At 40.9% G+C, this 144,179-nt stretch overlaps 2 protein-coding genes and 1 long non-coding RNA gene across 5 annotated transcripts in view; 1 reads left to right on the top strand and 2 right to left on the bottom strand.

Annotated features, from left to right (window-relative positions):
* olfml2a (olfactomedin-like 2A) overlaps positions 1 to 20,040 on the bottom strand; it is a 25,457-nt gene extending 5,417 nt beyond the window's left edge. The window contains exons 1-7 of the mRNA XM_037778668.1: positions 19,724 to 20,040; positions 10,332 to 10,595; positions 8,752 to 8,859; positions 8,417 to 8,593; positions 6,660 to 6,903; positions 2,942 to 3,232; positions 2,553 to 2,738 (exon numbers count right to left, since the gene is read on the bottom strand). Of these exons, the coding sequence (XP_037634596.1) occupies positions 2,553 to 2,738; positions 2,942 to 3,232; positions 6,660 to 6,903; positions 8,417 to 8,593; positions 8,752 to 8,859; positions 10,332 to 10,595; positions 19,724 to 19,792 (1,339 nt within the window). The 5' untranslated portion in view covers positions 19,793 to 20,040. The remainder of the gene's footprint in view (positions 1 to 2,552; positions 2,739 to 2,941; positions 3,233 to 6,659; positions 6,904 to 8,416; positions 8,594 to 8,751; positions 8,860 to 10,331; positions 10,596 to 19,723) is intronic.
* A 6,426-nt stretch (positions 20,041 to 26,466) lies between these two features.
* Positions 26,467 to 128,340, top strand: nr6a1a (nuclear receptor subfamily 6, group A, member 1a). 3 transcript variants are annotated; one of them, XM_037778250.1, is made up of 11 exons: positions 26,467 to 27,338; positions 50,758 to 50,805; positions 81,157 to 81,180; positions 114,909 to 115,139; positions 116,450 to 116,505; positions 117,131 to 117,291; positions 118,473 to 118,703; positions 118,894 to 119,148; positions 121,224 to 121,345; positions 121,452 to 121,604; positions 122,971 to 128,340. In XM_037778250.1, the coding sequence occupies exons 1-11, from the start codon at positions 27,269 to 27,271 to the stop codon at positions 123,099 to 123,101; spliced, it is 1,482 nt and encodes a 493-aa protein (XP_037634178.1). In that variant the 5' UTR covers positions 26,467 to 27,268; the 3' UTR covers positions 123,102 to 128,340. The 3 variants fall into 3 exon arrangements, with proteins under 3 accessions (XP_037634178.1, XP_037634179.1, XP_037634180.1); XM_037778251.1 differs by lacking the exon at positions 26,467 to 27,338 and adding an exon at positions 27,455 to 27,659; XM_037778252.1 differs by lacking the exons at positions 26,467 to 27,338; positions 50,758 to 50,805; positions 81,157 to 81,180 and adding an exon at positions 100,727 to 100,899.
* LOC119493139 lies at positions 53,734 to 69,988 on the bottom strand. The gene is made up of 2 exons (XR_005207917.1): positions 69,110 to 69,988; positions 53,734 to 58,013 (listed from the first exon to the last, which is right to left on the bottom strand). It is a non-coding gene; the product is annotated as an uncharacterized LOC119493139 (long non-coding RNA).
* Positions 128,341 to 144,179: the final 15,839 nt, after the last annotated feature.

Here is a 144,179-nt window from a genome sequence, read left to right as displayed (position 1 = left end):
ACGTCTCTGTAAAGGTTCAAGCACAGGATGTCATGATACAGATATGTGGACTGATGGATAACGGCTATTTAAGAGAGAAAACTTTTTCTATTCTGTAAATCATAGGTAACGGTGGACAAGGAACATTTAGGCTGTTTAGCTATGGCTATTAGTAAAATGATCCTTGATTTTTGACCAAGGAAATGTACCTGTAAGTATATGTCATTCTCAAGAGGCCCTGATAAACACCAAATAGGATACATGCAACCCGGATCCTCGTGGCTATTTGAACGTAGAAAGGATAATGTGCGCCTCAGACTATAAAGGTTTATGGTTGTGTGTTGAGGGGTCAGAGCTTAGCTGCATATGGCTTCAAAGCTATGGTGTAAGCCAGGGGTTGTCAAAGTCTGACACTGTGGAACCCTCCCTCCCCCAAACCAAATCACAATACCCTCCTCTCCTGCTCATAGTTTCAGGCTGCAATGCTCTTGGATTGATAAACGTTTCATTTTGCTATGACACCCCAGGTAAAACATGTTTTTTCATGCACTGACTGGTCAATTTTGGGTTTTTGGGCTATTTTGCTTCTATAACATGTCTGTTCCATACTAGTGGAAAGAAAGCATCCAAAATACACATTTAGGTGTTCAATTTACTACATTTTGTCTATTTGCGACTGTAAATTTCTCCTAAATTCACCAAAAGTTAGCATTACATAATACCCATTTGCATATTTAAACATAACATTTTGGAAAACTTACAAAACTATAGAAAGAAATAATCGTCTTAATCAATTGGGGAAGTTTCGTAGTGATATCTGTCAGTATTTTGTTTTTACCCTACTCCCCTGTAGTGTCTTGCAAAATGTATTGAATTTTACAATACAAGGCCGTTCTCTCAAAATGTTTTTTTTCTCTGAACTCTCTACTTCAGTAGCACTTACATTCACCAAACTTTCCATTTCATTCCTAACTGTTTTCTGAAGGGTTTTTTTTTACGGAGGGGTTTGTTCATATATCATTCATAGTCAGATTTATATATTTTATTCCTAAAAACATGGCAAAAATGTATTTTTTTTATGGTTGTTGACAGTATTTTCTGATTTATGGAGTGATACAAATAGATATCCAAAGTTCCCTCTGTGAAAATATTTGACTCTATTATGTCAGCAAAATGAAACAAGAATTTTGAACCTGACTTTATCCAATGTTCAGATTACTGTTCAGGAAATGTATGCAAATTACCACATATTTGATGAGATAATGCCCCATTTGCATGTTTACACATACATTTTCAAAAAACTTGTAATACAAAAAAGAATTGCCTTAATGTAAGTAATCAACTGGGGAAGTTTCATGGTGATATCTATTAGTTAAATTTTTTAACCCATTCACCGTTGGTGTCTCCCCTTAGAGCTCTGTACTTGCCTCGATGAGCTGTGTGTCACAGCCACTGCTACACTCATGCAGTATCTTCGCCTCACCTCTCTCCCTCTGCCCTCTCCTCAATTTTCCTGCACCCCCCTTGGGAGGCATGCCTCTCAGTCAGTTAGAAAACATCTGCCTTAGGCCATATCGTAGCTGTCATCCGCCTCCTCAAAAATGCAACCACACATCAGTACTACAACGGCCCAATAATAGATTGGTCACGGTGTATGAATGACCATTGTACGGGAGTGGTCTATTCAGTTACTGGGATGTAACTCCAGCTTTGTAAGTGAAGTGAAACACTTTCTGTGGGGAATATAATTAAAGCAGGACACCATGGGCGTCGGAAGTGGGGGGCCAACAAGGGGCCATTGGCCCCCCCACTTTATGGCCCCATCACACTTTCTTTTTAAGGTCACTAATCACTGTATCAGCTGCTGTCTGCACGGCTCCGTCTCAGCTGAGTCTCACGTTAACCGCAACCTGAACTGAGGCGTTTATTTACGCTTCAAGTCTATTTTTTTCCCGACCTACGTTGATGCCCAATAAGAAAGTACTGAATAATATATTTATCCGCATTTTGAAACCGGCGGAGCAGAGTGTGCTGTGGATCTTTGTCTAATCATAATGAACCATTGTGTGGCCTAATTCAAATGAAATCAAAGTGATCTGACATCCAGCGCGCTACAGTTTCATAATGAACCCAAAATATTTTTACACTTCTCAACTAGTGGGCCGACCCTCGCCGGGCACGTCGTCCAATGTGCCGCAGCCGAGGTCTGCTTGGAAAGGCCCAACCGTGAGTTTTACAGCAATCCTCACCCGGACCTCGCCGTGCTCTCAAAGTGCACCAGATTGATGCATTTAACTTTAACATTTTCAAAATGTTCTTGGAGCATGTCCACCCACCACAGTCTCACAAAATCCTGTGGGAAACACTCTATTAGCCTACGTCATTCAAAGCTGCCCCCTCCCCCAATTATGGCACTGCTGCAGGACATTGCCTGATCATGTATGATTCATTCGTCTAGCGTTGCTTGGGTGAACTAAGAATCAAAACCTGTATCTATGGCGGGACTCATGTTAATCCCTGGCATCAGACGTAAATATATGGGCAATTTTTAAAAAGACCTAATTGAATCCCACCTTGCTTGAAGTTTTCCAGGTTGCGGAACTCCACCAAGTTGTTGCCATAGTAATAGTTAGTGACGTAGATCTTGCCGTCTTTAGCCAGGGGATCCTTCATCCAGGCTCCCTCGTTGCGCCCATAACTGTGCTGCTTCTCTGGCTGGTCAATGGATGCAAGAGTCCCTTCACAGTTTAAGATCTTCCCTGGAAGAAACAGAATATTCAACATGAACTCGTGGGAGAGAACCACTTAACATTAACATGGGGCTTAAAATCGATTTCACACTTGTACATTTCTTGGCAGAGTGAACCTACATGCTTTTCTGCTGCTAAATTGGCCTCTGTCACTGCAGTCACAGCCTGCAACAGAACTCTGATCTTAATCACAGAGGAGTATTAACACGAACCTGCTCTGTGGAGAGAGGGCCGACTGTTGTTGTTGGAGTTGTCCAGCACCAGCACGATGGTCGGAGCTGGTCTTTCCGATGCTGGTGTACTTTGTGTGGTGATAGTAGTGGGTGTAGTAGTGGTGGTAGTTGTGGTGGTGGCGGTGGTGGTAGTAGTTGTCGTGGAGGGAACGGCAGAGGTGGCAACGGGTTCGGCCACGGTGGCCTCAATGGTTTCCAGGACCATTTCAGCTCCTCCATCCTCTGACTGGTTTTCCGTGATGTGATGGACTGTGTACGTTTTGGAATGGTCTGGGGAGGGGGGGAGGAGACGTTCAGAGTTAAGATTCTACCAAAGCTCTCTTTCATTCAAAATACAGCAGATGGTTACATTAGTTCCAGTACTGTGTGGAGATATTGTCTTTTAACTGCCTTATAAAAAGGGATTTGAAACCTTTCATTCACTGTAGAGAACATACAGTATGACTCCTCCTCGACAGCAGGACACATTATTGTGCACTGTGTGCAGAACACAGAGAACACTAACTCCCTTCCTCTTCTCTGAACTTCATCCTCCTCTTTCCTTCCTAACCCAACCCATTAGCTTGAACTGGTTTCTTAATAGACAATACTGAGGCCACATGTTGCTTTTAACCAAAAATAGGAGCAAGATGCTTCAGAATGTTATTTACAGCTGCAACCTAATATTATTATTATCTGTGGCTTTAAGTGGAGCGTGTTATGGTCTCAGTGTGTTTGAAATGAAGTGCTAACAGCCAGTTTTCATTTTGTCAATGAAAACCATGACAAACAATATTCATTGACAACCACGTAGACTGTTGAACTATTCTCCATTACTCAAAACTATCTCTTTCTCGGAAGGGTCGTGTCTAGAAGGGAAACCACAAATTGCAAAATCTGTCCTGAGATCTGCAAAAACTTGCAAAAAGTCTCACGAAGACTTGCTGCCCGACGACCTATCCTAACCTTAACCATTCGAGGTCAATGCCCATAACCTTAACAAATCTCTCAAAAAGAGTTTCCCCACTTTGCTGGATCCCTTCTAGACACAACCCCCTTCAGAAGGTGATTTTGCTGCTTGACCTGTTTCGCCACTAAACACCATCTTGCATTTTGCAACCTTATATATCTACCAATAATGTTAGCTATGTAACGGTTCTTCAAAGGAAAAAGAGTTACAGATTTATGGACTAAATTCATCTACAATCCCACTGAGAGGTGGTAACAAAACAGCTGGGGAAAATTACCAAAACAGGGTTAGGATGTTTTTTTTTTTTAAAGGATGGGTCTAGAGGTTAATCATCCTGAACCCTTTAGTGTCCTTTGATGTTCTAAATCCAAACACTGTTGCAGAGGTTTGGGATAAAATTGATTAAAACACTGAATACGATCATCTTTTTGGAAAATCTCAAAAACCCATTGGTAAAACTCTTGCTTCTTGTTTTTTTGTCTCAGGCTTTAATAGTCACTTATGGTCTGCTGTAAAAAAAGACAGCAGGCTGAATCAAATAGTCTTAGCAGAGTAACAGAGTCTGCTCTCCGTATGGTCCTCGTACTCTGATATCCTGTGCTGCCAGACAGATGTGGGGAGATCACAGCCGTGCTACACAGGCAGTGCATCCTCCCGAGACGCCTACACTAACTGAACACGTGGACCTGATAAGGGAGTAGAAATTATATTCTGAGAAGTTTTTTTCTTATAATTAACAGTTGGAGGTTTCAGAGAGCTATTCAATATTTTACCGTAAGATGATTTAAGGAGTTTTAAATTCTACCTGGAATTTAAATGTAACACACATTTCCAAACTAAAGAAACAAATCTGTTACAACCATCGTATCCATCGTATCTGAGTGTAGCTAATGGCTCTATGTGGAGACAATGAAAGAGGACATGAGATCATTGTAAACGGACATGTCATCCATCTGCGTTCTGTCAAGCAGATGGGATGCACATTGTACTACTTTTGTCACAGATCAAAGACCCTTTTAAAACATTTTGATGCTGTGATGAAGATATTGAAGTAGTTTTTAAAGGACCATGCTAGCTGTTTTGCATGCTATAGTCTATCTGTCCAATCCTTTATTCTTAACATTACTGCTAATCATTTTCCAAACAACATCATAATCTTTTAGGTTTTTGAAAATGAACCAAGGAACAATGTATTTGCTTTTATCATTGTCAAAGTTGCATTCTAGTTGCATGATAATGCAGGGCAGACTTTTCAAATCAATCTGCACTTATTGCAGTATTAACATTAGAGTTGTTCCGATACCGATACCAGTATCAGAAATGCTTCCGATACAGCCTAAAATGCTGGATCGGATATCGTCGAGTATGCGAGAATATGCATCGATCCAATATCACGTTATCGTATCAATTATCAGCTCATTTACACTACACAGGAACAACAACAACATGTGTCACTTGCTACCCAATCCGTACATCCTGCCCGATCGCTACTGCGCATGTGCAACTCTCAACAGAGATTAGAAAGAAGCAAGATGGGTCACTCTTTAGCTACCTATCCGATTGGTGGACAACCCATTCTACCTCTGAGCCACAGCCACCCCAATAAGGTATTGGAACATCCGTTATTATCATGCAGTGGTAATGCAACTTGTGTCAGTTGTCATGGTTACTGATTCAAGTTTGCAGGCTGGAATAAAAACGAGTAGAGGCAGGTAAAGTAAGCGTGTAACATTTCCTCTCTTCCTACAACTTCTGCTGAGGTGCCACCGAGCAAATCGCTGAACTCCAACTTTCCAACTCAGCAGCTCAGTGGCCAGCAGTAGAGAACTGTGGTTACACTGGGTATTTCCCAGTACAATGTGTGTCACTGTAACTAAATTTGAAGAGAGGCATTTCAGGAAAAAAGCATGAAGGTGTATCAAGCTGCATCCTGCTCTTTGCCAGAGATTATGGAAATGCAGCCGACTGGTTTGCAGTGATTTGACAAGGGTGGCTGGGCTCGCTGAGGTTCATATACATGGCAGAACACACGGTCTGACAGCGTCATGTGCGTGTGCCCTGTGCAAACGCAGCATACCTATTCACTCAACTAGACTTAAAGAGGATTGGAAGGAGTCAGGAAATGTTTTCTCTGCATTGGTGAGGGTCCCCACACATTGTTGCGAGGAGTGAAGCCGAGGCATGTCATGGACATGGCAGCGCTCCATTGAGACAGCATTCCATCAGCTCCATGTATTTTGTCAATAAAATATTTGGATTTCCTGTTCGCTGAATGCGCACCAGCAATCCAATCCTGCGCTGGAGAACACCAGCTTTGCTAAAAACAACAATAAATCTTGTATTGAGTGGATCTTGTGTGTCACGCAACAATGTTGTTTTATTTATTAATGCTGTTTTATTGCCTTGCGCTAAGTGTCAAATTTGTAACACAATTGCAGCCTTATCTCACACTTTATATTGTCCTCTATGGGAAACTAAATCAAACTAATAAAGATCTTGACTCTGACTCTGTGGCTGCTGGTTGATCCTGGTCCAGCAAAGTGTCATGTGGGGTTAGATTAGATTGCTGAAGAAACAAATTTGGATCATTTTCAACACCCACAAGGGATCACGCACAGATGATCGCACACAGATGGGAGTGCAAACTCAGCTAAAGTACGAGCACAGTGTTTGCTTTAGCTCGGAGAGGGTGGCTCTCTATGAACACATCACTATACAGAGTGTCCCAGTCAAGCTGAAAACTCTCACCTCCTCTGTGGTCGTCCTCGTCGGTCTTGGCAGCCTTGTAGTACGTGATGCCCCTCACCACACCAGGCTGGTTGCCAACCACCTTGGCTTTGGCCGTAGGGTCAGGCTTGGCCGGCTTCCCAGGTTTATTGACCTCTTTCTTAGGCTTTACGACCTTTTCTTTCGGCGGTTTGGGGAGTTTGGCTGCAGGGGTCTTTTTGTTGGGTGTTTTTACAGCCTCCTTGGTTTTCTCATCATTAGTGTCCTGTAAACATGACATTGTGGTTATGTCAGGACACTTGGCAATATTGGCTTGTGGGCTTATATGTTGACTATGCTTATGAAAGAGTGTGTTTTGCTAGTGTACCTTCTAGGTATGTGCAAAATTTGTGACATGTGATATCTCTATTGATAATGCCTCACAGTGTGTTAAAAGAAAACATACAGTATATTATCCGGAGACTGGTGTTCATTCCCGTGTGAAACCAGAAGTCAGTGTTGATGTATTTGTCATGTAACTTGCGTACTTAAGTTACGCCACTTCTAGAGTTATTTTAAGCCAAACCACAATCTTTTCCTTTGTAGTTAAGTAGTTTTGTTGCCTAAACCCAATGAAGTAGTTTTATTGCCTAATCCTAACCAAGTCTATCTTTTCTAAACCAAAGTTATTTTATTGCCTAATCCTGACCACGTCTATCTTTCGCTAAGTTGTTTGCTAAGTTGTTTTATTGCCTAGACCTAAGGAAGTAGTTTCCTGTGAAGACGGAAGTTTTTTTTTAATAAAATTTATAAAGTAAATTATATATTCAGATTCAGATTTAAGATATCATACGAACCGTTGCGTGACAATTCTTTGAATAGCGATGCTTCGTCAGTGCCTCTCGTCCTCTGATACTGGGGCATCCTTTAGCATCTGTATGAGACGCATTGACCGATGTAAACCCATCCACGTCATTATTAGACGGTCAGAGTAACTGGTGTAGTATAAACAGCGAGAAATTACGTATCTCTCTGTGGTCTTTTTGTGTCTCTTCGTGGTCATTTTGTGTCTCTTTGTTGTCATTTTGTGTATCTTTGTGGTCATTTTGTGTCTCTATGTTGTTATTTAGTGTCCCATTGTAGCCATTTTGTGCCTCTTTGAGGTCCTTTTGTGTCTGTTTGTGGTCACTTTGTGTTTCTTTGTGGTAATTTTGTGTCTCTTTGTAGTTGTTTTATGTTTCTTTGTGGTCATTTTGAGTCTCTATGTAGTCATTTTGTGTCTCTTTGTTGTCATTTTGTGTCTCTTTGTTGTCATTTTGCCTCTTTGTAGTCATTTTGTGTCTCTTTGTGGTCATTTTGTGTCTCTTTGTTGTCATTTTGTCTCTTTGTAGTCATTTTGTGTCTCTTTGTGGTCATTTTGTGTCTCTTTGTGGTCATTTTGTGTCTCTTTGTTGTCATTTTGTCTCTTTGTAGTCATTTTGTGTCTCTTTGTGGTCATTTTGTGTCTCTTTGTGGTCATTTTGTGTTGCTTTGTGGTCATTTTGTGTCTCTTTGTGGTCATTTTGTGTTGCTTTGTTGTTATTTTGTGTCTCTTTGCTGTCATTTTGTGTCTCTTTGTGGTCGTTTTGTGTCTCTTTGTAGTCATTTTTCTGTCTCTTTGTAATCGTTGTTTGTCTCTTTGTTTTCATTCTGTGTATCTTTGTGGTAATTTTGTGTCTCTTTGTGTATTATCAGTACTACAATACTACTAATTAATGCTAACATGTGTATACAACAGCACAGAAAGTGTTTCTTCCAACCTGTGATTTGCTCTCAGACGAGTCTTTCTGTAGCAGCTGCAGGCTGAGGCTGGAGATCTCCTTCTTGATGCTCATCATAATGTTGGAGTAGTTCTCATATCTCTTAAACTGGCTGGTGAGGGTCACCATGCTGTCTCGAACAAACTCATTCTCTCGCGTAAGATTTGTCTTGATTGTCTGCAAGATAACATCACCATTATCACAGCAATCACAATCCATTGGATGACATAAGCTCGTATGTAAAGTTAAATAAATCAACTTTCAATAATGTGTTTCCTAGCAACCCTTTCATTATAATGATATGAGGAAGTGCATGAGTTTAGGTGTTTGCCTACCTCTTCCAGGGTGTTCATCTGAGACATCACCTTGTTGATGTAGGAGTGGACCTTCATTAGATCCATGCTGTAAAGTGTTCCCTCCAGGAGGTCCACCATAGAGTGGAGCTGCTCATTCATGCCATAAAAGGAGAAGCACTAGCGTCATTCAACATCTCCTGAACACAAACCTGACAGCTTTATGTGCTTCTGTTCAACCGCAGTAAAACATTTACTCTGATTACTACTATTGACATCCACACTGATTGCTCTCATGGGGTTCATTCAGAGTCCATCTTAATTATCTTAGACCTTTCCTTTTCAATGAAATCATTTCCTTCGGAGATGTATTGGCCTAATCTAAAGTTTAAAGTGGAGTCAGACATCTGGAACTACCTTTTGCTTCATATGGTACATAGCGTGCTTCTCTTGCCTGTGAAAAATGAAAGTGTGTTTTAGGTATGTGCAGAGATGTGCTGACGTGTTCACAAAAGATGTTCATACAACTGTAGCCGGGTCACAGAGAGTTGAAGAATGATCTTTTTAAACTGCAGGGGACTTTTCTTCTCATTGAATTGCTTTTCTTTTAGTTCTATTCACAAGTGAAACATGTACTTAGACTGCTGGGGTATTTCAATTTGTTTGTTCTTTAGTACTAGTTTACAGTTTATTTTGCTATTCTATGTGTTGGCTTAAATTCTAGTTGTATTTAATCACTCTAAACCTTATTGCATTTCTTCCTCTAACAACACATTTCAATTTCCATATGTGGATTATGGATTGTTTTATTGATTTCATTTTACCGCAAAACATAGAGGTATGAACTTGGTATTATTTGTGGCTTTTGCTCTGACTACTTTTGTCCTTTGTGGTTGGTACCAAGGATTGCAATGAACAGCACTGCAGTCATCAATTATTTTCATAATTGAATAATCTGTTGATTATTTTCTCAATTAATCATTTTGTCAACAAAATGTCAGAAAACAGTGAAAAATCTAATTGCTTATACTGTCCAACACAGTCCAAAATACAAGGTATTTAGTTTACTTTCATATGAGACAAAGACAAGCAGCACATCCTTACATTTGAGAAGTTGGAACCAGCAAATGTTTGGCATTTGTGCTTGAAAATTGATTCAAACTATTAATCAATTATCAAAAAAGTTGCAGTTTATTTTTTTAATTCATCCTGTTCATCGTTAATTTACATAAACGTGTTAGATCTACATTATCTGTTTATGTATAGTCAGCATTTTGGTCCAGAGCAAGGTACATCTCAACAACTGCTGGTCAGACTGGTCTTGGTATTCATCAGTGAAAGAGGATCATTTCAAATGATTTAGGTGACCTCCTGACCTTTTGTCTCGTGCCACCATTTCTTGTACAGAAGAAACATCACATAGGGCATATTTCACTGTTGACAAGGCTCTTACACTAACCAAACTGTAAGTGGGTTTTTCCAAACTTACAATTCTGAAGTGTAATAAACATTGTCACTAGAGGGGCTTTAAGTAAAGTACATATTTATTAAATTATAGATCCTTTGAATGATGCCATGATGACAGAAATATTCCATAGCAGCTTTAAGTTTCATCTCCTCACCTTCAGTAACTCGGGGGCCTGTTTCTTCAGCTTCTCCATCTTCCACTCGTTCTCACAGGGGTTGAGGGAGGACGGCGGGGCCGTGCACGAGCACTTACAGTCGGATCCGGAGCTGACTGTCTCCACCGTGTAGAAGTCCTCCACGCGCACGCTGCCACTCCGCAGCCGCGCGCAGGCGTCCTTGCTTAGCGGGCGCATGATGCACTTACAACGGCAGTCTGAGCCCTCTGACGTCATCCGGACAGGCTCGGTCTCCCCAAAGATCTGGAAGACAGAATGTCAATTGTCCCATTTTTCAAATCAAAAGAAAAAAGGTATTTTGAATATCTCTTAAATACATGAAATGTTTCTTTATTGTGGTACTATTCCGGGCTGAGAAAGAATTTAACACATCAGACTTCGATATCAATGACTTGGATTACACTTTATATTTATCCAAACCCATAAACTGTCATCTATACGAGAATCTGGGGGAATACAAGTAGAAGTAAACAAGTCGCCATTCGCAGTCGCAAGTTGCAAGCTCTCCTAAGAAGTGTACAATTTTCTACTTTTACTTTTACTTGCTATGTAACATTACTTTTGACCGGTAAACGGTCCACCGGCTCACCAATGCGGCGGCTCACCAATGCCTAGGCCCACAGCGATTTGTTCCATCATGCCAGGTGCCAAGATTTTGTAGCCCATGGGCCTCTGCATTCTTAATTCGTGCTTGGCGGAAAGTGTCTGCTAACCGTGTTAACTTGTGACTGTCAGCTGAATGCTTCGTGGTTGCTCATAGTAAAGGCAGCTGTTGAAAACACGAACAGAACATGTAGGTGTCCTCGTAAAAGCCTTCAATTTGACTTAAATCCATTTTTAAATACATACTCATCTGTGTTTATTATCTACACCGACCATTTATGTAAGTTACTACGAGCAACCACGGACGCAATCGGCTGAAAGTCACCAGTTAACACGGTAAGCAGACACTTTGAGTCACTGCGACTTGCCACCACAGTAGCCAAATGGCAGCGCAGCTAGATCGCAGAACACACAAAGCAGTCGCCAGATTCATCCATTATATCAGTAACTAATCCCTGCTGGACTTACATGAGTTATTCATAAAATGTTTTATTGTAGGCAAACAAAAGCAAAGGAAGGAAAGTCATCCTGAAAAAGAACCACACACTTCCCGTGTTTTGAATGTTAGCAGGTGTGACTCAGATGAAAACCTCAGAGACAAACATAACTCATAAGGATTGGGAATAATCAGCTGGCCTTTGGCTGCCACGTATGATGGCAGAGCTTTGGGTCATGGCTCACTTACAGTAATAAACAGGAAGTAATGCATGGCAGCCTGAGCAGACATTCCACACTCACTCTACGTGAGACGCGTATCCAATTCAAAGGATTTATGACTCCAGTTCATTAGCTTAAAGAGGCAAGAGGAAAAACAGGAGGGACACTGGAGTTTTAACTGCGGAGATCAGTCAGCGTCTGAGCTGTCACACAAACACAGCACAGGTACATTTTGAAGAGATACAAAATGTGTGATTAATTTGCGATTAATCATGATTAAATATTTTAATCGATTGACAGCCCTAGTTAAAATAGGTACGTTTGTTATGTAATAAAATTAAGTTTGTTATGTAACTGCTGTTAGTTAAGTAGGTATGTTACGTAACAAACTAAGGTAAAATAAGTCTACGTTGACTTGGTTTCACGCGGGATACGAACAGCAGTCTCCAGGGTGTCCTGTGTCCTGTGTTTGTTTGTGTGCGTGAGTGTGTGTTATTTTGGAGTCATGACTTTTGGATCATATGTTGGAGGAGATTTGGACTGTCATCTCTCCCTGGTGAGATTTAGGGACCTCTGCAGGATGCATGGCGCACATATGGTATCACTTTTATCAGAGATGGAGTTCTGCAACGCAGAGATTCTTCATTAATGAGCCGTGGTCCTGTCCTCATGTGACTGAAGTAAGGAGGTAGTGCTCTCAGAAGACATTTGTAGAAGCTTCTACAGTTTCCATATCTTGGAAAACATCCTTACAAAGACAGAAGGGTCACCATTTTGGAGAGACGGGAACTGAACCATCCTGTCTTTGCAAGGACTTTTTCCAAAATGTGGAAAAGAGGTTTAAAGTCGACTTCTCAATCGTGACTATTTGCTGCTTTTCTCTGTTATAGCACTGTTAAAGCACCAGTGTGTAGCATTTAGGAGGCTCTATTTGCAGAAATGGAATATAATATTAATAAGTATATGTTTTCTTTAGTTTATAATCACCTGAAAATAAGAACCGTTGTGTTTTGTCACCTTAGAATGAGCCGTTTACGGAGCTCAGAACGGAGAAACCAATCACCGGCTCTAGATAGGGCCATTCACATCTTCACATGTTGACCACCGTACGCTTCGCACACTGGAAAAGATTCAGTGGGTTGCAATCTGCAACCTCACCGCTAGATGCTGCCAAATCCTACACACTGCACCTTTAAAGGTGCTAAATACGGGATTGGGAGCATCTCTATTTCCTCTCAATAAAAATGGCGAAGTGCTGTTCAGAGATAACAGTGTTTACCAGAGGGTGTCGCTACACTTCCGCGACTGCGCCTTGGGTTGGAATGGAGTTATCAGCTGTAAACACCATATGAGAGCTCTGTCAACAAAGCACGGAGAAGCTCGGCTTACAACACACACAGAGCGAGAGTGACTTCATTCTCTGCTCAGGTAGACATTACTCCTCTATATCTTTACATAGCAAATAATTGTTTGCTGCTATATTAATGCTCTGGGATATCGAATTTAGCACCTTTAACTAAACATCTTTCGACTTTTAGACTGTTGGTCTGACAAAACAAGACATTTGAATAAATCACATTGGACTTTGGGAAAATGGGATAGATATTTGTCACTATCTTCTGACATTTTACAGACTTAACGATTAATCAGCAGATTATTCAGTAATTAAAACAGCAGCTAGTTGCAGCCCTACATTGGGTTACTGTATTAATAATGGAGACACATCTTTCACAAAGTATTTGTTGATTTCCAGGCCCTTCCTACAACAAAGGGCCACCCCACTAATTGTACAAATATAGGTCAATTATGGGGAATACTACTCAGTCTTTGCTGCAGTAATGTCTTCTTTGGCTCTGGAGAAGCTTGTTGAGCCTAAAACAAAACTCTCATGATGTCACCAAGGTTGTCCCGACGAAAAGATTCGATTGGTGGTATTATGGGAAATGTAGGATCCAGCGTATTTTGAGCTTGACCCATACTAGAAAAGTCAGGATGTCTCGGCCTCTGCTACATCGATTTTGACCATTCTTTTTCCAATCTATCTCTAATGAGTCATCCAGATTTATAAAAGTGCAATATAATTAATTATCCCGTTAAAGATGATGGACAAAATAACAATAAATGATACATGATGGGGAATATGATTACATGACCATGACAGAAACAACGGGTGAGGTTGGTCGAATTACGGCTTCGGGAGTTGGTCATGTTTGTTATTTAATGGCTTTCCGTAAGTACAATTTCAACAATTTAGGAAGTCTTTTAGTAGGATAGCAGCAGGCTGAAGGTAAGGGGGGAGGAGTGGAAGAGGTGGTGGTGGTGGGGGCTCATTAGTGAAGGAATGCAGGCTGAGTGATGGGGGAAGATGTGCAGGGGTGTGTGCTTTCCCCTCCATTACTGCGGACATAGTGGGAGGGGGTCTGATATGGGGCAGGACTCCTGTGTGCAGAGCCGGGCCAATCCTGACCCATGTCAAGCGAAAAGGCAGTAGGTTGACAAATCCTACAGCCACATGAAAACAGAGTGGATTAGCAGATTAGACTTCTTTAACAGAGGCTATGCCCACGGCCATGCTGAGCTGCATTGTTCAACCCCAGCCAAACACCGACGGCTGCATAGCAACATCAGCTTAAGTTGCTTTAAGTTGGAGGAGTCGGAGAAATTCCAGCCAGATTTACTTTGGTACTTCTTGTTTTGTCTAGTCAAGAAGGACTAAATCATTACCTCGCAGGCTTTTACTGCAGGAGAAAGATTTGTCAGCATCTTATCTCGGAATCATTCTGCGATCAGAGCAGCTGTCAAATCATATGTGCAGGTAAGCCTAACTGACCGTCCAGCATCTCAAGCCAAGCTGACCTACCAGCATGAGAACAGGCAACACAATTAAGAGTGCTAATAATTAAGAGTACGGAGTATTTAACGCATGCTTTGAGCTTTGAGTCTTTGGCTTTGACCTCTCGAGTGCAGTCAAGTTTCAGGTCAGAAAGAACACAGCTCAAACTTGAACTCATGTCTGCACAATGGGAGGAAAAGAGCTCCATTAGATCAACCGCTGCAGCATTTAACGGGCTAACTCTCCCTGACAGTGATGAAGTGAAACCCCAATTGTGCTCGGGATTGCTAAAAACACAAGATGTGATACACAATGGCTGCAGCATTTGTTAGCCTCCGGGTTGAAGTCAGTGTTTCAGTAGCACTGTATCTGCAGCCTTGTTCATATAAACAAGGATATCCTCTCCTTTTTAGTGCTTTGCCAGCTGGGGTAATCACCGGGACAACTGTATCCAGGTGTCCTATGGCAAAGCTTGAATGTTTGGCTGCATGTTCCAACCTTCAAACACAAACATCAGTGCTGCGAATCCTGCTATGACCTGCAGCTAATTCAACCCCCCGCTCTTTGCTTTTTGAACTACTTTTTTTTCCCACAAATGCACAAAGAGGCAATTCTAATCAGTCTTAAGCCCATCAAGCTTGTGATTTTTAAAGGACGGACTACCCCTTTAAAACCCACTTCGTCTCCTGTCAAGGGTACTCAAGACCAAAACCGGGGTCCACATTCCAGTCCAAAAAGTCTTGCTGGATTTTTAATCTAATTAGCGGTGCTTATGATAAACAGTCTTACTGTGCCACTGTAAAGATTAACTTGGTACAAAGGGGGGATTCTATTAAAGACTCCAGTCTGGAGATGAACCATGAGGTCGCTCGGTGGCTCAGACTATAAACAACAACATTAGCACGGGGATGTTAATTAGCTGAACACAAAGTGTATCAAGCACTTGCTGCTTTTGCAGGTACATATCTACATTCCTGCTGGGTCTGTTTATGTGTTCCGGACACTCTCTGAACTTTGCAGTCTTCACGGCACATCATGACACAAAAATGAGAAAAAGAGTATTTATCATACTAAAATGAATGAATGAATTATTTATGTTGAAGTTCCTCTCTAGCCACAGTAAAGTTTTTACACATTTCCACATTTGCTTAATTTCCTACGATCAAATCATCAGTCTGCTTTGAGGGTGAAAATCCTCGGAAAACACACAAATACAAATCAAGTCAATATGGCTCCGTAATAAAACCCACATGCTATAAGAATCCATTCACAAGCACAAAGAGACACTAATTATTAGTGTGTGTCTGGTGACCTCAACGATGAGTGGAATGATAGTCGTTGCCAATGCGTTTTCTCCAGATGATTTGTTACAGCAGCAGATGTTAAAAAGCTGCACTGTATCAGTGCCCAGTGAAAGATACTGTACTCCATTTATTGAGCAAACAAAAAATAAATAAATATTGAACATTTTCAGCTAAAACGTTAAGGTGGGTAGTGTTACCTAGAAGAACAAGCGCCAACATTTGATTAATATAAAGGTGCAGATGCTAATCATGGCCATTTATTTTAAGCTAATAAAGGAATATTTAGTGTCCAGCATGACATCTGCTCAAAAATCCATTCATCGTTTGTTTTGTATAACAAAATTACATTGAATTTGCGTTCGAGTAAGGAGATTCTGATACAATAAAAGCATGCTCCTGCATACTGCAGCTACAGTACATTATCTGATCTACACCACAGACTGTGTGATCTACATCCATACTACAAGCAATATATTAAACATTTTTAAGTCTGTTTGTAAGATAGTCAGCCACTTCTCTAAAGGCCCTGACGTTCGACCGTCGGACAGTATTGGGCCGTCGGTGAGCATCTGCCGGTCTAGTTTTTGTGGTGCATCCTGCACCGTCGGCTCTAGGCGGTTTTCCGGCCGATTCAGCATGTTAAATCGGTGGTGGAGATCATTGGTGAGAGAAATCACTCTGATTGGCTGTTCAGTTTAAGCAAATCAGAGTACGAGAATAGAAACGGAAGTGAGGAAAGCAAGCAAACGAATGAAGTCTAGAGGAAAAACACAGAGGGTTCTTCTCAATTTTCATCTTTATCTCATCTGATCATTCCAACACGGATATTTTCACAGCGACATGGCCGTCTGGAATGAAGCTAACTGGTGAATGAGAGTGGCGTGAAAATGGTCGGCAAACACTGCTTTGTTTCATCTACGTATCATAACAACGGCTCATATATCAGTCCTCGGTCTTCCGGTTTCCCGTTTTGAATGACGAATACAGACTACTGCCACCTTCTGGTGTGGAGAGTTATTTCCTCTCACGCAGGCAAAGAATAAGATGTTCTTCTACACCACCACCACCACCACCTCAACCTCCACACCGTTACTTTCTGTTGCTGCACATGGATCACATTATTTCCTGCACTGACACTGAACGTTGAAATTGCACGTAAATTGTACTGTGCAGTAAGAATATGGATGTATTTTCTGGGGATGTTAATCAGGGACCTCCAACATGACTCCAGCCATTAACACCATTATAGCATACGCTATAGGGAGATGGTGCCTGAGAGATGTCATGAGACTTTCCTGTAGACCATACAATTAGGACGTATATACTCCAGATAAGAGACAAAAAAATTTTTAAATGCATCTGTGATCATAAATCTTGCTCTCGAGGATTAAGGGATCTACTTAGAGGGAGAAAACGGCCAGAGCTATGTGAAGGCATAGAAGCCTGATGCTTTCAAATGCACAATTTGGGAACATGTGAAGTGCAAATGAGCCTGTAATCAAAACAAGGCTGTGTTGTAACGGCTTGTGATAAGTGTTTTGGACCTGCAAGTGAACCGCTTCATTATACACTGATTCAAAAAATTGTTATACAACACACTCACTGTGGTTTTGGCATAACATGCATATTGATTTAATCAGGGAACTTTGAATTAGTTAATGTAATGTGGAGGAGAAGCTCTATGGAGGAGAACAGCCTAAAATATAATATCAATGTTGACCACTTTGTACCAAAGCCAAGCAACGTCAGACCTGTGTAAAACCCTGGTCATGTGCATGGCCGTGCACCTGGGTCGTATGGTGAATGTTGACCCATTCACACTGACACCAAAAGCGTGTTATTCCCGGGTCACTGGCTCAGTGTGATTGAGGTATTAGTCTCTCTCATTTCCAACAGCTTGCAGCTTTGTTTTAACCACAAACAGAGAGACTTGATTCTGCAGACTCATAATGTTGAACCTTCATCAAGCCCCATGTGACATCCCCTATTAAACACAGTCATGTTGGCATAACATGGCATGACAAAGTGTTGTTTACACTGTGGCAATCATTTATGGCTATAACGCACCTATATGGCACCTGTAAGTGAATATATATTTAATCATCTCTGCTGCTATTTCATTGAGGCAGACTGAGCATCCCCAGTCTGCTGTTTCCTTCTCTCTAGCCTCCGACTGACCTTGCCCCGATTGTCCTCGGGGTTGTTTACAACCAGAACACGAAGCAGGTGCACGCGCCGGTTCCCACGACACCCTCCGGTGCCCTCCATGCCCCCCTCTAAGCGGGCTTTGTCTCGCATTAATGCCAGTGCCACCAGTTTGGCTACAGACACTCTGACTGGGCGTCTCCACTGGCTACAAGACTGGAGCTGTGACACTACTGCATGATGAGGAATGGTGTTGTTGTGAGATGTAAAACTAAAAAACAATGGAGTTACTATAAAACCTTCAGTTGCTTTTACAAAACTTTTCACCTGAACTGATTCTAATGTAACATCTTTATCATTAATATGCAGGATTTTTATTCTATTTTGATTGAATCTTTAAAAGACTTTTTGGGGGGCACTTTATACCTTTTTATTAATGAGTTGACAGCAGATAGATGACAGGATTTGAAGAGCGGTTCGCCCACCAGTCGGAAGGTTGGTGGTTTGATCCCCAGCTCCTCCAGTCCACATGGTTAAGACAAGATACTCGACCCCAAACTGCTCCCGAAGGATGTGCCATCAGTGTGTGAATGAAGTATTTAGATTAGATCCTGATGGACAGGTTGGCACCTTGCATGGCAGCCTCTGCCATCAGTGTATGAATATGTGTGTGAATGGGTGAATGCTGACATGTAGTGTAAAACGCTTTGAGTGGTCGGAAGACTAGATATGCACATTATAAATGCATATTCAGGTAACAAGAGCATTAACACTGATGTTGGCTGATCAGGTCTGGCTCACAGTCGGTGTTCCAGTTTTCATCCCAAGGGTATTGGACGGGGTGCAATCACGTTCTTCCACACCAAACATGGGAAATTATTTCTTCATGGGGCTGTGTTTGTGCTCGGGAGCATCGTCATGTTGAAACAGAAAAACACAAACTGTTCTTCCACAAAGTTGCAAGAACTCTATTGTCTAAAATATCGTTGTAAGCTGCATTAAGGATTCCCTTCATTGGCACTATAAGGGGCCTATAGACCAAACCAGACACATAGTATACCGCAAATACTTTTACAACCACATGCGGCTTCTATCACTGTTGTCATTAATAGAACTGATGCTACTAATACAACTACCAATTCCTATCATACTAGTACTACTATGGGGGGTTTACTCTGACATCGCTGCTGATTTGGCCTCTGATTGTATCCAGAGCAGACAGTCACACACCATACTTGGCCATACATATGCGACAGAGCCTCTGGCCTTATAATGTGTACTGTACATGCATTTTGTCTTCTGGCAGCTTGCATGTGTGTGTGTGTCTGTGTGTGTGTGTGTATAGAGTTGGATTAGGCTGAGGGAGAGTGAGGGGTTACAGGAGTCCAGCAGCTGTGCAAACAAGACCAGCCAGATATTACTGTTACCCCACTGGGTGCCATCTCTCCCACACTCTGCTGGCACACACCGAAGGTTATCATTACATAAACCCATTGTTACTCATGTGACACACAAAAGCCCCTCATTGGGATGATTACCTCGAATCATAAAAAAAATGACACACAGCCTGAAACATCTGCCGGCTTTTAAACAGGAAATTTAGAGGTCTGACAGGAAAATGTTGGTCAAGTCACTTATTTGTCTGAGGCAGAGGCACCATGATACGGAAGAGGTGAGGTTGAGCACAATAGGGGTGGAATAACCTACTATAATGACTGAATTAAACATTAAACATTACAGTAATAGAATGCAATAATGCACCTGGAAAAATAAAATAAATATAACATAACTTTGTTTGTGAAACTCGCCTGTTTGGTGTCTTTTCTTACCTTGCTCATTGAAGACGCATCCTTGCACAAAACCAGCAGACAGGCGAACAAGTTGGTGTATCTCCACATTTTTTCTCTCTCCAAGTGTCTGCGCGTAAAGTTGAGAAATCCAAAGCGACAGTCAGTGATACTGCATTCAGTCCATAAGGTAAAGTAGTGCGCTTATTTCAACTCCATTTCCTTTCCCATACAGCAGATAGATAGGAGCGTATAGGATGCGTCCGTCTGCTCTGGATGTATGGATGGATGTCAGTGTGTGTGCGCACGCTGTGGAGTGCGCCCTGTCTGCACCGCGAGCTCCTTTTCAGCTTTGCGCACAGCGCGCATCATCTGTCATCCGCTGTCCTCCTCTGATGGGAGGGGTTTCATTTACACACAAACACACAGTACAGTAGTAGTAGTGCATCCTGTCTGTCTGTCTGTCTGTCTGTACAGGACGTGCGGGGTTTAGCTAATAATTATAGTAATAGTAATAATAATAATCATCACCATAATCATCATAATCATAATCACAACAATATAGACACACTGTATGATTTGATATTATTTTTTTTTAAATTATATCATCAATATTTTGAACTCTTTTAATTCAGTGCACATCATTTAAACACACTGAATAGTGTCACTATGTGTAAGCTTTTAAAAGTGGTAATGACAGGAAGAGACCGAGACAGCTCACATTAGAAATGTGAAGGGCTTTTGGCGCCATCATCTGGCCAATTGTTATTTTGAAACTTTTCCACTTTTGAGATATCCCGGGTTGTAAGAGACTGGACTTAAATGCGGGACATGCAACCAAAGGACTTCAGCAGACGGTTGACTTGCATACTTACAATAGAAACTGAATGGTAAACAAATCACAAAAAAAAGATGTATAGTAATGGGATTAAACTGCAATTGGGTCCCAGCTGGGGGAATTATCTGCTGAGGCTCTGTAGTCTCAGTGCAATGTGTAGTTTGTCTATATGTTGGTATACACAGCTCCAGATTTGCTCTGTGCTAGATGTAATTAATATATTAATTTAGCCAACATATAGTCTAAGCACAAAACTGAACAGATTAAGGTCTAAAATTAGATTTTGACACAGGGGCCCTGCTCAGGACAGGGCCTCCAGGTCAGGTAATAAAGCACTATAACCTTCCAGCAATTTAGTATGTCAATTGATATTTATGCTTTAGTGATATATATTACCAAACTCTTTTTCAATTAAATTAGCACAAACCAGTTAACCCCTGAAGTGCATGGGGCCTGGAGCTTATCTGTGTCAAAAGCAGTACCACTTTATATTATTCTATAATATGTAATTAAAAAGAAATCATAATGTGTCAATGGTAAGATATACTCAATCATTATTTGCTGCAAAAAACGATTTGTAAGATTGGCAACTTTGTCAAACTCTAAGGAGGCCTCTGCTCCACTGTTCAGGAAACTGAACATTCTTTCAGTTTATGACATAAATATTCATCAGATATGTGTGTTTATATATAAATATATGTTCTTGCCTTCTTCTTTACCATCATCGTTTAGCAACTTCTTTAAATCTAATTCTCAAATTCATTCACATAATACCAGACAGGTTAATCATCTTCACCTGCCTTTCTACAAAACAAAACATGGCTTGTACTCCCTCAGATATCGTGGTGTACAAGAGGTTATCAAGAGCTTGTTATCCTTAGAACATTTTAAAAGGAAATTATCATCACATTTAATCAATGATGTCTAATTATCTTTTGATATGTTTAGATACATTTTCTTTGTTTTCTGTTCCACTGTTTGGTTAGGTTTTTCTGCACATTTTGTGTACTTCTTATTGTTGTTGTTTTTCTCCTGGGGTTGGGGGGAGGTCCTTTGTATAAGCCTGTGGCTTCTTGACCTCTCCTGACACATTTCTTTTTTTTTTTTTTTTCATTGACTGGATTTTGTGCAGTTTTATATATGTGCAAATAAATAAATAAAATTAGATGATCTATAATTTTTTTGGATGTAGAAAATCAGGGTAATCTAGGTTATTTTTAAGCAATTTTGAATCAACACTAGATCGACACTATTCTCAATCCCCAAGAAATGTGTGTATAACATGCCGTGTGACATAAACATTGTTAAGTAGCTGCTCTTTGATCCAAAATCATTGTTTGCAGCCTGCTGTATATTGCAAGTGAAGCTACATACATGTCAAGTCTTTATAGGTGGTGCAAAAGTTGAGTGCTAATAGAACAACACACATATAAAAAGATTTGGTGCAAGGTAACTGTATGCATGGAGTCTTCTCTTTATGTATTTTACAGTCAGAGACAGTTTAGTTGGGATATCTGCTAAAACAGCAGGATCAACATTCAACCTTCAGCTGATCAAACCTATTTCTTCCTTCAGACAACAGCAGATGTTCTCTTTTTGTTCCAGTTCAGATAACAAAGTCTACTCTGCACTAGTTTAACTTCAGTCATTGACTTGACTGTTGTATTTGTTAAACCATGTCATTCTAATCAGTGCTTGAAGTGGGAAAAAAAAGAAGTGCCAGTACTCTCCGTATTTGGTATCAGCAATCTCTTGCTCCTATTTATTTATTATTACACTTGGGTTATGCATCTTCTATAGTAGATAGATAGATAGATAGATAGATAGATAGATAGATAGATAGTAACTTTATTAATCCCGAGGGAAATTCAAGTTTCCAGCATCACAGTTCCATAGTGCTAAAACATGTTAGTAAAAAGGCAGTAAAAAAGTTAGTAGTGCAAAGTACAAAGAACAAAAAAATATACCAGATATAAAAATACAAGATGAAGAAGAAAACTGTTAAAACTGAATATAGTGCAGAGTAACAGCTGTGATACACGACTATTAAAAAAGTGAATATAGTGCAGAAGAGACTGTTAAAAGTGAGTATAGTGCATTATTATTTTTTCCTGCAGACCGTCCTCCTTTGTCCCCCCCTCCCTAGAGAGATGTTGTACAGTTTGATGGCTCGGGGGACAAAGGATTTCCTGAGTCTGTCTGTGGAGCAGACCTATAATATTCCAATAATATTCCAACTGAACCGTTATAGGGTTATGGTGGTGTGTTTGTAGCCTATAATCACTCGTGTTAATACTTAAAGTGCTTTTCTGTGTTATTTGTAGTCCATAGTATCTCTCTATAATATATTATAGGATGCCTATTGGCTGGAATCAACACCAGCCAGCCAGCCAGACAGGCAGGTATTCATGCAGAGCTGAGGTGTGTGAGCTAATCATTCAGGTTTAAGAGAGCACTGTCCCAGTCAGGATGCTCCTACATATTATGCAGCAGGATAAAGAGGCACATTATGAATTTCTACAGTGAAAAAAAGATAATAGGAGATATTGGGTTTTCGAGGTCCTCCCCCAAGACAATTTGAAGGTTTTTGACTTATTTTACATACGTTTGGACCACTATTATTACTATAAATAACTCCAAAATATATATCACAGCCTTCTTCTTGAACATTTAGTTCTTCTTAAAATGTGTTCCCTATAAAATCATATTCTGTAAATCAAAAGAGCAGATTCAGAAAACTTTTAAATAATGTTTCATTATAATTAGGCTATACTTGTTCACAACTAAAACAAAATATGAGAACAAAACAAAAGGGACGTGAAGGACGTATTGTCTCGATAAATTACAGCAGCGTCGTTCTCACCCCTAAGATTCTAATTAATTTAATTTAATTGATTTAATTAATTTAATTAATTTAATTAATTTAATTTATAATTGAGAAATGTTAAAACATTTTTATAAACATGTGTAGTTTTGCTAAAAGCAACTAGCTTCAGACTAAGTGAATCAGAATCGGTTTTAACGGCAAAGGGCAAAGAACACATACAAGGAATTTCCCAATTTCTTTTTTTATTGCTCAATGTAGCCTGCACAGCCGTAGACATAATGGCTATAAGAACAAGGACAACCATGCTGGACAAATAAAGGTAAAGAACAGACAGGACTATTATGTAGGCTACACAAGTAGGCCTATACCTATAGCCTATACTGTATAAACAGCCTATTTACATAATATTATGTAAAACACCAATGACCAACAACAAAAATAAAATAAAAGGTGTTTCTGTAACTTACAAATATAGCCTACAAATATATCATAGCAAAGACAACTATTTCTTACTGAAAATGATTCTATTAAAGGTCCCATATTATAAAAAGGTGAGATTTTCATGTTTTTTTTTATTATAAAGCAGGCTTATGTCCTATATAATTACTGTGAAAGTATCAAAATACTCAATCCACAGGGAAATACACACAGCTCATATTCTGAAACTGTGTGTTTGAAACAAGCCGTTAGGATTTCTGTCCTTTTGTGATGTCACAAATATACAATATCTAGACCCTTTACACAATTTTAAACGTAAACATTTGAATGTGTCCCAGTTTATTCCTGGTTGCAGTGTATGTGAATGACATTAGCTGACAGGAAGTACACATGGACACAAGCTGTTGCCTAGCAATGCAATTCCGTCGCAATGCGCTAAAACGGAGCGTTTCAGACCGAGGGTAAATACAAGTATATTCAGACAGACAGTATGAGGGAAATAACATTTTTTTTTTTAACATTACAGCATGTAAACATGTTCTAGTAGAAACACAAAATACAAGTATGAACCTGAAAATGCGCATGATATGGGACCTTTAAATAGGCTACAAATGAAATGTAGGCTACTGCTAATGCTGAATGTGTTGTTACTCCTTCTGTTACTAGCCAAACAATAGCCAAAGTACCCGAAGCCAATGATAACACATAATAGATGTAACTCACACTCTGCCTTTTATTTACTCCTCTACTTCACGTTTTTTTTTTACATTTATCCTTTGATATTGCAATATATTGTCATCAATTGTTCTTTAGTAGTTTTTTTGTTTGACACAACAAACATTAATTACTTCTTTATTGTTTTCTTCCATTTACATGCATGCTCTTTTTAAATATCTATATATTGTAATTTGCTTAATGAATTGTATATATGTATATTTATGTTTTTGTTTTTGTTTTGTTCTTTTTTTATTTTTTATTTATTATTGAATTGACGCTTTGGCAATATTTTTCATCTGACAGTCATGCCAATAAAGCAAATTGAATTGAATTGATAGTTAGCATTAGCCTGCTAGCTTCCGGCTTGACTTGGTATAAAAACCAAAACACTGCTCTTCAGATTCAGAACGGGACTCCATATCCCATAATGCAATGCAGCATGAACGGTCTGAGAAGCACAGGTGGGTGTAAATGATGAAGTTATAACGATGGCTGGGTTCCATTTAGTTGCTTTGAGCTCTTCTGGGTCCTCCTGGTATATCGTCCATGCTAGCTCACTGTCCCACCGTCTCACCAGGACACTTGAACAGCACAGAGTCCTCGTTAGTGTTGTTAGCAACACCTAGTGTGCTTTTATAAGTCGACATATCTGCTGAGAAAAAGGCCGCTCTCTGTTTGTGTGTTTGTGCTGCCTTCAGGTTGTGTGGGAGTTATCGCACTTCATAATATTAGTCCACAACATATCACAATTGAGGAGTTTATTGGCCAGAGTCATAGATGTATACATGCATGGTATGAGTACACACCAGGAATTTGACTCCTGTTCTTTATATATATATATATATATATATATATATATTTACAGTATATAATAATAATAATAATAATAATACATTTATTTATATAGCACTTCTCAAAACAGATGTTACAAAGTGTTTCACAAGACAATAAAAGCAGATAAATAAAGTAAAAGATATGGTAACTACTAAAACAGAACATCAGACAATAAAAGCAAAAAGAGTAAAACAAATATGGTAACTGCTAAAACAGAACATCACAGAACATATCAATAATAATAGAAGTGGTAAAATGGTAGGACAAGTTAATAAAACAAATATACAGTATATACTGTATACATAAATGTGTATAAATGTACACATGCGTCCAGAAACGGATGTGTACGTACATATATTTGTACCCTTCTACTTATAGGAATGCTATCCTAAAAAAATGTGTTTTCAAAAGCTTTTTTAAAAGTGGATACAGAGTTAGATGATCATATCAGCAACAAGTAGCTGATCAGATGATCTCAGACCGCAGTCCGGGCGTATGGGTGTTAAGAAATCCATTATGTACTCTGGGGTCAGACCAAGTTGTGCTTTAAAAGTGAGTAATACAATTTTAAAATGTATTCTAAATTGTAGGGGAAGCCAGTGAAATATTATATATACATATATATATATATATGTATATATGTGTATATATATATATGTATATATATATATGTATATATGTGTACATATATACATATGTATATATATATACACATATGTATATATGTGTATATACATATGTGTATATATATGTATATATATATGTATATATGTGTATATATATGTGTATATATATGTATATATGTGTATATATATATGTATATATACATATATATACACATATATATTATAATATTATATACATTATATTCAGTATACATCAGCTTAGATTTCTAGGCCAATTTTACAATGTAGGTAGGCCTACATGTTACAAAAAAACCCCCTGTATATTTAAATGATAAAATATAAAATATAAAGTGTCATTTAACTGATGTTAACTGTTCATCAGAGTTGTTTTGGCGTACAGTGCCTATACTAGAGGGAGAGAAGTTGGAACAGGTCGTGTCCAGGACATACAATTATTTAATAGTTGCTTTTATTTAGAATAGGCTCAGTCTTTTTTTTTTTTTACACTCAGTAGCCTATATTCAGTAGAATGATGAAATGTTGAGTTCTCCTGTTGTTCACGTCATATGTGTCTGCCTTATATGTGTCTCTGTCATGTCCAGCTGTTTTTATCTGTTTATATATAATTTTATCTTTGTAAGGTGTCCTTAGGTCTCCTGAAAGGTGCCACCAAATAAAATGTATTATTATTGCTATTATTTTTATAAGCAACAAATTGACATAGCTATAGAGCCAGAGTCTGGTTTGTAACATCACACATCTAAAAAAAAAAAAAAAAAAAACACTACAGAAACTATGGCAGCAATCAACTTTTCATTTGCAAGACAAATGTGTAATTTCTTCATTCAAAAGTGACATAGTTTTGCTTTAACATTAGAACATCAACATTACATGCAGCCTAGTTAGGGCGCCAACTCTTCTTATTTTGTAATTGGATGAAAGAACTATCCTCCAACCCTCTCTCCAGGCCGTGAACGCAGCACCCTGGGGGTGTGGATCCACATCTTGTTCCCCGCTGACTGACTGACTGACTGACTGACTGGAAGCAGCACTGAGCTACATGATGGGACGGCGGTCCGAGCAGTGAAGCCAGCAGGCTGAGGACGGCGGACAAAGCAGCAGTGAAGCCAGCAGCTTTACTCACTTCAGACTGACTGCATCACGACATCACTGTTATCATCTCTACATCACCAGCATCATCAACAGTGTGCGGGGTGTTTTCTTCTCGTGGCGCTGAGAGAGAGAGGAGGCGACGTGTACACACCAGTGGGCTGACTGACTCTGGATCAGCCCATGAATGCAGGAGGATGGAGATAGAGCAGAAGAGGACGAATGGGTTCGACTACCCGGAGAGAAACAACGCCAAGTCCGTTAACGGTAAGCAAACACACCACATGTAGCCTGCTGTGTAACACCGCTGCTGCTGTCCGTGAATGCATCACACCTTTACCTCACCTCCCAAACACACAGCAGCATGGCTGCACTACATTATGATTATCAGCCCCTATCGGCGCATCCATCACTGCTGCAGGAGCAGAAACACTTCTCCAAACTCCTTCATGCATACAGGAGTGGAAATGATTAGAAGACAGAAAAGAAACAGACAAGAGTATTTTTTTTATCTGCTGAAATGAAGTTTTAGGACTACAAAACGCTGAATGGATCTCAACAAGTGGAGTGAATGGCCTGCTATATTGGGTAGGTGTGTGGGAGCGCGTTTTGTCCTGACATATAGGTGCTTTGGTTTGTTCCAGTGCTTTAATGCATCATGAATTGAATTGTTTGCTTGCTTCTTGAGCTGTGTGTGTGTGTGTGTGTGTGAGAGAGAGTTGGGCTTGCTGGGAACAGAGGTCGGAATGTTTTTATTTGGAGGTGGCCAGCAGTCAGGCTCTTGGAGATCGTAAAAGGTGAACTTTTGAACTTGGAGAACGCCCTGAAGCCATTAGAGCTTTTTAGTCCCCAAAATCCGGTGTTGCATGCGCGCGCTGCACAGGATGATGGAAACGGAAAGGAAAGGCGATAAATGGGCAAGATGGGTTCAGAGTTAATTAGACATGTTTTATATGTGGGCTGTTTCCACACTGACACTGGCTCTGCTGCGTAAAGCCTTTACACACACATGGAGAGGTCACTGCGTAAGCGAGAGTTTCCCCTCCACACAGCCCACTTCTTGATCAGTTTGCTTACATTGATTATATCTTCATATGTTCCATGATATTGTCCATCAGTTCCATCCAAGGCCCAAAAACCAAACCCCCCACAATGCTTTGCAGCAGTGTCTGTCCCATGCAGGCGCCAGTCCCACATCGTGATCCCATGCAGAGTGACTGAAGATTTATTGACATTTCCCCAGATTAGAATTCCTTTAACTCTGAGTCTGAGCACACTCACTGGGAGGGACATCAACTGTGGACTGTGTTTTCTCTGATCGGTGCGATCATGTGTGTCACTTGATTGTAGAGTTGCAACAGTTGACTTAATGAGCCTAATTGTAAAGATATTAGAAAGCCCAAAAAACGAAAAGGTGTTCTGTCCAAAAAGGTTTTTCTTGGCAAATTTTAACAATTACAAAAAAAAAAGACAAAAAAGAGAAAACTTAAGTAAATAAATTTAAAATGATTTTCAAAACCTTTAGATATTTTAATAAATGATAAATGCATGACTTTACACATCAAAAGTTCAAATCATTTATTACTGAAACAATTTGTCGATTAATCCATGCAAAAAAAAATAAACTCTTGCCATTTAATATATATATATATATATATATATATATATATATATATATATATATATATATATTAAATTTTCATCACACAAAAAAGGTATCCTCTACGAACAAACGTACAAATATACACAATCAAAGACGGAACATAAAACTCAAACATGCTTTGGTTCCAGCTTCACCAGCGTGACTATCTGCTGCCTCTCTGTTTGAATATTTTTTTTTGGGTTGTTATTTGAGACATTTTAGGCATCATCTATCGTAACAGCCATTCTCTTTTACTATTATCTGACATTTTATAAACTAAACGAGGAATCGATGAATTTCAATGAAAAGATTAATCAATAATTAAAATATTTTTTTAGTTGCAGCCCTAGTAACCTTAAATCAACAGTTTTAAAGATTTAATTATCTCTGTTATTTTCGCATCTGCCGTAGCAGAATATAACAAAATAAACAATTACATAAATAACTAAATACATAAATAAACAAGACACTTAATGGAACAAACCAAAGAAAGCTGAATAAGTTCTGAAAATATTTGATCAGCTCTTGAGGCTTAAGGATTTCATTTTGACATCATCAATTTGAGTAATTTGCAATTTCAGCATTTTTTTATTATCTCTAAAATATACGATTTACCAAATTAAGAGCTCTTTGTAAATTCACACATTGCCATGAATACAGTTCTTGTAATAAAATAAAGAGAAAGTGACACTTTTTTTATTTTCTAAATTTAATAATAACATCTTAATGAATCTGGGTGAGGAAGGCCTTTTTAAATAATGTGGAGCTGAAGTGAGTAGTCAATTGATAAGCCGATCAACAGAAAAAATAATCAGCAACTATTTTGATAATCAATTAATTCAATTAAATAAAGTCATTTTACAAGCAAAAAGGCCGACCCTTCTCCTAGTAGCTTTTCAGTTGTGATGATTTGCACTGACTTATGTGACGGTAAACTGCACAATTTTGGACTTTCGGGGGGGGGGGGGGGGGGGGGGGGGGGGAATAATTTAATGACGTCTCAATGGTCTCTCAGACATTTTTCACTATTTTCCTGACATTTTGTTGACCAAATCATGATTCAGTTCATTGAGAAAACAGACAAGGCAGATTTATTGCACATTTCAAACACAAGTTCTTTACAGGCAAAAAAAAAAAAAGCGTATATATAAGAAATAGTCGGCTGATTAATAAGTAAAGAATATAATCATTAGTTGCAGCCTCAGTGGAACAACAGATGTTATACAGATGTTAAAGTCCAGCTGGTTAACCCATCACTGACTGGTGAGAAGTGATGACTGTTAAAACCTTTCAGTCACCTCACATTGTTACATAGAAAACAAAGCAGCCATATAGCCTCCTTCCAGCTCCAGCTTCTCCACATAACCACATTTGAAGAACAAACTCAATTTCCATTGATCTTTGAATTGACCAGGATTCAAAGGATCCCTCCCACACACACACACACACACACACACACACTCTGCTCAGTGAAGTGTGCTTGTTTTAATGTAATTGAACTCAGTGGAAGAAGAAGGAGCAGAAACAAGGAGGAGGAGGAGGAAGAAGGCAGGTTGGGTGGAGGAGTCCCCTGTTTGTGTGTGTGGATCCATGTTTGGGCCTCGGGGGTTCGCAGGCTGGCACGGCAGGCAGGGCCGGTAGCCTGAAAGAAAGTGCTTTGTCAGCCCCTTGCTCCGGCCTGGGGGTCTGTCCTCTCCCCCCAGGGGCAGGGTGAAGTGGGTGGGGCAGGGACAGGATGCGAAACCCCCCGCCGTGACGCTTGAATGATGAGCCAGGAGGAGTACAGTAAAGGAGGAGGAGGAGGAGCTGCTGGTGGTGGTGTTGGTGGGTGGAGGGGACACGCAGGCAGATGTGATCCATCATGTCTTGTTTTCTTCTTCTTCCTAACTTGACTCCCTCCGCTATCAGTCGATCTGTGTCAACACCGGCACAGTGACAAGAGCTGCAACCCCCCCCCCCCAACACACACATCTAATGATAGCTGAGTTGTTAGTTAAAGAACAGACCTGTAATGTAGCTGTACCGTCCTAACAGAATGGAAATAATTGGGTGAAAAAGGGGGGCAGACATGGACTCGATCAATAAAGAGAGAAAAGCATTAACCAAAATTAACCTTTTTTGTACAGTTAAGATGAATGTTTGTTTTTTGATGGAGAAATATGTCATTTTCTTGGAATATCTTCAAAGTATAGAGTTAATGGCGATAAGAATCTGTTGCACACACAACAAATCAGAGCAACTAACAATTATGATTATTTTCTCAGTGAAACATTTGGTCTATGAAATGTAAAAAAAATGGTGAAAACCCCCCCCTCTGCTAATCAGTTTCTCAGAGCCTACGGTTTTGTGCGACCAACAGTCCAAAGAATAAGATATTCAGTCTATAATGAAATTATACAAAACAGAAGAGCAGCAAATTCCCCACATTTGGAAGCAGACAATGATTCTGCTTTATACCTCAAACTATTCTCAAAGTTGCCCATTACATTTTTTGCCAGTCGCTACAACAAATTAGTGGTGAAATTAGATTTTTCTTTTTTTTTTTTTTTTAAAACATCGATGTGTTACACACACAAGTAGGGCAGGTTAGTCTTAGATTATCAGGATTTAGATTTGATTCTGATTTGACTCTTCACCAAACAAATTTAATAGGTATTTTTAGTAATTTATCAAGTCTTTTTGTTCCTGTTAAGACTGAAGTTTTAGAAATAAAAAAAAAAGGATGTTTGAAAGTCTCGAGGATTCACGCTCGACTTTCAAAGTAAATCTAGCAGAGTCTCCTTTGTGTTCTCTCTCACGGCCTGAATTGGACCAAACATCTTCTAGAATATCTCTACAATTGATTTAGTTAATACTAAGTGTTGCTTTTACATTTTGTAAAGCAGTTTACCAAAGGTTATGTTTTTCCAATGCAGATCGATCTTTCTTCACTCAAGTGACAGGGAAAACGAGATAATGTTCTCCCGCTGCAATGACTAAACTAAAGGAAATTATCCCAATTGTATGCTAGTTTCAAACACATTGAAACCAAGGAGTAAATCTCTTTCCAAGATTTCACCAGATTGAAGAAAATTCTTCACCCCGGCTGATTAGCATTTCAAACAAAGTGATTTATCTCACAGCACGCTCCACAGCAGATGGTTTCACCATTTAAAGAGTACATTTTGATGAATGAACGGATCTTAAAGTGTGTTATCAGAGTGACGTCCTGTAAGTGCTGTAAACACAGTAAGACATCAGTGAAGGAAAAGAAATAAAACTTCAGACTAATCATTTGACCCCTGGTAGAAATTAGATGTACTTTATTTAAGTTGTATTGATCATCCAGGTTTCATTATAACGATGCATGAAAAAGAAAAAACAGCACGAAACCGTAATGTTTTTTTCTTACTGCTAAACAAATTCAGAGTAATAAGACAATAAAATATACTTTGATTTGGCAAAGAGGATTGACCTGATTGATTAATTGATCAAACTTTATTTTTAAGTTAAAATAAAAACATTAAAAAAATAAAAATTAAAACAGAATTTTACCTAAGTGCTTACACATTTGCAAAATATAAAAAAATGATTAATGAACATACTTAAGAAAACACTAATTTTACAAAACATTTGAAAATATTGATGCATTGAGCTATATTGTCACTTAACACACCCCAAATTTGTATCTGTATATGTTTCGTATACATATATGATATAATATTTTCATCATTTCTAATATAGATATCTATATATCTATATAGATATAGATATATAGATATCTATATCTATATAGATAGATATAGATATCTATACACTATAGATATCTATATCTATATATATATAGATATATATATTAGAAATGATGAAAATATTATATATATATATATATATATATATATATATATATATATATATATATATATATCTCTCATATCAGAAATGATTAGTGTCGTAAATTATTCTTTGGTTGGTTGAACGTTTCATTAGATGTCGTTGGTTGTTCTCAGTGATTTTTGATTGTATCGACTCAGACAATGTATTTATGGATATTTTCCATATGAGTAAATTAAAGTTTGTGTTTTTACCGCAAGATAAAAAAAAGAAAAATACCAGTGAGAATACAGAATGATCTTTCGATTTCAATACTAGACTTATCCTTCATCGTCTTCATCTTCACAGGAGAACTAACTGACTGACGTAGATTGTAGAAGGAACAAAGAGAAATATCGAATGTGTCAATTACTGGGATCATTGAATGTAGAGGAATGAGGCCAGTGTGTTGCTGAGGAAGGTCCTCCTCCATCTGAGAGGTCTAGAGGCTGAATGTCCTTCATCCTGATGCGGCTGTTTCCAGGCAACGTGTGTGTGTGTGTGTGTGTGTGTGTGTGTGTGTGTGTGTGTGTGTGTGTGTGTGTGTGTGTGTGTGTGTGTGTGTGTGTGTGTGTGTGTGTGTGTGTTGTGTGTGTGTGTGTGTGTGTGTGTGTGTGTGTGTGTGTGTGTGTGTGTGTGTGTGTGTGTGTGTGTGTGTGTGTGTGTGTGTGTGTGTGTGTGTGTGTGTGTGTGTGTGTGTGTGTGTGTGTGTGTGTGTGTGTGTGTGTGTGTGTGTGTGTGTGTGTGTGTGTGTGGTGTGTGTGTGTGTGTGTGTGTGTGTGTGTGTGTGTGTGTGTGTGTGTGTGTGTGTGTGTGTGTGTGTGTGTGTGTGTGTGTGTGTGTGTGTGTGTGTGTGTGTGTGTGTGTGTGTGTGTGTGTGTGTGTGTGTGTGTGTGTGTGTGTGTGTGTGTGTGTGTTCAGAATGAAGAGGGTCAGATGGTGATCCGACAACAGAACCGCAGCAGCCACATACAAGTCATTCTTCTCTCTTATCTTATCAGGACAACATTGAAACAATCACATCACATGGCAGTGTCAGTAGAGCCACATTAACACACAAACACTCAAACAGTTTAGGCACGAGCTGATCTTGGTTAATTTTTTCGACACTAAGGTTGTGCTCTGCTTTGTTCTGTTGTTTAAAAAATACAGATCCCCTTTTATTTGAGAAATATTTTGCGCCACAACTCATGGATTCGTCTACATCACGCTGCTCTCTCTCCTCTCGTCCATCTGCCATTTTTCCTTCAGTGCATTGCATGATGGTGTATAGTGCTTGGTTAGTGACAGGCGGAAGCCTCTTTGTCTGAAAAGTGAGGCTAATGCGGAAGTGCCTGAAACTTACGTTCTGTCTAATAGCCAGCAGGGGGCGACTCCTCTGGTTGCAAAAAAGAAGTCTGATTGTGTAGATGTCTATGAGAAAATGAGCCTACTTCTCACTTGATTTATTACCTCAGTAAACATCGTAAACATGAGTTTATGGTCTCAATCTCTAGTTTCAAGTCTTCTTCAATACAGCATGATGTTCATTTAGTAAATATATGGTCCTATTTAGAGTCAAATAGATGATAATGCAGGTATATTTTATGGCGTGGATACCTCGTGATTGACAGGTCGCATACCACGACGTTGTCCGGTCTGGGAGTTGTCTGTGTTTTTGTCTTAGAACTTTAACCCTTTCACAATGTGTTTTCAGTTCATGAAAGTTAATTGAAACATCAAAAATGTCTTTTTCAGCATTTTGTTGTACTTGGCTCCACCCTCTCGTGTCACTTCTGGTTGCAAAAAAACATGCCGACGGCCAAAATGCCAAACCTGGGTGATGTCAAGGTGACTACGTCCACTACTTATACACAATCTATGGCTATTGACACTACTTTTCACGATGCATTGTAGGATACTTTGAGTCCGCTATATAGCTTATAATAATTCTAACTTTACATTCTGACAGCACTATATAGTCCAATATATAAGGATTGATTTCGGACACAGCCAGGGTGAGCCTTAACTCTGAAATTCATCATTTAGTCTTTATGACTTTTGATGCCTTGTTTGCAAGCACTCACCAAGCTGTTCTCATTTTTCTTAGAATTTGTCAAATCAATAAATAATTGATTTGAAATCTTTCAGTCCATCTTTTTTTTTTTTAATTCCCTTTGCTAAACTAAACTTGCTGATTTAAGCTCACAGACATTTCTCTCATCCTCGCACTAATCTCAGAGCCCCCCCTTACCCCCTCTGAGGCTGCGCTTGTGATTTTTGTTGTTGTATGGACTGTGATGGACACGCGGGGGAGGTGGCAGGCAGTGAGCGCTATGGGAACGGTGACCAGGGTCAGTGGGATGTTGCTCTTGAAGCATTAATGGCCCGCTCTCCGCTGACCTCCACGTAACCCGGGAAAGTATTTACAGCCTCCACTTGATCCATGAGCTACAGGGCTGGGATGGCAGTGAGGCTGCTCTCTGAGATGTTTGCTATATAGGTTGCTCCTGCGGCACAACCCTGAGGATCTAACAGCTGCTAATGAGCTGCAGGGGAGGATGTGAGGAGGAGCTGCCATAAAGCATATTCTGAAGGGGGGATGCATTACAGTAAGTATCGGGGACAGTTGGTACAGTGAGACTGGCGATTGCTTTTTTTTTCTTTCTCTCAGGCCTCTGTGATATTCAACACGTAGCGCAGCCAGAGGCCATAAACGTCTTCAATTTGAGTTTGAATTTGGGTGGAGGATGAGTTTACAGGCTGCTGTAAAACACTGAACTTGGTATGTAAAGTAGCTTTCCTGTGAAACCGCAGCGCTGGAAGATGCATTTGTTGTTGGAGGGGGGTTATAAAAGAGCAGCTGAGGAGTTTCAGTTCAAACACGCTATTTCCATTTCAGAGCGGGAAACTTCTGTTAGCAGTCATAACGATTAGGTGTCACTTAACTTCCATAGTGGAACATTTTGAAGCTCACAAGTGATTTGTCTGGTGTATGGATGCAAAAAAAAAGGGTCCTTCCACGCTGAGAAGGGAAACTGTTGAAGATGAAGCGCAGTCATCCTCAGTGATTTACAGACGAAGCCCATCACCAGGCACCGCGGTCATTTCGCAGTCAACAGAAAAGACACACAGAGCTGTGCACATTGACTGTTTTAACAGGAATCTGCTAAACAGTTACTGTTCTCATTACCTTAACACACACACACACACACACAAACACACACAGTAATCAGCAAACATTCCCTGATTGCTCACTTGAGTTTATGTTTTTTTTAACGGCCGTGCGCTTCAATTGTGAAAGGGCTAAAGGGCAGAGTGTGTGCGTGCTATAGGGCTGCATTGCACTACTCTTTCCACCATCGATAAATCAGTGTATTTTTTCCAGCTTGTCAATTAATCATTTAGTCTGTAAAATGTCAGAAAACAGTAAAAAAAAAATGTCAGAGCCCGAGGTGACGTCCTCAGATGTCTTGTTTTGTCTGACCAACAATCCAAAACCTAAAGATATTCAGTTTAAAATGATATAAACTAGAGTAGAGAAGCAAATCCTCACATTGGAGAAGCTGCACTTAAAAAAAACAAACATTTTTTTGATTAATAATTCTCTGGCAATCAATTGATTAATTGACTAATCGTTTAGTGTATAGAGTCTATGTTTTAAATATGCCAACCCTCAGACTAAATGGCTTAGTTTAATTGAGGATGCTGTCGACATTTTTGTGTCGAGCCCAACAGAAGTGGAGGAGCCTCTCACATGTGGACAGCTGATGGTGAAGTTTTTCTTACAATTTTGCACCTAAAGTTTCAGTTTGAAGTTGATCAACACATGTTATTGGTATTGTTTCATTAGTACATGATGCAGTACATGATGTGTATTATTATATATTCCTATTTTTTATATTAGTATGCATTTTATAGTATGGACTTGGGACAGTTTCAGAGTCTGCTAGTAAGCTAACTGGACTGAAAAAGAAAGAATTCTGGTCATAATACTTAAATTAGATTGTAGGGATTATTCATTAAGAATATGACCATGGCATTATGGGAGTGAATACTGACCAATGTTCTGATAAGTAATATGAAAATAGGACTTTAAGTTTGCTGTCTAAAAACAAATGTGTAAAAGTAACAAATGCCTTTTAAAATTTCATCTAAAAGTGACCCATAGTTACTCGATATATTACAGATAAGCTCAATAAAATTCCAGTGTTTCACACTGAACTGCCATTTGTCAGACGTGATCAGAGGACCCCGAGATGCAGCTGAATGCAAGGAGCGTGGCGACACAGGGCAGATCCCCCTGGTTTGTTTTTGGTTGGTTTTGTAAGATGATTATTATCAGATGGCTGCTTTACGCCTCAGTTTGCAGAGTGCAGTACGCTCGCTGGCTCTGTGAGGCAGTAAAACTCTGACCCCTGGTATGATGAAAGGGAAGTTGCTCCTTTGAGCGTGTCAAGTGGCGGTGACGGAGCCCCCGCCCCTCTGACCACAGCGTGACCCTCAGCCCCGGCCGCCCGCCCGCCGGGATTAGCGCAGATAAAGACATACATTCATTAGCTTAACATAACACACACTGATGACTGCACTATGAAAAAGTCTGAGAGGCTATAAAAAGTAAAAAGCCTTCATCCCATTGTTTGATCCTGAAGGCTGCATTGTGGCCGTCACTGTAGCATCAAATGAAAAGACGGGTTGACTACAACTTTCAGTGGGTGTTCAATTGAACTCAAATATTCATCAATGATTAATCATATTTTCAGAAAAAGAGAAATTTGTCCTGGGCTTTTGTTATCGGCCGATACCGAGTACCGATCCGATACCAGTGTTTAATTAATAAGCTGTATGCCTCACTGTGTGGAAGAGACTGGGATCATTCTTTTGTGTCAGGCTTGATTTAAACATTGCTTTCCTAACTTTGTAAAACAAAATGTAACAAATGCATAGTTATAAATTTACTGAATTTTTATTTGTTATTAAAATAATAAATCGTACACTAGCAACTTGGTAAAAAAATCTTCAAAATTAACAGAAATTACGTGTAAACCTTTTTAATGCAGCAACAAATTGGTCAAAACCTAAACAGGAATTAAAATTCTAGTATATGATGTATATAAATATAGACTTTAATTAAAAATAGATCGATATCAGTATCGGTGCATCCCTAAAAAAAATCCAGTGCTAAATCATGTGCAATATTTCATATGTATTTTCCCCCATATTTAGCATATGGAAGTGGCTCCTTACTTCCATTGATTGATTTTGGCCCACGGTGGCTTATTTGTCGTTGTTTTCTGAAGTTATATATTGCCAGGTGATGCTCCTATAAGTACACAACAAAACTTGTAAAATATTCTTTTTTATTGGTTGCTTTTTGGATTTCTTCTTCTTTTTTTTACCTTCAAGTGCAGTTTGACTTATTTTGGAATCCACTCCAACATTTTGGGAAATAAACTTATTGGCTGTCTTTTTGAGAGTGAGATGAGAGGAAAGATCTATATCAGGCTTGTGTGTGTGTGTTCAGCGTGAAGCAGGAATCAGGATGTGGCTTAGCATGAAGGCTGGAAACGGCTCACCTGGCTCTGTCCAAAGAATCTTTAAAATTCACCTACTAATGCCTTCTTTGTTTCATCTGTTCACTAACGGACATGTAAAAACAAGAATTTGTGTTTTTTTAGGGGGAGTTTATCCATCCACCCAGCATTTCTCCACAGCCTCTGCAGTGCGGGTTGCCAGATTTTGGTTTTGGTCTCTTTACAGGAACAGCACTGGCAACGTCACTGTGATGACAAGACCACACCCGGTTGTTGTTCATCTAGAAATATTCTCAGAAATAGTCGCACAACATAACTCCACTCCACTTAAAACCACAAATAGTTTAATTTCTGTGTGTACGGATTAAACAAACAAGATACATGTTCATTACTGAGGTTTAGAGGTGCTGAGGTGTTTCTTTTCTCTGTGTCACACCAACCACATCCCGACTCCATCTCTCTACTTCACCATCGACATGAGACCGATATCAATCTTCCCGTCTCACTCTTGAAAAGAAAGCAAATGAGCATAATATTTCCCAAAATGATGAATTATTCCTTTACTTTAGGGACAAATTTCTGTGTATTTAAAAACATCTGAGCAACATGTGTTTGCAGTGATTTTGACTTGTACATCATGCAGATTTTAAATCAGTCTGAAAAGCTTTAGTTGTATATCCCTCCAAAAAGGCTGGAAAAGAAAGAAGCAAAATGCAGGGTATGTAGTAGAGTCCTGGAAAAGCTTTAAAATATCTCACCTCCAGGTGATCACACAGTGTGACTGACGCCTCTGCCGGTCAGAATGTGAGCCTGTGAGCTCGGAGACGTGTGAACTTGAGTGGTGTTCGCCGCGGGGCCGTGCGCTTTGTCAGCCCGAAGCAGCGGGGAGGACAGAGTAGACATTGTGCTGCGCTGTGTTACACACAGAGGTCAAGGGTCAGGTGTAGAGGTCAAAGGGATGACCGCGGAGCTGCCTGTGAAGCCAACACTTGAGTTCCTTCACAATCTGTCATACGCGGTATCAACCGTGGAGCTTCTGAGCTAAAGACAGGCTGCTAATCAGAACCCAGACTGGTGGTTATTGAAGAGGGGGGCTCATAGAAGTGGTTGTAAGTATAGGCTCCAGTGTTTGATTTAAGGTTTACCTGTAGAACCAGGTGTAAGGGACATTGACCCCGTAAAAGGACCAGTAAGGCTTTGATAGCAGCCGGCTAGATAGAGTGATCCAGCAACAGAAGCCCCCCTAAAGCCAGGTGGTCGCATAACCGTGGCGACGTCTCCCCTTCTCCACTTGGTCCTTCTAACCCCATCTGCTCCTTCAAGGCTGTCGGAGGCAAACTGAAACTCCTTACTGTCATGCTTGGGTGTCTCCGTTGGAGGGGGAGGGGGGGATGGATCGAGTGGTGCCCAAGGGGTAAAGCAGCCCACTCTGCTCTGACCTCTCAGCAAGCCACCGAGTGGAAACAATGATCTATCTGTGGCTGCTGCTTCCTCTCATCCATCTTACAGTCGGGAGGGGTGATTGCTTGATTGATTGATTGAGTGAGTGAAAAGCTGACGTCACAGAAAACCCACAACTGTAATCTTACAAAACATTTCCCATCTGTGCTGCTGTCCTTACTGCATCAGCCATCAGTCAGTGGCTGCTTACACAGACGGGGAGTGTAGTGACAGGCTGTGAGAGATGTTCAGGACATTTTTAAACCTTTGGATTTAAATTTTCTGAAGTTTAAAGCTTCTGTAGACGGAGCTCTTTGAATGCCCCTGAGCCGGGAATCTAAAATGCATCACTCAAATGTTCACTCAAATGTTAAACAAGAGAAATCCCCAAAAGCTTTTATCATGATCTGGCTACAGGTTGAATCATTACTTATTGGATTGTATCCATCAAAAATGACAAAAGCAACATTTCAGCTAATCGATACTTATCATACAAAACATATAGTTAAAATGGCTTACTGTAAACATTTAATATGAAAATACTAGGGCTGTTAATCAATTAGAATAATTCATTGTGATTAATCGCATATTAATCGTAAAGTTTTTATCAAAATGTACCTTAAAGGGAGATTTGACAGGTATTTAATACTGTTATCAACATGGGAGTGGACAAATATGGTACTTTATGCAAATGTATGCATATATTTATTATTGGAAATCAATTAATGACACAAAACAATGACAAATATTGTCCAGAAACCCTTTGAAAATGTCCATGCCAGTTTTTCATCCCCAAAATTTAGTGTAACTTTGGAGCGTTATTTAGCCTCCTTCACGACAAGCTAATATGACACGGTTGGTACCAATGGATTCCATAGGCTTTGGTTTCATATGATATCAGTATCTTCACTCTAGCTTTAAAACTGAGCCCTCTGGAAGATCGATTGCATTAAAAAAAAAAAAATAGTGGCGTTAAAACGAATTAGCATTAACGCGTTATTACGTTAACTTTGATAACCCTACTTGTCATACAAGAAATAGTTAAAATGGCTTACTGTAAATATTTAATATGATACTCCTCTCGGAGTATCATATCCTAATAATCTGACTGACCAATGAGTAACGAGTCTTATATGCATCAGATGTCATCTGCCGTTGCTAGGTGCAACCGCTACCACAGCTTCACATTGATCACATTGATTGAGGAAATATGCAATAATTAGTCTCAGAATAAACACCGCAGCTCCTCAAGTCCCGAGTACATTTGCCCGTGTCTCGCTTCCCAACTGCTGCTTGGTGAAGTGAAGGGGGTTAGCCCCGAAGTGAGCATCAAGACCGTCTCCCCTGTGCTTCCCGACCACGGTGGAGTCTGAAGCAGGAAAGTTATCGTGCTATGTTAAGACTAACATTTGAGGCTGTGGGCATGTTCATAGTTGTCATGGGATGCAACCCAGGTCAGGTCTGTTTAACAAAGTAACACAAACCATTGCCTGTCCACTGTGCAAGTGACATAGGTCAGTAAAATAGGACAATAACATTTTCAACAAATGTTTTAAAATAGCATGATTATATTGTTGAATTTATTTATATTAATTAAAGCAGTTCCACAATTATTTGGCTCAAACGTAGCTTAACCTCGTCATGTGATTTGCTACTTCAGTACACTTAAAGGCGGCGATGCAGAGGTCTGGACCAGGCTACTGGTATCTTGGCCAGGTTCTGAGATATTTGTCTCCAAAGTTTCTGCTACAGCAACAAACACAAAAACAAAACTCCCAAAACCGTTTCTTAAAACACAAATGTGTCTCTGTTGAATTTTAGAAAATGCTTTTTCAATGTTGTGAACACCACAGACGTAATCCAATTTCACATCCATGGGGGTGGAGGCAGAAATGTCAGAGACCGATATCTCAAAACCTGGACAAACTAGAAAAGTGCACTCAGTAGAGTCGGGGCTTTCCACAAGGATATGGAGTAGGAAAGAAGTAGCAGGTCCAGGGGGGCAAGCCAATAGTTTAGTTTACCAATAATTTAATTTAGATATTTTGTTATCCAAATGAAAATCTAATACTAATTCCTCTTCTTATTAAAATCTCGAGGTCCACAATAATGATTTGGCTCTGCCTGCAGTGCCTTGTATGTGATTCAAAGAGTTGTAAAGTCAGTGTATAACAGCAGTGATCTGAGCTGGTAGTCTGGTTTTAGTTAAAAGTCAGGCTGCCAAGCTTTGAACAAAGGAGAGAAGTGAAGTTAAAAAATGATTTATTTACACATGAAAACTCATTTTGATGTCAAAACACACCGATTCTTATGGAAAGAGTTTTTGTCTCTCTATTAGTTCCTCAGTCAAAGAGGGACTGAATATCCTATTAATGGGGTTATTCACGGTAACAGGGACACACAGTGGAGGGTATCAGAGGTTCAAAGAACCAGTTTGACCTCACTAAGGCTTCAATGGCCTCATGGCCAATAGCCAGGACACTCTGGCATCTAAATTCATCTGCCGCTAAACCGGCCCACTGACTCCTCTCACTACGTCTCCGTCATCATTTCCTCTCTCTGTCCTTTTCGGCTGTTTGGAGCCAGAGCCTGCAGTGTGACGTGATAGATGGTGGATGTGTGGTTTGTGGAGCTGAGATAAGAGCCGGGCTGGCCCAGGGCTGGCCAGGCTGGCAGGTAGAGGCCGGCCTACTCGGATAACAGGCTGGCGTTGCCCTCCGCTGGCCATGCGGAACCAAGGCCATCTGGGACAGAAGAGCAGGGACAGTGATGGACTGATATAGGGGCTGCATGACTGTTGGGGAGGGATTCCTGGGCCGCGCTAATGGCTTCAGGTTGAGGATTTCAGAGGGGCGGAGGACTTGGTGTGCCTTCAGTTGCATGTAGATGAAGCCTCTACATTGTGGCCTCGTGCACCAACAAGTCCAGCCATATGGCACTTTCTAGAAAGGAATGTGGCTACTTGCTGACTACAGTGTCGTGCAAATACTCCAACCACAACTGGAGTAAGGTTTATTTGGACCACACTATAGTAGAATGTATTGTAAGTAGGGCTGTCAATCAATTAAAATATTTAATTGCGATAAATCTTACATTTTTTATCTGTTCAAAATGTACCATAAAGGGAGATTTGTCAAGTATTTAATACTCTTATCAACATGGGAGTGAGGAAATATGCTGCTTTATGCAAACGTATGCATATATTTATTATTGGAAATCAATTGACAACACAAAACAATGGCAACTATTGTCCAGAAACCCTCACAGGTACTGTATTTAGCGTAAAAAATATGCTCAAATCATAACATGGTAAACTGCAGCCCAATAGGCAACAACAGCTGTCAGTGTGTCAGTGTGCTGACTTTACTATGACTTTGCCCCAAACTGCATGTGATTATCATAAAGTGGGCATGTCTGTAAAGGGGAGACTCGTGGGTACCCATAGAACCCATTTTCATTCACATATCTGGAGGTCAGAGGTCAAGGGACCTCGCCAAAATTTAGTGTAAGTTTGGAGCGTCATTTAGCCTCTCTCTTTTAATATGATGCCATGTGATGGCTTTAAAACTGAGCCTTCTACAACCTCTGAAAGATCGAATAGTGGCGGAACCTGACGTCCGTCTGTCAGATTTTTCAATAAGTTAATTAAAAATCGCAAGTTGTGTTCATGCGTTAAAGAAATTAGTGCCGTTAAAACAAATTGGCGTTATTATCGTGTTAACTTTGACAGCCCTAATTGTAAGAAATTTTGGAGGTCCTTCCAGTCCCTGTAATTTTAGGGACATTCTCTTTTTCTTCTGTGTTTATACCAGTAAAGAACAAATGATGAAATCATGCTGGAAAAACCTGCTGATTTGGGGTAGTGTCTTGAATTAGATGAACAAATTAGAGCCCAGTTCTTTTTTCATACTCATAATTCCCAATATTCATATTTTCATTTGAAAACCAATTGCATAATATTTTTTCCGTTGGTCAAAGGTCCACTCCGTGTGTATAAATCTTAGGAAAAGAAGACAAAAAAAGAGAGAAGAAAGAGTAATTAAAAAAAAAAAAAAAATACATATTCACATACAGACATTGATAAACAGACCTCAGCAGGAGAGTGCACCTCAGTTATACAGGAAACATCTGTATGTACATTTTGAAGCTTAGATTTTGTTTACTCCACCTGATCCACCATTTAGTCTTTAAAACGTCAGTAAATATTGAAAAATGCCCAACATTCAGTGTGACTTTATCAACTTTCTTGTTTTCCTTAAACAGCACTTGAAAACCTAAAAATATTCAGTTTAATGTAATATAAAATATAAAAAAACACAGAAACTCTGTGAAATTGAGAAGCTGGAACTACAGAATGTTTAGTATTGTTGCTATATAAATTACTTATACGATTATCAAAATAGTTACAGATTATCCACCAATTCGTTCAACTCTAGCCACCATTATTACTCTTTTCTGAGAGTTTTTAGATTGTTCTCTTCCAAATCCAAATTGAGGGGATAGATTGTGCTGTACGCTGTAAAGTCCACTCTATATATATATTTTTTAAATAGAATTTTAGTGCTCAAGCAACTGTTGACATGTCACAGGAGGAAATGCACAGGTGTAAATAATAAAAGGAATGATGATTTGAAGATGTCACCTTGGGCTTCAGGCTCTTTTATTGTAATTATTTAGAGTTTAACAAAAACATAATCAATGGATATGAATCAATCGTTGGTCTTCTTACTGGAGCCACAAAAGTCCAAATTTGGGCTTACTGCGACGGCCTGAGACAACTGTCAGTCAGCAAACATCTCCCAAATAGGTCCAAGGAAACATGTTCAAACTGCTTGTTCTTTACAACCAACAGTCCAAAGATATACAGTTTAATATCATATATGACATAAAAAAAGCATCAAATCCTCACATTTAAGAAGCTGGAACCTGAGAGTTTATTGGCATTTTTCCCTTGAAAACTGAATTAAATTATGAATTGATTATCAAAATAGTTGAGAAATAATTTTTTCTGTTGTGTATTGGCAAGAATCTGGCGATACGATGCGTATCGTCATACAGAGGTTAAGATTAAATATATTGTGATATATATCTTTTTTAAATCTAATTTTAAAACTGTCAGTTTAAAGCACACACCACCATATTCATAAAATTTGAGCAAAAAAAACATTAAACATCATAGCACTACTTTTTTTGCAATCTGAACCACTGTCTGACAAATCTTTGCACGTAAACTATTAATTAAAAATTGACGGTGTTTTTGAGAATCTATACAGTATCACAAAATATAATAATGCAATATATTTTCTCACACCCCAGTCGTCTATCTGTTTCAGCTCTAAACCCAAAACATCCTTTTAATCTGACTGATATTTGAGACCGTAATCTAGGTAGCAGCCATTAGAGGAACTGCAGCATATAGTTCCAGTTTTGTATTTGGTGAGACACGGTCGGCTTGCCTCCACAGGCAGTGATTATCCGGCCAGATGAACCGGAGCCATGGACTAAATACTTCAGAGTTCACATAAACTGCTCGGAACGTGAATCAGGGGTTGAATCACCACATGAAATAAAGAAATGATTCACTTGCTTACGCTTGCTAAATGCCACTTTCCATTCAGTTCTGACTGCAAGAGCTCTGAGCTGCCTGTGATGAGGGGCTGATTGATACAGTACTGAGCCACTTGTGGTAAATGCCATATTGGGTATGCATAGCATGTCTCCATCCACAAGGAGGGATTCAAAGGGGGGACAAGAGTCGGGTGTGTTATTTTGATGGGGAGCTGATTGCGTCGGAGGTTGCAGAGGTTTTAGAGGTGAAAGGTTAAAGATGCAGCCTTTCTTTGTCAACACACAATGGGCCGCGGCGGAGCAGGCTCCGGCTGTATTGGCTGCTGCTGGAAGCCTTCCCGGCCTCGGGCTATAATGGTCAATAAACTGTCACGAGGATTAGCAACAGAGACCACACACTGGAGAGCTCCATTCTTCTCTAGTGCTGGTCCATTATCAGAGAGCTGCACCGCAGCCTTGCAGTATGGACTGAAACAAGGTTTAATCCTCATCCCAGAAATTGCCACTATTAAGGGCTGACCAGAAAGCAGCAGAGAGAGAACATTGGAAAATGATGCGTGGGAGGACTGACCAGTAACCTCACAGCGTGTCATTGTAGAGACTTTGGCTTTCTATTGAAAGATAATTTCAGCGGGATGTTGACCATTTTCCAAAGCATGCTGTCGAGTTTTAGATGCAGGCATCATTTCAGAACAGTATGAACATTGTGTTGTGGCGACTTGAAACTTGCTTGAGTTGGGTAATCCATCAGAGCATAACCACTCAACACTAACTAATATATAATGTCTGTGGATTATCCAGAATAACAGGGACACAGCTGGTGTATTTCTTAAATGTAATTTGTATTAGCCATGCTATAGCATCATGTCTCTAGGGATGGCAATGTTGATCTGTAAGTCAGCCCTCCACTTTGGTCCGGACTGAAATATCTCAACAGCTAATAATGGATGAACTTTGGTGATCCCCTGATTTTTCATCTATCACCATCAGCGGGTCTAAGTTTTAGTTTGTCAAATAGTTTGGCTAATGACCAAGTACCTGTTAAAAACTTATGGCATTCACCCAGCTGTATATTTTTCTTAAGGGCTAATTTGAAAACTAAGATGCGTGCTAAAAGCTGAACCAAGATAATGAACATGGCAAAGATTATACTATGGAATACTGTATCATTCAAATAGGTGTGCTTCAAAATACAGTCTTGTACCTGTAATCTTAATGTTAGGTCTCTGCCTATACATTTTGTTATGTAAGTGTATGCATTCATTTTCATGCCTGCAAGCTTAATCTTACAAGCCATAGGACAAGTTCACAGGTGTGCAGTCACAGACTTTTGACATGTTTACTACATGGACAGGTTCTAACACATGAACGGAGGATTCACACTTCACAGGAGAGAGAGAGAGAGAGACATTTAACCTCTGACTAATCACTTTTTTTAACCCCTTAAAACTCTGCCGGCCCGCCGGCGAGCCCTGCCGCTATTCTGTCTTTCACAGGTTGTAGCGGGCTCAGTTTTCAAGGTATTGGGGATATACTGATATTACGTGAAAACCTAAGAAATCCATTGGTACCATGTCGTGCTGACTTGTCGGGAAGATCGCTAAATAACGCTACGAAGTTACTCTAAATTTTTGCGAGGAATAACTGGCAATTCTTGCAGAAATCTCCAAATGTCAAGATTTTGATGCCAAATCACAGCATGGCTTTTTCCTTGGTGTTCCTCAAGGTCTTTGTGTCTTAATGTGGTATTCTGGAGTGATTATTGATAATTGAGGGATTCTTTTATCAATTGATTAATAGCGCAGCGCTTCCGTTCCCTACGTGAACCCACGCGTCGCAAATACCCTGGCGTTGTGCCGTTATGAATCTCCCAGAAAACTGTACCATACCGCTACTTTTTCAGCGCTACAATGTCGCGGTGAAGCGTCAACCAATCGTGTTTTTGTTTCACTCTGTTCTGTTCCATTTAAAAAATATGCCTTTAGTCTGTTTCAGTGCTATTTAATGACATGACTACTTCAAGGAGCGCTTGAGCAACACTTCAATGGCGACTCTGCAGCAATGTCGCTGGCCGTTTTTTTGCTTTGTCACTAGTAGTGTGAACACAGCATTAGTCTTGTTAATTGCTGTGAGCAGCACAAATGAAATTCCGTTCACCTTCGAGACGGATATCTCAAAACTTGATCAAATAAACTGGGCCATATGCACACTTAACTGCAACAAGCATCGAATGACCCCTCACATGCCGTATGATGACTCTTTTCGAGTGCAAACTTACTGGATCCTGTGCAATAATTACATTTATTCTAGTGCAATAAATACTTTTAATATTTTAGAACCTTAGTTGTCGGCTGTGGATGTTTGTTTGCTGAAGTTGTTTTGTTTTTGTGGTGTTTTTCTTGTCTTTTAACTGCACTATTCAGGAGTAGCGTTCCTAATTTCGTTGTATTTTGCACAATGGCATTAAAGGCTTTCTATTCTAAAAGCCAAAGTGAGAAAATATATTTTTGGGGGATTTAGGTGAGCTGACCCTTGAAAAACAGACGGCATGCTTTGAGAGCAGTAATTTAAAGTAAATATAAAGCAATAACATGGTCCTAAATTGATAGTTGTTAAACGTATAGCAGTAAAGCTAAGTAATATCTAATTGGTAGCTGGTTGAAATTGACTCAAGATTACAGATTAACTCGGTGAAAGAAAAAGTGATGTGTTCACTTGTGATCTTTTTTGTAAATCTCACTTCAAAGCTGTGACATATCTCAGAGTTTCCGTATCATTGACGCGAGGGGCACTCGCAGACATTCATCCTTGAGTCCGCATGCGTGTTCGTGTGTCACACACGTCAATATAAGTGGGTGTCTGTTCAGGGGAGGGGGCGACAGAGGCACGTGTGTGTTGGAACACAGCTTGTGTGTGTTGGTGTATGCTCCAGGGAGAACATATGCTGGTGTTGACTATGGGGTAGGAGGTAGGAGGGGAAGGGGGGGGAGGGGGCAGCTGGCGTGTGTCGGGTCAGGGGTCTACAGCTGTTGATAGCAGGGTGGTACACTGACACAGATAGGGGGATCTGATGCACCGACAGCCCACACGCCGCACCCGTCTGGACTGATGTGAGTGAGCGATGGAGCTGTGCCGGGGCGCTGTGTAAGTGAGAAGCAGGCGTTGTGTCTCCAGACGCCGGCCGCACAGATGGCCGGGCTGCTGATGGAGGCGAGATGGGGGGAAATGAAGAGGGTATAAAATAAAGCTCAGACAGCAAGAGGGTAACCAATATGAAGCAAACAGATTGTACGGGGTTATGGTTAGACCCGTATGGTAGTCAGATGATATCAAGTGCTGTATTAAAAATCTAATTTGGCCCTGTCGGTGTGGTCCACATCTCTTATTTATGATGCACATTGATTGATTCAGTAGTTACTGTGCAGTTGATTAATATTTCACAGATTGCCTATGAAAAGCCATTAACCTAAAATAATTCTAATGACAGTTTGATAGCCCCTACTTATGTTGTTTGACATAGAAATGGTCACATTTAAATGGACTATTGTGCAAGTGTGCTTGTTGCTTTCCTCCAACTTATCTTATCTGCTTCCACTGTGATTAAGATTTGGTTAGGTTTAGGTAAAAAAGAAAATACTTGATTAAAATTACTGAAATATTGTCATGATTAAAAGGAACCGGTGTTGACTGTTCACAGCAGGCTAGATGCGAACAGTGGTCTTCACTGTCAACACCGTGTATATATATATATATATATATATATATATATATATATATATAGACTCTGGCTCCAAATGATGTCAAAATCTCAAGGTGGTGGCTCCCGTATCCGGCTTTGGCTTCACTTTTGTACAGTTTTGTACAGTGGGAGGAAGTGGAGACCCGTCATCCTAATATATATATATATATATATATATATATATATATATATATATATATATATATATAGTATAGTGTATATATATATATTTATATATATATATAGTATAGTGTATATATATATATTTATATTTTGACATCATTTGGAGCCAGAGTCTGCTCAGTAGTGATCGGGGGGGCTATAGAGCCGCAGTATATAGGTCCCGCCCACCCTCCTGCCCAAGCCCCTGCCCAAGCCAATCACAAGCAGAGCACAGCTGCAGCTTGTTAGCGCGAGCCACCTAGCTGCTACGTTAGCACCACAGTAGCTTTTGGGCTACAAAGACACAACAAACAACCATAATATATCTATAACTATATTTATGATCAAATTGGCACATGTTCTATTACACAGACAGACTGGTGACGGTTATGGAAAGTTAAAGTTACATCTCCTCTCTTGTACAATTCCAAAGCCTCCGGCTCCACGAGTGCTTCACTCAGAGCAGTTGTCAATCACGACGTCAAACCCCCTTTTAGCATTAAATAACTAATTGAAACCAAACTTATCAGAAACATGAGCACTTGAACATCCATCAGCATGATGAGAAGAACTACTTAAAATGACAGAAACCATCTTTGGGAAAAATATATTTGACGTGTAATTTAGTTTGGCTCATGTCCCATCCATTAACATGGAGGGTGATTTATGACCTATACTGCAGCCAGCCACCAGGGGGCGATAGAGATGTTTTGGCTTCACTTTTTGGGAGCTGTCATGTCGTCCATCTTTATATACAGTCTATGGTCAATACCAGACACTTTTTGAGCCCAGCCACCCACAGAGACAACAAAATGCTACATCCATCTTTGCTTCTTAGTGACAACAAATTACTCACACAGCCACAAAGGTTTGCTTGTCAGGAAGACATATACATAAATCATTTTAAGTGTTGGCCAAGTGACTAATGCTGTAGTTTTTCATCTGCTGACAGTCTTAAAGGGCCAGGGTGTAGGATTTTTGGGGGATCTGTTAGCAGACCTGGACTATAATATTCATAACTTTCATTAGTGTATAATCACCTGAAACTAAGAATTGTTGTGTTTTTGTTAGCTTAGATGAGCTAGGGCTTCAACTACCGATTATTTTCATTGTCCATTAGTCTGTTGATTATTTTCTTGATTAATCGATTAGTTATTTGGTCTATAAAATGTCAGAAAAATGTTGATCAGTGATTCCCAAAGCCCAAGAAGATGTCTTCAAATGTCTTGTTTTGTCCAATTCAAACAACGACTAACTCCAAGATATTCAGTTTACTGTCACAGAGGAGTAAAGAAACCAGATAATATTCACATTTAAGAAGCAGCGGTAAATACATAGAACAACATGCTAACTGTTGTTTCTTTGTTTGTGATAATTCACTTTTTTAAATGCGTCATCATGTGTCTAGATTGCCTTAATCTTCACGGCTCATCAGATGTGGCAGAATTGCAAACAGGAATTCACAAATACTTCCTTTAGTTCCTGGAACTATTTGGTTGAAAAAGGGCTATTTATACCTTCATTTGCCATGGTTCATCATGCAGCGGCGTTGATTCTTGATATGTTCCCGATCTAATGTTTCAAAGACCAATGCATGTATTGTGTTATTCTGTTAAAATAAAAAATTAACTCCCTTTCCTATTTGGTTGCACTGTCCCTCGGGGGCCACATAATATGCATCTTAAACCTCTAAAATATTGATTGTGTTTCCAGGGTTCTCTCTCTGTGGAAAAACATTCAACCGCTAACCTGTGTGTCTTTTTCTTCCAGGCTTTTACAGTGACCACCCGTTGGAGTCTGAACAGAACGACAGCATGGGTGAGTTCTCAAACATGCATTTATTCTCAGATGGGAACTTACAGCTCAGTCTGTATATTTTTTTTAGCACAGTACATTTTAATTGACTTCACTGCTTCACACTTTTTTTTTTTTCACCTTCATGCTTTAGTCACTGAATTGCAGTGTAGCACTACTGTAATAGGGAAACATTTTTTTTTCTCTGTTCACACTACAGTCAGGGTCAGTTTTACTTTCTGCTATTAAATGAAATCATGATAGTAGCTCCATCTAGTGGTGAAGTACAGACCAGTCATTTTATTGAATGGTTTATAATTCCCTGTGAAATCCACAAGAGGGGAGTATAAACCCAATAATAACGGAGCAGCTTCTTCCTTAAGCATGAGTCAGCTGGCTCTTCAGCTGTTACAGGGAAAAACTGTGTGTGTGTGTGTGTGTGTGTGTGTGTGTGTGTGTGTGAGAGAGAGAAATAAAAACAAGATGGTAAAAATTAAATGTCTACAAGCAGTTACAGATTTCTAACAGGATTATTACATCTTTCTGTTTTCTCTATTTGTTCCATTGGGTCGATAGCCTCAGTCTTTGTAGATGTGTGAGTGGTCCGAGAACCTCTTAGTGAAACAACGGTCACGCCATCATCAGAAGTGGCTCCGCATTAAACCTAAAACGTGAGATCTAATAATGTGTGACTCTTGGCACCAGAGGAAACTGGGAGCTCCAGGGCCAGGGGTGAGGCAATGGTCCAATGTTAAGTTCCAGGTTCAGGCGAAGTTCACTTGGGACTCCCCTGGCTGCCATCGCAGTGCCAGGTGGCACCACGGGGGGGTCAGAGGTCGGACACAGTTCAGAAAATGCTGACCTCGCCGTGACTCTGTGCTGACCTGATTGTGTGCAGCTCTCCTCCGGCCTGGGCTTTCTCATCGCTCCCTCTATAAACTTGCAAGAGGAGAAAGGAGGAGGAGGAGGAGGAGGGGGGCTCGCTAAGAAGTAAGAAGGAAGCCGGAGAGGAACTATTAAACCTGCGCGCACACAGTGAATGGCCGCCATTGTTGCATGCTGCAGGAGGAGGCGTGGATTTATGAGGCTGAGCCTGATTGGGTTGTAAACTTGACGAGGTGGGCTCGCGGCCGCGGCCACTCGCTCTCTCCTCTGTTGGCCCTATTCTCCTCCCAGGATGCCTCGGTGCATGCACTGGGCAAGGGTGATGCTGGGGTCAAGGGGGGCTGAGGCAGGGCTTGTAAATGCTCTGACAGGGGTGGGAATTCAGAGACCCCCATTCAGTGACCAAAAAACCCAGGTCAGGGGCCAAATAGCTGAGTTAGCAACAGCTGTTTCCAACACAAGTCCCTGTAGATGAAGTCCTAACTCGGATATCTCAAATAAGGAAGTTATTTTCTCCTCAACCTCCTTCATCTGAATCTTCCCCCCCCCGCAAACTTGGAGCATCCGTCGCCATCTTCATGAACCTGCAGATGGTGGTCATTTATTGGGCATTGATCTGTAGTTTCATAGGGTTATAAACCGATGGGAGTGCAGTGTCCTGGGCGACCATGTAGCTCTTTGGGTGGTGGTAAAAATACAGGAGTCCATAAATGTAGCTGTAGCTGCACACTTAATTCACTCACACATCCATTTGGATCAATTATTAAAGATTCCAGTTTATCATACTGGATATAAAATCATTGTTTAAGGCTTGCAGTTTAGCTTGTTTTCTTAAGGATTCAATTAAAGTCTCTTGAGTTAAATAATCCTTCATATTAAACCTGTTGTGTGACCTGTATCAGGACATGTTTTGCCTCTTTGGCTCCTCCTCCGGTCAGCGCTGGGCTGACCTGGCTCTGTCATCCTTTTAAACAGCTCCCCCCCTCCCTAAAGTCCAGCTACACGGCTGACCAATGGCTGCCGAGCAGGTCGCCACCGGGGTTATAAGGGTTCTTTGGTGACTACCTCTCTTCCGTGGTTAATCATTACCAGCTGAGGACGAGACTTTCTCTCCTCAACTTTGCCCCCGAGTGGTTTCACTCACTAGATCTACATGCAATTTTCAGTTTCTTTTGCAGTAAACTTTAACAAGCATCTCTTGGGATATGTACACACAGTAGGTATGGAAGTATATAGGTTGAACAATAAATGTTATATATATATATATACCCTTCAAAGTTTTCCGTTCTATGTCATACTGGATAAGGAATGTGGATGATTGGTTTCCAGTTAAAAGAAGCATATTAGGCGAGGAAGGGATTTTGATTATGTCTTGCAAGACTATTTAGTTTCATTGGTCATTCATCTGTCATGAAACCCCACCCCTCATAAATCAGCACAAGCAGCCAAGGCCTCCTGCAGTACTGCACGTTCCAGGCCATAAGGGGGCAGTAGATCCATGCCGGACCTACATGTGATGTATGCTCCCACGTGCCACCTGGACCCAGTGAACTCAACACCCATATGGAACTACTTGGCTGGAGCCCATCACATGCCTTTCCTTTGTCCTCACATAACCGGGTGCTAACTTCATATGCCTGTTGTCCAAAAGTCATTTCAGATCACCAGGTTTTCATTTTCCTACGTTCTACACGGCAAGAACAGCCAAAAACACTTGACGCCGCTTCAGATCCTTCTCTTTGTTCCTTTGTGGTGTTTTTTTTTCTTCTCCTTTTTTTAAATGTGGATTTCACTGTTAGCCTATAAGGGCTGTTCTTCACTCAAGTGAATGTATACAGATAAGCGTATGAAGAGTGAAAGACCACCACTATCCTCTCACCTGATTTTCCTTTTTCTTCTCCCACGGGTGTACCCCCCAGCCGTCTGCACTTGGCACATGGCGTGAGTGCTGCAGAGTGTTTAGGAGCTGCTGCTTGCTGCTGCTGCTGACCTCCGTGCTTTCTTATCATTTTAGCCTTTAATAATTCATGATTAGCCTAGATTTGAATCACCGTCCCTTTTTTTTTCTTTTTTTTTTTCTTTCTCGCTTGATGCAACTCGCATTGGCGTTAGACTCAGGGTCAGCCTGCGGAGTGTTTCCAGGTCAGGGAGAAGTGGGTCACGCTGTTCCCAGTGTCAGTGCCTATAACTTCACAGTGTGTGATGACAAAGCCCAACTCCACAGGGATAAACAAGCAGACTTTTGTGTGGCCCTAATATATGTAGCAAACAGTATCCATCCGCCCCATACAGGCCTCTGTAGATATTATGCTTTACTCTGACATTTTATAAATTCATTTGCATGTTTATTTGTAGATTAATACCTCTTTAAAGTCAGCGATGTATCACAATTTCCCAGAACTTTAAAAATCTGCAGACTTCAAGGAGCTTTATTTTTAGAGTTTTGGGTTGTTTTAGAGAGGTTTTGACGAGAATATAGTTCTGAGAGAAACGTCAAATAAGAGAATTTATTTAAAAAAGCAAAAATTTAAATTTATGCCCATATATATATTGGTTTCTACATTTGCCTTCAATTGGTTAGTACTAGCGTATGTGCAGTTTTACAATCAAAGATGATATCAAAGTAATGCTTTTATTTAAATGCACAGTACCTATTAGTATAATAGACCCCTTTTAGAATTTCTGTCTTTATGACCAGCACAATCTGTGTATGTGAGTGTGGTGAAAAAGTGTTGGTTTCCTCTTTATTAGACAGCTGAAAGACAAGAAGCGACCCGGACTGCTTCTCATTGTCCCCTCCGACACTTTTCCACTGTAAAAAGACATGCGTTTTCGGTCTGCTCTGGCTGGAAAACGTCAATGTGTTTGAGATTTCCCAGCATGTTAACATAACCTTACAGGGCAATTACTGCAAGATTATTTCCACATGCCTATATCTCCTCCAATTACATACTGAAATGGGGTTACGAGGCTGATTAACTTTCCAAGAATCGTGGGCACAGATTGTTTCACTCTTTATAAAATATATATATATTAGAGTGGGTTGATTTGAACCGGAGCAGAATTAAACAGGTTTCTCAGTTTCACCTCTTTCTGTTACATTTGACTTATACTGTAGATTTGGGTGACTGTCTTGTAATTACAAAAGTCCCAGGTACCACCCCCCACAGCAGTCTGTCTGTCTTTAAAAGTGCCCTTGACAGAGTTCCCTCGGGCCTTCGAATTCCTGGAATATTATGCAGTTCGGAGATGTGCCGTAGACACGCAAAGTTTGTGAGGATATCAGACTGTACAAAGAACAGTAGCTTCATAGAACATATCCAATAGGATTTTCCAGCTTGTTTCACACATATTTAGCAGTAGTTGATTTTCAGCTCAAGTGAAGTGGAAAAGCAGACAGCAGTTAAAAACCAGAAATGAATACAGTTTTGAGGTTATGGAAGCGGTCGCACTTGGTAATGGCAAATCAGAGAAAAGTCATGGAATTTAACATTTGGGTCATGGTGGGAAGCCGGCTTTAGGCGACATGCTGAACCCCCTACCTGTGTGCTTTGGATCAGACTGTCAGCTGAAATGCCTACACCGAGGCTACAGTCCACAGAATAATGCGGTGACAATCCATATATTATGGATATTATGCTAATCATAATTTTCAATACTTTTGTCGAATTGATATAAAGATATTCAAATCCTTATTTCAAAAGATAATACAAAAAAATACTATAAACTAATGTGTGTTGATGTCTAAGTATCTTATCTACATCTGTCTAATGAGAACAATGCATTCTAGGAGGCTTTGTTGGGCCACTGATGTTTATCCCATTGACTACGCAGTAACATACATTACATTTAGGGCTTGGTACCAAATTGTAACTTTTTTTGTACCATCTGAAATGTGCCTGTAGCACCGAATATCAAAAATGGTCAAGAAGTGAAAGTTGGCATTGACTGTCAGATTTGTCTTCTTGTTTACTTGTTTTTGTTTTATGCTATTTTATTTAGGCAAACTTCATCTAAGGGTGTTTGTTTTTAGACATTTAAAATTTCATTTTGTCAAATGAAAAAAAGGGTTTGTAGAAAAACACATTTCTGTTTCTCAAAATGTATCAAACAAAGTATCATTTTGAGATTGGTACCAAAATTAAAGTGTCATATCAGCACTAGCAACTTGAAAAATGTCAAACATATCCAGCTTTTTACATTACTGCTGACTCCTCTAAAGCGTAGTACCGTAGTCTTTTAGATTTTTAAACTGGTCTTGTACCACATTTCAGGCAGCCATTGGTTTCTACTTCAAGGTCAGTCCACCTAAAGTGAGCCAGGGTCGAAGTTGTCGCTAACTTTGGGGCAAGAAAAGCAAGACACAGGAACTTGGCTTGGATCTTGAGGAGTTGTAGCATTTATTGGCCGACATATAAACTGTACACACACTGCACTGCTACATTCACAGCTACAACGTTACTGCCTACGTGCTACTCACCATCACACAAGCGCTTTCTCTCTCTCTGTCCCTATCTCTCTTTACCTATCAATTGTTTTGAAACTCAATAAACAAGGATAATACTTGACCGGAGTTTCTCCCTTTTGTCTGGGACATTGGAATCTTCTAGGACACGTGGACCAGCACCATTTTTTTCTGACGGAAAACCTGTACCCAAACTACAAAATATACATATTTTATCACTTACCACTAGTGGTGTCTAGTCATTAAATGTAACACTTGACAAATCTCCCTTCAAGGTTCATTTTGAACAGATAAAAAAATGTGTGATTTATTTGCGATTAATCGCGATTAACTAAGGACCATCATGCGATTATTCATGATTATATATTTTAATCGATTGACAGCCCTATGATGTAGCCATTGAATTTATCAAATATCCAAATTTGGTGTGAAGCACCACAAATGAAATTACATTACATTAATTCATTACATTTGAACCCTCGGAACCAAATATCTTGAAACCTGGACGAATAAAACCAAAACTAACCACATTTCTAGATAGCACTAATGTTAAGTGAGAAAATATGTTTTTTAATCTTATTTGGATGAACTGACCCTTTAAAACCAAAGCAAAACTGTAAATGCTGGAACGACATCTGATCTTGAATGCTACAGTCACATCTGCTGCACATATGCTTGTACTTACCAGCCGAGGCCAGTGACCATGAAAAACATACTTTTTAACCTAATTAATCACATTAGCTTTAGCATGTCGTATCAAGTCTTTGGGTACATAATGCATCATCACACATTGCTCTCGTCGAACGCCACGGCCAACTGGTTACTGAGGTGTTTGAACCGCAGTCTGCATTCATTGATCAGTGAGTTGTTCTCATGTAAACCCACCGACAGCAATGAATGTTTATTGCAGCCTTAAGAGTGAACGCCTCCTGCGTCACAGCTGATCTTGTGTCTGAGGAAATGCGAAATTCCAGCCAACTGAAGGTCGCAGGCTCGAGCCGTAGTCCACCCACAGACTGTGGTTCTGCATTTTGCTCTGCATGAGAGCAGAACTGAAATAGCTCACAACGTATGGTTTCCATTGGATCGTGTGAATGTGTGTGTGTGAGTGTGCTGTGGCGTCCCTCAGGGTACAGTCAACGGTCGATGGTTTTGGTCAGAGCTCAAACTCACCGACAGCGTTGAATGTTCACCGTGGGCACCAGGAAGGGCCGCGTTTCTCGCCACTGGTTTGTGTGACTTGTCATAGAAAATCAACATAATGCAACATATTAGTAACAAAAATCGAGCTACCCACTTTATTTTTCATCCAGCTTCGTTGCTTTGCTGTGGTTGCACTGAGACAAGTGGAAAATCCCAGTCGCCTGTCCCTCGCTTTCTGATTCCCATCCAAACCACATGTATTTAAAATGTCTGCAATTCAAATCTAAACATGTATTTTTGTCTTTTTTTCATAAGCCTGCTATGATGTCAGACCTGTCAGTGTTTTATATGTCCGCCATAGCTGTTAACACAACGATTCAAACAATGGAAAAACGCTAACTTTGTAATGCTAACTGTCACCAAGAAAGACGAGCTAGATATAGCTGCGTGTGTGTGTGTGTGTGTGTGTGCGCTCCCGTGTTTCTCTTGGCCTGTGCGGAGCAGCACCGTGCCAAGGCGTGTTACCACCCATGTCGGCGTGGAGCTTCAAATAACGTTGATGAGAAGCCAGCGGGAGTGAGGAGAGGCGGTGATGCAAAAGGTTTCGGTTTTCTTAAATAGTCCTGCAGACGTGTTGAACGCCGCCGCCGCCGTTGTCATCCTCCTCACCTTCTTCAAAAACTACTAAGCAAACTCTCATCTGTCTCCGCCGAGCCTGTGTTCTTCTTTCACCTTCAGCCTGCAGCAAGAAGAAGAACAAAAACGGGAGGGTGGGGAGGAGGGGGGGGGGGGGGGAGATCAGAAATGGCATGAATAAAAGGACAGAAGACGAGGTCAGTCAGGCTCGTGGAGGGAGGCGAAGTGTGATCAGAGAACGCTACTGTGCCCCGCAGTTTAAACTAGTGCACTGCAGTGTTGAGCTAGTTAGAGATTACTGTTCCCCTCACCCTGCGCTGAACCTCAGCTACTGCTCTGGGAGTGCGCCTTCCTGTGTTCGCCTCTTTGAGGTTGGAAAATCATGCAGTCATGTTTTATTAATGCTCTCTCGTCTGTCTCTCTCATTTTTTTTATGTCTTTCTCTCCCCTGTTTTTGCCCGCTTCCCCTTCAAACACAGAAGAAGAAATTTGGAACACTGTATTTTGTTTGTTCCGCATCCTCTTCTTCACGTCGCATTTTTGGCATTTTCCGCAAGTTGAGGTTTTTTTGATTTTGAAGAAGCGCCGAAAAACCTGTTAAGGGAGTGCAGCGAATATATGATGCAACTCATTGTAGAGAGATTTGTTGCAGTTCTGCAGGATTCGTGTTCTGTTAGATCAATCTGATGGAAAAATGAGAGAATTGGATGTGCAGATTTTTGCTGTGTGTTGTCTGCACACCGCAGGCTTTCAGAAAAGGAGCCACACTCTCCTGCTTTCTGCATAATGAATGATCACTTTGGGAAGAGAGAGGGAGCACAATTCACTTTCTCCCGCTTTGACACAGTTCACTGACCTCGGAGGAGACGTCCTTATTGCCACAATATGATACTGAAACATTTCTCGATTTCACGCGTTCCGCGAATTGTTTTCATGGCCGTCATCGTTCACATGTAGCGCTTAACACCCAAACAGAAAGGCCGAAAGTCTCCAGATGAATTAACCTTGAAAATCAGTGTCACCTTGAATCAAAATAACCCAACATAATGTTGGACAAAGGCTTTTTGAGCAAATGGATAAATAATTGTTCAAATCTATATTTTGGACAATAGCTTTTGTGTTATGTTGATATTCCTACTTCAATGCACAAGTCATGGCCAGATATTGTTCTTTTTCCCCCCAATTTGTCTTATCTCTAAGAAGCTCTTACTAGCTAGTTGCCCCCTTGGCACCTTTTTTCTTTTCAAAGAATACATTCTTCCACATTTTTCCGAATTTCTCTCTCTGTTTCCACTCCTAGACAAGGTGGGAATTAATAGTTTTTTCAGTCCCTCTGGCTCGGGCTTCAATGGCTTCCCTCTTTGGCACTTGTACAGTTTGGCTTCATGCCCGAGACACACAGAGGCTTTTTTCATTCTCAAATATCTCTCCCTCTCCTTTCCCCCCCCTCTTTTTTTTTCTTCATTTGACTTCACTTCCGCTCTCCCTGCACTTGGGAGAACTTATGGGGAAGTGTATGTTAACTCGCCGCACGCACGCACGTTGACTTATTCATCGTTTCTTTGAGGCGTGGCCGTACTTTCACATCGTGGGTTCTTGATAATACCGCTGCTTGGTGTGGCCCCTCCAGAAACTTTGCATAACTGACAAACTTGCAAAAGTGTAGAGTGTTAAAAATAGCTGGGCGAGCATGAGACGGGGCCAGAGTGAAGAGTGCAACAGTGTGACTGAACCAGTGTGAACCCTGCGTCGTCAGCACATTCCAGGGGTTGGACAATGAGAAGCACACAGTGTACTCTCTGTCGTGTTGCCTGCATAGCTGGCTGGTCTGCAGCGCCGAAACAAGGCTAACGCAACACACATGCACAAAGTTCAGCAACACAAGCTCAAATTCTTAAAGTCAGTGTATCGTATAGATGTCAGTTATGTTAGGACTGCATGGATTTGACATAGGAGTTTATCCTGTTTTCTTGTGTGAAAAGGTGAACTTGAGGTCAGGGATAAGATTAGGGGGCTAAAATGTAGATCATCACATGCGGGGGTTATCAATGTGACCATGGTGCTGTGGATGATTTACTTTGGATATGATTTAAGCTTTATGAAACGTTCAGGGACCTAAATGCTGACTAAAATGTAAAGACATGCTCCATGTAGAAATCTATTCTCAGACTAGAACGCCAGTGGAATTTAGTTTGTGCACCAGGAACAAGAACTACTGTATGTGTTGTACATGCTGTTTCTACTCTGTAGAAGAGTTGAGGCTAGGTTTGGTTAAAGTTACTACAAGGAACTTTTAACTGGTTATTAAACAGTCTCAATTTAATACTGCGTTTCCCTGCGAAATCAGATGAAACGATTCACCAGGTTCACCAGAAACTCCTTCAGTTCAAACTCCAACGGGGCTTCTGATAGCGACCAGCCCGCTGCGGAAAGACCCAGATCCGGCTTCGCTGTCGCCCTCAACCTGCAGTCCGAGAGCTCCGTGGCCAGCAGCAGCTGCTCTGCTGGGAGCCAACACCTCGCTGCTGCTGCTGCTGGAGGCCCACTCCGTATTGCTTGGCCTGCTGGAGGGTAAGGGAAGCACAGGAGAACCAGAACCAGGACCGCGCAGAGCAGACTGTCGGACCATGCTGCAGTAAAAAATTAGACGTTTTCTAAAGGGAATCTGGTGCACCGTAAATACGCATAAGCACTTTTGTCCACAGGGACCGCCAAAATGAACCCCAACGTTCCCTGTAGTAACTTTAACCCTCTTGTAAAATCCTCCACACCCTGACAATCCACCTGTTACAGTATTAAACCACCCACTGGTTCCTGTCATGGCCTACCCATTTTCATGGGAAAATTTCTTTCTTTCACTTTTCATTTCACCTCTTGGTCATTTCCACAGAATCTCACAGACCGACAGAGATGAGTCACAATCTTATTAGGAAATACGTAGCATCCATCTCCACCATTAGAAAACTGTCCATTTCCAATGACAGTACAAATGTTTTGCTCACATAACTGTAGCCACAGTTAACCTGACACTCCCAGCATAGCTCAGATGCCTGTTCAAAAATACTCAGGCTGGGAGGCTGCCAGCATATGCTCTCACACTCTTTTCACATCCCGTCATGCCTCTTGACAATTATTGTTATTAGTATTATACAATCCACTGGCACTGCGAGACATCTCCTAATGGAAGAGCACGAGGAGATTAAATCGCTTAAAATCACTCGCGCCGTGAGTGATCCTCTTCGTGGACAAACTCAATCAAATTCAACAAATATGCCTTAATTGCGGTGTCAGTCACCAAATAGGCTCTGAGTCAGATTGGATGTTTTAATATCTGCTCGATTGAGGACGTTTATAATGAGATTTAGCGGTGCAGCGGGTTCGTGTGGTGTCATATTTGGCCGTCACACATTTGTAAAGAGGAATGGTCTGTGATATAACAGTGCTGAAGTCAATAAATAAATCGAGGTCAGAAGAGACCAATTATGGCCTAGCAGTAGCAGTGATATTCACCACATATGATCATAAAGTATGATGTCATTTTATCGCTTAATATGAATGAGCCAAAACGGCTCTTGACGTATATTTGGAATATCTTTATACTGGTTTGATTGGTATACATTACTGTGTTATCAGTAATATTATTAGTCTTGGCACAGGTTTTAGTGGTGAGTCCCGTGAATCCAATTCTAGAGAGGGAAAACCGCAAATGATCAGGTTTTTCTGATTATTTTTCTGGCATATTTTGCCTTTATTTGAAAGTGAAAGACTAACAGGAGTCATGCTTAGGAAAAAGAAAGTGACACGCGACAAAGGTCGTTGACTAACTGGGATTGTAGTGGTTACTCTATGATCAACTTTAAAGATGCAAAATATTGGTACAAAATAGCATCTCCCAACAGCTTCTATTCTTTCATAAAGAACCCCGCCTGTGGAAAAAGCAAGACAATATTTATAAAACCTTTCGGTCCAGCACGGTTTGACGATCCTTTGTGTAGTTCTTTGGGTTTTGGGGTGCGTAAAACAATTCGTGACCGATGATAAGCCATACTGGCTGAACCTGGGTACTGGCAGCAGCGTCCAGGCCGGCCCTGCTCCAGCGTAGGGACTCCATCAGGCGGAGCGCCAAGCCTTTCCAGAAAAACCCTGCCTCCACGTGCCATGGATCATCCTGCCAAGGCTCCAGGGGTTTCATTTGCAACCTTAACTGTGGTGGAGCCAGCTCCAATCTCTGCTGCCAGCTACTTTCTCAGCATTAACCCATGACTCTGTCATGATGGTGGCGTACTGTTTTCTCTAACATACACTGCTTATGACCCCCCTCCCTCCTACCCCCGCCGCCACCACAATCTTCTCTTCAGTTCCTCCTTGCAGCAGCTAGCATCCTCACCCTTTCCGCGGCTGATTGACATGCCTGTCTGTCCGCCCTGTTTTTCTCTCCGTCTCCGTCTTTTCTCTCTCTGCTGTGCACCTTTTGAACCCGGCGTTGATGCACTTGATCACGTCGCGTCAGTCTGGCTCTAGTTGACTTATCCACTCCCGCAGCATGCCTGAGAGAAACTGCACTGTATGTCACACTCCTCTCTCTTCTCCAAAGCTTTGTCGGCTCATTTCAGTCATGAGCGCTGAGGCTGATGAATATGTATCCCGGGCTCCTTTTTCGCAGCAGTTTTGAGGATCTCTAACAAAGCGGGATGAGAGAGCCCTTTGTGGCTGTCTTCTGGATTTAACCGTGACATTTCTCTGGAGCCTGCTGCCACTTTTTTATCTTCAACAGACTTTATCCCCAGGTCAGACTCGCGGCCCCCCTTTGAACGATGGCATTGTCAAAGCTCACACCCAAAAAATCCTCGTTCCAAATATCATATTTTGTTATTCGGAGAACTCGTAGTCTGTTTTGAAATCTCCGGGCCTTAATTGAGTCATTAAAGCACGGCAGAAATTTTGTTGCCAAATGCAAACGAATGCAAGGAAACCCAAATAAAAGGTTATACAACGCTCACTCATGGCACATAATCCATGTTTTTAATCTGCCGAGTCGACGCAGTGCGGTGGTGGGTTTCGTCGGCGAGCGTGGGGGGGGATCAGCGTTTCTCTCGTCTCTACCCCGGCGCTCGAACTCGCTGCACCCCGCACTGCAGTAATACACAGCAGCGAGCAGGGAACCGGGGCCATCGCCACGATCGTCATCGTCGTCGTCTTAAAAACACCCTCCATCTCCCGCCACCCTCCCCGTCCACAGAGCAGGGGAAAAGCCTCACACTGAGAGATTTAGAAATAGCACAGAGCAGGGAAGCAGAGGAGTGAAAATCACAGGCGGCAATACTGATTTCACATTTCCGTTATCAGTGGGAGCCAGCAGGGTGAGCCAGCATGGGAATGACCTGGATACTGATCGACCTTTTATTCTGCCTTGATGCTGCCTGTGCCACCTCACCGGCCGGACACACCTAGTCGATCTGAAATCGCGTCGCTTGTGCGTTTAGCTGAAATAACTGAGCGGAAAGAGAAGGAATACGAGTAAGTTGTTGGAAGGGGGCGAAACACACCATTTTTGGTTTGAAGTGCACCCTGAAAAATATGAATTCAGCAGCCACCAATGCAGCAGCATACACACAAAAGACAAGTACAAAATGTTATTCCTGGAATTGCTTCATTTTGCTATTTGTCTGGTGTGATGAACCATCCTCTACCACACCGTTAAGTTGAAATCAGAGCCCCCTAATATTGGCATTTGTAGCGCCTTGCTACACCTACTGGACTAAACATGGTCATTGTCCTCTCTCGCTCCGTTTTGTCTATACGGTGCCATTTTATTCCCATAAAGCCATATTACCCAGTTTTTTTGTGTGTGTGTGCGTGTGACGAACATTACAAAGCATCGCGCCCTGTCCCAGTAGGGGAGCGTGTCGCTGCGTTGCACCAGCAGGGACACTGTGTCCTTAATGCGCTGTACAGCGCTTTGTGCTCTGTTGACCTAATCAGCTCCGCCTAAGCCAAAGTTAAGCTCATCTTTTTGTCCTACTGTATGTATGAAAGACAGGCAAACCGTTCACTCCGCCGTGGATCAAACACAACCGAGCTCATGTATGATATTTTTAGAGATGCATGAAACGCACGACCGTCAGCGGTATATATATATATATATATGAACACTGCGGTATAAGTCGGGGATGTTTGGAGTCGTACATTGCGGCGGTTAGAATTGGCTGATCCTCCGCATAGCGCTTTGACGACTGTGCAGCAGAGTTGTTGAGGCCAGTGCTTTGGAGAGTTGCTCAGAGACTTAACCCTCCTCCCCGGCACCTTCCTCCTCTCTAGCAGAGGAAAATCTCTGCTGAATTCATGTCTCCTTTCAGATTTCTAAGAGGCGTTAAACCTTTCTGGATTAAAGAAGGTAATCTGACAGGCAGAAGATTGTATTAGCCGGAGTGTTGGCAGAGCTTTTAATTTCTCCTCTCTTTTCATTTCCCCCTCTCTCAGCCTGCCTCTCCTGCTGACCTGCTAGATGGTATTATTGTGTTTTTCTTTTGAATTACAGCAAAAAACATCCACATCTTCACTACTATTCACTCTCTTTCTCTCCTCTCACATGCTCTCTATCCCACTCTCTCCATATCTCTCCTCATCCGCTCTCTCTCCTCTCCTCCCCTCCCTCCCCTCTCCGGCTCTTCCAGCAGTGACAGCATACTTGTGTGAACCCATGATTTATCATTTGCTAATCCGTGATGATTATGGAGCTTTCCACACGGCCCTTATCTGTTGCTGAGCCCGCTTTTCACTCCATAGCTGCCAATTATCTTTCAGGCAGCCTGCAAACAGACCTGTCTCTGTCAGCCAGCTGCAGAGCCCGCCACCGAGGCCTCTTATATACGCTTTATATACCCCCAAGTATGCATCCACAGACGCTCCAATGACAGGCTGCCATGAGGTACATGTATTTTTGGCCCCAAGTACTTGTTGAAATGTCAGATTGAGAGATCAAATTCAATATTGCGTTTTGTACGTTCTGCACTTTCACCAAAAAGCTTAAACTCCCACTCATCATCACCTGCGAAGGGCAGGACGCGTGCGAGCGTGACGCGTGGTGTAGTTCAAAAAGGGATCCGGTCCATCATGGACACTTAAACTGCTCGACAAACCGGAGCCGGTCGTGGCGTTCTTTCACTCACACAGAGAGAGACGATGAGGATAAATAACCAGCTCATGTGAAAACCCTGTCCGAGTCATCGTGGTGACAAATGCTTCTGACAAATTCATAAGCTGTTGATCTGAATATTTGTCCTGGACAGGCCCTTAATGCGGAGAGCTGATATTAATTTAGATACATGCTGCTTTTGGCTAAAAATAAAGCACAGCGGATGCGCTGTCACAAGCTTTTACTTATATGACTTGACATCCAGAAGCTTAGATATTAGCATATTAGCATCAAGGTCAACATTCTGCTATAGCGTGCCAAATCCACCGCCCACACAGTTAGGGACCGAGAGCCGCGATGGCGAAGCCTCGCTGTGACTCATCCACCACTTCCTGTAGCCCAGGCGGTTGGGACGGCCGGAGTTTTGTGAGTATGACAGCATGAGGGTTACGGTGAGCAAGACCTCGCCCGCGGGGAGGGTATGCAGATCACGGCGCGCTCAGCTGATGTGGCGTCCAATTGTCAGTGTAATGGGAAGTGACGTGCACATCAGAGCAATGTGGGTCAGAGCGCCAGACGACCAGCCTGCGGCCTGTATCTGCTCCGCCTGTCTAATCTGCTGTAGCCCGACCAGACGAGACTCTCTAATCGACCCTGATATTCACTGAACACACATTACCATCTCTCCTCACGCTCAGGAACGCAAACACACACGCACACACGGCACGAAGGGGAGTTCTCTGAGACATTTGAGAAATTTAAATGTAGTGTGGTGTCGGTAGAAAGCATCATTATTTGATCACGGAGAAAGTAGGGATGCAAGCTTGTAAAAAAAAAAAAGAAGAGACTAGCACATTGCCTCCCCTTCCTCCTGCTGTTTGAGTCAAACATGGCTTAAAGGCCCCAGCAGATATCATGTTGGGTAAGTTCTTTTTTTTTTTGCGCTTAAACCGAGACAAATCACAATTCATTGAAAGCGTAAGAAATCCAAATTTTACACTTCCACTTATCTCCTCATCTCTGCTCCTCTCTACCTTTGATGTAACGCCCAGTATATTTACAATATTTTCCACACCCTCACGGATTTGAAATATTTATGCAGAAAGGCTAAATATAAAATGTCTGTGGTTTTCCCTGCAGTGTGATATAGATTGAGCTGTGGAAATGGGTCGGGATGGATAGCATATATAGCTTAATAGGATTCCCATGACATGGTCAGGAGCTGGCGTCTGAAGGAAGGGTGGAGAGAGAGAGGGGGCAGCGAGCAGCAGCGGTGGTGGGGGGGAGAGAAAAAAGAAAAAAAAAGCGCAAACTTTTTTGCGAGTGTTTGCTTAGCACCTGTGTATGGACTTAACAACTCCATCGTAGCCAGAGGGAAGTGACACATGGGGGCCTTGAAGTGTTTTGACATTTTCTGCTCAAACAGGTTTTTACGGCCGGGGGAAGAGGCCCGGAGGAGTTCAGCCTGTGCGAATCTGCCTCTGCCTCATCAAAGGCAGTAATTTCCTGTTCATTTCAGGCCCCCATCCCCCAACCCAGAGCTCTTGTCTGCTAATCCCACCCCCTGCAAAAAAACTGCCCCCACTCCCCCAACCCCCACTCTGTGGCCCCCCTGCTGGTGTCCTGCCCGCCTGCGCTTCAGCTTGCTACACTCCAGGGCCGGGGACTGGGAGGCTATGCGCTTTGTGTCAGCAGGCTCGCGGCTGAGCGCTAACAAATCCTCATTGTCCCGCGCGGGAGTGGTGACAGAGGAGGAGGGCGGGGTATGGGGGCATCGCTGTCTGGTTTCTATTCAAATCCAGGTACACACACAGGCCTGGGAGGGAGCAAGGGGTGCAAGAGGGGCTTACAGAGCTCCGGGGCCTGGGGGATCAAAGTCCACCCAGACCTCGGCTCAGGCCGGGCCGAGGTGCGGGGTCACAGGAGACGCTTACGCAACCCGCTGCCTTCTCTGAACTCAGACGATACTAGCTGATCAACAAGTGACACTGGACTTCACCAAACCGCTGAGGTTTACAAAAATGCTTCGTGGCCATTTTAGGGATCAAAAAAAAAAAAAAAAAATCAAAGCCCTCAAGTTCACCTCCACAGAGTCCAAGTGTTATCATTTAGTCAACAAAGGACTTTGGCTACCTGTAATCCTTAAGCAATTGGTAAAAACCTGTGCTGTCACACAGAACAGTGTGTGTTTTTTTCTCTCACCTGGAGACACAACACGTGTATTAAAGGCAGTATATGTAGGCTAGACTGCGTAGTTGAGGAGCATGTGTTTCAGTGACGGCTTCACTGAAAGGCTCCGTTGATTGGGGTTATGGAGTGTATGACTTTGAGTTGCCTGCCATTGGCGGTGATGAGGGCTTGAGATGTGTATCTGGGTAACAAGACTCTACATGTAGAGGCATTTTCAGAGAATGAGTTGCACTCAGTCTGAGGAGAGTCTCAGATGGGCTACATGTACACACACATTTTCCAGACCGCAGTCCAGGACTGTTGTTGTGTATTTTAGTTTTAATCTGAATCAGTGACTTTAAGTGATGACACTTGTTTTTCACTTCCTATAGCAGCTGCAGTGTAGCTTCAAAGAGCTGCTTTTTCCTCGTCATCACCGGCACTCGGATATCAATCCAGACTTATTTATGTGTTGTTTGTGCGTCCTGATGTTAAGCCTTTGTGCTTTCTGTGAATGTGTTATTCTGAAGGGGGGGGGTGGGTGACTACAGCCGTGGTGTACATCTGTGATCCGGGGCGATGTTTTTCTTGGTTGTTGCTACTCCTTCACGCACTCAGCTTTTGCGGTGGATTAAGAGCTTTGGACAAAAGCGGACCGGGACAAAAAAAATATAGGGGCGGCCAGTATTTCCTGTCACTAAATACATTCCAAACCCGGCGACCCCCACGCAAGCCGGCGGGGGAAAACCGGCGAAAAAAAAAGGGAATAGAAAAAAAACAACCTCTGTGAAAATTACAGTCTCTCCTATTCTTCCTCTTTTAGCGCCCGTCTATATTTAACCTCCTCCTACATCTACACTTCCTTTGCTGCATTTTCCTCCCTTCACCTTAGTATGTTTTGTTGTAACTCTTAAGCAAGTCATTGACGGCAGCTTTTTTTTTTATTTTTGGAACCATCGCTGGCACCGGCAAAAATTTCTACACAAACCGGCGCTGAAAGATTTTCACAAAATTATTCTCTGCAACGTTCAAACTGACTCCTCAAGTGGGGATTTTCGATCTGGAGAGCACGGGGTTGGGGGTTTTCTCGAAGTGGGAGAGGGCGAGGTACAAGGTGAGCACTCTGAGAGGCGGTCGTGAAGTGAAGCATGGTCACCCCTAACCTCAACCGCAACTCTAACCCTCAGCCTCAACGCTAAAGGCGGGGTATCCCCTCCCCTCGTGGAGCGGAGCAGCAGCTGGCTGACCTGTCCCTCCGCTGCAGCCTCTAATGGCTGACCTGCCCTGTCTGGATGGCCCTGCTCGCTTTTGTCTACTGTCTGGCTCAGTTCCTCCCAGTCAAACATCGCTACTGGCTACCGCAGTCCGCATTCCGCATTCCCACAGAGCAAGCTTTAGAAAAAAAAAAAAGAGACACAGACAGTCACACGAGCGCACACACACACACACACTTTTTTTTACACTTGGCACACTTTGTCCGGCACACACAATCTCCCCCTCTCTCTCTCTCTCTCTCTCTCTCTCTCTCGCACATACATCCTTTTCAAAACTCTCCCACACACAGAGCCCCTGTCTGGTTTCACACATACACAGTTTTTAGACAAACTGTACCGAGCACAAACACTCTCACACACGTCACGAACAAAACACAAATGCCTTTGTGCCCCGCTGTGAAAGTGAAAATCAACAAAACTTTTTTTCATACATTAGCTTTGTAGAAATAGTTTCAATGAAATTATTGAACAGCTTGTTGTACAGCTTTTTTTGAACGAGACATGCAGACATAGTGTGAAACAAAATCAGAACAAGTGGAAAAGTGGCAAAGGTTAAGTGTTTAATCAGTGAAGTTGGAAATGAAAAAGACTCGGCGAAGGACGAGCAGTTCAAATACTTACCTAAAGCGTGGCCAAAAGTTCGGCGGTGTGGATCTGTGGTGACTGGATGGTTGAAAAAAAATAAAAACCACGAGCCTCCATATTCAGGGAGAAACCTCATGTAGACGGGCTGAAAAGTTGGTGCTGAGCGGTTCCTCTCTGTCTGTTGTCTGTCTCTGTCTCACTCCTGACACACAGTCTTTCAGTCTGATCTCCCTGCCTCTAGTGGGAACTCAGCCAGTAGTTAGCAAATACAAGTGCCTTACAAATCTCTCTCTCGCCCTCCCTCTCTCTCTCCTTCTGTGCTTCTACATAGGTAAACAAGCACATGCATTCCCACATGCATGCAACCCCCCTCCTCACACACACACACACACACGCACACACAAGAGCCTGTCTACGACGCAAGTTATTGAACTGCTCCACATTTTCATGCATGCACTATATATGAGGCAGTTGATGGACAGCAGCGCATAGAGTCATGTGTGGAGCGGGGTCTGCCGCGATTGGCTGAAAGCCTGGGAGCCGAGGGGGGGCAGGGGTAGCTGTGATTGGTTCTGAGCTCAGACCATTGAAAGTAGAAGGCTTTTCTATTGAATGGCTGTCGCTCTGGGTGGAGTTTGGGTGACACTGCTCTGGAAGAAAAAAAGAAAAAAAAAAACAACATCCTGAGAGTTTTGTGCCGTTTTATTGGAGTTTGAACTGCTGTGGTTGGACAGTATGGAGGTGTGATGTATATACGAATCATATACGTTTGAGAAGAAAATCTGAAATTGTAATGTTACAGTACAGCTCTTACATATAAGCATAAAGAAATATACATATAAAGTAGTGTGTGTGTATAATGTAAATTATGTACACAATGCTACAATATATAACACAATGTATGTAAAGTAATATAAATAAATAATAAAAAATGAGAAATATAAGAAATATGTGCCTCAAACACAACAATATATAACCACAGTGTAAATAGGTAATAAAAAAAAGAAGTGTGTTTAATGTCAATGCAAGAATAGTAGAAATAAATATATGTATAAAATTAAGCATAAATGCATTTTTTTTTTTTTTTTTTAGAAAGAAATGTTTTAATTTTTCAAAGAAAGGTTGTAAAAGAAAATGAAATAAGATAAATAAAACAGTGTTGGTGTTAGTACCGAAACCGTATTGGTACTACTATGGAAAAATGTAAACTAAACCAAGGCGTAGCCTGGACAAATCATTCTATAACACCAATACAATCTACATAAAACTCACTTACGCTGATTGCTCAGAGATATTGTACTCCATACTTTTGTATTTTTTTCGTTTCCACTATATTTAAGTTGTGCTTATTGCGCCTAAATTGATATTGCTACACACAGCTTCGATACGTCTATTAGTGCTCATGCCTGTTCGTATGAAATCATACAGGAATGTCTGAGCTACACAGCTACATACTGTACACAGGTTTTCCAAGAGATGTAAATCTGGTACCCAACCCACCACTATCGTAGTGTCAATCAAAAACGTGGTGTACTGCTGTGGTGTTAAGGAAGTAGTTTGTTCGTTGAAATGTCCTCGCAACTGTAGTAAGACACGTATATGTATATGTGTGTGTGTGTTTTCCTTCCCCCTTAGTGATGACGGCATAGCGAGGCCTGGAGCGCTGCCAAGTGCTTTCATTCACACCTGATTAGATCACTCTGACCTGGATAACACGCGGCGCTCCGTGCTCGGCAACACGCTGCAACACAAGCCTTTTGTTTGGCCTTAACAAAATACTGCTCCGCCACCGATCGCCTCCCAGTTAGACTTGAGATGATATTAAAGCAGATACCTTGGCAGGACGGCAGTCGCTCCACCTATCCACTTCCCTGTACCAACTGAAGAACTTCTATTACTCACCTGAGTTTCGTTCTCACTCATTACACGTAGAGCCGTGCAGATCTGTTCTCACCAGTGTCGGCAAAGTTAAGGACTCAATTTTGTGTCATGTCTGACTTATTTTAGTGCAGCAAATCACATATCTTTCTTTTTCTGCTGTCAGACATAATTCTGGAGACATTAGGATGAAGTAGTGTAGTATTGGGAGACTCCCGTGATGATAAAATGGTGCAGAAATTGTTAAAGTCAGACTCCAGCTGGATTTATACATATTTCGGGCTTGTCGTCGTTTCCAATATTGTGTTTTATTACAGAAAAGGTGTTTAACTGAATGCTTGTTTCAAATTGGTTGGTAAAAAATACATATTTTACTTTGAGGATATGAAGGGCTACCTATTGGCTTGTCCCCTAATGTCTTGTTGTAGAGTCAGTTAGGTTTTGTTGTGGTATAAGAATCAAAGCATCACCACACAAGTGAGAAGAAATTTTAGTACAAGGCATGAGCCTGCGCACAATTCAATCTGGAGAACGGGTATTTTCTGTAATAAGTGAGTAAAATATGTCTGGATGTTAAAAAAATTCTCGTTTTGAACAACTTATGTTAGGGTTTTGAGAATGTGTTTCACAAATTGTTCAGAATTACATTTTAAATATTAATTGCTACGACCTATATAAGGGTATAATAACGCGATAATAACGCGATAATGACGCGATAATGACGCGTTAACACCACAACATTTTTCAACGTGTTAACGCAACTTGCGATTTTGAGGCTGTAGCGGCTCAGTTTAAAACCAGAGTGAAGATTCTGACATCCTCTGAATCTAGAAATACTAAACTAAGGAATCCATTGGTACCAACCATGTCCCACTAGCTTGTCGGTACGGGGGCTAAATAACGCTCCAAACTTACGTTATTTTTGGCGAGTCAACATAGAAGAAGGTCCGCACACTGTAGCTCCCTTAGAGTGCAATTTATTGGCACATTTTAGTAAGTGACTTCTTCTTCAGACTTCAGACAGAAAAACTGGCATGGCCATTTTCAAAGCGGTCCCTTGACCTCTCAGCTCAAGTTATGAAAATGGGTTCTATGGGTACCCACGAGTCTCCCCTTTACAGACATGCCCACTTTATGATAATCACATGCAGTTTGGGGCAAGTCATAGTCAAGTCAGCACACTGACACACTGACAGCTGTTGTTGCCTGTTGGGCTGCAGTTTGCCATGTTATGATTTGAGCATATTCTTTAATGCTAAATGCAATACCTGTGAGGGTTTCTGGACAATATTTGTCATTATTTTGTATTGGCAATTGATTTCCAATAATACATATAGCCTGAACATACATTTGCATAAAGCAGCATATTTGACAAGTCTCCCTTTTTAAGGTACATTTTGAACAGATAAAAAATGTATGATTAATTTGCGATTAATCGCAATTAACTATCGACAATCATGCGATAAATCACGATTTAATATTTTATATCGATCGACAGCCCTGTAGTGTTTTTACATTGCTGATGGCTACCCGGCTAGCAGTTTACCCCATTAACCAGCCTTTGTGCTAAGCTAGGCTAAAAACATCCTGGAACCTATCTATATGCTGGAACACTGACATCTTCTCACCTGCTTCTGCTTTAGAAAGCAAAAGATTTCCCCCAAATGTTAGACTGCTCCTTTAAGGAATAAAAGTTTTTAAAGTTAGGAGTGAGTTGATGACGCCACAATTTCACAGTGATTTTTTTTTTATAGTTTTTGTTTTGTTTTTGTACGGCCATGGCTCAAATTGCATCTCCTCCCTTAACACTCAACACTATGTCTTCACATTAGCATGTTGTTCTGTATCGAACACGGCATCTTGGTAAGGGATCAGCTAATTATCCTGGCGGGCCTCTCTCTAAAACACCTCTTTGTTGTGCTAATGCGCTCTCTGTGATAGCATCTCCATCCATAACCTTCTCCATGTGTACAGATAACCTGGAGGGGGGTGGAGTGGTGTATGTAGGGCGCTGGGAGTCAGCTAGTGGGGGGTTAGAGGGGGGGGGGGGTGTTGTTGCAGCATGTCCTGCAGCTGTGCCTCCGATGACAAGCCTGTCCTCAACCTGCCCTCCGCCAGACTAAACACAACACACAGCTTTACCTGCAGGGCTTCCTGCCTGCCTTCCCATTTGCGGTTCCGCACGTCTTGTGACTTTGGCAAAGGATGCGGTACGGTTTTGGGATCTCAGCGGCACGTCTCCGCTTTCTTTTCCGAAGCTGTAGTTAAAGCGGGCGACGGCTCTCTCTGTTGTAGTGCGATTGGTAGGTTGGCTGCTCGCCGATGTGCACTGGCCTGACTGAATGCACTGAACCAGGTTTTTGTGCTCAAAGCAGTTCTGAGGGAGTCATGCTTGATCTTTCTGGGCCACATGGAAACTAGGTCACTGTGCTGTGCTGTCAGTCGTGCCTCTCTGTTGTTGTGTGTGTGTGTGTGCGAGTGTAGAATAAAAGTGTAAAATAGGGCTTTTACATAAGGATGGGATGGGTTCCACAGATATGCAGTATTGCTGTTGTGAAGATTCTCTGAAACTGCAGCACAAACCCCCCCACACACCCCTTGCGATGCCACACTGGGAGAGAGCGAGATAGAAAGAAACGGAGATGGAGAAAGAGAGAGAGAGGGAGAGAGAGATGAAATTCTCATCCTTGGTTCAGATCCCTAAGAACGCTTGGGAAGGCAGGATCTTATTATCACAGCAAATTTGCAATGTGCAGAGTGGAGGAGATTAGATGCGTCTTGCCTTTGAAGTGTATTTTCCAACCATTGTGCGATGGCAAATTCCATCAAGTGTTGGAGGGAGCCGTGATAAGAGGCACGGGTTATGAATGCTGCGGCATTAAAAGCCGTCATTTGAGCAATAAGATGAAACACTCACAAACTCCTGCTAAAAAGAAAAATATTTCCCCTCATTTCAGCACTGTCATTCGCAAAATGTGTTGTGGAAAAGCCACAGATACTAAAATAACAAGGTGCATCGAATGGCTTGGATAAATATGTCAAAATAGGTGGAATATGGATTATACTTTTATGTAAATGATGTGGTATTGACCTTTTGAATAGAGGATACATTTTCCTCTCCTTTTCATATTTGTTCTCCATCATTTAATTCAGCTGTGAATCAAATGGTTTTAGATTGTTTAAATCCTTTCTCTCGCTCAAATTCTCATCTATTTAAATGAATAACAATTTTGGTTTGCACTAAGAAACATGATTTTGTTTTTTCAGAGAGTTGAAAACATTAGCAGGGCTCAGATTTCCAGAGCAGACGAGAAAGGTGCTGCTCGTCTTTGATCGGGGCCGTCTCAGTGTGTCTTCCTCAGCTCTTTGACCTTCACTTTGAGTGCTGTGGCTTCTCGGGTTGGATGTCAGGACGGGACCAACGGGGGTAATGCGAGGGCGAGCAGGAACGTCACCGAAGTGACCCCACCATTTCCCAGTCCCCCTCCGCTCTCGGCAGTTCCTCAGGGTCTGGAGAGCTGCAGGGTGGGAGGACATCCCAGGGGACCAGGCTGAGGAGTGACATCCTCAGCCTGGGCCTCAGATCCTGTTGCAGCTTCAGACCAAACACAAACAGTGCGCGGAGCTGCCGGAGGTGTCTCAACACGCCGTGACACATACTGCTTCTACAGTTGGTCTACTTTGTCTTATTCTTCTTTGACATCAAAGAACATTGTGATCTAGGCCAAAAAGCCAGAGATGCCGGATAAATCATTCATTAGATTGTAATCATAGATTTCCATCTGTTTTCCTTGAATTTTTTTGCTTTGTCTTTGGATCTAAGTGCTCATTGGTGTGGGATTTTAAACTGTTTCTAGAAGGTCGTAGCAGCACATCTGTGGCTGAGTTCATCAGTTTGCAGTATATGTGCTATTGCAGAAAAACGCTACCCAGACTCTACATTTACATACACTTAAGGAATGTAGTTGTTGTTGGCTTTCTGCAGTAATTTGATTTCTTATAATCTCTGTAAAAAAGAAAAATCTTTTCTATTATCAAAGTTAGAAAAACATACGATTTCTGCTGATTTCCTGGCTAGGCCTACGTTTAAGTAAGAAAAGTAGGATTGCTTTGACAACCGTGTAGACGGACCGTACCTTTATATTCCAAATATTTATATCCAAAAACTCCAACTGAAATTGAAAAAACTGAAGTTGAAACTGGTTTGTTGTGTGCATCTCAGCGTAGGGAACGAGCACGACTACTGTATTGTCTTGTGTGGATATCATATTAGCACCAAGCTCTTTTTCAGTTAATCACAAACTGCCTTTGTTGTGGTAGTTTTGCACTGCGCTTTAGAAGATTACTGCTAATCTCATCAATTTCCATTACTGTAATGGTGATCTACAGTAGGTCTATAACTATAACCACTTGAGTGGCATTTATTTGGAATTCTCTTCAAAAGTAAGCTTCTTATGATGTCCGCCCTTCAAAAGTAAGCATTTCAGTTAGCCCAGCAACTGTGCAAAAATAACAGGCATTGCATGTTTCATTACAATACACAACAATTACATAATTTCTACTTTTGCGAAGAAGAGGGGAACAATACAGAAAACATTCCCATATTGATAGCTGCCATTGCCAGCCACATTTAGCAATCAGAACCTGAGCAGATGATATGCAGCCCAGTCGCACAGCAGTTCGTGAAATAGTTACGAAATGTAATGTATTGATTCGTGTATGTAGACACAAATTTCCCATTTATTTCGTGATGGCCAGTACAAAATCAATTTGTATGTAATTCACGTAATTTTGAACTGGGAAGTATACAGAGTGAGGAACACCACGTAAGGAGGAGGTCGGGGTGGATGTGTGGGTCAAAAAACACTGGACTCTCGCCCAGGAGACCGGTGTTTGTGTACTGTGTGAAACCAGAAGTCAACGTTGATTTATTTGTCACGTAACCTCCGTAATCACGTTACGGCACTTCCGGTGGTATTTGAACCCAAACCGCAATCTTTTCCTACAGCTAAGTAGTTTTGTAGCCTAAACCTAACCAAGGCAATTTTTTCCTAAACCTAACTAAGTAGTTTTATTTTGAAAAGACTGGAGCGGAAATTGACACATTCGTAAGGAAACGCAAAAAAAAAAATATGTTGTTGAAAGTCGTGCTGAGGGTCATGAAAAAAAAAAGAGAAATTTGTGTGTATGTACATGAACCATATAGATTAAAATTTGTGAATATTTCACGAACTGCCGTGAGACATAATGTTATAATAGTAATAATGTGTTGACATTAAGATACATTGCTTGGCATTGCATAGTTTAACTGGTGAGTACTGTTTTAAGACCCATCACCCCTCTGTGTCAGGTGCATTCATAAAGTAATTCCACTTGTTAGCAAAATGCTAGTGGAACCCAATAGAATATTGATTAGCGTCAACTTGTTGAACTATAACAGCAAGACAGCTGTAGTTTTTGATGCCCATGAAACACACGTTTTTGAATGGGCTGAAATCATGAATGCTGCGTGTCTAGAGAGCTTATTGTCAAAAATGTTTGAGCAAACTGAGAAGAACCTTGGTCAGTTTTGTGAATTCTGGCTTTCCAGCAGACCTTTGTCTCCTTTGTTATTTACTGAGCAGGTAGGTTGCAAGCTTAGCTAGGACGAACATGACATTACATTGTTCATGTCCTTACCTTTTTAGCAGCGGTGAACACATGTTGGCGTAATTTCTGAAGAAATGCGTTGGGGAGTATTAAACTATGGTACAGTGACACAAAGTGGAGCCGCTGTCTATCAGAACTTTGTGCAACATTTTTAAAAAAGCTTTTGAGCTGTTGAAAATCAACAGAAGAGTGAGCAGGGCCAAACAGTCTTTTGCTTTCAGATAATGTATTTCCTTGGTTACTTGGTCACTTGAAAACTCTATTGTATGCGTTATGGCTGGCATTCAGCGACTGGCCTTCATCAAAATAATTGGATTTTCAGAGTAGACTTTGTATGTTAGTCTGCCTTGCGTGGCAGGAACGTCTCAGACAAGAGAGGAGGCTGTCGGTAACTCGGTCATTCGGGGGTTCTTCAGTCAAATAAGGGAGTGCATAGGCTGGGGCTCAGAGGTAGAGTGGGTCGCCCACCGATCGGAAGATCGGCGGTTCGATCACCGGCTCCTCCAGCCCACATGTCAAAGGCCCTGTTCAGACCTGGTATTAACATGAAATCCTCAGTGATCGGATCACAAGTGGACAGCTTTAAGTACGTCTGTTCATACCTGGCATTAGAATGCGTCTCCACATGCGTCTTCAGTGGCCACTTGTGATCCGATCTCACTTTCCCGCCCCATTATGCAAGTAAACACGTAGTAAACACATGGCTAATACAGCAGCCGTTGTGACGTTATATTACATGAATGTCAGTAGTAATATCCTACATATTCTGGTACATTGTATTAACATCAAAATAAAAGGTTATTGTACCGGCGGTCCCCGGGAACCTCCATGCCGGGGAGGACGGAGAACAGGTGGGCTGGGGCGGTCGAGTGTCAGCTCCACGCAAAGCAGCGGAACAAAAACACCGACACATCTCCGACAGTATGATAATAATGCACTTTGCGTGCCGACTCTGATAGTCTCTAGATATGTAGCCTATAAACAAGATATATTTAAATGAAATACAGTTTTACTGACAGGATACAGAAGAGCACGGAGGTCGTTTCCATGCTGACAAGCGCCCGTGTCTGCCTGTTTATTCACCTGAGGGGGCTTGGTGATCCGGCGGAACCCAGCTGGACATCAGATGAGTAGGTGGTCCTTAATGTGGCCCAGGACGCATTCACGCACACACTGCTAAAAGAATGTGGTCATATGTGGCCCAGACCACCTCTGAATGTGGTCTGAAAGATCCGATCTCATGCGTCTCGAGTGTGTTCACACCTGTACTTAGAGCTGTCCACTTGTGATCGGATCACTGAGGACGCATGTCAATACCAGGTCTGAACATGGCCAAAGTGTCCTTGAGCAAGATACTTGACCCCAAATTGCTCCCAAAGGCTGTGCCATCGGGGTGTGAATGAGTATTTCGATTAGATCCTGATGGGCAGGTTGGCACCTTACATGGCAGCCTCTGTGTATGAACGTGTGTGTGAATGGGTGAATGCTGACATGTAGTTTAAAGCGCTTTGAGTCGTCGGAAGACTAGAAAGGCGCTCTATAAATGCAGTCCATTTACCGGATACTCTTTCTCGGATACTCCCCACATGCCGCTGGTGACATATTGAGTTGGTTTTTGGGGGAAGCCTTCCCACCAAGCTTGGCTGGGGTATTTTTAGACTACAGTCTCAAAGTGGAGGTCTGAGAAACAACACTTATGGGGGGGTTGAGGGGGACACTCCCTTTTCACTACTGATCCCCTACCCTTCCCCCTTTCCCCATCTCTCTTTCCCCCTTTTGCTTCATCTGTCTCCGGATTGGCTTCTCCGATCCCTTCAAGGATCGCTCAACGTTCATCTCGGAGGGATGAATGTAAGAACGATGTTTTGTGTTTCCTCGGTCACGTGGCCCAAATACCATGTCTGCATCATTAAAGGCTTCATGAACTGTTTTATATATGAAGGCTTAATGTCTTCATGCTGACAGCTAACTGATTCCTCCCAGGTGTTTCTATCCCCGCTTCCATATGTGTGCATATGGAAGCATCGCTCCATCCTTCTGTTTTCTTGTTGAAGTGGAACTATAGCAGCGCCGTATGCACATTCGCAAGGGCCCCCCACAGAATAATTCATTTGATGCTTTGATAAGCGATAATGGACCCAGTAAGGTATAATTCATATGCCCCAGATCTCTTTAGAGAGTCTATGGCTTTCACAAAGTGTCCCACTACCTCCCTGAGTACCCCCCTCTTTCAAGACTCTCGTCTGGTTGAAGAGGGCCTATTTATTATTTAAATCCTTCCATAATTCATCCATTCCCCACCAATACACCCACCGTTGCTCATTCCTCATCTAGTGCAAATTAGCATGAGCTCTGTATCTGTACGTCTGAAAAACAGAACAGAGAAAGTAAGCAAGCAGAAAGAGATAGCAGAGCAGCAGCAGCTCAGTCCGACGGAGACGGCTCAGTGCTTATTTCTACAGTCCTCCGTGTGATGTGATGCCGTGTGACATATTGAGTCTAATTTGTAGCCTAAAGAACCAAACAGCTGTGGCCTATTTTGTTTAGCTGTTGTTCGGGTGATGTCACCATTTCTGCCTCGTAAGGCTGCCTCGCTCTCGGCGCTCGGTGTGAGGATGTCAGGAGCATTTGGCTAAGCTGCTGATGAGGAGGGCAGGGGTTGTGCAGCCTTTAGAATAATCAGATAAGTCAGCCGAGGCTGTTATGTGCAGTTTTTTAAGACATCTATTAACCAGTGTTAAATATTCACACATGCCCACTTGCTATATTTGACATGACTTGTTTTTTTATATAATGAATAATGATTTAACAGGCATTGTATGATGATGATTTGGGGGGTGGGTGTGGGGGTAGTGGCCTTCTATCTTGTCTCAATTGTATATGTATTATGTAGAATTCCTATTGTCCCCTGTTGTGCTTCACCCTATCTATTAAAACCTTTAAAATGTGGGTCCACCCAAATTACAGAGACACATATTTTCTCACTTACCCCAGTGGTATCTTACGATGGAGTATTAGGGCCACGTTGAGGAAAAAAAAATCTGAGATTTCAAGAATTAAGTCACAACTTTACGAGAAAAAAAGTCGTAAAATTACGAGAATAACGTCGTAATTTTACGAGATAAAAAGTTGTAATTTTACGAGAATAAAGTCGTAATATTACGAGAATGAAGTCGTAATTTTTCAAGAAAAAAAGTCGTAATATTACGAGAATGAAGTCCTAAGTTTTACGTGTTATTTTAGAGGGGAAATAAAGCAGCGTGCTGGCTGTGTGAAAATGAGGAACGTGGAGCATCTTGTGAAGTTATACTTTAGTAAAGGTTTCACAAATAAGGAAATACTTCATCTTTTGGTACATCAGCACCACATTATCATCAGTATCAGGACCTTGAGAAGATTGTGTAAGAAACTGCATTTATTCTGAAGAAATAAACCGAGACAAACAGCTGCTACCCGTCCAGAAGCAGGCTCCGGCTGCTATGTCTTTTCGCCCATTTTGTTGGTTGCTGGTAATATGTTTTCCTAATATTCCGACTTTTTTTTCTCCTGAATTTAGGATTTTATTCTCGTAATGTTACGACTTTTTTTCTCGTAAAATTACAACTTTGTTCTTGTAATATTACGACATTTTTTTTCTCGTAAAGTTATGACTTTATTCTCGTAATAAAATCTCAGATTTTTTTTTCCCCTCAATGTGGCACTAATACTCCGTCGTAGTATCTAGCCATGCAGCTTCCGGGTAATGAGATGTGTTTTCACCAAAGAAATATGAAAGCTGTTGATGGTGGGTTCTGTGGATTATTCAGAGTAACTGGGGCTTTGTTTTTGGAAAAAGATGCTGTTTAATTTTTCTAATGGAAAATTTGCAATGCTATGAGCACCAGAAATGCAGTTCTATTTATTTCCATTTTATTGATGTGCAGGCAGAGTACTCAGAGACAGGTACCTCAAAACTTGGACACACTAAATCAAAACTATGGTACACGAAGCATGTTTGTAGTGTGACAACAAAAAAACAAAACAAAGCAAAACAAAACAAAAAATCGAGGAAGACTGAAATGTGGTTGAAAGCATTGGTAGAGACATATCCCATCCATCAACCCAAATCTACTGGGTCAACGGGTTGTTAGTTGTGACTCAGAAACATTGTGATAACAGCAGATAACTCCAATGTACAGTACATGCTCCTTGTCCAGATAAGACTTCCAAAGTACAAACAAATAATCTGATATTTGTAAAAAAAAAAATATATATATATATATATCTTTATATATATATATCTATATATATATTCCAGAATGTTGTAAATGTAAAAACTGTGGAACACTGTTGTACTAGAACCACCTACCTGACACAGATTAGCCCGCACCATTACCTGTGCCTTCCTGCAGTACAGGCCTCAGCAAGTCGGGCCGACTGCCCCGACTTAGCACATAGACATAACATTACCGACGAAGAAGGCTAGAGGCCTCACTGCTTAAATATGTCCCGACTCCTGACATTCCATCTCTATTGATCACATGTATTGATAAGGGTTTTGTTTTCTGCTTCCACAGATGCAATCAATGCAAGTAATCTAGGTAAGTGGAATACTCTTTGATCTTATTATGAAATGATGTCTGATGAAGGTAAATAGTCAATAAATTGAAATGCTGCAGTGTGATGTTTTTCTACTACTACTACTAGCATTAATGCTACTGCAGCTATTACTGCTACTAGTAATAGTGTAATCTAGTAGTGGGTAAACTGTCAGTTTACCAAGCATATTGCTTTCAGTCTTTGTTTTCTTTTTTTCTTTTTCCTTATTTTCCATTCTCATGATAAAAGCATGCATGCTGATAAACCTTGCATATACCCTAAATAACATTTATCTAAGAAAGTTGCTCAAAATGTGTAGTTCACATTCCATCCTTTGGCATCCTTTTCTACTATGGGTTTGAAAAAAAAAATCAATTCACCTATGCATGTATCACAATTTTTTTTTTTTTCTTTGATGCGTCATGCATCATTTTTAAGCGCATCAACTAAAAAATAATCAACTTTTTGCTGTGTGTCACTATAATATCAGAGTTTCTATTGGCCCAAAGCTAACGTGGGTGGGAGTAATGGACACAATATACTTGTTTTATTGGCACAAATGGTCCCCATCTGTAGATATACACTTTTTAATGATACAGTCCAATTTTATAATTTCTAGCAAATTGCGTAACAGAGTGTAATGGATGAAACAAAGGAAAAAATGTAGCTTTCAGGTCTTGAGTTTGAAGCTCAGATTTGGCAGTACCAGTTGGGTTCAGGCTGGTCGGGGTCTTATAGACACGAGTACAGGCTGTGGGTCTCCGTTTACGGCCCGCGCAGAACTCTATAGCACCACTATGAAAACATTTGTAATGAGTTTTTAATGAAAACACATACATGGTTAAATAAATACTGTAATATCCAACGCCCACTAGAGCAGAGAAGAGATCTGAGTGAAGTCCAGCTCATTTCTCAGTCTCTTTCTATATCGTCAGAATGTCGTATACCCAGATAGGTAGGTATGTGCCTGTACTGATTATAATGTATGATTAGTGATGCAGGCTGTGGGTTACAGAATGGAGGCTTGTCACATTCCTGCGTTCCACCTACAGCAGGGAGGAATGCTCGTGGACAAACCTGCCTCAGTGCTGTTTCCTCATAATTCTCAGTGTTTGCTTTAATCCTCTTGAAGTGTAAGATGAGTGGGGTTTACTGCATTTGGAAATTTCACACTGTGTCAGGTATGTGGTGAAGCTGTAGTGATGCTCACATACAGTATATTACTTGGAGAGGGAAAATGCAATATATGTGTGTTATTCTATATATAACAGTTGCTCTACTATAATGCAAACTTTAAGGTCATTTGTGACATTTTTGTAAGTACATTTTTATGTTGATACTGGCCATTGCTAAAACATCATATTGATTTTTCATATAGCCCCATATAACTAGCTCGAGACAGCTTTTAAATTTGCTGTTTTAATATGAAATTTCGATATGGCATCAATGTGAGCCGACTGACAAAAATCCACAGATGTTGGCAGTTCAAAGCCATAAAACATGTGTAGTTTGTTTTACAAACAGACATGATATAATGTGGAGCAGACGGGGCCTTTCAGAGCAGCAGGTACAGTATGCATCTTCTATTTAAATCTTCAGAGGCTCATTTTCAGATGCAGCATCACACAAAGTAGCAGTGAAGCCAGCGGAAGATGTACAATTATATTGCCAAATTCAGTATCACTGAGTAGCAGTTCAGCAGTTTTGCAAAAAGAATATCCAAGGTGATGGTCATTCATTCATTCATTCATTCATTCATTCATTACCCTAAGGTGATGGTTAGTTGAACTTTAATTTCTCATTGTTAAAAATATGCGGTAAATTGGCTGCAACAATTAGTCAATTAAAACTTCAGTAGGCAACAAGTTTTTGGCATCATTGGGGGGAAAATCCATAATAACCTTTCAGCATATTGTAATTCAAGTGTTCTGAGAGAAAACTAGACATTCACAAGTCATTTCAGAGAGAGAGTGTTCCTATTGGCTGTGCTCTGGCTGGTGGGCGGTGCTTGGTATTTCCTCAGCAGATCTCAACATGGCTGCCGGGTCACAAACTTTCTCATTTCATAGCTAAACCGTGCACTACAAGATGATTCTGAAAAATTTTGAGGCAAGAAATAGTCAATACAGTAACAAAATATTCATTCATATTTGATCAGCGCTGCCTAGTTTGACCTTTTGGTCAGAGTTTGCGAGTGATCGACTCGCGGCTCTCATTGTCGGCAGCTGGACGGCAGACACCAGATCAGCTCTGACTGCTTGTTTTCCTCCGGTCTGTGAAATCTTGCAGATGCCGTTAGGAGCACCGGAGGACACAGAGGCACATGATTTTTTTTAGATTACTGGTCTCATGCACTATTGTCAGGATATAGTGACCGTTTTATAAAAATAACTTTTTTTAATCATATTAATTAAATATCCATTTCTACCCACTGCTGCTTTAATCAATTAGTCAATTGACAGAAAATTACTATTTTGGTGATTTAAAAAAAAAAAAACAGCCAAAAATTTGATGGCTTCAGGTTCTCGGATGTGACACTACACGGCTTCCCTTCGTCTTAAATTGAATATTTTGGGGTTTTGGACTCTCGGTGAGATAAAACATGACATTTAATGATACCCCCTTTTTGCTCCGGGATATTGTGACGGCCATTTTCACAGTTTTGTGAGGAAGCACAAGTGGAGAAGAGTCATACATCAGTGAACTGACTCCGTAATGTTAAAGTTATACAGCAATATCTATCTAAATTAAGCTATAGCATTAGCCACGGTCAGCCACTTGGTCGTTCCAGACCCAGTGAGGCTGTAGCAGCAAAGAGGTGGTTGGAAAAAATATATATGCTGCCATGCTCATTACATGTAATTTGCAAGTAGCAGCAACTAGGTCAAACGTTCTCGAATCACGTTCTTTCTGTTTGGCATGTAAAAAAACAGCCACGTGTACTTACAGTTGAAATCTTTTGAAATGATTTCCTGAGCCTGCAAGGCCCTCCTAAAGGTTGAGGTAGGACAGAGCCAGTTAGTTACCTCTTTGTCTCCACACCGAAACCCAGTGCGAATGGCCTCTCCTATAGTGTCCCTGCCTCCCTGATTAGAGGTCTCCTCAGGGCGTAATGACAGAATTGTGTTCCTGTCAGTTCCTGCTGCTCAGAGTGGGCTAATAGTCATGTTAGCCCACGCAGCATGTCATTAGCTCTCCACCCGTAGCCCAATGAGGGGCAAGTCTGTCATTTCGAGGCTAAATCACAGGGCAGGCAGGCCGGAGATCACAGTCACACCGGTGCTCTGAAGCTCCAGCGTTTCCGCCCACCCTTCGCTCGCCGACACTTAATATGCAACCGACTTACACATACTATATTAACACGGAGGAATTACTGCGACACGGGCTAGAGGAGGCGATTGGAAGTCAAAGAGAAGGCACTTTGATGGGTCGCTCGATACAGAGATCATTCCATCAAAATAGTAATTTGAAACACACTGCTCATTTCTGACTGCACTTGGATGATTCACGGTTATCACTCGGATGATTAGCAGGCTCGCGTAGCATCTATCTGAGCTCGGGCTAATCTGCTTTGATTACTAGCCTCTAAGCCTTCCTTCCATGCTGGGCTTGTCGAGCGCAGAGCGATGAGAAATTACACTCTCCTCATATTTGTAATAATCTATCTGTGCTTACTTGTCAAACTGATAATTGCGTCGCCCATACAGATCAACCCCCCTCAAGAACGTATTTGCTGTGTTTCTCTCTAGCCTCACACACACGCACGCATTCCTGCACACTCGTGTGCAATATTACACTGTATTAATCAATTATTGCAATGGAAGTACTTTGTTTAATAATCATCCGTTCAAACCACAGTTCACACCTCTTTCATTTGACAGGTTTATAAGGGTCTGTAGTCCCACATAATATCCCAAGTCAGAAGTTAGTATGTTAAGCTTATAGGGGTAGGGGAAAATAATCTAAATTCTTATTTTCTAAGATTCTGAATCGATTGCAACTTCCAAAAATAAATTTTTAAAAAAGTATTTTTTTTTTCTACAAAAGAATAGATGTTACTACTGATGGAGAGCAATCCCACGCACAAAGTCAAAGTTGGGTCAAGCATTATATTTGTTGAAAAATCTCACAAAATACCAGTTTTACTTTGTCATTTTGTGTACAATTCATTTTTGAAATTGGCAAGTTTCTCATAATAAATTGGCAGTTAGCCTAAGCCTGCCAATTTTATTCATGCAACAGGGAGCATTTTTGTTCTTTGTATAACTTGAACTTGTTATTCTTGAAGTTACTGAGCATTGAGCAATGCTGAAAACTTTATAGTAAAAGGTGTTTTGTTGTGCAAGTTACATGTTACCTTTTGCTTTTTACCTTTTTGCTCAGTCAGTTGAGACAACGTTTTTAAATATAAAAACAAGGGCTGTCAAAGTTAACGACATAATAGCGCGTTAATGCAAAATCAGTTTAACGCCACTAATTTCTTTAACGCATTAACGCAACTTGCAATTTTACGATCAGTTTTAAAGCTAGAGTGAAGATAGTACCAACATGTTTTACTAGCTTGTCAAGAAGGAGGCTAAATAACGCTCCAAACTTACGCCAAATTGTGTCAAGGAAAAACTGGCATGGCCATTTTCAAATGGGTCCCTTGACCTCTGGCCTCAAGATATGTGAATGAAAATGGGTTCTATGGGTACCCACGAGTCTCCCCTTTACAGACATGCCCACTTTATGATGATCACATGCAGTTTGGGGCAAGTCATAGTCAAGTCAGCACACTGACACACTGACAGCTGTTGTTGCCTGTTGGGCTGCAGTTTGCCATGTTATGATTTGAGCATATTTTTATGCTAAATGCAGTACCTGTGAGGGTTTCTGGACAATATTTGTTATTGTTTTGTATTGTTTGATTTCCAATAATAAATATATACAGTATATACATTTGCATAAAGCAAGCATATTTGCCCACTCCCATGTTGATAAGAGTATTAAATACTTGACAGATCTCCTTTAAGGTACATTTTGAACAGATAAGAAAATGTGTGATTCATTTGCAATTAAATGCGATTAACTACGGACAATCATGTGATTAATCGCGATTAAATATTTTAATGGATTGACAGCCCTAATAAAAAACACCATAATCTTATACACACTTTACTCTGCTTTCATGCTATAATTTGCCACACCGCCTTTACGTATCAGCGCACAACGGACCGAGTAGATCCTGAAATTTGCACCCTTATGTACTGAACCAAGAATCCCTTTTGAATTGAATCGTGACCCCCCCAAGGATAGAAATCGAATCGCGAGATACCGAAACCCTATCAGCTAACCTTCAAACAAAATCAAAGTAATTATCCATGCTACACGTTTCAAACCCCCCCAAACTATTAGATGCAGTGTATAGATAATCAGTCTGGACACAGTGACAACAGCTATACAAGAAGAGATCTCCTCTCCAACTGGGTTAGATTAGTTTCAGGTGTTCTCGCCCTGAGGGATGCTAGCCTGGCCTGGCTCGTTCTGGCTCTTCTACTTTGCGGTGTTCTACCCGATGTCAGTCGCCACGTGCACCGTGAAATCCGAAATACGTCTGTTTGTGATTTCACTACATATGTTGATGTTGAAACTACAAGACTCTTAAAAAACAGTGAAATCGTTTCAGAGTACAGTAACTACTGGTCAGGCTTTGGCATGCAAATCAGCATCCTGTATGCAGCATCCGTTACATGTATATGCACGCCATATCGGAATCATTTCACCCTGTTTCTCCGCACAATAAAAAACTTCTGCACATTTTACAGCTTATTGGTCACAGTGGGCTTTTTAATACCAACCACAACTTGCCCTGCGGCTGAAACTTCATGGGAAATAAGCTGAGCATGATATATTTAACAAATTTTTTTCAGGCCTGTGGCTCCATAAGTAGATAAGAAGTGGATCCGTTTTTGATCCACGTGAGCCAGATCTTAGCAAAGCTGTGGGTCGATCCTTGAGTCAGGGGGACGAGCTGATGATTATGAGCGAGCGTGACCGTGTTATACAATACGCGCGCATCCTTTACTCAGCGCCCGTGACCTTCTCCGCCGAGATTTGCGTCTGCCTTACTTTGCCCTTTTAGTGGGGCATGTTGTGTAAGTGAAGGGGGCACGACGTGAATAACATTGGTATTTGCGCAACAGCCTGTGTGCTGAGTGGAGAGCTAACTGGAGCAGGAGAATGGCGCTGTTCGGCGAGGTTCACGGCTGTTATTCCTACAGGCCATGAGCGTGAAAGGAGCTAATGCCATCTGACAGTTCTGGAGCAAGAAGAGGAGGGCTGGACAGAAAAGGAGGAGAGAGAGAAGAGAGCGGGGGGGTGTTAAGAGATAGAGAGGGATGGAGAGAGGGGGTGGGGGTGGGAATATATGAGGAGGAGGGGGGGGGGTGTTGGATGAGAGAGAAATAGGGGATGAGCTAGATATGGACAAAGCAGGGATGAGGGATATGGGAGGGGAAGGGCTAAAGAGGCGATACTGTAGGGACCTCTATTGTTACCCGCTGTAGAAAATGGCCTCTGAGAGCCATCGCTTTTTATCAGTGTGACATATTAAAGAGTCCAAATATTCCGACATTTTCTCGGAAGTATACGCAGATGAAGTCCGGACCCTCAAAGTAAGAACTGAAGGCTTGGCAATCTTTTATTCTTAGATATTCTATCAAATACTTTATCAGAGTGCAGCACATCCAGACTCCCCTGTGTGTTTCGCACTGTGGGACAGATTCTCTCACCCGCCATTTTGGAAAAATCTGCCTTTGAGGGAATTCCAGAAATACTCTCAAAGCTTCACTCACACATTTCTTGTCCAATGTCTGTCCTCCCAAGATCTGGGTGGGGGGGGAGCACACGGGCACGGCCGGACGTGTTGATATAAGAACATTTCCGTTTTTGTGCGTCCCCCCAGTCGTAAAAAAAAAATGAGTTGTGCTACTTTAAACACTGACAGACAGACAAAAGATAGCAAAAAAGGAGGAGTGGCAGTGAAGAGATAGACGGCAGACAGATGGAGGGAAGAGGGAGTGGGAAGTGAGGTGGGATCCCACTGTAATTTGACAGGCTCCAGTCCCACTCAGGCTTCGGCAGCAGTTCTCTTGAAGGAGGCGTAGCAGACACCCCGCTGCCAACCTAACCTGTCATTACCGACATGGCAGAGAGACAGAGACTCTGCGTTCGTGTTGTCTCATCCTCCTTTTACAATGCACATTCGGAGACGCAAGATTTAGATCCGATTGAGGCTTAATGACGCGGAGAGAAAATTATCCTCAGATGTTATACATTGACACATGGATAGTATGAAAATGTGCAAATTCATAAGCGTGAGCATAAGTATGCCTAACACACAAAAAATCCTTTAACACTCCTATTTAACACAAGAGTGTGCTTTAGATTATTATGTCGTGCTTTTCATGGTATGTTTTACATTTATTGTGTAAATGTTACTTATAATTGAAGTGGTTCAATGCTGCAATTTCTCCATTGTTAAAGGTACAGTTTGTAGGATTTAGTGGCATCTCATGGTGTGGTTGCAGATTGCAACCAACTGAGTACCCCTCCTCTCACTCCTCCATTTCCAAAACTGCAGTAACGTGAGCCGCCGAGTGTGAAACCGTGGTAACGCTGAGGCCATCCTTCCCGTAATAACACTACTGTAGGAGCAGCAGAAGTCAGACGGCGGTTTTGCACTCTGCAGTTTCACAATAGTGACGTAAAACCGCAAAAGGCCCTCTCTAGAGCCAGTGTTTGGTTTGTCCATTCTCGGCTATTGTAGAAACATGGCGGTGCAACACAGCGGAGACTCCATGAAGAGATCCCGCTCCCTATGTAGATATGAAGGGGCTCATTCTAAGCTAACAAAAACACCATTAGTGTTAGTTTCAGGTGATTATGCACTAATGAAAACATAGTTATGAATATTATATTCCATTTCTGCAAATAGATCCCCCGAAATGTTACACATTGCTCCTTTAAGTAGTGCAAAAATACGGATGATGCTCATTGGTGTTTTCATAGTTTTAGCTCCTGGGAGGAACATTTCTAGCACTTAACAATGGAATTTTATACCGTGCTCATCCAGAATCCAAATTTTTGGCTCCAACGTTGTCACTTATAATAACTGTCATTTATGAATAACCGCCATTTATGAATAACCGTTAACTTTCAAATTCAAATGAGACAGAGAAGATAAACCTCCACCAGCTGCTGTGTCTAGAGGCTTCCATGTCAGTTGGGTACATGAGGTTTGGGGTGGGGTCTCCTCTCGGCTGTGAAGCCACCTCTTAAACCTGATTGTAGTGTTTTTTGTTTGGGCTTGCCTGCATTTGTTTGATCCTTGCGAGGAGTTTTTGAATAATTACACAGCTAGTCTTACAAATATTTGGCACGGAGCTAAGACCTCATCTTACAAAAATATAGTCACATCATTTTTTTTTTTTCTGTCTCCCAAAATGGACGTATAATGTTTTGTAACAAAAGCCTACTTTGGCTTTTCGTGAGATGGGAGCAAAATGTGCAGTCTGATTCCAGAAGAGTCAGCCACCGCTGAAACCACTTCTGTCAACAGAAACCAAACAACATCAAAGGTGGTGTTGGTTGTTTGGCAGCAGATAAGACGATTAGGAGCCGGAGCCCCCCCTCAGGACCCTCCGTCATTAAAGCTGCTGGCCCACATCTATAGATTATAATGGCTGCTCCGCTGCCTCTCAGGTCGCTCATTGCTCCACTTTGATCAGCCTGTTGGTATTCGTGAGTGACCAAGTCAGCTTGTGCTGCTGACTTTTATCTGGCTCTTTGTCTGCTGACAGACCGGCTCACAGAGGCTCCATGTCTGTATGATACCGCCCTCTGGTGGGGAAGTGTGGTGCTGCCATAGACACCCCACCACCACCACCACCACCACCACCACCACCTTCTAATCATGTGATGGTGCTGCATTCATGACACCTATTCACAATTGAATCAATGGAATAAATGTATTCAAACTTGTTTAAAGATATTAAAACTCAATGTTAAGTGGCATCATTTTGTAGCTGCACTAAACTCTTTGATTTCAATAATTGTATATTCTTTTACACTAAATTTAAAAATCCCTAATATTATTTTCCCATTTAAAAAAACAAAACAAACAACTACCGATAAAACCAGCATGTCTTGAAATTGTGCCAACCTTTATGACGGGAGGTTTGATTAAACTTGCAACTCCCCTCCGGACCCTTAGGAGCCCCGAAACCTTCAGGTTCACTGTGTGGTGATAGAAACTGAAATGATGAGGGCCTTAAGACGATACCTGTATTATCTCCTGATCTAGAGGCCCCAGCTAGAAGAGTCTAGTTTTGAGGACTTAATTATTTAAGTTTATATCGTACTTACATGGTGCATATTCCTAACAAGAAACGGGGGACTTATTTTTTCCTCTCTGGGCTCCCTTGTGGTTAATCCGGCCCTGCTGTTAGACGTAGTCTTTGATATTTATGATGAGTCGTGGGTCCTATTTCTTTTTCTTCTCTAATGTAAAAAAACAACATACTTTTGAGCCCTGTGATAGTCTGGCGACCTGTCCAGGGTGTATCACCGCCTTCGCCCAATGTCATCTGGGATCGGCTAAAGCTCCCCTGAGTAGGATAAACGGTTACAGATAATTTATGGATGGAAACATTTGGGTTACAGCATTATTGTCGTGAATGTAAAAATAGTGTGATCATCATTTTGTGCAGCATTTCTGTCGCGTATGACTGGTGAGTTTTAATTCTTCTAAGATTTCAGCATGTAACAGATGACAGAGTCGTTCAGTTTGAACAGAGCTTAGTTGCATTTTGTTCTTAAGGGAACCATTTGGTTCGACAGTATGTCGCTGAAGCTGTAGTCCTGAAACAGTGAGGTCTGTCTTGAGAAATGCTTGAAACCCATTGTGTAAACTGTAAAGCAGGAGAAGTCCCTCCTCTTCTCTTCAGTCTTGTGACAAAGGCATGGTTTAACCCCCCCCCCCCAAATAATGCTGACTTATGGCCCACTGTTCTCACTGCCTCAGCATCTGACTCAGGTTAGATCAGTTCCAGGAAGGTTTATTTCACAATTTCTGTGAGGATGTTTTAATGCAAAATAAACACGTACAAGTCAGAAATCAGAAAATTAATACATTTTTCAATCAGGTGTTTTTGAAATGAAATCATGTGGGTTTCTGGACACTGCCTGAGACTAAATAAGTAGTTTGAAGCCCCCAGTTTGGGCTGTCGGGACTGCGATCAGCATTTGTCGTTCATTTTAGACTGTTTCTTTGGACAAAACAATGATATGATTCACGTATTCATAGATACCATATCCAACTAAAGTAATACCAACCCAACAGGTCATTTTGTAAATGTGTAACAATCTTACAGGTAAAATTTGCATTTTTCTCCATATAGAATATCTAATGTTGAACTTGTTTTATTACGTTTGCATGTCATTTGTTTCATTGTTTCGTCATGGTTTAGTCCTCTGTCATTTAAATGAATGGTTGGCATATTGATGAAACCGCTCATCCACATTCCTGCAACGTAATGTGAATATCTGAATACTCTTATCCAGGGTTACTTTCAGTGAGTCAATTCTGAACACACACCTAGACTAAAAACATGACAAACATCCAACAGCAAAAGCACAAAGCTCAGAGGTCAGAGTGGTAAACAATGTATAAAACGTATCCTGTTATCATGTCATAATCAAAGACAGCTAGGCAAAGGAATATGATGAGATAGAGAGAGGACACATGGGGACACATCCTCCATGGAAGACACCTTTTTTTAACCTGTGTTGTCGTTGGATGGTATACAGTATATTTCCTCTTCCTGTGGATAAACGGGTCAAAGTTCTTGACGTATTGAGTTTGACATCATGAAGTGTTCGAGAGCTGTAACGCATGGATTGACACCGGGTTCTGTTCATCTGCATGTAGGCTACTGCAGGTGCTGCTGTGCAGGGTTAACGTCAGCCGGCTACACATAGTAGCATGTGCTTGTAGCCCGTTCTCTTTGCATGATCTAGCCTAACCTCTTAGCCTTAGCTGGCTAGCTTGGTAGCTTCGAGCTAGGTGGGTGTGTTTCAGCAACCAGGCTTCTTTCGGCCCACCTCAGCTCCATTCACGCTCCGCCTCTTTGCCAATTTTTGGATTAGCTGGAATTGTCACTGTCAAGACGGAGTCGCTGGGAGCCACCCACTTTGAGCTTCATCTTTGCTCTTCAGAAGCCTCTGGGTTTATACTTATATTACAGTCAACATGTTGGCATTCATCTTAACTCTCACCATGGAAAGAATTTAGCATACTTCTCAAAATGTCTAACCATTCCCTTCATGGGGACTTGTAGTTGACAGGATACATACTTGATGCACAGGCAGCAGGTGGGGTGTAGATGGTCAACAGAGGCCCAACAGCAAAGTTTTGCCCCGGGACCCCGAAACAGGTTAATCCAGCAAAACCCCTCACATACAGTCTGTTGGCAAACAGGAATTAAATGACATTTACAACCTTGTCTGTTCTAGTCTTACAAATTCAATGTCTTGTCTTTATTCACTCTGCCTGGGCTGTATTAAGGCTGGGCAATATGACGATATATCATCAAAACGATATAAAATGTGTATTATATATATGTTTTTCTTTATTGTTTCTATCGCGATTATAGGCTAAGCCTATATTTATTTATTTTTTTCACTATAATTTCACTTAAAACTGTTCTTAAAATGAGAAAGTACTTTTCATTTGTCAAATATTAAATTTACACAGGAGTAAACAAAAATAGGTTATTTCATATAGACTATTTTTATTGTGATATATATTGTTATCGAGATGTAAAATTACCTATATCGTGATGGAAGATTTTTGGCCATATCGGCCAGCCCTAGACTGTATAATAGTATAGTATAATAGGCAACAGTATTGTATATTAATCGCGCAAATACATGGTGAAATTTACTATTTAATTCAGAGCATCCCCTAGTGAGAAGAGAAGGTGAGTGCCAGCAATTAAGGTTTTAACTGCAAAATAAGTTTCATCATTGATTGTGACAGCTTGTGAGAGAACAGATAGATGCAACAGTGCCTTGTATTTATCAGACTCCGATAATTGGAAACAGAAGAGTAGAATATATTGATAATTCCTCCCTGTCGGGACAATTAAAAGCATGATGAATGGCTATTGAGGATGGCTCATATGAGTTGGCTGTTTTAGTGGTCATTAACTCCAAAGATGGTGGCCAGGTCACCTCGGTTTTATATGCCCTTTGGAAGTTCAGGCAGGGAACAGCTGCATTGATCTGCTGGTCATCAGGGCTCCGAAAAGGCAAATGCATCCGGGGAATGTAAGGTGGATCATTGTAAATCTAATCTGCAGGAGTGGACGAGACCGAAACGCTGAGGTCAGCTCCCGTACAGCCGCGATCACCTCAAACAAACAGTAGGCAGCAGCCTCTGAGGAGACTCTCACAGCTGAACAGTGACCCATCATGTGTAAAGACAGACCGTCACAGTGATCTACTGAGGACTGATAGTAGGCAGTGAACAGACTATCTATTAGGATTAGATATAAAAATCATTAGTTAATCCAGTGGTTCTTTTTAGCTTGTGACTCCAAAACAAAATGTCTACTTGTGCGTCGTCATCACAGGCTTTAGTCTCGTCCATATTCTGGACATGAGTAGTGAACAGTTATAATAATTTAATCCATTTGAAGGATTTTCAGACGCCTAAAGAGGTTAACGTATCCGCTACAGCAAATATTACACAAAAGTCAAAACAGGACAAAAAAATATGTATAATATTTTGCAGGAAGAACGTTTTTTTTTTTCCTTTTAGTCAACTAATGACCCTTCAGGGTTGTCTTGGGGCCCCTCGGAGCAAATAACCTATTCTGTTGTTTAGGTATGAGGACGTAAGCACTGTTATTTTGTCTTTCCACTTGGTGCGTGGGTACAAAATAAAATTGCATGCGACTCATACTGACTCATGAAAATAATTACAAAGTCTTCCTCAGAAAACCATTCACTTATTATTTATATCAGTAACAGAAAACCAAATGTTTTGGCAGAGGGAGGAATTTGTGAGGAACTTTTGTTCCTCCTATATTTGGTCGTCAAAAAGGACTCGTCATTGAGAGCAACCTTTTTGTTGAGAGAGATTCTTGAGAGTGGTCTTGCTGGCCTTCAGGCAGGGTGAGGCAGCCTATTTTAGCCTACGTAGTACAGACCGACACCCCAAAGCACTGGGAGAAACAGAAAAGGGGGAACCTCCATCAACTTCTATCTAAATTTAAAAAAGGTCAATGGAGGATTCATATGTCTTTCTGGCTCTGTTATGTAATGCATATTCAGTACAGGAAGCAGGACTTACAGAGATATGGTGACGGTCTCGAGGTGCTTTGGAAACGCTTCTTCTGGTCCTTCTTTTAACAAGAAACACTTTATTGTGCTTTATTGATACTCAAGGAAATGGACTGACGTGGCTGTAACTTGCCTTAGGAAATCAGAATGTATGTATTTATTTATATTTGGAAGAGACCAAGAGCAGTGTGGCCTATTCCTGTTTTTCTTGAAGCTCTTTGTTTGGAGAGTAGTGAGAGGTTTGGCTTTCTGTGACAGGGTGCAGAGGGGGGGAGGGGAGCTCAAACAAAAGACATGCCCTTTGTTACTCTAATGTTTAGGGAAATGCAGAAAACAAGCCACAAAACAGCTCATTCGAGCTGACATGGAAATCAAATTAGCATTTTAGCTAACAACTTGGGCTTGTTTTAAAAGGGCTTTGCTGCGTGTTTTGTCAGGAGCAGGAAAGTCCAGGACACAAGGACAAACATATACTGTATCAGGAATGCTCAGGCTGCCTGAGGCTAATTTAAGATCACATTTTCACTTCAAATACACGTTTCATGTCTGAGAGATGCAACAACATGCTTTTAGGAGTTTAAGTCCTTGAATGTCAAACGGAATTTTAGCATTCATTCGTCCATAGCCGTGCCGGCGGCTCAACCGTTACTATTAGGCAGGACCTTTAACAGCGGAAGCAGCTCCCTTAAGTTAGTCTCATGTTGATCATTTTGTGTGATGTTCTTAATGTGTGTTTCTTTTTATAAGATGAAACTTAAAATAGTGACTTTTATTTTGGTATCAAACTTTCCAACAGTTCTACTGTGGTGTAGGATTTTAATTAGAAAACCACATTTAACGATTGTCAGTGTGAACTTACACTATTTTTGTAGTCAAGAAATTAGTTGCATGTATTAAATAAGTATTTTGTCTGACTGCATATGCAAATACAGGCTCCCCAAAGGCCCACGAATCAAGAGAACACCTGAGGTTACGGACCTGCGCTAATAAAACAAATTAAATTCAAAGTTATTACTTATCCAGCCGTCCATTCATTATCTGTAACTGCTTATCCTATTCAGGGTCGCCGGCGGGGGGCTGGAGCCGATCCCAGCTGACACAGTATATTGCGATACTGTTATAGTATAAAGAACACACTTTTTCTTTCCTTTTATTTTCTATAGAATCCGATTAGTGGGATGCATTTGAATTTATCACATTCCCTGTCGCATTCAACATCATAGCACTACTTTAAGAGCAACCTGGTCTCACAGGGAGGCGTAGAAATAGCACAGCATTCCGTCTGCTGTTAGGTTAAGACAACAACACACATGTTGTTTCAAATTAAATAAAGTATTGACTGAGTTAATCTTTGCATGTAAACTATTAATTTAAAATTTATAGTGTTTTTGAGAATCAATACCGTACCACAAAACATAATATTGCGATATACGATATTTTAGATATTTTGTTACGCCCCCAATATTATCAATATGTGCAGGAGACCAGAGAGAAAGACGTCGCGTGTGTTCAGCTCTCAGTAGCTTCTAACTGAATCTGAATGAAAGCCTTCAAATACAAAAAATATAAAGGGGGGACTTTTATTGTGAAGAGTTTATAGGAAATGGAATGTGTTTATCAACGAATTAGCCGAGCTTTTGTTAGCGGCTATTCTTCAATGAAAAGTCAAGCAGCAAAAATAGTGGGGGACTTTTATTGTGAAGAATAAAGGAAATGAAATGTGTTTATCCACCGTTTTACAGCCGCTCTTTTGAACACTACTGTAGTCACAGACATGGTTACACACACCTACGAGGGGGTAGCCCTGTTGCAAATCCCTGACGTGATGCATGGGCTGAATCGCCAAGTCGGACAATTCAAGCCAAGCCAGCACACGTGTGTATGGAAAAGGTCTTCTACATGTCCTGTCGAGGGGCCCCCAGCCTCAGGTAGCGCCACTTGCCACAGGACAGCAGGTAACCAGCAGAGGTGCAGCGCTCTACTGCCTCCAATTGACTTCAAGGTTAAAGGCAACATGGCTGATTATGCTGTTCATCTTCGCCGCATGGGAGGAAAGGTGCTAAGGTCAAGGGTGACATATGGCACCCTCTCTCACCCCCCCCCCCCTCCCTGCACAGCTCAGGTTTGACTTCCTATTGCTATTGACAAGCAAGGTTATGCCATTCAGACTGAAAATATGTCAACAAAGCCTGCTCTGGAATCTGTTAGTATAGTGTAAACATTAAGGTTATTTGTTTTTAAAAGTATTATTTGCATTCACATAAATGTCAAGAAAATTGAATTTCCCACTGAGTTTACTATCTCACAATAACCTTTGAAAAATTTCTTTGTTAACCCCTTACTATTCCGACGTCTTTTTTTTTTTTTAGAGGCTTAGTGGTGGAGGACAGAGGTAGATAAAAAAGTCAACAGTACATGTCACATAGAAGTGATGTACATCATCTGAAAGCTGGGAACCTGCAGATTAATTATTTTATTAAAGCTCAGCACTGTGAGTCAAGTTGTTCTAGTCATTAATTAGAAATAAAAAAAATAATTAATTAAAATAAATTGTGAAAGTGTATAAAGGCGTAGAACATTGATATAAATGTTATGGCCATTCCCATGCACCCTTATCTCTCATATTAATTGTTGCAGCAATTTTTGGGTTGATACCATTTGTTACACAGACTTGGCGCTAAATTTAACAATTTTTTTACCACTCAAGAATTGATAAAAATGATCAATAATCCCTCCAAAATACCACATTAAGACACCAAGACCTTGAGAAACACAATAGAAAAAGCCATGCTGTGATTTGATTTTAAAAACTTTTGAAGAATTGCATTCTTTGGCGGTTTGATGGCGAGCACTTCTTTTCTGTAAACCGCTCACATACCCACTTTTTGTCAACATACCTTGGAAAGCCATCCATCCTCTGAAGGTCTCTAGTTTGTGACTGTAAAGTTTCATGAGTTTTTTTGTGATTATCCTAGAGGTCACCACAGGTCATTTTATACAGTGAGTTTCAAAAACATGGTCTCACTACAATGAAATGGCAACCTTGGGGACTAACATCATCACACATGAATACAGTTGGGCTCATTGGATCCACAAGAGTCTCAGCTTTTCTGTCATAGCAAATTTATGTAATTCCAAGACTGTTAAGGGACCCCAGTATGCAGAAATATTCAAATTAGAATAGGCGAAAATGACACCTTTGTACTGCATGCAAAAAAACTGCATGTGATTATCATAAAGTGGGCATTTCTGTAGAGGGGAGACTCATGGGTACCCATAGAACCCATTTTCATTCACATATCTTGATGTCAGAGGTCAAGGGTCACCTTTGAAAATCGCCATGCCACTTTTTTTTTGGCCAAAATTTAGCGTAACTTCGTAGCGTTATTTAAAACTGATCCCGGTACGACCTCTGAAAGACCTAGAATAGCGACCAGGCCCGTCGGAGAGTTAATGGGTTAACCAGGACTGTAATGGTAAATAAAAAGCTTGTTAAATTATGAGAAGTTAATGTCATTATGATTTATGTCAGCTTAAAATCTGCATGTATAAAGTAGGTTTAGGTCGGTTTGTTTTCCCATATTCCTTAACCATTAACTGTTGGTGAACTGTAAAGAATTAACGCTCAAATCCCCATGTATACAATTACAACCTCGGCCAGGTCCGTACTATAAGCCCCTGCCGTTGACACAGTGACATATGGTAGTAGACTCTTATGGTATTAGTGTAAAGTAACCTGGGAGACGGCGAGACTGCCTTTGATCACACCAACAGGTTACACGTGTCCTCCTCTTTCTACCTGCTTACCAACTTGCCCGGCGTGACAGCTCCACTGCTGTTTCTGTGAATCCTCCCGAGCCCAGGCTCAGTTGTCTCTCCTCAGCCTGTATGCATTCACATGAGCTGTCTCTCTCTCTCTCTCTCTCTCTCTCTCTGTGTGTTGCGTTTGAATGTGAAAAGCTTCTTATATGTGTCTTAATGCGGCCAGGTCATTAGCATTCTCATGGGGGGTTGGGCCCAGGGGGGGTTGGGGTGGGGTGCTGCTGCTGCTGTGAGAGTGAACAAGTGGTATTAGTAGGGTGGAGCTATGGAGAGGGTGGGCTGGGAAGACTGGCTTGGATGGTCAAGACAGGCTTGGCCACTGTAGTATGAGGTGAGGATCAGGTAGGAGGCTGCTGGGTACACAGGGAGCATCAGGTTGGTGCAGTAGAGTTTAGGGTGTGTAACACCAGTGAAACACTGGATGCTTCTCACTATGGCCCCCTAACCAGGCCACTGGAGGGGATGAAGGAAGAGAACCCACTGGATGGTAAGATATTTTCTGCTGCTCTCACAGGTTTAAAGGCTGGTTACCATGGCACCAAGATATGGGCAGAATCACGTCAGAAAATGTGAAATTCAGCTTTCTTACGAGGTGAATTTCAATTGGATGGCCGTTCAAGTCAATGGGGCAAGTAGGAAACTGGATAATTTGGATTTCTAGAACCTTGTATTCATAAGGACTTGGTTTTGTTTGTATGTTTTTTGTCAATACTGGTAATATGATTGCCAATTACTTTTGGTACTTACTTAGGGCAATATACTGTGTGTATATATATATAAATGAAAAAAATACCAAAGGAAGCAGACGCACAAGAACTTTATCTAAATAGAATGCAGTCTAAAATTGGAAAGAAAATCTTGATTGAAGTGTCTGATCAAAGAATGAATCTAACCAGACATTTAATGCTAGCATTCGGTACGTGACAGTTTTCGATACTCCGTGCTACAGACACATTTTAGTCAGTATCAAAAAAGTATTGGCATTCAATACCCTAGTTTTTGTAAGATGCAGGGGTTCATACTCCACCCAGAATTACTTTTAATGTTGTTTATTAATTGTTTAATGTCCTGTTCAAAATGATATGGTGTTGGAGTGAGTACATGTGGCATGTAGAAGTAAGCCTGCAATCGCCAATTATTCTCATTATCGGATAAACTATCAATTATTTTCCTCAAACACACTTAAAGTGATATCTTCACATTTCTCATTCTGTTTGACAAACACTCAAAAAAATATATAAATATAAATATAAAACAGGGGAAAAAACGCAAATCCTGATACTGGAGAACCCAATGTTTGGCATTTTTCTCCACAATGATGATGACTTATCAAAGCGACTATCGCTTCTCTGAATGTATTTTTGTAATTATTATTTCTTTATATTATTTATTAGACTTTATTGAACCCTGGAGAAAATCAAAATAAGGACATTGCAGTTATATAGTATGCCGTTTAGACCACTCCGCTACCAGGATTCCCAGTTAGTGAATTAATTAATTAATTAAAAGAATCACTAAATGCCACTATTATGAAATGAAGTATGATAAATCTACACCTTGCACTTTATCCTTTACATTTGGTTACTAGCATTGTATGGCCATAACCCCATGTAACATCAATGTGGTTAACAGATCAAAAGACGAGCATAAAAAAAGAAATTTACAATGTAAATTTGCACTTACAATTGGTAATTGCCTGCACATCTTACTAATTATCCTTGACCTTACATTAGCTGATGGAGAACAGTATTTTCTGTTTGGGAACGAAAAGATTGTTGGCGGCCATGTTGGAGAGCACACGCATGTTTAGCTGGAAATATCTGACTTCCAACTTTTGAATGTGAATGCAGTGTTAGTATATATATGGAGGGATGTATGGGACCAGAGGAGGAAGAGGATCCACCTCAGTGTTTCTGTTCTCCATCTTTATTGGCCCCTCAGCTCCTTTTAGCTTTCCACTCTGCTCCGTTTGTAACCAACCAAGCTGTGAAACTTTACCCTTCTTCACTAAGTCCTTCAATTTGCTAATGTCTGTGTGTTTTGTCAGCTTGAACCTGTGTTTATGCTTGGACGTGCACTTTGGTCCTCCTCAGAAGTGCCAGAGGCATGGTTGAGGGGAGGGGGAGGCTAATTTGGGAGGGGAGTGGTGGGGAGTAGTATTGTTGAACGGCAGCGAAAAATAGGACTATCAGTTCCACTCAGATAACCCCTGGCTGTCATTGGACCTCAAGCCAAGCCGTGACCCCGGGGCTTGAACTCTGCGGTCATGTGACCGAGGCAGTAAAGTGACCAGTGGTGTTGCTCGGCTCTGGCTGTGGTCAGAGAGGGGCAGGCTGTAGAGGAAAGAGGTCGCTGGGGGAGAGAGAGAGAACAGAGAGAACAGAGAGAGGGAAGCAGAGAAAGAAAAGCGAGTCATGAGGCGACCAGGCCCAGTGGTCTTTTTTAGCCAAGTCCATGCTTGAATGGGGTCCAGGCGGACTGGGAGAAGCATGAAATGGATACATGGGAAGGTAAGGAAGGCCAGCAGAGATGGCTTTTTTTTTTTTTTTTTTATTTAATAGGCGGTGCTGAAACTCACCTTAATTAGCATATGTATGAATGGAAGAAGAGAGTTGTTTGTATTTCACTGGTAACTTAATAGTTTCTTTTGTATACCTTTTCGTTTGATTGAGGAGTTTCTGTTCATTTGATATGTGAGAGATTAGTATGTTACTAATCCTTCAAACATAGCTTCATATCCAGCCAATATGATATTTTAGAATGATATTGACTTTGGAATTACTATTAAATTAATAAATGTAAACTATTGAATGGCCATTTAGTTCCAGTACATGCTGCTCTCTGCAGTTTGAGTCAACCAAATGCTCCATTGCTTCTAGATGTGTGCTACCTTTGATGGGATTAGCCCCTTTATGCTGGAAGTTGTTAATGATTGTCAGGCCAGGCTAATGAGCTGAGGGATGCTCCGGCTTTTCACAGCAACGCCGCCTTCAAGTGCTTTGTTTATGTGTGTGTTGTGACGTATCTCTGCGCGGTAGTGATTTGCACAGAGTGCCTCCATATGTATTGATCTTTGGTATGTGCTTGTGGGTTTTGTACAGTGTTAATACAATGGAGGATCGTTAGCCCCCAAGAACTCGGAGTGCTTTCACATATTGCTAGTTTCTTTCTTTGCTTCTTTCTTGCTTTTTTGTACTTTCATGCTGTTTTGAACCACGAACCAACCTGTTCAGCGGGCGATCTTTCCTTGAACCTAGTTGACGACGCTCTCCCCAAATCGCTTTCAGCTCACGGGTTCTTTTGTCGCTTCAATTTGGCTGTTTTACGTGAATTATCTTAAGTACTAGAATAAAATAACCTTCCTTTGGCAGTTTTCACACTACATCCCATCACCCCAGGCACCCACCAAAAACCACCCACCCCTTTTTTTTCCTCCCCTTGTATTGCAGGAATTTGGAATGTGATCCCTTCTCACTCTTAGGATATATAGTCCACATGGCAAAGCAAAGTGTGCTGGACTTGCTCATCACTGCTTTCACGTCCTCTGATAACCGCTTATCTCACTCACATCGATTGGACAGTTCACTCAAATCATTTTTCGTCATAATTTGCTAATCCTCGACACAAACATCGCCGCTCGGGGGAGTTTAAAGACAATGATAGAATTTCTGGTAGTGTGTCCTTCATTGGCTTTTTTCCTTCAAGGACTTCAGTGTAGCATGTGGAGGAACCATGTTACTGTATTCGTCCCCTCCCCCTCATGTTAATCCCTCAGCCAGCAGCCATGTTGGTAGTGCTCCAGCTAAGGGAGGGTTAACTCCAACACTTCTGCTGCTATAACTCACCATACATCACCTTCATTCTGGAGGAAAACCCTTTCTGTTTTGCTACCGTTTCTGTGTTTTGGCAAAGGGGTGTATTAATTCAGAGGGAATTGTGGAAACAAAGCACAAGAGGTAGACAGAGAGAGAGAAAGGGAGCATGGGAGGTTGTTTATGTGGATGTAGGTGCAGGGGACAGAAGCTGTGTGAAGATCAATAGTAACAGTGGGGGAGGTCAGGGACTCCTGTGACTCTGTAATGCTCGCCTATAAATAGCCAATGACAGAGGCTGCTCATTTGAGCCGCGCACACACACTCCTTTTTTTCCTAATTTCACTGAAACGTATCCATCTCCCCTCGGCCGAAGCCTTGTCAAACCAAACACCACACACGTCATGTTGCAGATCTTTGTCTTTTAAGGGTGTGTTATTTCAACTACCCTTCACCCTTCCCCCCAGCACACACACACACACACACACACACACACACACACACACGCACACAGAGGCTTGAACTTATCTTTGCAAATGTTTTTTTTTTTTTCTTCTTGCTTATTTATTTTATGGAAAGACACATCTGCCTCAAATGATCTGCTGAGGCACAACAAGCTCCATGTTTCTTTAATTGGTGGACATTTTACAGTATTTTGGTCGGTGCTGGGAAACATCAGTGGGAGTTTATCCTGCTGGCTCCGCGGCCTCTGGGAAGTCCCCCCACCCTCCCCACCCCCCTCCTATTAATGAAGGTGTCTCAACATTCATTAACAGAATTTTTATACGAGTGTGTATCACAAAGCCTGGGCTGTAAAACTCACCACATGGTTCATATCAGCATGTGCCTGACCCAACATTAGAAAAGAAGCTCAGGGCCTAAACCAGTTTCTGCCGTCTTTTTAAGCTGTTTTTCATGTTCTGCAATTCAAAGGAAAGGAGGAACAGGGCACAGGCTTAGAACAGTGCGTCATTTCCACAGTTCTTCCTCTTTCTTTGTTAAATAGAAAAAAAGAACATGTATTATATGAATTGTTATGGCACAACATAAACAAAACATTCAAACTTTATTAAAAGGAGAACATTAATTGAGGTGAACAAGCATTACTAAGCATGTTTTATTCTTTCATGAGTGATCATCTGATATGCACCAAACTCCATTTACTTTTTTTCTAATTTACAGTAAATAACAGAAAATACTAGCGTTAAATATATTAAATTACAGATGTACTGTAAATGAACTGACTTCAGTCATAAAACAATAAGTATGATAATAGTTTAATGGCAATTTCCTGTTTTTCGGTAGCTTTTCTACCTTTTTCTGTTGGGAAAACGTCAAACCATGTTAAAAGATGTTGTGAAAATAAACAATATTTTGGTCAAAACCTTATTGAGATTCACTTAAGAAATCGATATTAACCTGTTTAATAATAAGGGCTCGGTATTGAACCTCAATACTTCTTTGTTACTGACCTTAATGTGTCCGTATCGTGAGTATTAAAAACAGTTAAATACCGAATCTGGCATTGAATGTCTGGTCAGATTTATTGTATTCATTACTTATTTGCTGATCAGATTGTTCCTGATTGAAATCCAAAATTTGTAAGTTTTAGACAATTTAATTTATATCATTAAACATTTAAACTTTAAAGTAATCTTAAAGATTTTCATTTAAGTAAATGTCTGTTAAGTCACTATTGACGACTGAATGAGGTGATTGAGCCTGTGGCTCATGATGTAAGCCCTTGCATTCCCAGTATTAAGGTACCGGGTGTCTGTGGCGACATTCCCGGGACACTGGACGACACACCTGAAATTACCACTTATCACCATAGGTGCCGCCAAAAAAACGAAACGGGGATCTTCGAGACTGTAACTAAGCTTTTTTTTGTAAAATTAAAAGTTTTTTTAGAAAAACAAATATCTCAAAGTATCAGAAAAAGATATTTGTTGTGAAGATTGATGTATTAACATTAGTATAAAAAATATTCAAGATATACCCAGCCCTATTGATAAGGTCTTTGATATAAAGATGGCCACTCATTTTTTTTTTAAATTAGAGTAACTCACATGCACATCAGTCTAAATGTATGAATAAAAGAATACTCTTTACCAAGTTCTCCACATGAAGACATAAATTCTTATTTGGAATTTTAAAAAACAAACATATAAATGATCTTTTCAGATGCAAACAGAGCTGAGACAGTGAGCCAGACTCTCACGTAATTCAACAAAGTGGCATCGCATGTGGCTCATATTAGCATAACATTAACACATATAGCCTATCTTTGGTGTGGTATTACTCAATGCTAATGATTTAGCCTCTAAGCCTGTGTGTATATTATCAAGACAGCAATGTCAACAGGTCGCCATTGTCTCTGGGATGAGCCCAATCTGCAACTCCATGCACGTAACTTTTAAAGATTAGCATCACAGTGTGGGCTGCCAGGAATGCTGGATCTGAGAGTCATGGAGGGTCTTCAGATGCCTTTAACCTCTGTGAATGCGTTAGATGTGTGGTGTACATGTACATACCAGTCATAGTCTGGGGGAGGGTGGGGGTGCTCCCCTCCCTCCCTCACCCCCAGGTAGGAGAGATAAGTTAGATAGAAGGAGAAGAAGAGATATGAGGAGGGGGAAAAGGGACGAAAGGCTGAGAGAGAAGGAGGGAGGGTTAGGCTTCCAGCAGCGGAAAAGTACAGCAGATTCCTCCAACCCCCGCTCCCTGTCTCAGCTGGGGATGACGATTGTGATGGAAAGCCCGAGACAAAACCTGAAGAGAGAAGCCCTTCAGCAGCAGGCCTTGTTGCTCTGTCAGCCTCTCAAAAGGCTGCTTTACACTATACATCGGCCTTTGTGTGCGCGGGGTGTGGACAATAGGGAGATTTGGCCACGACACATCTCTGTTCTCAGCATGATCACACAGGGTTAACGAGATGGTGAAACCTGGGCACTGTTTAAACTTTCCCGTAGGAGAGCATGACAAAGTCTTATAGGACAGCACTCGACTGATTTAAAAGAAAAAAAGAAAAAGAAATCATGCTGTTCTTTACATTTAACCTCTTTTCCTCTGTGTGAAATGCAAAGACTATTCCTTATAGTTCCACATGACAAGTGATGCACATCTCACTCGGATCCGTTGGCTTACAGTGAACATTTGTTGGGGCATATTGGGAGCAGTTGGGAAACAAGAGCGCCGTTTGTCTTTGCCATCGACAGGGGGCTTAAAATGCTTGACTTGCATTTCCTGGTTTGCGTTAAAAGTTTGGAATGAAACCCAGGCTGACCCCTGGGAAACAATGCAGCCTTTAATGGGCCTTAGGGGGGTGAGAGTGAGTGTGTTTGTGTGGAGGGGTGACACAGAGCATCGGGGGTTTCTGCACCCAAGCTGAAGAGAGAGAGAGAGAGAGAAACTGGGTGGAGTTCAAGATGAAGCACTGCTTTTATAACTCTTTATCGTCACCTCAGAGGGAGTCGCCACAATAATTTCAGAAAACTGAATATTTCTTAATTTATCAGTCATTTCTAGGTTATTTTACCCAATAAGCCTCTCCAAAATTGCAGAATGATCCACTCTCATTCAAAATTCGTCCTTAATTGTGGGGACATTTTTTTCCGGCTTCGACCATTTAACTGTAACCTCTAAATTAAGCAACAATCAAAAACTTTAAAAATGTAAAAGTCTTTGCAAATCAACCCTTACATGCTTACTGACTTCACTAGCATGTCGGACCACATAAGCAAGCTCTAGTAGACAGCAGATTTAAAAAAAAAAAAAATGGAAGCAAGACAGAGTCTTAATTATCCTGACTTTTAGTGCATAGTATGGGTGAAGCTCCAAAAACTCTGGATCCTAAATTTCCCATAATGCAACTAGGGTCATCCTTTGTTAGACCCTCCCTGCCTGGTAATCGGCCACATCTTTCAAACTCCACTTCCCCAGTTTGTAACGCAGGCTATGTGTTTGAAAATGTGTAGTGTCCAAGCACAAGTTGAGATAAGCCTGATGGTAATTATCGGGCAAGATGCCATTCTTGTCTCAGAATTGACGCAGCCCCTCCAGAGCCACAGAAGACATTATGCAACTGTTTTCAACAGGCTGAGTAGTACTCCTCACGACTAGTAAACTGACCTTCATGTGTAAAATTGGTGGAATTCCCCTTGAAAGTCTCTGCTGGCTTCATCTATCAGTTAAAATAATGTATTTTGAGATATACTGTAAGTCCCTATTCCATGTTGGCTAAACTTGCCAGGGCTGTTATGGATAGAGTTGCAATGATCACATGATCTACAGCCTTGATTTCAGTTGATTTCAAACCATAGACTCTACCTTTCTTTAGCAAAGTACCATGTAACCTCTTGAATCTGATGAATTATTCTTTTTTACGTATAGTAGATCAGATATGACATGAAATGTCTGTTTTACACAGCATTGCACCCAAGTCGCTGCAGTTGGTTCTAAAGGGTCAGTTCACCCCCAAATTCCTTATTTATAAAGTTGTATCCAGCCATATGTCTAGTTTTTCTTTATTTGTCCAGGTTTTCAGATGTCTGCCCCTAACATATCTACAACAGAGATGAAGTGAATTTCATTTATGATGCTCAAATACATTTAAAGACTACAACAGCTATGTGTCCTAAAACAATGCCCCAGTTAGATAATCCACAGACCCTGTTGTGAGCAGTTTTCAGTGGAACTACGGTTTACAGGGTGTTCTGGTACATTGTTTCTGGGGAAAACTCTTTCTGTTGGGTGTCATTTTTTTAAATTATTTGACAACACAAATTAAATTCTATCCTCTTCCACTGCATCGGTGCGGAGGCAGAAATCTCGGACAGATATCTCCAAACCTACCACTATAGGGATAAGTGAGACAATTAGTAATTAGGCCGAACTGACCATTTTAAAAATGCACCAAATGTCAATATTACATTTTGGCTCTCACTTAAGTCCTACTTTTATCATATGCTTTTATTTTGGAATTTTTTTTTCTGTATCAATCTTTCGTAGCTCTGTCACTACATTGAATTCAGACGGCTTTGTCTGAAGAGTTGGGTTACATGTTAGCTGTGTTGCCAGACTGCCACAGACTCCGGGTCAAACACGCTGCAGACGGAACCTTTACCAAGTGAAATCCTTGAGTAAATGCCATGAATATTTAATTGTCATCTACAGGCAGGAGGAGGAGGAGACATGGGACGTGACAATCTGAGATCAAGTGTGTGAAGGTGTGAATCGGCCTGATTATATGGTGGCCATGCACTTGAAAGACAGGGTGATAGATTTGGCAAATAAGCCCGAGTGAAGGCAACTATTAGCCATTGTGTTTTTGCCTCAATGAAGGAAGTCAGGCGTTTCACATAGGGTGGCCAGTGAAATATATGGTTTTAATGTGTTCCCTGAATGAGCACATGGGCCGACAAATGGCTGGCTGAGGAGGAGGTGTCATTTATTTGATCTTCCTCATGTTTTATGATGCCAGGGGTCCTTCATATGACCTCATGCTATAAGCTCTACTTACAGTAACATGTAGAAGTGAACACTATACAGTAAAAGCAGGGTTTCTTTTTTAGCTGAAAGTGCACTTTTTGCTGTGCGAGGACAGGAGGATGGTGAGAAGTTGGTTTCCTTTCCGGCGGCTCCATGGAGGTGTCGCTCTGAAGCTTAGCAGCTGAAAATCTCTTTATTGAGACTTAAGCTGAATCTGTGCCGAACTGCCCCTCGACTCCCACTTGTGCTCTGTGTTACCAATCCTGAAGTTCATTCAGAGCAGAAGACTCTTGTAAATGAATACAGAGGACTTTACCACCTTCTTTAGTAATATACCTATTTTGTAACTGCCTATTTATTTGTGACAAAATGCATTCAATTGACCCATTTACCATCCATCGTTCTTCCCATGAGACAGTGTAGAACTTTGACAACATGCTGCAGTAAACAGTATCAACAGATTACACTCTCACCTTTTGATGAGATTGGTTCTCTTGGTTCAAAAAGGAAACCCTGCTCGTCTGCCTACCGTCTGGCAGTCCAACAGTGTGATAAGTCCAAATGAATCGCTAAAATAGTCAGTTTGTTTCGTTATTTGGAGGGCCACCCGCTTTAAAGGGTTAAAATGATTTTTAGAAAGTAGAAAGTTCTCCATCATGCTCCAAAAATCCCTCACAATCATCGCTGATTTTTCATTGAAAGTACGATTATAAATGACATACAGTATGTCCAACAGTGTTTAAAGAAAAGCAACCTTGTTTTCAATTTTTGAGAAGATGCATATTTGAGATAATCCACTGGGTTTTAACGATTTCTTTAAACCTTAAGATGTAGGAAATAAACCCACAAAGGAGCTCAAGACTTTAAAATCTGGAGATAAATTATTTTTTATAGGACTCTGAATCCTTAAATGCAAATCCAAGCATTACTTGTGATCTTCATGAAGTTAATTCTTTTGATTTAGGTACTGTATAACTTATAGAGCAGAAACAATTACTCCATTAATCAGCAAATATTGTGATTATTTTATCATTATTCATACTCTGATTATATTATTATGAGTAATTTTTCAAGCAAAAATGCCAAACATTTCCTGTTTCACTTTCTTCTCAAATGTGAGGACGTGCTGCTCTGTCTTATGCGCTTTGTTTGAATAAAAATATTTAGGTTTTGGACTGTTGGTTGGACAAAATAAGGTTTTTAGGAAATTTCACTTTATATTTATTTATTTTTTTAGATCTTACACAAGAAGATAATCCGCAGCTGAATCGATAATGAAAATAACCATTAGTTGTGGCCCTAATTAAATCCTATATTCTGACTTTTTTAAATGATGGAACCGTGTTAATCATCTCTGTAAAGCGCTTAGTTTAGGTCACGCTTTGCGCTCTTAAAAAAAAAAAAAAAAGTCAACAGCAGCACGGATATTTCTCTGACTGATGGGGCTTCCTCCCCGAGTCGCCTTAACCCCTGTGCTGTGTAGAGTTAATCACCAAAATAGTTAAATTCTAATCCCAGGATGGGCTCACTGTGTGACGCCCCATTGTCTCTGTACAGTGTGGCTGGCCCTGCAGGCAGCAAATTTAAACCTCACACCATTTAAATGGTAATCTGTCTCTGGGCTTTAGAAGTCCTCGATTCACCATTCATTATCTAGGAGAGGCTTTATGCCATGTACACCCCACCTCCTTCTAATTACCTTTAGTACATGAAACCTGCAGCCTGCTATAGAACCCACCCCCCAACCGCCCCCTCTCTGGGAGGCTTAGCTCTCAGCTCAGTCACATGCCTCTGAGGGAGCTGGCCCTTTAAATTATATACAAACACAAAAAAACCCTAATCCTGCTCATTTGAATATAAACGATGATATAACTTTGGCCTGTTTATTGTCACAACGTTTGTGCCATTTAATCAGTGATGGGTGACCGGGTCAAACCATTGACAACAGTCACAATATCAGGTTTCTTCTAGTCGTGTCCCCTGAGGTAAACCGTTCAACAGGCTCAAGAGTCACACTCTTTAACATGATCATAGATGGTACAAAACATGGATGTAGCATCTGTTACGTCAGCCATTATTTTCAATTCAATTAATTTTTTATATAGCCTCAAATCATAACAGATATCACTTGACGCTTTTCAAATAGAGCAGTTCTAGATCGTACTCTATAATTTAGAGACCCAAAAAGAGATCCACCATGAGCATGAACTTGGTACAACATAATGGCAAGAAAAAAAACTCCCATTTAACAGGAAGAAACCTTGGGTAGAACCAGGCTGTCGGTGGGCGGCCATCTGCATCCAAATGAAACAGGAAGTCTACCTGACTGTGATAGGCTCAAGCATCTGTCAGTATTTTGTCAAAGAAAAAATGCCAAATTTTGCGCTCTGTGAAAACTGAAACAGTCATTTGTTATTGTATTCAAACATTGTTTGGATTAATGATAAATCCATTGATTGAAAGCATGTTCAACAGATCAATATAGATCATCAAAATAATGGTTAGTAGCAGCTCAACAATCAAGACAACATGCTCCCAAACGTACAGAGCCTTCATTGAAGCTTTAACTTATTTTTAATTAAACTATAGTACTGTCTTATAATAATAATAATCAACAGTAATATGTAACTTTATTTGGAGCAGATGATGTGATACAAAAGCAGCATGTCTAAATCATGGATGTATAAAGAGAACTGGATGCAGCTTTCGAGGCGGGCTCCCGTTCATTCCTATGAATGTTGCTCAGTAGCGCATGACGCCAAAATGGCGCGACTGCCGAGTTATAAAATACCTGGATCATCCGGCGATCTTCCGCATCCGTTGGGCCCATAGAGCAGGCGCAGTAGCATTTTGTTTAACCATGCCTCCTCATTCACATGAACGGAGGAAGTGAAATAACTCTGGATTCGGCTATTAGTGCATTTTACATCTTTTAGGACATAATGATTTAAATAAGGACTGTTCCAAGTGTTCATACTGGGAAGTTGATATACCTAAAAAAAAAAAGATCCGCCGAGTTACAGACGACTCTTTCCCAATGTTAGTCTATGGGGAAAAGTATTTTTGGGCCCAATGGCATGACGTGACGGACACGGAAGTCGTAATTCACCATTCGGCCACTACGAAAATGTTCTTCAAAGCCCGGCGCCCTTCCTGAAGGCTTTGGTCTGAATCCCTCCACAATCTGGACCAATGGGAAGATGCTTTTGAATGATAGCAGTGTGTGACGATATCTGACCAGTGCAGTCCTGTAGTGTGACCACGGCTTCCACTAAGTGATTGGGGTCAGTTAGTAGGGCGGGGATTGAAACCCCTCCGTACAGTCAGTGCCTTGCTTTACTCATTGAGCCAGGCAGCAAAACCTGCTTGTCTGCCTCTGTTATTGACTTCCCAACCACAGAATCCCATAGGAGGGTAAAGGTCCCGCCGGTGTGTGGTGCAGTTAGTTGCATTACACAAGAGTCTTACATTAATCACATGTCCAGGTTAATCTCCAGGCTCAGCAGGTCGCGTAAACCTGCTGGACGGCAGCCACAGACCTGTCATGTCTCCGTCATTCTCTTTATGAAAGCACACATGCTGCTGTCATTACAGCTCTTTACATCCACCAACAACCAGTGGTCCTGCAGGAGGCTTTTATCTCCTGATCAAAACCCAAAACAAAAAGCTGGGCTGTGAGTGTACTCGAGAAGTATCAAGACCTCAAATGTTAAATAATTGTAGCGACTATGCAACGAAAAGTTAGCTTGCTCTTCTGAAGTAACAAAGGGGGTAATGTTGAAAAATGAAAAGGGACTGTTGGAGAGAATGAGGAGTCCACCATTTTCACACCACTCTCACTCAGCTTCATTCCAGACAGCCATGTTGTTGTGACAATATCTGTGTATTGGTATGATCAGATGAGATGTAGATGAAACATGAGAAGATCCTTCTATGTTTGTCTTCTTGACCTTACTCGTTGGCTTGCTTTCCTCACTTCCGTTTCTCTTCTCGTGCTCCAATTCATTTAAGCTGAGCAGCCAATCAGAGTGATTTCTCTCACCGACGAGCTCCGCCGCTGAGTCAGCCGGAAAACCTCCGACATGGGTAGAATAGAGCTGACTGTGCTGGACGCACTGCAAAGACTAGGCTGAGAGACGCTCTCCAACGGCCCCTAACTGTTTGACGGCTGACCGTCGGCTTGGTGTGTCAAGGCCTTTAGCCACGTCTACTTGAGCCCCCCCTTGTCATCAGATATGTGCACAGTTGTTGTGACAAGCTCAACCAAAAAATAATTGTCCTTATTTTATTTCAAAGGTTTTAAAGGCCTAAAGAGGCAAAATAATCCAGTAATTCTATCTGGTGAATCATCTCATGACCTTCCAGATGCATCTTCCAATGCCATGTGGGAGTCCTGGCTGAGGTAGAATCCTTCAGAAAGCATGTTTTATAAGAAAAAAGAAAACATTGTCGGACTCATTACGGACAAAAAAAACCATCAGAATCGATGCAGCAGTACTAAAGATATTGCTTTTTTATTTTTTATTCCAGTACTAGGCTAAATGGCTAGTTAACACAAATAAAAATAAAAATAAAACCTTCGGAAATGAACTCAAATAGCAGAATTTGTAGCAGTCATATCTCATATCTACCACAAGAACCTTCTCATTGTTGGTGGTGTATTGATTAGTAGCTTCGGTTCCATGTTTCATTATTTTGATATTGCCCATTCAACGTTCCCTGCCCCACAAATCTCACCCCCACTTATCCTGTGACACAGCTACGGCGAGGGAGGAGGCACCGCAAATCCAGATGTATAGTTCTCCATCGACCGACAGAAATGAAAAATAAATCTTGCTCGCTCATATTATGAATAGAAAAACACTTAGTTTTTACTGGGATGGCTGTTGCTGGCCGATATTTTGTAAAGCAGTTATATTGAGCTATTCATTCTTTTAAAAAATTCCTATTTCATGCAACCAACATTACAAATGATATCTCTTCCATCGAGGGCTGTCGCAATATTGCAATACCGTGCTATTGACGAGCCTTTTTTTGTATTCATTGCAATGGGAGCGCCACGGCAACAGTGTGACGAGGTACTCTGCGCCGAGCGCTGTGTGTTTGGTGTTTTTTTTCTAGTCGCCATGAGTTGAACAAATGTTCAACTTTGGGTCAAACGCTGCACTCATCAGTGTCAGTTTTCACCCAGCCGTCCAATCACAGTGGAGGAAGGGGCGGGACAAATACCACAACGACCAACCGTCACATCCTTCATGTAGGTAGCCTACATGAAGCAGTGCTGAACAATAACAATTGAGGAGAAATGAAATCACATAGACCGGCGGGTCATCATTTCTCCCTACACGTGTTTCAGCCTTCCCTTCATCCAGAGTCTACTCTACCTTGTGCTGACATTTTTTACTTCTGCCGATATTCCGTATCATAGTAACCAGACGCAACCAAAGTGTCTCAGCTGAAAAAAAACCCACTGTGCCTCAATAAAGCTTATTTGTATAACACTAAAATTGGGATAAGTTAAGTAATTTGCAAAAAAAAATTAAAATAAAATTACAATAATACCGCATATCGCGCTGTTGAGCCGATCATTATCACTGCAGGGGAAATCCCTTCACGGCGACAGCCCTATCTTTATCAGGGTGGAAGAACCTGTAAAAGAAGAGACCACCACTGACTACACATCAGCATGTTGTATCAGTCCAACCTCTATCTGTTCCTGGATTGATCCCAGTCAAGCCAGGACACAGATCAGCAGCAGGCCACATTCCTGCTGCAGCCAGGCTTTGCACAGCGAGGCTATTCTCTGTAATCATGGAGTCCAACCCATCTGCTCTCTGCGGCTGTTAGCAGGGGGGGTTGGGGTCTCAGTGTGGAGGGCTTTTTGGTGTGTGTGTGTGTGCGTGTGTGTGTGTGTGTGTGTGTGTGTGTGTGTGTGTGTGTGTGTGTGTGCGCGCGCTATAAAGCTTAAGACTGTGGTAAGCAGAGAATATGTGCTCTGACTTAATTCTCAGCTTCCTTAGTGAGTTTGATTATGTGCATTATGTAGCCTGGAGGTAGATGGGGGATTAAGAGAAGATTTTCAACAGCTTTCTCAGTTTGCTGTCTTAACAGTTTGAGAGCACCTTCATGATTAGTAAAGAAGCTTCACGAGGAAGGTCCTCAGTAGGGCCCATCTCTCTTTGATCCTCTCCCCGTCCTGTCACATACGTACGGTCTCCCATACATCCGGACGTCATTTCGAATCAGTTTCTAAGTCTTCAGCCCGTTTCTTTTCTTCTCTTTCCCGCTGTCTTAACGTCTCATTCTTTCGTGGTCAGCAAACTGCCAGCCAGCCTCGTAAAACCCACATCACATCAAGTGTAATTTCGACTACTATTTTTAATGTACTTTGTTGGGAACATCGCGTACCACATGATTCCCTCGGCGTGAGACCCCCCCACTTCCTCCTACCTCGAGCCCCCTAAATATCCTCTCACATGTGTTCCAAATTACGGCCCTCATTTATTCCTGTCCTACCAGCTTTTTCACAGTTTTTGGGGTGATCAGCAAAAAGTGTGTGCTCTTTTAGGAAACAGAAGGTGAAGGCTAATGATTGAGAGGAACATCCAGGTCAAGAGAGGTTGGTGTGGACTGGTCCTGGTGGATTTCATGGCACTTGATTGGAAAATTTGCCACCAATTTTTAAGAACAAGTTGCAAGATTGATGCTTTTTAAAGGATATTAGGTGCTGGATAGATGGATTGATGTCTAAACACGCTGAATTGTTTGATGGATCACAACATTTTAGACAGAGCAAGAGGTCTCGGAGGTTTACCTCTGAGGAAGAGGCCTCTTCATGTGATACTGCTGTTGTTAGAAGAAGAGAAAGGAGACACTGTAAACAAATCGGTTGTGTCGTTTTAGCTCGCTGCCTCCTCTCATCGGAGCTGCTGAATAAAACATACACAAGACGTCTCCGCTGCCTGTCCTGCTGCCTGTTACACCTCCACTTTCACAAAATGAGAGTTAGGGCTTAAGAATCCTTTGGATTAGCCTGGCTAGTGCTTAAGCCCCAACCGCCCCCATGATCTCAATTAAAAACTTGTGCCTCCAGCGAGGTTTTTGCACCCACTTTTTTTTTTTTGCACGCTGTGGATGAATTAGTGTAAAGAAGTAGGTGGAAATGGTTCTAAATGCTTCTCTCCCTTTTTTTCCATTTTTTTTCTGTCCCTCCACAGATGATCCAGCTGACCAGCGTACTTGCCTTATCTGTGGAGATCGCGCCACAGGCCTGCACTATGGCATCATCTCCTGCGAGGGCTGCAAGGGCTTCTTCAAGCGCAGCATCTGCAACAAGCGCGTGTACCGCTGCAGCCGCGACAAGAACTGCGAGATGTCGCGCAAGCAGCGCAACCGCTGCCAGTACTGCCGCCTGCTCAAGTGTCTGCAGATGGGGATGAACCGCAAAGGTAAAGTGTGGACACACCACACAGGGGACAGTTTTCATGTGAACCCTTTAAATGGCTCCATCCAGAAAAAAACAAAACATGTTTTTTGATTATGAAATGTCCATTTTCAGGAAAAAGTACATTTTTAACAATCTATATAAAAAAATTTTTTTCATTAAAGGGAAATCGTTTTTTTTTTTATGTGTAAAACTCGAGAAATAAAACATTTCCATATAACATAAACATGTTTTAAAGATGACTAAATTGAAGAAAAAACTAATCGTCATAAAAACGCAACAACAAAAATCATATAATATGCAGTCCAGTCTTTATAGAACCAGATCAGACTGTTTTTGTAGATGATGGATCCATTTCTTTTGCAGTTTCCCACAAACCATCGCTGGCTTGTTTTTCTTATACACTTCAATCTAGATCCACTCTTTTGGCAGGAGTGTCACTGCCTCCAGTGATCACAGCTCTGTCAATGTTCATAACTGTCTTTGAATCAGTTTCACCCAGTATGTATCTGATAAATGACCCTATTTACATTGTAAACATCTTTTTAAAAAGCCTAAAAAAAATCATACTAATTACGATAAAATTAAAAAAAAAACATTAGATTCATCAAACTGACAACTGTTTATAAGCAGAAAACTTTTTGGCAATATCTATATTTTGTCAAAAAAACTTTACAATCAATGGACATTTCTTGGTAGAGCATATTTTTGAAAAACTATTAATAAGTCATCAGACTTTTGATCATTTATCATTCTGTTCAGTAACAACTAAACTAAATCACTAAATATTTTCAGTTATAAAAACTACATGTCACATGCCAAGAGTGATTTATCTGATACTAACTTCCTGGGAGGAAGCCACCTGCACCCTAACAGTGGGCTTCTCTTTGGCCTAACTTGCTTCAATGAGAACTAGACTGGCTCAGTCAGGTTGAATTAGTACAACGCTGCCTCCTAGTGGACGATGATCGTAAATGACCCATCAGTGCCCCTTCAGCCTGATGGCCTCATTTTATATGATTTATTCTCCAAGTACTATGATAAAAGCAAGCTTGTCTTGACACGTGAAATAGATTTACTTAACTCCCAGCTTTTAACAAACCATTCCCAGGAAACATCTCTGCCTGCCAACAAAAACAATAAAAAGTTATGTTTCAACCGGACAGAAAAATAAATGATGTGAAGCAAAGCACTGTGGTTTTGTTTCAGCCACTAGGTAGAGCTCTGATACTAAACCTGGATCATGATGTGTTCATGGACCACATGTAGATTTAAATTCTTGTTCTTTCTTTTTTTTTTTTTTTTACCATGTAGCAATCAGGGAGGATGGCATGCCAGGAGGGAGGAACAAAAGCATCGGGCCTGTGCAGGTAAATCACTGACTTCATGCTGAATACCAGAAATGTTGTTTTCGTGACATTCGCTGACCCTCTGCCTGCTTGGAGTCACTTTATACATATTCTCGCAGCTCAGTCCCGGAGTTAGCTCGCTCCACGTGAATGCATTCAGAAACGTCCGCTTCCATTAAAAGACGGCTTTATTTCTAAGCCCTAATGAAAGGGAGGACCTCTCTGTCATTAATAGGGAATGAATTGCTGTTTCAGTATGTGTGCTGAATTGATAGAAAATGAAAGTGAATTGACCCCGGCCACAGATACAAGACACCACATTTTCTGGCATGCTAATGCCTTTCAAAATGGCTTTTGTCTGTGTTTTTCTCCCTTCACGGACCGGCAAGGATTCTATTATTTTAGGTGTGTGTGTATTAGCCAATCAAATACACACACACAGACACATACCTGTATGCCTCCTTTTCTTCCTTTCTTTCTTTCTCTAGCCTCCCTGTATCACCGTGTGATTGCGTCCTTGCTCCTCAACATATTAGTGAAAAGCAGTGCGGCGCTAGTCAATGCTAATCAATTGAACTGAGACACATGACGACGTGCTGTAAGCTCCAAAAAAAGCCCAACCTCTCTTTTTGTGTGTGTGTTTTAGATCACAGAGGAGGAGATAGAGCGGATCATGTCGGGGCAGGAGTTCAAGGAGGACGCCCCGGAGCACACCTGGGGCAACAACGGCGACAGCGACCACAGCTCTCCGAGCAACGGAGCCTCGGAGGGCAACCAGCCATCACCCGCCTCCACTCTGTCATCCAAGTGAGTCGTTCATCTCATCCACTCAGCCGCGTAGCGCCAGGCACTCGCCCCGCCATTGAGATAATGAGCTGGCCCTGACAGTCTAACACCTCGTTCCCATCTCACTCAGACTTTAGTTAAGGTATTCATCAGCCTGAAGAATGCCCTGAATATGCAGCTCCTCAGGCTCAGTGATGATAGCGAACACAAAGGAACTCACCGCACTATCTTGCTGGTCTTGCTGTTGGAGACGAGCGCATTGTCTATCTGCACTCATCAAGGACAAATATTGTCTAGCTACTCGCACGGCCGTATTTATTTTAGTCTCATTATCACCGCAGCCACACAGCCTGATAGCTATTCAGAGGAATACTTGTTTTATCAAATGGAATCTGAGCAACAATAACAGCGTGCAGTAAAGGCTTTGGTATGCACTGCAGGTACAAAATGAACTGCAAAGTTTTGTCTACAAGTGTCTTGAAAAAAATTGCAAAGATTTTTCATGGTAAAGATAGCGGAGCTCCACCGAAAGGTTAAGGGTTAGAAGGTTTAAAAGGAACAGTCTGTATGTCCTGTACAGAGATATAGTAGGTCTAGGACGTGTTTAGCCGAGCTCAGCAAAAAACACTGGAAGCAGAGGGAAATTACTAATACTACTTCATACTCTTATCAACATGGGAGTGGGCAAATATGCTTGCTTTATGAAAACGTATGTATATATTTATTATTGGAAATCAATTAACAACACAAATCAATGACAGATATTGTCCAGAAACCCTCACAGGTACTGCATTTAGCATAAAACAATATGCTCAGATCATAACATGGCAAACTGCAGCCCAACAGGCAACAACAGCTGTCAGTGTGCTGACTTGACTATGACTTGCCCCAAACTGCATGTGATATCATAAAGTGGGTCTGTAAAGGGGAGATTCGTGGGTACCCATAGAACCCATTTTCATTCACATATCTTGAGGTCAGAGGTCAATTGACCCCTTTGAAAATGACAATGCCAGTTTTTCCTCGCCAAAATTGAGCATAAGTTTGGAGCGTTATTTAGCCTCCTTCACGACAAGCTAGTATGACATGGTTGGTACCAATGGATTCCTTAGGTTTGCTAGTTTTTAAGAGGTTGATTAAAAATCGCAAATCCTCCATATGGCTGACTGTATGTAACCTTTGACCCTTCCGTGTGCTTCCAGTCGCTCTGTGGAAATGAATGGCTACACAGCGGCCCTCAGGGACCAGTACATCAACACCTCCATGTCCACACACTACCAACTCCTGCCTCACCTGTTCAGCTACGCCGCCCAGTCTGGCCTGCTGGCCCCACAGCCCCGCAGCCTCTACCCACAGTCCCACCCGCTGGTGCTGCAGCTGGTGGCTGCTGAAGACCTGGCCCCACTGGCAACCCCTATGCTTATAGAGGACGGGTGAGTCAATATGTACACTAGATACTACATACCCTAACTCATGCTGTTGATATAACATGGGCAGTGTACCTCCCCAGTAAATACAGTATATGCTGATGGGAAGCTTTAGGTTATCCTTTCATCATGTGACTAGTGATTGACGAGTCATGTTATCGCTTCTCACCCTTAACTCCGTTTGTGTGTGTCCCAGGTACAAAGTGACCCAGGTGGAGCTGTTTGCCCTGCTGTGTCGCCTGGCAGACGAGCTGCTCTTCCGCCAGATCTCCTGGATCAAGAAGCTGCCGTTCTTCTGCGAGCTCTCCATCGAGGACTACACCTGCCTGCTGAGCTCCACCTGGCAGGAGCTCATCCTGCTCTCCTGCCTCACCATCTACAGCGCCCAGATCTTCGGAGACCTGGCCGACGTCACCGCCAAGTACACGCCGTCTGACGATGAGCTGCAGGGGTGAGTGGCGAGGACTCGGAGAAGGGAGGAGGTGCTCAGAGAGTTTGGTTTAGAGTAGAGCCAAAGAGTTACAGAAGCAAAGAGACAAAACTCCGGTGCTTTTTTTGAAAACAGCCGCCAGATGGCGCTGCGGTAGCGCTGCCACCATTTTGGACTGAAAACACCAACGAGTCTGTGGTCATGAATGTATAAAGAGACGGCTGTAAATAAGAGGATAATTGTTTTTGAGGTAAATCAACTTCCCAGTACGAACACTTAAATAGCCCTCATTTAAAGCGTTATCTCCTAAAAGTTGTAAAATTAACTAATAGCCGAATCCAGAACAAAAACAAGTTAAAGCTGAAGTAGGCCAGATTGGAGCCAATATGATTAAAAAAAGTTATTTTTATAAAACGGTCGCTATATCCTGACAGTATTACATGAAACAGATAACCTGAAGAAAATCATGTTCCTCTGTGTCCTCCGGTGTCCTCAGGTGCTCCTAACGGCATCTGCAAGATTTCACAGATCGGAGGAAAACAAGCAGTAAGAGCTGATCTGAGATCTGCTGTCCAGCTGCTGTCTATGAGAGCCGGCTGTCAATCACTCGCGAACTCCGACCAAACGGTCAAATTAGGCCGCGCTGATCAAATATGAATCAATATTCTGTTACTGTATGCCTATTTCTCTCTTTCAAATGTTTTCAGAATCATCTTGTAGTGCACGGTTTAGCTGTAAAATGAGAAAGTTTGTGACCCAGCAGCAATGTTGTAAATCTCTTGAAGGAACGCCAAGTACCCGTCACATGACCGGAGCACAGCCAATTGGAACACTCTCTCTCTGAAATGACCTGTGATTGGTCTAAGTCTCCCGTCATGGGCTAGATTTTCTAAAGCCTGAAAACAGAGCCATGAGGAGGAGAAGAAGTCTAGTTTTCTCTCAGAACACTTGAATTCCAATATGCTGAAAGGTCATTATAGGATTTTTGCCCAATGATGCCAAAAAAATACTGCCTTCTGCCACTTTAATACTGCCCCGAACCAGATGTTTGACATAGTTATGTCCGACATCTGCATTTACATATTAGAGGAATGACTGAAGAAATAACCTCTCATTCATAAGTGTTGGTAATATCTCACCTACAGTGACTCATATTGCCTCCTACCTCTCTTTTATGGAGGCTATTGCACCATTAACATACACAAGATATTAAACGCTAGATTTAGCCCCGAGGGGGGGGGTGAGCCGTGCCAATTAAATATTTCACTCAGAAGAAAGGTGGATATCATCAATTAAATGTTCCCCCACTGCAACAACAATCGTCTAGAAGGGGCGAGACGTTCCACTCTGTGAGCTCAGTATCTCCAAGAGTTTGATAGTTTTCCTTATAACAACAGGGGAAAGCGTTGTTGTTGGATGAGGGCCAGTGAAGTGGTGCGTGAACGGGAGGACTCCTCAGGACTCAGCTGTGGCTAGCACCGTCTGGCATGTGAAATACACGCATGTCGTTAGGAAAGGATGTGCGGGGGTCTGGATCTGTGTAAATCAGACTGGAATCATCTGACCTCATGACACACATTCTACTAATATACGGTGTATGTTCCGCTGCTTCGCTCAATTTGCCTGCGGCTTAGGAGTGAATATCTGATTTACAGTGACGGCGCTAAACTTTTGTGGAACTGTGAGAGCCAGAAAGACAGGGAATTGAGCTTTGATGAGCGGAATTAAACTTTGTTGAATCTTTCGAACTCCTTCAGAAAGCTGTGGGATTAGCAAGACGTTTAAGCGCTTTCAGTAGATCTGACGTATTCCCTCCCTAATTTTTGCCTTTGCTCATTGAAGCATAGAAGCTTAAGATAATGGGGCTTGAGGGATTTTTATATTTTTTGACAGTGGATTTTAATGTGAACATGTTGGACAGTAAACCTAATAAAACGCAGTCTTTATCATCTTCTGTTTTGTTTGGAGAATAGCTTCAAACGGTACAAACCCTTACCCTTCTGGAGACATTATTTATTATACTAATATATATATATATAATATTCACCACTACATTGTTCCAGCATAATTGACAAGTCCGTGTCTGATTTCCTCAGCTTCAGCGAGGACGGTATGGAGGTGATGGAGAGGTTGATATATCTGTTTCGCAAGTTCCACCAGTTGAAAGTCAGTAATGAGGAGTATGCCTGCATGAAAGCCATCAACTTCCTCAACCAAGGTAAGAACGCGACCTCTGCTATTACTGACTTGAAGCTTTTCTTAACCCCTTCCAGTATTCCCCGCATGACTCTCTCTCTCTCTCCTTTTCATCTGTATCTCTGCAGATATCAGAGGGCTTTCCAACACCTCCCAGCTGGAGCAGCTGAACAAGCGCTACTGGTATGTGTGTCAGGACTACACTGAATATAAGTACCCGCACCAGCCCAAACGCTTCCCCGAGATCATGATGTGTCTCCCGGAGATCCGCTGCATCGCAGGTAAGGCCTCTAAGTACTGCATAGTGCAATGGTATTAGGTATGGTGTAATGAACACTGCTGCCTGTAGGTGCTGGTAACTTTAGAAATGTGCTCTTGTTTCAACTACCAGTAAGAATGCTGTGGTTCTTAATGTCATTCCTCTTCTCCTACTTTGTCATCGCCAAAAAAATGGCGTCTATATGGCTCCAACAGTCGGCCAATGGCCAATGACGAAAGTCTTTTCCGGCCCAATGGCATCATGTGACGGACCCGGAAGTTGTAATTCCACCGTTTGGCCACTGCCAAAAATTGTCTCCAAAGCCTGACGCTCTTCCCTGGAGGCTTGAGTCATACTCGCCACTCTGAGTTTACCGCTTTAAAGGGCACACTCACTAAAACATTAAAGGGACTGTTTGTAACTTTTTAAGCGTATAAATGTACCGGGTGGGACACATGCACGCTTGCGTGTGGCCGCTGTCTCTGCTCCTCTGCCTGCTTGCCTTCACTCAGACAGCGCGCGTTCTCGCTGTCTCGCTCCACCTCTAGACGTGAACGCGCGCTCACTACACACTGCAGGAGAGTTAGTAGCTCTGAGAATATCTAATGAATGTACAGTGGACATGTGTGCAGAAATAACTGCTGCAGCTCCTCCAGACCAACAGAGGTTTCCCGTGTCTTGTGAAGTGACGGGGCTCCGCAGAGGGAAACGTTATCGTGTACGACCGGGTGCCGGTGTCTTCCTGCTCACTCCGGCTGCGGTCGGGAGACAATAACGTTTTTCGCTGCGGAGCTCCGCTGCTTCAGAGCCCCGGCACCGACGCTGAGGCAAGAAAAGTCAACACTAGGATCAGCACTGGTTCATGGAGAGACCTTCGTCTGGTCAGCTAACGTTACTGCCAAGCAGCTGAAATATAGAGTGATATTGTGGTTTTAGCTGACGTGTGTCGCCTCACTGTTTTGAGCGATGCTCGTTCATGTCTATTTAGAGCGAGCAAGCGCGAGGCCGACGCTGACTTTTGTTGACTTAACAGCCACAGGTGTTACTGTTAACAAGCATTTCTGAAAGTTACAAATAGTCCCTTTAAGTTAAGTTACTGTCTATGAAACTCACCACTTTCTGCACTGATTGAAAGCCTCCCAACAGCTCAAAGGACATAATCCCTCCCTGTCCTGATTGGCTTTAATTTTAAATATCTGCAGGAAGTGTTCAGTTTCATTGATTGAAACTAATAAGTGAATTAAAAAAAAGTATTTCTGTTGCAAAAAGAGCATTATATGACTCACTGCATTAATACTAATGGAATTTAATGTGAAAATGTCCATTTAAGAGGCGCCAAACTAAGCTAACCCTGAGTCTAAATCAAGATAACCCTAACTTGTTTGCAGGGAAGCTGGTGAATGTCCCTTTGGAGCAGCTCCCCCTCTTGTTCAAAGCAGTCTTGCACTCCTGCAAATCCAGCCTGACCAGCTACAGGACCGGTCCGTCACCCTGCGTGACCACCTCCTCTGGAAACTAGACTCCCCCGACCCCCCCCCCCCCGAGTCGAGGGACTGGTCTCCCCTCTTGTGAATGTGACAAGCAGCTAGTTTGTTTTTTGTAACTTTTTTCTTTATATATTTATTACACGACAGAGCTGAATGTATGCTGATTTACACTGTGCACATGCTTCTGTACAAAACAAATGCTCGTAGATGCATTGGTCTTTGGAGTTTACAAGTGTGTATCCAGTTTGCTCAATGTGTCAGTGTTGCTATTGTTAGAACTAGACTTTGAAAGAGTTTATTTTATTCAGACGGGGGCGTATAGACACATGTGACGAGTGTTTTGAGACTACCTCAGGAAAATGTTGTTGCTATTTTCAGGTACCTTTTCTTTCTGTTAAATGAAGAGTTGCCCAGTCTAAAACCAAATCCCTGTGGACGCTTTTGGCACCTCAATCACAGACTGAATGTTCAAAGGAGCTGCATAAATCAAATATTGAAAAACAGTGTCTTGTTACACTGAAAAATGCAAAAGTAATTAGCAAATCGAGCTACTTTATCTGCATGGACTCTCAGACATCCTTACTTACGGGTTGGCGGTCTTGTCAAATTAACATTCCATGGGTTAAGGTGACAGTTTTTGTGGATCTTTGGGATCTTCATTGAAAAAAGGAGCATATACGGGTATTTTTTACAATCATAGATTGGGGATGTAAAGGCTTTATTGCAGGGGAAGGGGAGGATAGCTAGGTTTGCCGTTTTAGTTTTATTGTTTTTCCTTTTTCGACCAAAGTGTTATGCAATGCTTTTTTCAAAGACCCATTAATGATGGGTAGGGGGCTGATAGCTCCAACAAAAAAAAAAAGATTTCTTATCAAAGAAGGATCAGGATAAGAAATGAATCAATCTGTGTCAGAGGGGAGAAACCCTTCTACTGGACAGACGAGTATGTTGCCGGATTTCATTGTGAACGCTGCTAAACATGCACACGTTTCTTGTGCACACGTATATGCATAGAGCAGATGTGATGAGATTGCTTTTCAGATGGCTCGTTTTTTTTTTTTTTGGGCTCCGTTGCCTTCAGTGCCAGGAACTCGATTGCATTGTAGCTCGCTCTCAACACACCATCACCTAAATTTTAAGGTCCACCGTATACTGTCTATGTTTGGTTTAAAGGGGTAGCCCGTGAAATCTTTTTGCATTTTTCCAATTTATTCAGAACAAAACCACAAAGATGACGCTTGTTGTGTTTTGAACAGCGAGAGATCTTCATGGCTTCAAACAAAATGTATTCCTGACCTACTAGAAGCAAAATCAAACTGACAAACCACTGGATTCAAGTATGAACGGGAGCCGAAAATAAGCCTGAGTCAACAAAAAAGTGCTTAACACTTGCTGCCTCTGGTTCATTACGAAGCCGGTGTATAGAGCGCTGGCTTTCTGTTAGCATATCCAGCTTCAAACAGGTCCGTTCAAAGGTTTCATGCCAGTTTTAGAGGGATTTAGACTGTTTTCAGGTCTTGTCAGGTCCAATCAAAAGTTTGCACAGACCCAAGACCAGTAGCAGTTTAAGTCGGACCTGACCCAGATCCAAGGGGTCACTAGAAAAGTGTGGACCTGAGACTTGGTTCAGGTCTAGTCCTCAGGGTTTTTATGAACTGGCTAATACAAAGATGTGGATTATCACTTTAAGAAGGGATGGATTCAGTGTGATTAATCCGGGCCCATGTCTGAATGAATCCAGGCAAGGTTTTTAGAGAATTTAGGTGACTTACCTCCGGCTTGCATACCCTCTGTGACAGATATGCACATTGTTTTTAAAAAAGCCATAGAAAAATGGTCTTTATTTTTGAAGTATGAGATGATCATTTCAAACCGCTTGAAGTGTCTTCTTGAATTCCTCAAGTTTTTTTTTGCCGTTTCATGATGTACAGTAATTTGAAATGCAGACAAAATGCAGTCCTTGCAACGACTCTCTTTTTTTGCACACGACGGTGAGGTTCGGAGACCTTGACCTTTGACCTCGGCCACTGCCCACCCAGTGTGTTCCTATCTCTCTCAGGTCCCTGCCGATCTGAATCTAAACAGGGTAAAGTGAGTGTTATGTATTGCATTCAGAAGTTCCTCAGTGACCATGCTGTGATGTACTTGTATTATTAGTAGATGTAGGTTCCAGGACATTGTAGGTCCTCTGTAGGAAAGTGTTTTTTCTTTTCCACTTTATTTCCCCTCAAGGTCCCCACCCCCCCACCCCCTTCATTCAGTGAAAGTGGATGTAGTTTGAAGATGAGACATGCAGGGTGGATTTTTTCTCATGGCATTGGTGACGAATGGAGCGAGAGGCGACGGCGGCTTCTTCAGAATGTCGCCGCAGCTTCCCTTCTCCTGTTTCCATCCACCTCTCTGTGTGCAGCCTTAACAACACCACCAGTCCAATGCAGTGTTCTTCTTCTTTCAAATGTTTCAGTTAGCCTCTTTTCATCTTTTTGATTTTTATACATTTTCATGTACCTTTTGTAGTTATGATGTGAATGTTTTGGGTTTTTTGTTGTTTTTCATGTATTCATTCAACACCCCCATCATTTTCTAAAACTTTGAATGATTTTTTTTTTTTAGACTTGATTTTTATTAACTCATTCCCTTGTCCACTGTATTTTAAAAAAAAAGAAAGTATTATTCAGGCGTTGTCAGCCTCATTTTATATGGACAATATACTGACATCTTGGAGCCTTTTATGTATTATTTGAATCATTTTACAATGCAAATGTGACGCTTTGGAGCCATCTGTGGTTCCCAAAGCTGAATGAATTTACACTCATTTCGGAGAGAGAATATCGTCTCTCTCCATTTTTGTAAAATGTGCATCTTTCATCACACAGGCTTCTGAGGTTCAATGGTATTTTCACCTAAATTACAAAAAAAAAGTTTGTTTTTTGGGGTGGAGGCAAGAAATCTCAGAGACCAATACCTCAAAATCTAAGCAGATAAAGCCACAACTGTCCGAACAATCAGATAGTGTTTTTGTCATTTTGGTGAACTGACCCTTTAAAACCACATCATCTCAGGGATATGTACATTATGTAACAAAAGTCTGCGTGATGAGATGTATCGTTAAAAGAAGAAAAAACCCTAAAATCCTTTACCACTGCTGAGAAACGGCTACAATTGAGTTTCATAGTAGATTTTGCTTAATAAAAAATAGATCTAAATAATTATCAGGTGTCAGAATGTAAAGAGGAAGGGCTTTTTTCTAGAGCTGGCATTTTGCACTGATGTTAAACAAACCCTCCTCTCTGTACAGAAACAGTCTGGGAATAGTTTGTATTGTAGCAGAAGTAGAAGAGAGAGGTTCAGGGTGGTCAACAGCAAAGTCACTTCATCTCAGAGTAACTCCAGGAATGCACTGAACATCACAGAGTGCCGAGATCTGACAGTGGAAGAGGATCTGAAGGGGGGTTTTTCTCTTTTAATGTAGCAGCAAATAATATCAATACCGGCCTCTGCTCATCAACATGAAATAAAAAAACTCACCACGGCTACCTTACTGCCACCACTCTGACTTCCTACCTGTCATATTTTGATACACATGTGCTGAAGAAAGTGTTCTTTTTATTTTCTGTATTTGTATTTTTTTTTTTTTTTTTGCAGACAAGGGATATGTCATTTTGCAATTTTTCTGTACCGAAACTACCTCTTTATTTGTCATCATGTTGCTTTCTTTCAAATAGGTGATTTTTTTTTGTCTTATTTATTGGTTTCATTGGCACCAATGTTCTGTAATTTTGTGTCTCTTATTTCACTCAGTGACCTCTCCGATTTATAACACGCTCTGATACCTGTTTTCTTCTTTTTTAAAAATGCGTAAACATGTTGCCTCATAATCCTCTCTACCTCAAGACTGTCAGAAGCTTTTTTATTTCCTCTGACCTCCCGCTGCAAAGTATGTTACACTGAACACTCTTAACTCTTAACTTTTTTTTTTTTGTTGTTGTTGTTGCTTCATTTCATGTTAAATTAGCGTCATCTTTTTATTCCACTTCTGCCCTGTTATCATGAATCCAATACCAAATGACGAAAGAATGACAATGTCAGCGTACTGATTAAGCGTTCACACGATGCATTCTTGCTGCAGTTAACCAGTGCTTTATTTTCCTGTGTTGACCTTTTCAGAATACATGTTATCTTGTGAATGCCTGTTTGCTGTGTACACTATATTCACCACATCTTGATATGACAGTGTTTTTTTTCTCCATCGTGCTCCATGATTGTTGTTCATTGGTAAGACGGCTGAAGGTAACATGGAAGTGGTAACAGTGGGACTATTATCATATCGGACTCGGTCAATGCAGCTCGGCGATCTGTTGTCAATCAGACAATGTAAATTGTGGTCAAACTGACATCTCGTTGTGTTTACATGCTTTTAGCTCACTCGTGTGACCCTGTGGCACGCGACAACAGACTGACTTACTGAAGTGTTATCACTGGGGGTTGGACTCATATGGCTTTTGAATAGTTAAGCTGCCAGCCTGACTTACTGATATGGAACGTCATGATACCCAACAATAGAGGAAATCTTAGAAACAGTTCTGCCTTTTAAACAACCTGGCTCTTATTTGCATACTTGCTAAAATAAGATCAAGGTTGTACAAAAGCAGAATTTTAAAGGTAAAGCCAGCACAGTGTTTTTCCCCCTGTGGTCAGGAAGGAACCATCATCAATCTCTCCTATAACTGGCCGGTACAGGCAAACCAACATATGTGTCCAACCCTAGCACTGTAACACTGTTATAGAACCCTGGCAAGATGAGCTCTGGAGCACACGGTTATAGAAAGAGCTTGTAATGGGACTTTTATAGGGGACGTAAATAAGGTGCAGCATTTGTCGCTGCACATTATTAAAGCTCTTATTGTAATCGTGTGGTCCAGATCCTACCACAGTTGACCTGTCAGTCGAGGCACCAGTTTGAGCTTTAAGTTTGCAGACGCACAGAGACCCATTCACCGCTGTAGTGCAGGAGCACAAGATGAGAAGAGTTTTGGGGGAGGTAAAAGAGTAGAAATATCTTGACATATCTCAGGGAAGACATAGTTACACACTGTTACCACCCATGAACACACTTTGAAAACATTGAAATGTTTTTTTCTCTTCAGAAATCTCTTGTCTGCTCTTGTTACTTTAACTACCTGTGAAGAATGTGATCCATTACGTGTTAAAAGCATGTTTAGAATGTGTTAGGACTTGAAACCAAATAAATGTGAACGTTATGCAAGTGTACACGGACTGTCCTCCAATTTTTTCTGTCCATCTTTGACTTTTATTTCGTAGAGATAAGGTGGTTATAGAAACTGATGTGATGATTAGTCTATTCAGTCAGTGATGCGGAGCTTATTGGTGGATAACCAGGCAGAGGGTATAAAGCCTGAAACTGTGTGGAGCAGAGTTTGGACGTGTTTGTCCCTGACCTGTTGCTCAGCGCACTCCAATGCTGGTGTCTTGTTTTGTGGGCAAGAAAGATGGAACACTTAGGCCCTGCATTGACTCTCGAGGTCTCAACAATATAACAGTTAAAAGCAAGTATACGTTGCCTTTAATAAGTTCTGCATTTGCCACTCTCCATGGAGCCACTGTTTTTACCAAACTTGACTTTTGCAACACGTACCATCTGGTCTGCATCCGTGAGGGCGACGAATGGAACACGGCATTCAACACTCCCCTGGGACATTTCCAGTATCTGGTAATGCCCTTTGGTTTGACTAATGCACCTACTGTGTACCAGGCCCTTGTGAACGATGTCCTCTGTGACATGTTCAACATGTTAGTTTTTGTCTATTTGGATGATATCCTGATTTTCTCCAAGACCCCCTCTGAGCACTGCTTCCATTCCACTCCTGTATCTTCTGGATTTCAAACCTGGATCAGCACACCTCTCTGGTTTCTGGCTACCCAGCTTTTCCCACCTGCAAACTCACCTGCCTTGCTCTGCCTCATTTATTCCCCAGTTCGCGGCTCATCCCCTGCATTTCCCTGACCAAGAGACTCACCCATTCAAATCAAGTATTTTAAGTAAATTCTTCATTGCACCTATTTCCTGCCTCAATCTCTGTGTTCTGCACCTGGGTTCTCAAAAACTAGCCCTGCCTAACAATATTCTGAAGTTTCATTCCATATTCTCAAGATTGATTCCATATCCACAAGTTTCATTCCATATCCTCAAGTTTCATTCCATATCCTCAAGATTCATTCCATATCCTCAAGATTCATTCCATATCCTCAAGGCTCATTCCATATTCTCAAATTTCATTCCATATCCTCAAGATTCATTCCATATCCTCAAGATTCATTCCATATCCTCAAGTTTCATTCCATATCCTCAAAATGCATTCCATATCCTCAAGATGCATTCCATATTATCAAGATTCATCTCATATCCTCAAGATTCATTCCATATCCTCAAGATGCATTTCATATTCTCAAGATTCATTCCATATCCTCAAGATTCATTCCATATCCTCAAGATGCATTCCATATTCTCAAGTTTCATTCCATATTCTCAAGTTTCATTCCATATCCTCAAAATGCATTCCATATCCTCAAGATTCATTCCATATTATCAAGATTCATCTCATATCCTCAAGATTCATTCCATATTATCAAGACTCATTCCATATCCTCAAGATTCATTCCATATCCTCAAGATTCATTCCATATCATCAAGATTCATTCCATATTATCAAGATTCATTCCATATTTTAAAGATTCATTCCATATCATCAAGACTCATTCCATATTCTCAAATTTCATTCCATATCCTCAAGATTCATTCCATATCCTCAAGATTCATTCCATATTCTCAAGTTTCATTCCATATCCTCAAGATTCATTCCAATATCATCAAGACTCATTCCATATCCTCAAGATTCATTCCATATCATCAAGACTCATTCCATATCATCAAGACTCATTCCATATCCTCAAGATTCATTCCATATCCTCAAGACTCATTCCATATTCTCAAATTTCATTCCATATCCTCAAGATTCATTCCACAAGATTCATTCCATATTCTCAAGTTTCATTCCATATCCTCAAGATTCATTCCATATCCTCAAGGCTCATTCCATATTCTCAAATTTCATTCCATATCCTCAAGATTCATTCCATATCCTCAAGATTCATTCCATATCCTCAAGATGCATTCCATATTCTCAAGTTTCATTCCATATCCTCAAAATGCATTCCATATCATCAAGATGCATTCCATATTATCAAGATTCATCTCATATCCTCAAGATTCATTCCATATCCTCAAGATGCATTTCATATTCTCAAGATTCATTCCATATCCTCAAGATTCATTCCATATCCTCAAGATGCATTCCATATTCTCAAGTTTCATTCCATATTCTCAAGTTTCATTCCATATCCTCAAAATGCATTCCATATCCTCAAGATTCATTCCATATTATCAAGATTCATTCCATATTTTAAAGATTCATTCCATATTATCAAGATTCATTCCATATTTTAAAGATTCATTCCATATCATCAAGACTCATTCCATATTCTCAAGTTTCATTCCATATCCTCAAGATTCATTCCATATCCTCAAGATTCATTCCATATTCTCAAGTTTCATTCCATATCCTCAAGATTCATTCCAATATCATCAAGACTCATTCCATATCCTCAAGATTCATTCCATATCCTCAAGATTCATTCCATATCATCAAGACTCATTCCATATCATCAAGACTCATTCCATATTCTCAAGATTCATTCCATATCCTCAAGACTCATTCCATATTCTCAAATTTCATTCCATATCCTCAAGATTCATTCCACAAGATTCATTCCATATTCTCAAGTTTCATTCCATATCCTCAAGATTCATTCCATATCCTCAAGATTCATTCCATATCCTCAAGGCTCATTCCATATTCTCAAATTTCATTCCATATCCTCAAGATTCATTCCATATCCTCAAGATTCATTCCATATCCTCAAGATTCATTCCATATCCTCAAGATGCATTCCATATTCTCAAGTTTCATTCCATATCCTCAAAATGCATTCCATATCCTCAAGATGCATTCCATATTATCAAGATTCATCTCATATCCTCAAGATTCATTCCATATCCTCAAGATGCATTTCATATTCTCAAGATTCATTCCATATCCTCAAGATTCATTCCATATCCTCAAGATTCATTCCATATTCTCAAGATTCATTCCATATTCTCAAGATTCATTCCATATCCTCAAGATGCATTCCATATCCTCAAGATTCATTCCATATCCTCAAGATTCATTCCATATCCTCAAGATTCATTCCATATTATCAAGATTCATTCCATATCCTCAAGATTCATTCCATATTCTCAAGATTCATTCCATATTCTCAAGATTCATTCCATATCATCAAGACTCATTCCATATTCTCAAGATTCATTCCATATCCTCAAGATTCATTCCATATCCTCAAGACTCATTCCATATTCTCAAGTTTCATTCCATATCCTCAAGATTCATTCCATATCATCAAGATTCATTCCATATCCTCAAGATTCATTCCATATCCTCAAGATTCATTCCATATTCCTCAAGATTCATTCCATATCCTCAAGACTCATTCCATATCCTCAAGATTCATTCCATATCCTCAAGACTCATTCCATATTCATCAAGATTCATTCCATATCCTCAAGATTCATTCCACAAGATTCATTCCATATTCTCAAGTTTCATTCCATATCCTCAAGATTCATTCCATATCCTCAAGATGCATTCCATATTCTCAAGTTTCATTCCATATCCTCAAGATTCATTCCATATCCTCAAGATTCATTCCATATTATCAAGATTCATCTCATATCCTCAAGATTCATTCCATATTATCAAGATTCATTTCATATTTTAAAGATTAATTCCATATCGTCAAGACTCATTCCATATTCTCAAGTTTCATTCCATATCCTCAAGATTCATTCCATATCCTCAAGTTTCATTCCATATCCTCAAGACTCATTCCATATTCTCAAGTTTCATTCCATATCCTCAAGATTCATTCCATATCATCAAGACTCATTCCATATCCTCAAGATTCATTCCATATCCTCAAGATTCATTCCATATCATCAAGACTCATTCCATATCATCAAGACTCATTCCATATCCTCAAGATTCATTCCATATCCTCAAGACTCATTCCATATCATCAAGACTCATTCCATATCATCAAGACTCATTCTATATTCTCAAATTTCATTCCATATCCTCAAGATTCATTCCACAAGATTCATTCCATATTCTCAAGATTCATTCCATATCCTCAAGATTCATTCCATATCATCAAGACTCATTCCATATCATCAAGACTCATTCCATATCCTCAAGATTCATTCCATATCCTCAAGACTCATTCCATATTCTCAAATGTCATTCCATATCCTCAAGATTCATTCCACAAGATTCATTCCATATCTTCAAGATTCATTCCATATCCTCAAGATTCATTCCATATCCTCAAGATGCATTCCATATTCTCAAGTTTCATTCCATATCCTCAAGATTCATTCCATATCCTCAAGATTCATTCCATATCCTCAAGACTCATTCCATATTCTCAAATTTCATTCCATATCCTCAAGATTCATTCCACAAGATTCATTCCATATTCTCAAGATTCATTCCATATCCTCAAGATTCATTCCATATCCTCAAGATGCATTCCATATTCTGAAGTTTCATTCCATATCCTCAAGATTCATTCCACAAGATTCATTCCATATTCTCAAGATTCATTCCATATCCTCAAGATTCATTCCATATCCTCAAGATGCATTCCATATTCTCAAGTTTCATTCCATATCCTCAAGATTCATTCCATATCCTCAAGATTCATTCCATATTATCAAGATTCATCTCATATCCTCAATATTCATTCCATATTATCAAGATTCATTCCATATTCTCAAGTTTCATTCCATATCCTCAAGATTCATTCCATATCCTCAAGTTTCATTCCATATCCTCAAGACTCATTCCATATTCTCAAGTTTCATTCCATATCCTCAAGATTCATTCCATATCATCAAGACTCATTCCATATCCTCAAGATTCATTCTATATCCTCAAGATTCATTCCATATCCTCAAGATTCATTCCATATCATCAAGACTCATTCCATATCATCAAGACTCATTCCATATCCCCAAGACTCATTCCATATCATCAAGACTCATTCCATATCATCAAGACTCATTCCATATTCTCAAATTTCATTCTATATCCTCAAGATTCATTCCACAAGATTCATTCCATATTCTCAAGTTTCATTCCATATCCTCAATATTCATTCCATATCCTCAAGATTCATTCCATATTATCAAGATTCATCTCATATCCTCAAGATTCATTCCATATTATCAAGATTCATTTCATATTTTAAAGATTCATTCCATATCGTCAAGACTCATTCCATATTCTCAAGTTTCATTCCATATCCTCAAGATTCATTCCATATCCTCAAGTTTCATTCCATATCCTCAAGACTCATTCCATATTCTCAAGTTTCATTCCATATCCTCAAGATTCATTCCATATCCTCAAGATTCATTCCATATCCTCAAGATTCATTCCATATCCTCAAGATTCATTCCATATCATCAAGACTCATTCCATATCATCAAGACTCATTCCATATCCTCAAGACTCATTCCATATCATCAAGACTCATTCCATATCCTCAAGATTTATTCCATATCCTCAAGACTCATTCCATATTCTCAAATGTCATTCCATATCCTCAAGATTCATTCCACAAGATTCATTCCATATCTTCAAGATTCATTCCATATCCTCAAGATGCATTCCATATTCTCAAGTTTCATTCCATATCCTCAAGATTCATTCCATATCCTCAAGATTCATTCCATATCCTCAAGACTCATTCCATATCCTCAAGATTCATTCCACAAGATTCATTCCATATCTTCAAGATTCATTCCATATCCTCAAGATTCATTCCATATCCTCAAGATGCATTCCATATTCTCAAGTTTCATTCCATTTCCTCAAGATTCATTCCATATCCTCAAGATTCATTCCATATCCTCAAGACTCATTCCATATTCTCAAATGTCATTCCATATCCTCAAGATTCATTCCACAAGATTCATTCCATATTCTCAAGATTCATTCCATATCCTCAAGATTCATTCCATATCCTCAAGATGCATTCCATATTCTCAAGTTTCATTCCATATCCTCAAGATTCATTCCATATCCTCAAGACTCATTCCATATTCTCAAATTTCATTCCATATCCTCAAGATTCATTCCACAAGATTCATTCCATATTCTCAAGATTCATTCCATATCCTCAAGATTCATTCCATATCCTCAAGATGCATTCCATATTCTCAAGTTTCATTCCATATCCTCAAGATTCATTCCATATCCTCAAGATTCATTCCATATTATCAAGATTCATCTCATATCCTCAAGATTCATTCCATATTATCAAGATTCATTCCATATTTTAAAGATTCATTCCATACCATCAAGACTCATTCCATATTCTCAAGTTTCATTCCATATCCTCAAGATTCATTCCATATCCTCAAGTTTCATTCCATATCCTCAAGACTCATTCCATATTCTCAAGTTTCATTCCATATCCTCAAGATTCATTCCATATCATCAAGACTCATTCCATATCCTCAAGATTCATTCCATATCCTCAAGATTTATTCCATATCCTCAAGATTCATTCCATATCATCAAGACTCATTCCATATCATCAAGACTCATTCCATATCCCCAAGACTCATTCCATATCATCAAGACTCATTCCATATCATCAAGACTCATTCCATATTCTCAAATTTCATTCTATATCCTCAAGATTCATTCCACAAGATTCATTCCATATCCTCAAGATTCATTCCTTATCATCAAGACTCATTCCATATCCTCAAGATTCATTCCATATCCTCAAGACTCATTCCATATTCTCAAATGTCATTCCATATCCTCAAGATTCATTCCACAAGATTCATTCCATATCCTCAAGATTCATTCCATATCCTCAAGATTCATTCCATATTCTCAAGATTCATTCCATATTATCAAGATTCATTCCATATCCTCAAGATTCATTCCATATCCTCAAGACTCATTCCATATTCTCAAGATTCATTCCATATTATCAAGATTCATTCCATATTTTAAAGATTCATTCCATATACTCAAGATTCATTCCATATTCTCAAGTTTCATTCCATATCCTCAAGATTCATTCCATATTCTCAAGTTTCATTCCATATCCTCAAGATTCATTCCATATTCTCAAGATTCATTCGATATTCTCAAGATTTCATTCCATATCCTCAAGATTCATTCCATATCCTCAAGATTCATTCCATATTATCAAGATTCAATCCATATTCTCAAGTTTCATTTTATATTCTCAGACTCCAATTTACTAATGGTAGCAACTGGTGGTAGATAATATCATCCGCATGAACACACACCGCAAGCATCTACAAATAGCAAAATACAGGCTGTATTAAATGACGGATTGAAAGTAATGAGTCAGTGCATCAGATGGGTTTCACTCACAGTCCAGGATCAAGGCTAGGATTTATTCATGCTTCCTTTACAGACACTGACACTTAATGGACAAATGGGATTCAATTAATATCACTGCCTTTGCTTTCAGATTAGAGTATTTATTCAAACTGACTCTAATGATAACGTCAATAGACAAAGACAAAGACACAGTGACTTATCACAGAATTCAGGATGTATTGGTCTCTTGCAACATATAAATAAATTAAACAGCTTTGGAGTTGTTGGAAGCATTGTCAGAGTAATTCAATATTGGAGGAAAGACGCTTATTTGCTTTGTTGCAAAGAGTAAGATGAGAAGATCGATGCTACATTCCTATTTAGGCGCAGAGACTTTCTGGAGTGTCCAGGAAGTAACTGTGCCTGAAATAACACATAACCCTCAGAAAACCATAGCTTGTCATTTGTACGCTGTGGTTTTTGTACGGATGAAACAAGATCTAACGTGTTAATTAAATTAGTGAGCTTTAGTGCTAAATTAATACCACCCGGCGGCTGGCTGTAGCTGTACCTCCTTATCTAGGCCTAACTCTCAGAAAGAAAGTGTATAAGCATATTTCCCAAAATGGCTGTCCCTTTAACCAGTGTTGTGCCAGTTCGTTCTCATTCCAAGGGCGTCAAATACCGAGGCTTTGTCACGGTCGTCAACCTGTGCCCTTTAAAACCGGTATGAGACGCACCGGGCTTTCCATTAACCTCGATGTTAACCCGTCCGCAGCAACAGTAAACGCACAGAGAACATGCTCCGGGAATGACTGTGGTGACGTAGTTTAAAGAGCTAAAAGACCCACTAATAAGGGTGGGCGGGAGTGATGGTTTATGGGTCCAACAAACACAGTGCTTCATCTCGGAGACCACTGTTTGCATCCCATGTGTTACGTTTCACTTACATGTTATAGGAAGGAGAGGAAAACATGCACAGTCTCAAAATAGTTTGTGGTGATGGGAGTAGATCCCCTCCAATAAGTACTTTTTCAAAAAAATTACTTGCTCCCGCATACACTTTTCTCTGCTTTATTAATCAACGTTTCGGTCAACAAGGACCTTCATCAGGACATTAAGAAGATAAAATGGTGGTCTGTGTTTCTTTTAAACACCACCAAATCAATGGGATTGGATGATTGGAAGTGTCTGCCATCCCTATTGGTTGAGGAAGTGACATCATCACATATCCATTGCACCATGAAAAAAACAGGAAGAGAAGAGAAGAAAAATACATGTCAAACAAAGAACATCAAATATACATCACTATTGAAGGAAAATACTAATAATCTTACCATAAATTATCACATGGCACATGATCATAAGTATATAAAGTTACACATTATTCACTTTCATGTTACAATCAGCTATTCGTTCCTGTCCCGTGTTCACAATGTTGAGACTTTTATTGTGAAGAATATAGGACATGAAATGTGTTTATCCACCGTTTTACAGCCCTGTTGGGGGCTAGAGGAGATGCAAATCCCTGCCGTGCTGCGCTGACATGCCGAGTCAAACTGAGTCGTGCCGAGTCAAACTGAGTCGTGCCGAGTCAAACCGAGTCGAGCCGAGCCAGCACACGTGTATGGAAAAATTCTACAAGCTTCAATGTGCTTTTGTTTTTGGTGCTGGGACTGCCACTACACAGTGATGCGAATTATATCATTCTACTCATCTGACTTTGACAGCTAAGACAAATATTTCTTTAAATGTTGGACGGATCCTTTAATATGATGCCAATATCAGCCCTGCATTGCTAAAATTATACGTCAGTCTAAGCCTAAACGCCCAGTCACCCTCCCACTCCCACGCACATATACCGATACCACATAGAGATTATCTTGTCGGAGATTGATGGTTGTCAAGTGGGCTGCTGATTGCATCATGAGTGCAGAGCAGGCCAGAGGTCCACGAGGCATCACTTCATCTCCTCAAGGCTGACAGAGGGGATTTTGACAGGCTGTCCTAACCCTTCCAACCCACCCCTCTACCCCCACCCCTCACCCCACCCCCCTCCTAACAAGCCTCAAATCAGATCAGAGTCAGTCAAGGCTGCGGATCCCCCTGGGCACAACAACACCACTGACGGGCTGGGGTTGGGGGGTGGGGGCTCGGAGGATGGATTTCGTACGTGATTACATAAAAGGGCAGGACCTGCAATGAGTATCAGTGTGAAGAGTGTTTATTTGCCTGATGTGTTGGTGTTTCTGGTCTCACCTTGGCACAAAGCATCAGACGCTGCCCTTCGCAAATGCCAACCACTGCGATTGCGTTATCTGTACATAAAGTCCGACATCCTCTTTCTCTTTGATAAAACACGTAGACGTCTCACACACAGTGATAAGACCTCAAACTCACAGTGGGACCACAGATTTGATCGCAGTCACGGATGAAGTGTAAACGCAAATGTGAGTAATCAATAAGGTGATGTGTATATAAGGAACAAAATCAACCAATAGAAGACAGTCAACTGAATTTAGTTTCCACTTCAAGATACCTTTGTTCATCAGTTTACGTCACAGTTTATCCATCAGACTTGTTCTATAGCCATGTTGCCATGTCCTCAAATCTCAGCAATTAATTTTTGTTACCTATAGAAATAATAGCCACAGATAGGAAAATATAACCCAACTTGCAATAAACCAGAACCTTCCTTTAAGATTTACAGTGTGCCAGCCTAAAAATGATGCATTGAATTTGTTTGCATGGTTTACCCTTCCCTTCATCACTGCTCCAAACTAACTCAGCTGTTCCGACCTCCTATGCAGCATGCTCTTTATGCTTCCCAGTGCACAATTACTCGGATTACATACAAATTGAATGATTTGTGTCTATGTACATGAATCAATACATTACGTTTCGTGACTATTGATTTGCTCAGCCCCAGTGACTGCTTTCACTCTGGCAGAGTTTGAGGCTAACAACATCCACTTCTCCTCTTTTGTTGCAGACTGTCCACCTCGCCTCACCTCCAGTCCCTGCACCAAGCCAGCATGTACCTGCTTGGTCTGTCAACTGAACACATGGCGACCAAACTTATATCAACCCTTCATCAAACTATCCACAAACTGATCCCCAAAATGTCAAAGTGTTAACAGAAGTGTTACTGGGATTAGTATGTGTCATGTAAATACTAAATTTAAAATTATAATCCTTTACCGAAGTAATACGTTACTGCCCAACACTGATCATTGGGTAAAAAAATTATCACTTATTATCACTTACAAACATGAATCTTCTCAAGGCTAATCTGGCAAAGCAATCTCAACTGAAGGACCACTTACTAGCTTGTTCAGGAGCTTTCACGGTTGGATGGAGATTGCTCAGTTGTAAATGATCAAATTTACGTGATTCTGAGAATTTATAGGACTTCTCCCTCGTGCTGGCTTAAAGTCCAACTGAAATCACATTTACTCATTCTTTTTGTAGTCAAAAATAATGATATATAATAATAATAATTATATATACACAGAGGTGTAACAATTTGTAAAACAGTATATAAAGGTAAATAAAGGTAAAGTGACAAAGTTAAAATGATGAGCTCAGGAGCTCAAGAGTTCAGCAGTCTTATGGCCTGGTTGTTCATGACCTGATGCTGCGTAACCGTCTCCCAGACGACAGGCAGGCAGAACAGCGTGTGATAGGTATGTGATCATAATGAACATTTGTTGTCCAGTTGCATTATTGTTGTTGACAAAAGAATTATTTAGAAAAGTGACTGTGTGTGTGTTCAAGGACGTCTGACAGATGGAGCTCACGGTGTGTAGACTCAGGATGGAACATAAAGCCATTAAAGCAAACCACGTTGGCTGATCTCCCTCAGTGGCACCTGACACATTGACGTAACACAGTACGTATAGTGCTATCAGACAATGTACACTAATACTTTGCAAGCTGTAAACATACCAGCTACCACTGGTCTGACTCATTTGAAGCTATTGCTGCTGCTAACTGATATTGCTACTGCTCAGAAGTATTCAGTTGCCAGTAGCAATGCAAACTGACTCATGTCACTATTTCTGACACATCGGACAATTGACGCCTACACATAAGAATTAGAATCATGTTTATTATAAGTAGGATTTCATATACAAGGAATTTGCCTTGGTATGTTGGTCTGGAGTGCCTACCAGCCCACAAACTGTGAAATAAGACAACCCAGTCAGAAGATCAGAAAACATGTGATTCAACAAGCCATTCAGACTTGACTCCCCTTCCTATGTCACATGAAGGCTCATTAGAATATACCCTATAACATATTTTACAGCTTAACCCGTGCACTACAAGATGATTCTGAAAACATTTGAGGAGAGAAATAGGCATTAACGTAATATAATATTGATTCATATTTGATCAGCGCTGCCTAGTTTGACCGTTTGGTCGGAGTTCACCAGTGATTGACAGCCGGCTCTCATAGACGATAGCTGGACAGCAGACCTCAGATCAGCTCTTACTGCTTGTTTTTCCTCCGGTCTGTGAAATCTGGGGGCGTTAAACAACTTGGGGAGAATTTACATTCTACAATCGGAAAATTGGTGGAAATGTTAGAGGCTGATTTCAGTATTTTATATTATCAACGTATTTAAAGTGGACTACTTCAACAATAAATGAATGCATGAAACTAAAAGCTCTGGATCTTCATATTGGGAAATAACTGATAAGTTAACAAAATAAATAAAATATGAAAATCCAAAAAATGAAAAATGAACAGACTTAATAGACAGCCACCTTGTTAATGACTGGATTGAGATTTTCGATTCGGCAGCTGAACGCAAACTTTTTTAAAGCTCGACATTCACATTGTCCTTTCTGCAACATCCATGTTGACTTATTATTTGCCTTCTAGGTTTGATTCCTCAACAACATAGCTTGTGAAGGCCGAGCTCTTTGGCAGATGATAATCAATTCTTGGGAGTTGGATCACCACCAAGTTTCTAAACATAAATGTCCCTGGAACCAAATGACTGTACAGAAACGTGTTCATCCATAACTGTGATACAGTGTGGTCTTTCAAAAAAAATAACAAAAATAATTGCTGTTCGACGACATCACTGCAAAACATGTGCTGCTTTTAATGCTTTTAACATTTCTACTATAATGTTTTCTGTTCATTCATCTCTGCTTTGAATACACACTGACACAGCTCTGTGTCAATACTATTGCGTATTATTTCAACAAATGACCTTGTTTCGGTTAAGGAAATGTTCTGCGTCACTTGTGTCTCATTAATGGAACAGTTCTGACATCAACTCTGTGAGCTGTCCAACAGCACAAAGAGTTGATTCAGCCAGTTGAGTTGTTTGAAGAATATTCTGTACTGCATGATGAAAATACACCTCAGTGTGCCTGATTATGACTCATATCAAGTTAGAAAAGATAAATTACCTTTTTCATTTAACCCTGGTTAGGCTGATATGTAATGTGGAAGGACTGTAGGTGGACTGGAGCTATAAATAATCTGTACATTTCAGTCATTCATGCAGTTATTATTCTGCAAATGTAGCCTGACATCCAGTTCTTTATGACCATTTACTGTATATGCATTAAATGAAATATTTGTTTCAATATTTGTATCGTTATTGTTGTGAGGCATGTCAACACACATATGATGTGTTTGCACAAGTATAGCCATAATAGCCAACATCACAATATATTGTATTGTGACAAAACAAATGAAGTATTGGTTAGATCTGCAAACCGTGAACTGTAATTAGCTGCACTTTGTTCATAAGAGATTATTTATTATTACAATATTCGAAGGGTTTGTTCTGGTTCTAAATGCTTATTAGGTATGTTTGAGATTGCATCACAAGTGCGTAACTATTATGAAAGACTGACATTAATCATATGTAGGACTTGATCTGAAAAGAAAGACTTTGAAATAATGCAATCTGTGCACAATGTTGAATTGGATTAAACAGTGTTTGGCATTAATAGAACAGAATTTCTCATTTTCCCATGCTTTCTTTATATCCTCTGGAGAAGGTATTTTAGATTTTGAAAGGCATTGTAAAAGTCAGAAATGTGATTTTTTTTTACCTCATACCCAATCAAAAACACTGATCAAGTTCATCTGGTTTAGTCTCACAGTCTCACGGCAGTTGGTGAAATAGTCACAAAATTAAATCTATTTGATTCATGTACATAGACACGAATTTCCCTTTTTTTCGTGACGCTCAGCACAACTTTCAGCAACTTATTTTTCGTGAGTTTCCAAATATCCAGCAACATGTGATGCACTTCTCAATTTCTGCTTCGGTCTTTTCAAAATAAAACTACTCAGTTAAGTTTAGGAATATATTGACTTGGTTAGGCTTAGGCAACAAACTACTATAGTTTAGTATATAGGTTTAGGAAGAGATCGTGGTTTGAGTTTAAATAACACCGGAAGTGGAGTAACTTTAGATTGACTTGTGGTGTCACAAGGGACACGAACGACGATCTCCTGGGCAAAACTCCTGTTCCCGCTTCACAATTATGTGGATTACATACAAATTGATTTCGTGCTGAACATCACGAAAAAAAAGATGAATTTGTGTCTATGTACATGAATCAATACATTCAATTTCGTGACCTTTTCACGAACTTCTGTGTGACTGGGCTGGTGATTCACTGAATTCCTAACCTGTAAAGGCAGTTGTATTTCACATGACATGACAGTAAAAAGTTCCTCCCAGATACACAGTAGGCCTACATGTAAATCACTAATTGTCTCTAGCTTTATCTTTTTAGATTTTTTTTTACTTGAGCAATGTCTGAAGTGGAGGGAAAAACATATTATTATATGGATTTGCTGAAATAAGCAGTTAAAAGGATAATATAGGCTACTTTCTAATTAGCTTTTTTACAGAGATAAAAGTGTTATATTAGATACTGAATGTGATATACAATGCTCCCTTTTTATCTTTAACCTCTCACCACAATCAAAAATTTCAGCAAATAAATCAGTTCAAATATTAAGATGTTTCAAGACTTCATCTCACACAAGGGTTAGAGTCTTACAGTAATCCGTGAAATAGTCACAAAATTTAATCTATTTGATCCGTGTATGTGGACGCAAATTTCCCTTTTTTTTCGTGATGCTCAGCACGACTTTCAACAACGTATTTTTAGTGCCTTTTCCTGAATGTCCAGTAACACTTGATGCACGTGTCAATTTCCGCTCGAGTCTTTTAGAAATAAAACTACTTAGTTAGGTTTAGGAATGGATCGACTTGGTTAGGTTTAGGCAACAAAACGACTTAGTTAGGTTTAGGAAAAGATCGTGGTTTGGGTTAAAATAACTCTGGTTATGGAAGTTCCATGAATAAATCAACGCTGAATCGTGGTTTCACATGGGAAACGAACACCGGCCTCCTGGGTAAAAGTCCTGTGTTATTTGATCCACCCCGACCTACTCCCTACCTGGCGTTTGCCAATCTTTATACTTCCCGGTTCACAATTACGTGAATTAAATATAAATTGATTTTGTGCTGACCATCACGAAAAAAAAAAAAATATTTGTATCTTTGTACAACTATCTTTGCAACTATTTCAAAAACTGCTGTGCGACTGCTCTCGCTCACAACATCGTACTCTGCAAATGAAGCGTTCAGGGTACAGTGTACCGAGAAGACCCCCCTCTCTCTTCCCCTCCGCATTGTACAAACACACATTAGTTTGGTTTTTCGCCTACTGTATTTACGTCAGTCAGGACATCTCAAGGATAGAACTGGCTGTGCAGCTCAGCCTAAACTCTTCCACTTTGGCTTCTCCTGGCTTATGTTAGCAGTGCGTGCGCTCCACCACTCTCCTGAAGCGTGCCTTCACCAGGTGTGGTCCTCCTCCCTCCGCACTCCTCCCCTCTCCCTCTCATCTTGTTCCCCTTGACCCTGATCCGCCGCGACCTAGACGCCGATAACGGGAGAACGGCCCCGCCATTCCTCGCCCCTCGCCAACTGACACACTTCCAGAGGGGGATAACCTTGTTCCCTCACATTTCTCTGATGCCTCTGCAGCCGTTTCCTCAGTGCTCCTGAAAGTGCTCTCTCTCTCTCTCTCTCTCTCTCTCTCTCTCTGTCTCTCTGTCTTTATGACTACTTCCACTCTGATTTAATGAACAATTTACGACACAACCGTACCAATAAATTTCCACTTTGCAATTATCACCAGTTGAAATAACATCAAGATGATCCATCTTATAAAATATTTTACTTTTGCTCTTTCAAACACAAAAAAATCTCCATCTGCATTTTGACCAATGTATTTTTTTGTGTACAAATATAAAGATACTACAGACATCTAGCAAATAATGTGGGCTCTGCATTCAATTTGGGTAAGAACAATAATAATTGGACCAACACATGCCCCCTGACCGCAAAGGAAAGAGACAAAGAAACAAAAATGATTTTGATTTAGGTCTCATTTTGTCATTGTGTTTTGTAAATATAGGCATTCAGAATTGTCTTTCTCTCATCAGTGTTTTGCTCGTTCCTCAGTCTGAAGTCCATCCGCGGGTTT

The sequence above is a fragment of the Sebastes umbrosus genome, chromosome 8 (assembly GCF_015220745.1).
Source record: "Sebastes umbrosus isolate fSebUmb1 chromosome 8, fSebUmb1.pri, whole genome shotgun sequence".
NCBI lineage: Eukaryota > Metazoa > Chordata > Actinopteri > Perciformes > Sebastidae > Sebastes > Sebastes umbrosus.
Note: the sequence above shows the minus strand (reverse complement) of the source record. Positions and strands in the feature narration are given on the sequence as shown.

Bases quoted from the DNA above. Each gene is read 5' to 3' on its own strand.
- nr6a1a (XM_037778250.1), top strand. From the start codon at position 27,269: ATGGAGATAGAGCAGAAGAGGACGAATGGGTTCGACTACCCGGAGAGA. The intron at 117,292-118,472 runs GTGAGTCGTTCA...GTGTGCTTCCAG, and splicing joins GCCTCCACTCTGTCATCCAA to TCGCTCTGTGGAAATGAATG. The intron at 118,704-118,893 runs GTGAGTCAATAT...TGTGTGTCCCAG, and splicing joins CCTATGCTTATAGAGGACGG to GTACAAAGTGACCCAGGTGG.